A 144,179-nucleotide genomic window follows, 5' to 3' on the forward strand; every position below is an offset into this window, starting at 1 on the left:
GGGACTTTAAACTCAAAATCAACTCATATCTAGCCAAGTGATTCTGATTTTCAAAAATACGTTTTACATAGTTCAGCGTTTACCTGTGATGAGGAGACAGAAAACTTCGATTCATATGTTGAGAAAGTATTATATAAATTACCTTTATACCTTTTCCTGTAGATGCTGAATATTTGAAAACTCGATTACACCGAACCATTTATTTTAGTGAGGAGTTTATATATCAAATTTCATCTGTATAACATGAGGGACTTTTGAGATCCTTTATTTATAGGTTAAATTTTAAAATTCCATTTCCCCCTTAGGATGCAAATTTTAACAAAACATTGACAAGACGACAGTGCTAATTATGTTCAGAAAACCATTTAACTAAACTAAAAAATGAAGCAACCACCCCTTTTCGTATAATTTTTTTATATGTGTTATCGAGATGTATTTAATAAACTAGCAATCGTGGAGCTATCAATTAGTGTGCACTCACTAAATATTCACGTTTGGTGATGATCAGCAGTTCAAATCCTGCATACTAGTTTTTTTTTTATTTATTATTATGTTCACATTTTGTTAGTGATATTTTTTAAACAACTCTCTTTTAATCCAGCGTGGGAGGCCCGGGTTCGATTGCCTTTGGGAGCTCATGTGGTTCGGATTTCACGTTAATCAGTAGGCCCACGTCTTATATAGTCTCGCTGCTGAACGGGACGTTAAACTCAACTCAACAATCTCTTTTAATCTAAAAAAATATTTCTCATTATTACTAATTTAATGCTATTCTTCAATTTGAATGTGTGCATAAAGTATAATTCAAACTTTTATATTTATCAAATATTACAATTAGCAAGATTTCAATAAAAAGAAGGAACTTAATTGTCACAACCTGAAAATGAAACTTTAATAAAAGTTTAGTCAACATGCCCGCAACTTTAATAAAACATTACTTTCCTATTTATTATGCATCATTTAGTGCTAACTATATTTGTTGTATAATTTTGCAAAACAAATTAATTTAAATATTCTAGAAAAAGTAACTACATTTGTTAATTCCTTTTGTACGCAATGCTGTGATAAATCGTTACATTACTACATAAACAAGTATGAAAGTATCAAAATTATTTTATCGAAAATTTCTTCTAATTGAATGCAGAATATTTTAAAATCATCATTCAATGTTTTGTTGCATAAAAATGACCATAATAGAATTGCTTTTTTTGTTTACTCTACATATGCACTGCAAGTTATACGTAAATGTAGTTGAAATAATTAATATAATATAAAAAATATATATCAATTGGCGATTAAAAAAAAGTGTTGGTCAATATGAAGATCTACAAGTATGATTTTATGCGAAGTTGTCTAATATATATGTGAAATTAAAATTAAATATTTTTTTAAAGACAGCACTCCAAGTTAATTTGTTTGATTGTAAATGTAATATTTTTTTTTAAAAAAAAGCGCTTAATACTCCTTGATGAGGGTGAAAAGGCGACGTAAATAAGTTTTCGGTTTGATGGCTGATCTTGAGTTTGTCGTCTCTTTGATCACTGAGACTATATGAGACGTAGATCTACAGCTTAAAGTGGGTTCCGATACACATGCGCTCTCACCGGGAATCCGAACTGGATCGTTTGCGTCGAAAACGCGTACGTGAACCTTATAATCACGAAGGAACAGTTTTCACTTCAAGGAGAAATCCCAGTCGGAGGTGACTTGAAAGAGTTTATTTCGGAAGAAAGATTAAATATTTGCATGAACTTCAGAATGGATAACTTTTTCAGGTCTAAAAAAACTATTTAGTTGCGTCTGAACTTTTGGAAACGTCATTTTGAAGGTAGATAGAGTCTTGAGTGTGTGTGTTTTATAATGTATTTTACAGTGACCTTATTGTTTCTCATAGTCATTCTCTGAAATGAAGTTTTTAAAGTGGCAATTTTAGTCGAAATCTTTTATTTTAAGGTATATGTATGAAATTAAGTTAGAAATCCCCCTTCAGTAGTGTTTGAAGGATTGATCTTAAACGCTTCATACTTAACACGTTATCTTTCACCCAGTGCTTCTTCCGGACAAGCTCTGACAGTGCCCCCTGTAATACTGACAAGGAGAAGGCAGAGTTTGGTAAGTGAACTTCGGAGCCATTTTCTTTGGGGAGGGGAGGTTGTAGTGCACATTTAAAGAGTTAATATTACAAACTGAAGAGCGCCATGGCCAAAAATAACGAAGAAAAACCGTCTTAAAATTTTCTACTCGCGAATTGACGGTGTGGCAGAGTGAGTAAAATCTGTAACTCATGTGTAAAGTGTCCCGGGTTCGATTCCGGTTCGAGTCACACATCTCCTTTTTTTCAACCAACAAAGTAGGCATTTGTAACTATAAGTAAAATATTAATTCATCGTATGTTTATAATGAATAAAACAATAGAAATTTTCAAATCACTTGTAAAAACTTTCAATGTTCCATGTTAACTGGCAAACAAAATTTAATCTATTCCGTAAACATGCTGATATCATGAGTTATATTATGGTTACGACCAGTGGTGTATTTGCGATTTTATTTCGGGGGGGGGGTGGCGGAGCTTTGCCAACTTTGGTCCTGGAAATGTGAAAATTCTCGAAGATATTTCATTTACTTTAATATAGTAAATAATATTTCGGGGGGGGGGGTCTTAAGCCCGGAAGCGCCTCCAATAAATACGCTACTGCTTACGACAGTCATTGTGTATTAAATGTTGTTGACACTTCGTGTCTACATCTGTTGACAATGTACGAATTACAAAGGAGTTGAGAGGGAAATCCCCTTTGCTAATACTGGATGTTGCTATAACCAAAGGAGATTTCCTTCTCATTTCCCTTGTAATTTGCACACTGTCTACAGATGTAAACATGAAGCGTCAAGAACATTTTTTACACAACGACTGCGGTAACAATAATATTTACAGAATAGATTCAATTTTGTTTCTACCGTAGTTAAAATGGAACATTGAAAGATTTTACAAGTGATTTGAAAATTTCTATTGTTTTATTCATTATAAACATATAATGAATTAATATTTTACTTATAGTTACAAATGGCTACTTTATTGGTTAGCAAAAAAAAAAAAAAAAAAAAAAAGGTGTATGACTCGAACAGGAATTGAATCCGGAATCCTTTACGCATGAGTCAAAGATTTTTTTTCACTTTGCCACGCCGACACTTGGTAAATGTGTGTGTCGTACAATTCATGCAGCGAGTAAAAAACTTGAAGGCGGTTTTTCTCCGTTATTTTTGGCCATTGCGCTCTCCCAGTTTGCAATATTAATTCTTTAAATGTGCACTAACAACTCGCAAAAAGTAGCCCAAGGTTTACTTACCAAAGTCTGCCTTCTCCTTGTGAGTGTGCCCCCCCCCCCCCCGGAACAATAATTCTGAAAGAAACAGTGCTTTCACCGATTACTGATTTTTGTCTCTAATCTTGTAGACATATCTGCTGAGGTGGTAGTCATAATTTACGTTTTAGCGAAATATTTCTGAATAGAATTTCGTTCAGACAAAGGATGACTTCAAATCTATACTTCCTACACATTATGGATTACAGGGGATACCTAGTACTTTGCCGTACTATGTAAGGTATGCCGAACAAATTGTTCGTAAGGGGAGTGCACAAGAAAGTAAAAAAGCAGTGTCATCTTTAGACTTTTATTCAAAACTTTCAATTGAAATATAATTCGTTGAGCATTGAGACAATTTTAAACAAATTCAAAATACTTTGATGGATTCCTAATTGCAATTCTTAATTCAGAAATCTGAGGACGTCTATATTCTAAGTGACGAAAATACCAAAGTTTCTTGTCTAACGAGTTAATTGGCTTCCTAGCGTAATTCTTTATTTCTTTTCTGTACACGAAAATACCTATGATATTAATCAAAGAAACTTTTTTCTGACGTAACAAGCAATTATTATAATCACACTTATTTCTAATTTAGTATGATGTATAACTCTTGTTATAGATGTTATATCAGCTTGAGAGTTTATACTGCAAAAGTTATAGGAAGAGAGTCCTTAGCTATCTAATGATTAGGCTGCTCTAGAGTGTATTAACTGCTAAGGGGTGTGGGATTAAGCATTGTTCTATTGTTAAATTATTATTTATTATTTAACACTATTTTGAAGAGGGAACATAATTAAATTAACTCTCGCAGAAAATAATAAATATTTTACAAAAACAATTGTTTCAAAAACTTTATCACATGAATGGTAACTAATGAATGTAGGTGTACAGTTAGCACTGGCGCTTCAAAATCAGGAGTCTCCGTGTTTCAATTACATATATGCCTTCTTGGCTAGAGATTCTCCATCCCATTACGCGGAGGCAGGGATACATATTTTTAATATATAGCCATGGCTAAATTGATAAATATTCTGTTCATTTTTTGTTAATGTTTCAGTGCACCTGGATCTTTTGGGTTATCAACTTTATCTAAAATCTTTTAAATAAATAAAACACATAACGCAATCACCATAATTTGATCCCACATTGAATACAAGAGTGAAGTTAAAACATATTCTTACAAAACATTATACAGCTCAAAGAAGACAGTAAATATAAATTATTTATTCTAAATGAACGTTTAAAATAAATGTGAATACCATATTGTATGTATACTGATAATCAAGTAATTTCCCAAATTTCAGAGATTCAGTTATTCAGGTAAGATTGAATATTAGCATGTGCAATCCTTCTAGTTAGTGGTTTTATACAGGGTGTTTCAAAGCAACACCGACAAAATATTTGGGATGTGATTAATGACACCAAGATAGGACAAAAAGTATAGACCAGTCTGGGTGCACAAATGCTTCCTTTCGGAGTTACAGTATGCCAAAAATATGAAAAATGAACTTCAAAGGTCCATAGGTCCAAACTTATGGCACTCACCGTGGTCGGGTCAAGGCTTCACTTAGGAACTATATGTGCTCTCTCCAAATATCCAACTTTCACAATCCTGCGGTACTTCCGCAACAATTTTTAGAGAGGTAGTTGATGAGTACTTCAAATCATATGCCTTTAGCCAAACTCCCTCTATAGAAATTGTTGCGTGAGTACCTTAAGATTCTGAAACATACATTTTTGGATAACTCACGTATTAGTTTCTAAGTGAAGTCTTGACCCGACTACGGTAGGTCCCATAGTTTTGGACCTATGGACCTTTAAAATTCATTTTTGTTTTTTCATGTTTAAGGCAGCCTATAACTCCGAAAGGAAACATTTGTAAATCCAGGTTGGTCCATATTTTTTGTTTTGTTTTGGTTCAGGAATCACCTCCCAAACGTTATCGGTGTTGTTTTCAAATATTCTGTATATTTGATACCAAATAATAGGTATGGTTCAGAAGTATAAAAAAGATAATAATCAAAATTCAGTAAGGTTTATCAAATTTGCTTTGGAAACACGCAAAAATCTAGTTAAGAATTTCAAAAGTACTTTAAGAAATTTATCCTAATTTAGAGATATGAATCCACTTTATTTTAATGGCGTAGAGACTCGGATTCGATTCCCGGTGGGAGCTCATGTGGTTCGGATTCCACATGAGTTAGTAGGTCCACGTCTAATATGGCCTCGCTGCTGAACGGGACGTTAAACTTAAAGTCAACTCAACCCAACTTCATTTCAAGTTTGGTTATGAATAGGAATTTGTTTAAATTACTTGCAAAGAAAATACGATTTTCGACTATTGCATTTTCCTTTTCATCAGCCAATAATGAAGCCCTACGTTTTCAATGCAAGAGACGTCTTCTTAATAATGCCAAACAATGGTAGTAATTAGGTATCTCTCTTGTATATGATTTTTAATTACGAAGGAATGTTATGTATGAAATTTTGGCGGCTTGGCAGTAATTGTGCAAGGAATTGGTAGGCGTAACAGCTAGTGAGAGGCTAGAGTAGAGGTAGCGTTTCGGCTTTAGGTAGTGAGGGTTGCGAGATCGAATCCCACTCAAAACACATTTTATTTTTTAAAAATATATTTCGATGATTGCATCACATTTTTTTCTGCATGCTTAATCACATATTCACATAACATTTTATGGATGAAATGTAGCCCTTAAAAGGGCTGTTTGAAATTAAACACGTTCTTAATATGATGTCCAGTGACCACCTGCTTCAACAACCGCTAACATTCGACGAGGCATTCGTTCTATCATTCGACGGACATAGCCCGTGCCATTCGTAGCAAGATCTTCCCAAGCATTAACGATCGAATCCCAGAGCTCATTGGAAGTTCTAGGAACTTCATTAGCACATTTCTCCCTCAAACATCTCTTTACCTCTGCCCAGACATTTTCTATTGGGTTAAGATCTGCTCCGTGTGGAGGCCAATTGATTACCTCTACATCATTTTGCTCTGCCAGCCACTCTTGGACAACTCGTGACATATGGACAGATGACCGGTCGTGTTGAAAGTGGGTTGCTCCCTCAGGATAACGTTCGCGAACAGATGGCAGCATAATATTCTCCAAGATGAACTTATACTGCGCACCTGTAAGACGCCCATCAATTCTGTGAAGATACCCAAATCCATCTGCAGATATCCAGCCCCAGACAGCCACTGATATGCGTCCGCTGGAACGCTTGTGCCATATGTATCGAGGATCGAACCTGGAACCTCTCTCACGAAAGACACAGACTGGTCCATCATTTGCAGAAGAAAATATACATTCATCGCTGAAAATTACATTTGTCCAGTTCCGATGCATATTTTCCTCTGCAAATTGACGTCGTCGTCTGATGTGTTCCGCAGAAAGAAATTCCTTAATGGCTGCACGCCGAGCGAAGAGATTAGCCTCCCTGAGTCGCCTAATAGCTGTTTGACGTGATCCAGGAAAGTCAGCGGCTTGTCGCAGTTGACGCGAATTTGAATGGGGAGTTTCCTTGGCTTGTTCAACCAGACGACGGTCTTGCTCATTTGTGGTAACTCGGCGTCTCCCATTACCACGACGACGAATTGTTTCCCCGGTAACACGATATCTATGTGCCCACCGCTGACCAGTTCTAGGGTGAATGCCTACATGCTCCGCGGCTTGCTTAGCGCTGTAACCTTCGTCAAGAAGCGTTATGAAACGAATTCTTGCTTCCTCCATGACGTCTACCACTCAAATGTAAGGAAATGTCTATCTAAAAGAAATCCCATGTATTACGTGGCATTTACTAGACACGAACTCCCTTTTATCGAATTTTGATTGGTTGTCATATCAGATATTTGGTAGTGTGAATTGAGTCCTTACTTAATAGCCCTACAGTATCACACGAAACACAGCCAGAGGCGTTTTCTTTCAGCTTTACCTTTGAATGTGCATAATGTAACTTGTATTCTCCAGGCGTTTCAATAACCCAACACACTTAGCTTCAGAACTAGTAACAGTATATATGTATATACCTCAGTTTCATTCAATGACATCTAGAGTACTTCTTCCAGCACCGAGGTTATATAAGACGTAGACTTACAGACTAGCGTTTAATTTGAACAAATACACATTCACCGATAATCGAATCAGGCCCGTATCCAGGGGATCTAGGGGGGCCGGCACCCCTAAATTTTAGCTGCCCCCTAAAAGTTTCACGGTAGGCTTGCAAATGAATTATAATATGGTGATGAACTATAATATGGTTGGATCGGGCCTCCCCTAACTTCAGCCCGACCCCCTTTACATTTTTGGGCTGGCTACCGGCCTGAATCGAATCCAAAGTGCCCCCATTCCTTTCACAAGGATACTCCTTAGTCGCAAGTGAACGCAACATTCCTTTAAATTATATATACCTGAACCACTTTAAATCACATATAGACCCGATTTCATTCATTTTTAATTTTCTTCGTAACAATAAATCCTATTTAATGTATGTATACAATTTACCGGTAAAATAAGTACAACTGAAATAGGAAATAGCGATGGCCAATTCCAGAATTTTTACTTCCCGGAATCCGAAAAGTAAAATCGGAAACATTCTAGATTTCGGAAAATTCCGATTTTGGAAAAAATTCGGAATTCGGAAAAATCCGGATTTCAGTAAAATTCCGATGTCGGAAAAATTTCGTATTTTTTCCGAAGTCCGGAATATTTCTAGATTCCGGAATTGTTCCGACATCGAAATTTTTCCGAAATCCGGAAAGTAAACTTACCGATTCCGGAAAATAAATTTTCTGGATTCCGGATCGCGAAAAATTTTGGCCATCGCTAGGAAATAGTAGGCTGTAATCTATATATCAAGGGTGCATTTCGTGCTTGTGTTTTAACCTGCATCTGATTGCTTCAGAGAAAAACGTAAAATTTCTACATTTATTTCTTTATTAGCAAAGATGTCCGTTCATTGTACGGGAAGAGTAGTTTTATTTGAAAAATATTTTGAAGGTTGTTTGGACCTTCTTTCTCCTCTCAGAATGCGTATTTGAATTGAAGTGAACTGATGAAAACTAAGCTCGACTCAAGTGCTTGCTATGTGCACAAATTCGTTTCAAATGGCTGAGTCGTTTTTCGTGGTGAAACAGAAAATATCGATGCAATTTTTTACTGTTTGTTGAGAAAACATAGAGGAATAGTTGCGCTTCATCCTAAAACCGAAATTTTCGGAAACTTTGGATCTTGTGTCCATCGAGTTTTAATAAGGAGTTTATTTACCAGATTCCATATTCCAAATCAGTCCATATTCGTGATATACTATATATATATATATATATATATATATATATATATATATATATATATATATATATATATATATATATATATATTGCATAATTTTTAAACCGACTATCCCCCCAGAGCATTTTAATGAAATGGACATGACAAAAGCAATATCGAGTTAACTGTTTATAACTTCAATTTAAACACTTAAGAAATTTTCCTATCATGATGAGACTGTATTGTATTCGAATGCGAAAAAAGTCATGGTAGAAATTGCTCCTTCCTCACGTGAAAACGGAATTGTTCAAAATACTAGAACGAGTGCCTATATATTTTAAATTAGGAATATATACGGTGACTTTCATATTCTTAACTTAAAGATCTCGTAAGATACTCTATTTTTATGTATACTTTGGATCATGTTTCCCTCCTTAGTATATGTGTTCGTCCTTATTAAAGTAAAATAAATAAATAAATGAAAAAAACATTGAAGTGGAAGACAGTGCTAACTATGTCTAGCTATTATCATGTTACTTTCATTAAAATATGTTTGCTAAAAGATTAGAGATATTCAAAATGTATGCCAAAAATATATCTTGGAAATCACTCAATTTTAACAGATGAAACTCAGTATATAAGTTCCTTATTAAATCTAAGCTGGTATGAGTCCCAGTGCTTTTGAACATTTCGATTTATAAGTATGAGGATATCAATTTCCATATTATTCTAGTTTCCCATAGTCTGTTAAAATATGTTTGCTAAAAGATTAGAGATATTCAAAATGTATGCCAAAAATATATCTTGGAAATCACTCAAGTTTAACAGACGAAACTCAGTATATAAGTTCCTTATTAAATCTAAGCTGGTATGAGTCCCAGTCCCAGTGAGCTTTTGAACATTTCGATTTATAAGTATGAGGATATCACTTTCCATATTATTCTAGTTTCCCATAGTCTGTTCATAAAATAACCAAATTTTAAACAGGTTACATCGTTTAAAATGAATTTGTGACTTGCGTCTACCTGAGTTTTTATCATCTCACTTTAATTCATAGGGACATCCTAAAGGGGGAAGAGTCCCCAAATATACCTTTCAAATATGTTCCATACATGTCATCTTCCCGTGACAAGAACCGGCATTTCAACTAGTATATTGCGTAAATGAAATCAACCTTGACTATTGAAATCGAAACGGAAAAAATAAAAGAAGAATTTTAGGAATGATCCAAAAAATGAATCAAAAGATTGCGATCTTGGCCAATAATTAGTTTCTTAATCAAGGGCACAAAATTTTTGAATGGTCCCTAAATCAAGTGTTCGTATTTTCGACAGAATAAGCACATTACACTGAGTTATGTGATAGTTTGGGTTTGGCTACACTATATGTAGAACTCCAGATAAAGGTGTAGAAGAAAAATTTTGATTGAATGAAATATATTAGATTTTTTTCAGGGGTTACAACATTTATGAGCGGCCCCTAAATCGAGTTTTCGTTTTTTTTTTTTTTTTTTTTTTGCGAAATAAGCAAATGATACTGAGTTGAATGATAGTAATGATAGTATGAGTTTGGCTACACTATATGTAGTTCTCCAGGTATAAGGCGTACAAGAAAATTTTGCCTAAAATATATTGAATCTTTTGATCCAATAAAACAAAAATGTTAAGATAGGTAATTTTTAACAATGTTCTGTATTTTTTTACTTTAATTAACGCGCGTATATTAAAGGTGATAAAGGATTAAAAAATTATGCCAATAATAAAATACCTCAGAGCCTCTCAAGTTACGGCCGTGAAACTCGATACAAATGTCTTATTATAAATAAATAGACATATATCCTAACATTTTCAAAAATTCCAACTTTAAGAAGTAGTAGAGGGGATTTCTTCAATTGTTTTATTCATATTATTTTGTTATCTATTGCATCATCACAAAAAACATTACAACCGTTTCAAATTAGTTTTTAAACATAATTATCAACCTTTTCGAACGAAGGCTTTATTATGTTACTTTCGTCTAAAGTCCATAGAGAAAGAGGGTGGAAAAATTTATGCTTAAAAAACAGTATCTCACAAGACTAATAAGGGGAAAGCAGACTTTGGTAAATGAATTTCGGGTTCATCCTTCGCGAGGTAGGAGTGCATATTTAAGTGTATATATTACAAACTGGGAGAGCACAATAGCCAGAAATAGTGGAGAAAACGCGTCTTAAAGATTCCGACTCTCGCATATGATACCACGCGTAAAGTTATCAAGTGACGATGTGGCAGAGTTAGGAGCATCTACGACCCTGTGCAAATGGTTCCGGGTTGCATCCTCGCTCGATTCAATTTTTTTGTTTTTTGCTTTAACCATTAAAGTAGCCATAAAATATTAATTCACCAGATGCTTATAATGCATAAAACAATAGAAATATTCAAATCAGTTGTAAAATCTTTCAATGTTCTGTGCTAACTAGCAATTAATTGTACCCTATTCCGCGTTGTATATTGATATCACGCATTATATTATGGTTAGCACAGTCGTTGTGCAAAAAATGTTCTTGTCGCTTCGTGTCTATATTTGTGAACATTGTGCGAATTACAAGGGTAATGAGGGAGAAATTCCCTTTGGTAATACTGGATGTATGCTGTAATCAGCGGCGTCATTTCAGACTTCAATTGAGGGGGCAAGAGCACCACCGACATAAGGCTTTCATGTTTAGTTCTAGTGTATTAGTAGACAATCGATTAAAGGATATTTATTCCTCAAACTCTTGAGGGGTAATTGCCCCTTCTGCTCTCCCTAAATGACGCCCCTGGCTACAACTGTCATACTTTGCCATGCTATTGTCGTCTGAAGTACAATCCATCCTCCCTTGCAAATGTCCGGTCAATTCGCACACTGTTTACAGATACGACACGAAGCGTCAAGAACATTTTTTACACAACGACTCTGCTAACCATAATATAACTCCGGGCCGCGGTGACTCAATGGTTGAGCGTTCACCTCTGGTGCATGGAGTTTCGGGTTCAAACCCTGCTCATGCCAAGTGAACTTTGTGCTGGACAAACACCATGTGCGTGGGTTTCGTCGGAGTTCTCCCGTTTCCTACCACTTTCTTCATTCCACCATTTCATTAATTTCTCATCTTCACCGTCTCCTTTAGCCTAGCCGGCATAAACGTGGGACGTAAAACTCAAAAATTTCATGTTTTTTCATAATACAACCCGTGGCATCAATATACTACGCGGAATAGGTTACATTCTATTGCTAGTTAACATAGAATATTCAAAGATTTTACAACTGATTTGAACAATTCTATTGTTTTATGTATTACAAACATATGATGAATTAATATTTTACTTGTAGTTAAAAATGGTTACTTTATTGGTTAAAACAAAAAACAAATAAAGTTCACTCGAGCAGGAATCGAACCCAGGACTCTTTGCACGGGAGCCGTGGATCTTCCTAACTCTGCCACGCCGTCACTTGAGAACTTTATACGTCGTGTCATACATGCGCTGAGTTAGAATCTTTAGGACGCCTTTCCTCCACTATTTCTGACTATTGCGCTCCTCCAGTTTGTTATATTAACATTTTAAATTTGCACTACTTCCTCGCGAAGGATGGCCCCGAAGTTCATTTACCAAACTCTGGTTTTCCCATGTTAGTTAACTCTGGCCGGGCTTTTCTCATGTTACTTTCATACAATACATGTTCTAAGCGAGGAAAGGAAATATAAAAAATATACTCCAAAAAAGACTTTCTGATGAATGTCTCATCATAAGGAGATGAAACTCGGCATTTAAACTCCTCCTTACAAATCTGTGATCACGTGATCCATCGTTTTTGGAAATTCCAACTCTAGGAAAGAAAGTAAGGCAACTGCTACAATATTTTAATTTCCCATTTTGTGTTCATAAACTGGCCAAAGTGAGTAAGCATTTTAGCTGTTTAAATTAAATCTAGAAGATAGCAGTTGGATTCACTTGGATCTTTTTCATTTCACTTCGCTTGATATGCTATTCTATCGGGGAACAGGTTTGAATATTTCGCAAATACTATTTCCATAAACATATTCTTTTCGTTCGATAAATGGCTATTTCACTAGTTGGTACCTAACCTTTAAAGACTGCTCCATCCTATATTTTTAAACGAATTGTAAATTCTATTTTTGAGTTTTAGAATACACTAGCATCAATTATCTGCTTCGCTGGGGTAAATTAAGAAAACATAGTTCCGCTAGTCAGTCACTTTTTACTATTACTAAAGCGCTCTTTTATATTGGTCATTTTCGATGGTTTTTATATATCCCCCTTCTCTCCCCATGTTGCGGGGCACGGGATCGGAAGTAACACCGTTCATCTCACCAACCTGAAAATCTATAGATTCGCCACTAATATCGGTCATTTTATATCGTATTTATATATCTCCCCCTCCTCCCTCTCTCAAACTGTGGGGCTGAATTTGGATTTAAACAGCATCGGTAGTGTCACTGTTAATCTCAGCTAGCTCAAAAGCTATAGATGAATAATATCGGTCATTTTCGATCATTTTAAATGTCTCCCCTCCTCCTCCCTAAAGTTACACCGTCAAAGTGATATGACAAAAACCATCTCAGGTTAGAACTTCATTTAGGTTGGAAACTTCATCGAGATCGGTCCGGTATCCCCTCCCCTCCCTTAAGTTCTACTGTCAAAGTGAAATGATAAAAAAAATCTCTGACCCTAACTTCATCTATGTTTAAAAATTCGACCTAGATTGATCGTTTGGTTCAAGAGTTAAGTTTCACTTACTTTTTAACTCCTTCCTTCCCCTCCCCTAATTTTTATCGTCAAAGTAAATAGATACCGGTAAATACCATCCCAGGCGCAAATCGCATCTACACCGTATGTTGAAAATTTGATCGATATTGGTTGGGTGGTTCAAGAGTAATAAAGTCACAAAGACAGCCAGTTTTATTTTTATTTTTTTACATATCTCCCCCTCCTTACCTTGCACCGTCAAAATTAGATTATAAAAATTATCGAAGAACCGAACGTCATCTATCTTGAAAATTTGATAGAGATCAGTTGGGTGGTTCAAGAGTTGTTTTATTCATTTTCATACATCTCTCCCCTCCCCTCCCCCTAACTCTTTGTTCTACCGTCAAATTGATATGATAAAACTACCCCTTTGTCTGAACCTCGTCTATGTGGAAAATTTGATTAAAATCGGTAGGGTGTTTAAGCGTGATGAAGTCACAAAGACAGTCACTTTTATTTTCATTTTTTAACATATATCTACCCCTGCCCATCCCTTACGTTGCATCGTAAACGTGAAATGGCAATAACATCCCAGGCCCGAACCTAATCTATGTTGAAAGTTTGATCTCTCGAGTAGTTCAAGAGTTACTAAGTTTTATTCATTTCCATATATTTCCCCTCCTGCTCTCCCCCTTCCCTAAAATCTACCGTCAAAGCAAAATGATAAAAAAAACTACAGGGTGCAATTCTCAGATATGCTCTCAATAGAGTTTTCAGATATACGCTGATGTCAAAGAGGGTCCAAAGTAGGCAGAATATAAGCCTTAACAATAATGGACATCCACTGCTTCGGAGGGAAGTCGGAAGTGTTAAGAACCGGCAGCTCCATGTTTTTTGTGTTTAATGTGTGATTCGATGGATTTCCTCACTGTATATTTCACGTTCTCTTCACTTATAAGCGTGAAAGAAAACATTACAACATGCGTTTTCCCGATACGAGAAACCGTGTTGCTGACGATCCTTAACACTTTCGACATCGCGCTAAAGGTTTCTGTGTTCACTGCTATCAGGGCTTATCTTTGCCTACGTTGGACCAATCAAAAAGTCAGTCAAATCTCAAAATTCGGTTGATTGAATGTCTGGCAATTTTGCCCTGTATGGAATACTTTGTACACCCACTGAAAATTAATGAAATATGCATTTCTGGATTGCGTATGTGTGACTTCTTTTACCTGATAAGGACCATCATCCACAATTTTTGGAATTCGAAAGAGGACATATTGAAGTTTTGCTTTTTCGCGATTTTGGACAGCCCTAGCTCTGAAACTATGCACTTTTCCCCACAGGTCCATATGAACTTTTTCTCTTATTTTGATGTAAGGAATCACCTCTTAGAGTTTGTCGGTATAGTTCATTAACACCCTGTATAAAACTCTAGTACTACAAGTAATGGCTGTTCCTTTGACGAAAAGAAAAAATGTAAATATTACAAGTAATGGCTGTTTCTTCGGCGAGAAAAAACAAAACACACTTGACCACTGGCGTCTCTGGCATGTAAAATTTGGGGGGGGGAGCATCAAGGAAAGTGATTTAAATGGTACTATCAAGCCCAACCTGTTTATTATCTTCGATTCCATTTGTTAGCTTTCTGATTACCTTCACGGACCCCTGAGGTATATCAAGTCTGTTATAATCCTTTCATAGCCAGAATATTATATTCCAAATAGTGTAATTATTATTTATATGTTATTCTGTCGTTAGTAAATAAATTAGAATAAAATATTGAATATTTTGTACTTCAAAATATTGAGGTGGACGCGTCCCCCTCAACCCCCCGCCAAAGACGCCCATGCACTTGACGAAGACTCGAACATGGATCAACTGATTGGTAGATTAGAACGTTATCTACTACGCCACATACTCAGGTGCTGTTTTTTTTTTTTCTATACACTTTAAATATCCAGTTTGTGATTTTTGTTTCTGTTGTCTTAACCATATAACAGTTTCTCTGCTTTCCCTGCTTGTCACACTATTCGTGTTATTTGTTGTGTAATTTGCATCTGCAAACGTAATATATTTTGTTAATTTACCAGCATCCATAGCTTTTAAAAGTTTTAATGGTCAATTACATTAACTGAACCGATTTTCCCGTATTTTACATCGCGTCAAGAAGCAACAGATACTATCCTGCGGAGAACATGCATTTTCTTATGTGACAAGCAATACCTATCCGGCCCTGAGTGCAATTACTTTTTTCTACACCTTTTCCCTTGGTTCGGATCAACTTCGTGTCCCTTCGTGTGCTACGAAGAAAACCGAAGGGTCGCGGCCGACAGTTTCTCTTCAAGCTATCGAGTAAGAGTGATTGAATTATATAATTGTATTTTATTTATTAATTTACTAAACACATTTTCGATATAGCAAAAATACCATTATTTTTATAAAATGTTTATTATTTTCATGAAGCAGAGAGAATTTTCTACTTGGCTTTAGAACTATCCCTACTAATTTTTAATCAACATCTAATAGTTTACGTTCATTATTTCTGTCTATTACCTGAATATTACTTGCAGAAAGTATGTTTTATTTAATTACTGTTTTATGAAAGTTTAGTCATATGTTAATTAAAATTCCACTATTTGTAAGTTTCTCATTTCGGTTATGAAAACGATTATAAATGAAGCTTCCACTTTTTATAAAATTCTTGACAGTTTTAATGTTTTAAGGATATAATTCTAAATTATTTGGAAATATTCAAATAAACTAGAATGAAGAGGATAATACTAAGGAGGATTATTAGAACAAAACATTGTTCCTTAAGGAATTCACAGAATCAAGCTTTTCTAAAAAAAAAAAAAAAAAAAAAAAAAAAAAAGTTACTATAGGGTATGGGATTCGAAGTGATGATCGTGGAAAAATAAAGTATATAAAGAAGAAGCTTTAACCGACTACTCTACAACGGCATGGTACAGACTGCAGCTTGACAGACGTATGTGACGAAACCACTAACACAAAATGTCTGATCGCTTCGCACATTTTGTAGCTTATTTCTATTTAGTCGTTTGTTTAAATCTAAAATGCTTAATAGCAATGATTGTTAGAGCTGTGCCACATGTATAGTAACTGACCTTATGACAGATTTACGTTGTATTTCTAACAAAGCATAAAATTCCCTCCCTCTTTGTAAATTTCGCTGCGCGTTTGCCACGTTTACGAAAATGGAACTTAGAATTTTTCGATGAAAGTTTCGGAGATTTCTTTTTTTAATTATAACTTGCTTATTTCTTAATTTTTTATTGAAATACTTTTTGGAAATATGTGTTTTGTTTTTCTGCTTATTTCAAAGAAGAAATGTGATATTTTCTATCACAAGAAAGAGAGTTATTTCTATTTATGTAATTTCTAAAGACATGCGACAACAATTTTGGACACAAGTGTACATGCTATGTTTTCTGATGTAACGACTTGTGCTGTACATCACCCGGTTTCATTCCTACCACTTGGCATGCCCATGTTGTGTTTAACGGCTTAACAACTTTTCCTGTCCAGTACATGTAATATTCCCTATTCTGTACCAGAACAGGCGTCCCTGTTTTTCGCCCGACAGGTGTTAAACATGTTTGAATTCCAGGCACGCCTGTAAGGTGCCTGTTTTTTTCACCTGGGTGTGTATTTTGTAATGATCAGTGATATATGTAAATTGTGAATGATTAGTGATACGGATTCTGGATACTCCTCACTTTTCTCCTTCCATTTATTTCTTATTTTTATTTATTTCATTCTATATCACTTCAGGATTAGCGGATTCGTTTTTCGTTAAAATAATTTTTAGCGAACGAAGAATATGTGGTGACAGTTTTATTTTAAATTTAGAAGATCGGAAGAATAATCCGAATATAGACTGCGAGTAGAATAATCCTTTTCAGCTTTGTATTTTCAAATTATACAAATGCTACTTTGTATAGATAGTTGTGTGTTTACTAGATATTTTGTGGATTAAATACGTTTGATACAGGTTTATTTGTATTTCTAGATTTCAGCATTATATGTAAGAAAAGCTTGAATATTGTATCAACTTCCCTCAATATTGATATTATCTTGCTCCAGTAAGTGGGATAAGATGGTATTTTTAACCTAGTCATTATTATAGAATATTCCTAGGCAACCACTGAGGGAACATCAGTGTTACTTTGCTCGTTTATATTAGAAATGCCCATCTTTATCAAGCTGCGACTTCCATCTTTATCAAGTCGGTGTATCAAGCTGCGACTTCCGATGAATAATACTTTAAATGGTGATAAAAATTAGCATATTATCTCGCCCCACTTTTGTCTCAAATCTGTTTAAATGTTCTTTACGTCATAAGAATTTTGTTATCTGTCATTTTAATATTTAAAATGGAATTTAAGTAACATTAATTTTATTAGTTGTCCCACAACGAAACCGGCTCCTGTTCAAATTGCCTGCACGCTAGCAACATATCTTGGCGTTTTGGCATCAGGTAGGAGGCGGTGTAACTATTAACCCTGGTTATAAAATATTGGGAATTAGGGTGACTGACGAACTGAGGCGTATATAGGATGTAACAAAAAAGTACGGCAAAATTTCAGAGGTGGATTTCTTGTGGATAGACAAGCAAAGACATTCATATGACCATATGTCGGGAAATGCATCGTTACAGAGTTACGGCCATTGAACCGTCTGATGCTGTGAAATAATTACATTCAGATCACCCCTTAATGTGACCCAGTTTAAAACCAATAACTCACCCCCTAATTAAGATAGGAAGGTAATTTTGGTATCAATGTGTTCCTAAACAATGAAGCTTTCCGTCGATATGTATTTCATGTATGTAGAGTGTTCCACGGCGAACTGGGGAAGGAAATTACCTTTTTTTTTTTTTGCATCAGGATTTTGGGGATGGCATTTCTTCTTCCTTGGAGCAATGAAGTAGTTTACTATATGCTAATACCCCTGTATGTGTACTTGTTGCTTATATGGGGGAGGAGGATGGAGGGGAAAGTTGGACAAGTTTTTGAGTCTCAGTTTTTGACGTAGAGGTGTCCCCAGGCCCCCAACGTGAGAGTCTACGATTTTGTTCAAATCGCTACAACCACGCGAACACAAAATGCTGTGCATCATCACAGCCAAGAATGCAAGTTGGCATCATCAAGCAGCACCCTTAGGGGTACCATAGGCCCATAATGGACTACTTTATTGCTTCACATACCAAATTTTATGAGTGTACACCCAAGGGGGAAGGAATGCCATACCCAAAATCCTGATGAAAAAGAAAACATGTAGTTACCCTCCCCCGTCCACCATGGTATCCTGTACATACATGAAAAATATATTAGCCGAAAGCTTCATCCTTCAGAAACACATTCGTACCAAAATTACCTTCCTAGCATAATTAGGGGGTGAGCTGTTGAGGTTTAAATTGAGTCACATTAAGAGGCGACCAGAATGTGACTATTTCACAACATCAGACAGCCATTGGGCCGTAACTATGTAACGATGCATTTTCTGACATATGGTTATATAAACTTTTTGCTTGTCTACTAATAAGGAATCCACCCATGAAATTTTGTCGTATATTTTTGTTAACCCATAATATATTATTGCAAATTCAATTTCGACAATGCAAGGGACATCTATTTAACTGGATTTGGAGAAATCGGGAAAAGAATATTGTAAATTTCTTAAGTTTACATGGTTGTGTTTGCAAACAGCACATGTTGGGTGTTTGTAAACACAACCATGCAGATACTACAACATGATTAAAACTCCAGTTCGTATCAAAGAAAACAAGATAATAATAATAATTTCCCATATAACAATATGAAAAGAAAGACAGTAGGTACGCAACACCGTTAAAAAGATAATGAATCTGATTACAATAGCGGTTTCTTAAATAGTCAAATGAGCAATGAATCCTCACAAAGTTATTAAAATTGTACTGTACCATTTTTTTTAAAAAAATTAATGACTACAATAGTCTTTCCCATTTGGTGGCCCGCGAGTCCCTGGAGGTCCGTGGGATTGTTTAATCTCATAATTCATAATGCATTCTCAATTGTACAAAAGCAGTATTTTGAAAGCTCTTCTAAATAAAAGAGGTACGATTTTTCCCATGTTATCTAAATTCTGATATACATTGTATTGTCATATGCTTATAACATGACAATATAATGGTAATTTAATTGTTGTTGGTTGGTACTCCTTCCTATCTCTCAAATACTACTTCTACGCATATACCAAAACTTAAAGATGTGGGGTCTGAACAAATTGAAAGCCACTGTGTTACACTGTGTCAATACTTCTAACAAATATGCTTTTCAGCTTAACTTCCGTGAGTAGTCGACCAGATGGGTCAAATTAAAGAAACATCAGCATTCTATCTATCTTCTTCTATCCAACTACACGCTGTTCAGTTTCTGCAAGTGAAGAAGGCAATTTGTATCTAATTCAATGAAAACTAAACGTGAAGAAAAGATAAGGGAGGAAGCCATTTTGTCTCTGGTTTGAGCAGTTTATCGGGAACATAAGTACCATATGAATCAGTGTTACATGGGCGGCGATTAGGGGTAGCAAAGGGGGGCAGTTGCCCCCCCACTTTTTTGAAGTAACCCATTAATGTATATAATTTCATTTGGAAGTTAAAGTTTTCGTATGTATTACTGTTTCATAGAAAGAAAATGATGCCATATAATATTTGCCGTTGCGTGAGTACGTATTGGTTTTCTTCCTGTGAAGTTAAGAAAGCTAGGCTACAAGAATTGTGTTTTAATTGCCACGGAAAATAACCCAAAAATTGACCTATTGGAGCACAACAATTCCAGCATTCAGGGATATAGAAGCAAAAATTGTTAAATCCATTTTTCAATTTTCTCAGGAAACGAAAAAGTGACGCCCTTTTGTTTCAGAATTGTTGAACAGGTTTTTTTTTGTTTGTTTGTTTGTTTGTTTAGTGGTCACTACTTAATACAAATGAGTGAAATCAACCACTAAAAAAAAAAAAAAGTTCAACAATTCTAAAAATCACTTTTTCTTCGTTCCCAGATAAAATTCGAAATTGGATTTAGCAGGGTTTGCTTCTATACTCCTTTCTTACAAGGACTCGATATGCTAGTCAGCCGCTTTGAAACTAACTGAGAAAACGTTTCGCAAAAAAAAAAAAAAAAAAAATCACAAGGTATTCTTTAATTGCACATTTCTTCTCTTCTTTGTAAAGTAAGGAATTTTGATTAAAAAGAGCGTAATAAGAAACAACTTCTACCTTTTTCATTGTTTTGTAGTATAATATACGAGTGAGTGGTGTGTTTAGGGGTGCACGAGTGTATATACAATGAAATTTAGTGAATTCAACACAATTTTAGGTTTTAGGATTATTTTCTAGTGGAGTGATGGAGTGTGGAGTGATTCTAAGGATTATTGTGTTTTAATGTGTTCCAAGAAAGTGAAAACTGCACCTAATGGCAACGAACATATTTCGGGAAGCTACAAAAGCAAATATTGCTTTAAATGTCGTAGCATATGCTTGTAGTATTTACTGTCTTTCATTTTCTAAGAGTAATAACATACATTTAATAGCATGTGTGGAATTAAAAATTAAGTTGTTCATTAATCCCCAGTTTCAATATATATATATATATTCTACAAAACAAGACTCGTTATTCATTACTATGTTTAATATTATTCTTTGTATTTATTTTTATTTTTGTAAATTTGTTATTAAATAATCTGATTACACAATTTTCCAGACAAAATTTTAAGACGTTCATGAGCATGGAATCAAATCTCTTCTTACAACTTCTTGTTTAAGAGTACAAAGCAGGGGTGCCCACAAGGGGGGGTTATGACGCAAACTGCGTCATTGAAATATTTGGGGGGGGGGGGTTAAAAATCTATATAAATATGTTTGACGGGGGGGTAAAAATTAATCGAAAAGATTTTTTTTCATGGAAGAATACCTATGGATAGACAATTGCGGGGGGTGCGTCATGGACACAAGGGGGGGTGGGCACCACTGGTACAAAGGGATAGTACCTACTTGTGTTGCTCTTGTCTATTTACTTAATAAAATATGAAATATGATATACGGCATTTTAACCGAAAAAGATAGTATTCTATTAGTTATAGAACCTTTCGTCAAACAAAGTGTTAGAAATAACCAGGGAAACTAACAATGATATACAAATATTCAGATCATGTCTTGCCCCCCACTTTTAACGTCCAATCGCCGCCACTGAGTGTTAATATTTCTTTCAGAAGGGCAAGAGAAAAAGAATAGGTTTATATGACTCTCCTAATGTTGTGAGATAATGCTTCTTTCTGTCTTTCCTTGCATAGGAAAATGGGTTTACTATGTGTAATTTTATTTACCACCGCTTTTGTAGTTTCTTCTGTCATAGCAGCATAGTGGTCAACTTATTAATTTTCTTACCGTATCTGATAGTTCATTCTTCACAGTATCAAGCGCAGCAGTGTGTGTAATAACATTCCTACGAAGCTAGGACAAGATTCGGTCCAATTCAGTATACTTTACGAAAATTTGTTACAAACAAACACACACACACACACACATATATATATATATATATATATATATATATATATATATATATATATATATATATATATATATATATATATATATATATATATATATATATATAGAGAGAGAGAGAGAGAGAGAGAGAGAGAGAGGAGGGTTACCAAAGAGTACGCACGCCCTAAGAGCGCGCATTGCCAATTACGCTGAAGTGGTAACACAGAGAATTGTTATTGCTGCGCTGTTTGATGCGTCTTTGTGTGAGAGTTGATACACAGAAAATACAGCTAAAAATAACTTTTTTGAATTCTTGATGTAATATTTTAATACTCTTAGTTAAGAAATTATTCTGATATAGTAGCTAACTACAGTACTCTTGTTGCATGGTAGGAAACATGAATGCAGATAGAATTGTTTACCATGGCTTTGTTTCGGGGGTCTTGCATATGCAGCCACATGGATGAATTTTACTCGAGTTGACTGCTGTTTCCCAAAGAGTGCGCGTTAGTGAGTTACTAAAGAACGCGCACGTACTCTTTGGGAGAATTTCTTTGATAGCGTGTGTGGGTAGCGGCATTCATATTACAGACTATGGTTATTCTCATCAGTTAATCTCGGAGTGTAATATGATGTTTGAATGGATTGTAGAATTATTTGTAATTGTTTGTCTTCGATTCAAGCACCAACTGTAAATCATATATAAGAAGTATTTTAAATTCACAAAATTTCTTAAATTACAATGATGATGTGGTGTTCTGCCCGAAGGTAGGCCTTTGGTCCATGGTAGTTTGCCATTGCCTTTCATGGTATGATGATGTCGTCCTTAGTAGTGAGGAAATGATCAAAATAAAGATTCTGGAAGTGTTCTGGAGGAAGATGCTGAGTGAAATATGGCTTCGATTACGATTGTAATGAAACCACAAACTAAGAATTAAAAAAGACATACACTAAAGGTGTTGTTCAGGATTTTTTTTTTTCCAGTTGGTGGAATAATGTAATGAAACCACGAACTAAGAATTTAAAAAATCATCATTAATTTTACTCATAAAAATCATAATTTGTGGGTGAAACTAAACGAAGATTTTCTCTAATGTTTTAAATTTCGTGTACGTTCATAATAAATTCTTTAAAACCACATGGACGTGTAATGAAGAAATTGTTGGAAGCAAAATAGTTTAGAATTGGAAGCAAATCTTAGGGTAAATTAAAGTTTACGAAGGGGTTTAGGTTTCAAGTATGATAGGTGTTGAGTGCGCCCTCTTAGGGACCGCAAAACGCACTCTTTGGGACACTGGTCCTTAAGAGTACGCATTTGAGTTTTTTAACTTTTTAACGTATATCTTCATTTCTACATCTAGTAGTAAACTTTTCTATTTCTTACAATGTAGCCTAAACTTCAATTAAAATTTTGTACAATTTATATAATTTTTGCTTCATTACTTTCGGAGCTATTTGAAAATGAATATTAAGTGCGTGCTCTTTGGTAACCTTCCTCTATATATATATATATATAGGGTGTTTCAAAACAACACCGACAACGTTTGGTAGGTAATTCCTGACACCAAGATAATAATAAAAGTAGAGACCAACCTGGGTGCACAAATGCTTCATTTCGAAGTTATAGGCTGCCGGAAACATGAAAAACGAACTTTAAAGGTCCATAACTCCAAAACTATGGGATCTACCGTAGTTGGATCAAGACTCCACTTAGGAACTAATATGTGTCCTATCCAAAAATCCAGAAATAAGAACAGGTCTAACTACTCGTGTAATATATTGAATTAACAGGCAAAATACACAACGACATACTGCACTTGTAACGTAGTATCTAACATAGAGCAGCACTTCAAACTACTAGGTCATACGTGCTTGTAATAAACGTACCTACAGAAAATGCTCAAAGCGCTGTCCTCCCAAATCTATGGAACGTGCTAATCGTAAGCTGCAGTGAGTTTCGAATACGTTCCATCACTCCCGGTGTGTTGCGTAACTGTTCACAAACATCTTCAGTGCAGTTTTGTAGGTTGGCAAGTGTGTCAATAGGAGAGTTATAATCAACGTTTTTGAGGTGTCCCCAAACACAAAAATCAAGATGATTCAAATCCGATGATGTTGGAGGCCAAGTTATAGGGCCACTGCGATCTATGCAGCTCCTATCATTATCCCGGTAGGCAGGTGTGAAGTTCCTTTCTCTCCCATTCGAACCTCTGGGTCCGTTCCTTCCACTTTCGGACTATATGTTTATGAACATTTTTTTTTTTTTTTTTTTGCTTGTTTTGCGCCAGGAATCTGTGATTTCGATTTTCATCATTGCTTTTGGGACATCCTATACAGGGCCGGATTTAGGGGGCTGCAAAGGTTCACGTGCAGCCCCCTTTGTTGTAAATATACACTACCTAAACTGAGAAGCTAGCAGTGAAAATAGCAACACGTTCCGAAAATTTCTGCTGTCATGTTTCCGTTTGAGCTTAAAACAAAGAGAAGTTTTGCAAAATCGATAGTTTAAGTCAATTTTCTAAAACTTGAAAGAAAAGGATTCACCGAGAACAGAGACTTAGCATTTCCAGGGCATTTCCTCATTCACACCACAGATGTCTAAAAGCATTTTAAAAATTCCAATCAATTCAAGTGTACTGGTAGTTATTGGTGCATCTCCTTCACAAAATCCTGGATCCGACCCTGATCCTATATATATAGGGATAGCAGGTATATATATTGGGTGCCCCAAAAGTAATGGGGAAAAACGAAACCACGGGTACCTGGCACCAAAACAAGCAAAAGGATTATATATAATTGTGTGTGTGTTTAGATTTTCAGATTTTAGAGATAGTGACAGTTTTTTTTTCCTTTGATTCGTGGATGCTTTTATTCAGTATCTTGTGCTATTTTAATATCTTAGAGCATAGCGCCATTGTATAAGAATCGTAAGTTTGAATCTTGGGCTCCCAATCAGCTTCTTCAAATGTTTCGTTTTAATTTCGGATGATTTGCTCTCGAACATATGGGATTGTTTAGTTCCAAACTCAGCAAACCAAAGGGAAGTTTCTATGCCAATTGAAAGAGATGGAGTTTGCCGCCAAATACAGTATAATAAAAAATTGAGTTAATGTTATAAAGTACCAAACATACTATGTATTTGCTTTTCTTGCTTGTTGTTCAAGAGACATATAAATAGTCATTTATAGAAACTCTCAGTGAGATGAATTGAATATTTTGTATCTACTGTATTTTCTTAGAATATCAAAGTGACTTTTTTTGTTTATTTGTAACTGATAAGAGTATAAATTTAGTCCAAGCCGCTTAAATTCTCGCCCTGTATGCAGTTTCAAAAAAATTAGCCTACTGGGCGATAATGTAATTTTTATAACCTAATTTCCAACACATACACACAAACACACATGCGCACACCTATATACATTGAACACAGGAAAGAAAGTTAAGACACGTGTTAGGTATGTGGAGTAAAAGAAACATCTTTAAGAATACATATTATAAATAGAAATTAAGGAAAAGGTTTACTGTTAAAGGTGTTTATTTTACTCCACATACCTAACTTATGTCTTAACTTTCGCAAAACTTAAGACATGGTCTAGGTTCGATATACTATAAAATACTATAAAATAAAAAATAGGGATTAATATATCATACGTATTTTTTTATTCATAACACATGTTTTAAAAAAGTTCTTAATTGTGCTTTTGCTGAATATAGTAAAATAAATAATTTGTTTTTCTCATTGTATTTTTCCATTAAGTATTTTTATGTAAAACAATGTTTTTTTCGTAACCACCTGAAAATGAAATATTTTAATTTTAACAGACTAGCAATTCCAGCAGTACTATAATAAACTGAATGAAAATGAAACAATCCATAAAGAAGTTTTGAGCAAATCGTTATTTCACTTTTAATTTATATAATCAATTCAGAAAAGTCATTTAAAGAATGAAGAGAGGACTGTCACTGCTCATAGAACCAACACTATCTCCAAGTCCTACTTCACATGCTTCTTCAAACAAATCTGGATTCACAATCTCCATCACTTTCCATGCTAAAGTTTTCTTTAGACAACCCGCATTGTCTTCACAATATGCCAATGTGGCTTTCTTTAAGGTATCGCACTGAAATTGATCTGCCAGCAGTAATAGTGTGGCTACACTTTCAGGAGTTATCGTTTCAACAAGACTTCGTTCACAGAGAGCCTTTAGCCCCGGTAGCTGATATTTTTCAGCTGCAGCAAGCAGCGTTTGTGCTAACGTTTCTAAGTTGTCGACACGATCTGTATAAATATATCGCAATAGTTCCTGAAGGTTGTCGGCATTTATGTCCTTTATTTCCACCCTCATTAAGGCACTTTCTTGCATGTTGTGTTTAAACATAGCCGCAAAAACTGGCGATCGTGCTGCCAATATATTACGATGAACACGGAATTCCCGATCCTGAGCACATAATACGAGATCTGTGTCATGTTCGGCTATAAGAAGACGCCGCAAGTCTTGAGATAAACTGTGTCGCTCCATGTCTGTTTTACTCATCTGCAATTTGCAGAAAATATTTACTTCTCCATTTACACTGAGATGTCGATCCAAGATAGTCATATCTCTGTAACCGACAGATAACATCTCATCCGATGTTTGCATATGAAGAATTACGCGATTTACGTTACACATTTCGTATTGTTTTACATCCTCGTTAAAAACACCGAATTGAAACTTCACTTTCACTTGCTCTGGTTCATCCATGGAACACTTTAATAAGTTCAAACACAACACCACTGGATTCGTTAACCTCTGGCCGTGTGGCCCTGTCCAGTAACGAATAGAGAGATTCCATTGGGTCCATACTCCATTTACATTCACTTCAAAAGTAGGACTGTCGAAACCACCCTCAGTGTCCAGGCATTTTGCATATTTCTTGATGATCCATGTGTACTTGAATACGGCATCGGCAATGTTAGGTAATTGAACTTCAAGTCCAGCCATGCTCTACCTGCAAAAGAAATAGTAGAAAAACCATTAATAGTTTTGTACATGAGATTAAATACATATTTCATGATTGAATATATATAAACAATTACAGTCAGTTGATTATACAAGAACACAAGTAGAGCCAAAGTTAATGTTTATTTTTATGTAAGTGTGGTCGTGTTAATCTGAAAAACAAAGTAAGTAGCAGCAGAAAAGTTAACGATGGGTAACAGCGCTCAATAATATCGCCTTAACTTAAGGCAGTACTGTTTTCAAAATGTATTTAACTTACATTTCTTTGGATTACCACTTCTCATATGCCCACGAACATGGCTGAAAGAGTGATATGAATTTTTGGTGCGTTAAGTCAGTGGTTCTCAACATGTTTTAACTGACGACATACTTTATAGAATGTTCGACACATCATGACACACTTATTTTATTTTTTTTTCAATGTAGTACTGAGCACTGTTGCCACCGCTGGAGGCGTTGACTGGTACAGAATGTCTCAGAATTGATTTCAATAAATGCTTCGTGATTTTTAAATTCTTAAATTTTGCGGCACACTAATTGGGGACCACTACATTAAGTGACTGAATAATAAATGAAGTTAACTATTCAGTCACTTAATAATAATAATAATAATAATAATAATAATAATAATAATAATAATAATAATAATAATAATAATAATAATAATAATAATAATAATAAATGAAGTTTAAAATTTGGGAAGGATTTATTTTTGTTTGCTCTGCTTGTATTCTTGAGGACATAATTAATCACGGGCGCCTCTGGCAAGGGGGGCAAGGGGGATGCGTCCCCCCAATATTTTGAAGTACAAAATATTCAATATATTATTCTAATTTACTTCATTTATTAACGACAGAATAACATATAAATAATAATAATTATATTTATTTAGAATATAATATTCAGGCTGTGAAACGATTATGACTTAGGCCTAGTTCTTGATATACCTCAGGGAATCCGTGAAGATAAGCAGAAAGATAACAAATGGAATCGAAGATAATAAACAGGTAGTAATATTTAAATCACTTTCTTTGATGTCCCCCTCAAATTTTCCATGCCAGAGACGCCAGTGTAATTAATGTTACATTTTTACTATGTTTCTACAGCAACATTTATTGTGAAGACCCAAAACAAATTTCTTGTTAAGAATCACTAATAGCACAAAGTATTGTCAACATTGTTTTGCTAGATTTAAGTAAACAGTAACAATATTTAGCTAAAGGAGACGGTGATGATGAGAAATGAAGGAAATGGTGGAATGAAGAAAATGAGAGGAAACGGGAGAACCCTAAGAAAACCCTCGCATACGGTGTTTATCCATCACAAAGCTCACTTGGAGCGAGCTGGCATCGAATCAAGGACTTCATGCACCAGAGGTGAACGCTCGACCACTGAGCCACCGCGGCCCCCAAATTGGTAAGTGACATAAGCTTTATATCTGGAAAGATGGTGAGTATATCTGTATGTTTCTTCCACAAGGAATAGGTATCATATTCTAGCTACGTATTTATTCGAAAATGCTACGTATTTATTCGAAAATAGAGTTAATGTACGTAATTTGAAACACTATTTTAATGTTATTGAGCATTTCCCATATGAGCTGTTGTAATAGTCTCTTTTCTAAATCATGCGCTTTCGTTTCCCCACAGACTCATTTAAAGAGATATACGTAATTTTCATTCACTTTGCGGGCAATCCAAATGAAATTGACCAGTAATGGTTGCTAACAAAATTTAGTTCTTCATTAAATTTTTTAACCTAAGTTTGTACCACATTCAGGGAGTTGAAAACGGGTATTCATTTATTTTTTAGCCGCGCGGGTTTTGTCGTAGCGGCCATTTTGTATAGGCGCCTGAGCGTATTATGAACTTTTTAGTGCATTCCGTTAAACACTGTAACTTTTTAGGTTTTAAAGATAATGAGTTCAAACCAAAACCATATGAAAGATAATGGAATGGACAATATTCTGTATTTTCTACACATTGAGGCGTGCTTCAGAAAGTTGAGAAAAGAAGCTCTGAACATTGAGTTTGGAAACCTATTTAATAGAAATGGCAATTTTGGAGTACATTTTGAAACGAAATAAATGAGACTCACCCTCAATCTTTTGTCTATTTAGAGACTAGATAATAGACAACGTCCCAAACAAGTTTCAGATCTAAGAACTATATACTTGATTTTTTGAATATTTTTAAACATTGCGAATTTTCGAAAATCGTGTATTTTTACCAGCAAATATCTCAGGGAGAACAGAAGTGAAACATCTCAAATTTGCACAAAATAGACGATAGTTATGGAGTAAAAAGTGAGTAAAATTGCATCACTGAGACTCGAGTAGTTTCTGAGTTATAAGGTTTTTCTTCCCTGGGACTTAATATCATAAAACGCCATTGGAGTGAATATAAACTTTGTACCAAAAGTCAAAATAATTTGACAGTAATGTTAAATGGGTAAAGTGTTCATAATTTATGAATCTATCTTGTACAAAAAACGAAAGTCGTCTGTTGTTTCTTTTCTCCCTATAGCGCTGCTGTTAAGACATCAGTGAGGTAAATAGTTGACTACTTTGTGTACAGTGTTTGACATTGATATTGAAAATACGACCTGTAGGACTTGTGAACTCTATGGGTGTAAGTTTCCGGCTATCCTTAGTAATTGGCACCCACACTTTGTCATTCGTACATAGTTTAAAAGAGGTTCTTGGGCCATTGGAATGGAAAGAGTGATCGAAAAGACTGACTGATGTCTTCAATTCCCCCAATCCACCATTTCTGACATAAATACAGGCTCCGTATCATTAGATGCAAATGACAACATGCTATATTCTGGAAGTACAGAAATATTGCAATCAGTAAATTCATCTGATTGTTAGTATTCATAACATCTGATTTGTGTTTTCGTCAGAGGTACAAATCTATGATATGATCTGGTATTAATAATTCTTTTACAAGTAGCAAATCTCGAATATCTTACTGCTTGACTGCACTTCTGATGAAACACAGACAAATTGTATGCCTGAGACACTATATCAACACAAAACCTGCACATCTATTCAACTTTTAAAATCAAGAATTTCACGTCACTGCAACATAACTCAGAAACTACTCAAGTCTCAGTGATGTAGTTTTACTCACTTGTTACTGCACAACTATCGTCCATTTTGTGTAAATTTAGGATTTTTTACTTCTGTCCTCCCTGAGATATTTGATGGTGTAAATGCACGATTTTCGAAAATTCGCAAAGTTTAAAATTTTCAAAAAATCAAGTATACAGTTCTCAGATCTGAAACTTGTTTGGGGCGTGGATTACTATCTGGTCTCTATGTAGAACAAAATAAATTAAAGTGAGGCTTATTTATTTGTTTCAAACTGTACATTCCAAAATAGCCATTTCTAGGTTTCCAACCTCAGTGTTCAGAGGTTCTTTTTTCGACGTTCTAAAGTACGTCTCAATGTGCACAGAACACAGAATGTTGTCTATTCCATTATTTTTCATATGGTTTTGGCTTGAACACATTATCTTCAAAACCTAAAAAGTTACAACGTTTAACGGAATCCTCTGAAAAGTCCAAACTACGGTGACGCGCCTATACAAAATGGCCGCCACAAACATACTTGCGCGGATAAAATAATAAACGAATACCCGTTTTCAACTCCCTGAATATGGTACAATCTTAGGTTAAAAAATTAAAAAATAAATAAATTTTGTCAGCAACCTTTGACCTGGAAATTGGTCGATTTCATTGGATGCCCCTTTGAGAACATTATTAATAGTACCAACATAATATTTGACAAACTCATTTATTTGAACAGGGTCTGTACTTTCTATTGATTAAGATCAGAGAAAATTACAACATAAATGGAGTAATTTTTTGTGTGACCAATAAAGGAACCAAGGGATGACCTTTCAATGTTTGCACATCCTTAATTTCAATCGAGGATTTTTGTCACCATTTAGCGGATACGTTCAATAACGTGCACGAGCGTTATATACATCGAGTTATGACATTACTGTGGCTATTTGCAAATGATAGTCAAAATGTTCTGCCAGACTTTTTTTCTGGATGCGCCGTTTATGCTTTGATGGTGCTGTAATTCTGAACAACTATTTTATTTAGTTGAATTAAAATTGTATATATAGAACTGTTTTATTCAATTGAACTAAAATACAGCAGAACTGTTTTATTTAGTTAGTGAACATTAAAATTATATTTGCTTTGCATTTAGTATTTAATTTTCTTTCCTCAAGGGACTCTACTGTTACTCAATATTTACAGCATATATAACTATCCAAAATCCTGCACTCCTCAGGGCTGGAGGCTCTCAGATTTGGAATGCTGTACCTGTATAGTTGCAGTTTTCCACTCATAATGGAAAAGGGATACGTAACTTACAGGTAGAACCGCACCTGTGCTCCCAAATAATTATCACAATCAAGTACTAGTGATCTGAAAGGAAGAGAAGAAGCCTTTCCATGTCCTACGGTACTTCAACAATACTTAGCCATTACAGGCCCGTATCCACGGGGGCCTAGGGGGCCGCCCTCCTAAATTTTTGCTGCCCCCGCCCTAAAATTTTCACGGTAGGCTTGCAAATGAACTATAATATGGTTGGGGTCGGGACCCCTACATTTTTGAGCTGGCTACCGGCCTGTAGCCCTATACAAAGAGTTCATAAATTCATTCAGATTCCACTTCTGACTACATAATTGCCAGGTACAGGGGTTATACTAATTAGTCATTAAGTAAAATAAGCACGCCTTAGGGCATCAAGGGAAGGGGCATCATAGAAATTGCTCATAGCTGAATTTACTCTTGTCTATGGGCCTACGATGCACTACTGGAAATGATGCAGCTGAACCAGGATCCGTGAAAAAAACTCTCCACATTATTTTTTTTTAAAAAATAGATACAGGTATATACAATAATAACAAAAGCATTCAGAGAGTGCAGACCTCCGGCAACGTTCATGTAATAATTAAAAAAAAAAAACTCCCACATACATAAAAATAGGGGAAAACTTTGTACGCAGGCTGTGAAATTTGTATACTTTCTGTATAACGTCAGTGAAAAAAAGAAAAATAAGACATATACATATACTCCATCAAAAACACAATCTCCTTGTCAGATGTAAAAATTATAATAATAGTAATGATAACGGTGGAGGACCTGATCAAAGACTGCAATTTAAAAAATACTACGAGAAAACACTTAAAATTTATATAAACTGAAAGTATACAAAAATAAACATTATTTTGCGTTTTACTGAAAGTTTTGTTTAATTTAGACAAATAAAATTTAACTTCACGGTTTATATGTTGAATTGCATATTTCTACATGTATGGGTCACCAAAATCTTAGTGCTTAAAGCCACTAAGGGCCTTAATCTGGCCCTGGCCAGATAAGCCTACCGTTAGCTATTTTTTTATTTCGGACTCAAATAAGATGTACAACCTTGAGGTTCCAATAAACGAACTTTTTTGAGTGGGGGGAGGGATAGGAAAGTAGTGTCACTGTGTTACAGCTGTTAGTGGAGCATGAACTTTAGATTAAAGATTGAATAGATACAATAAAATTGTGATTTAGTAGGACATCAGATAATGTAGACCTATCTTGTTTCCAAGAAATTGTTAAACTATTAAGTAAGTACTTAAAAATCTCATACTTCAAGTTCCATTCAATACATGACTATGACAAGAATAATGGAAAATTTTCTTGTACTTCTTTGTTTTCTGACATTACTTTTCTTATCAATTTTATGTTCTTGATAAGAATAGCGCAAGTGGCACTGTATGTTTCCATTTGTTTGTTATAGGCTAATATTGAATGCCTATCTTAAACTATCTTTTATCCAAACATCAATACCAGAGAAGTATCTTGGTATGGAAAAAAAAAGAAACAAAATGAATCCTCAATAGTGGAGACTTTCTACCTCAAAGTGAGTGTAATCATTTATACAGTACTTATCGTTACTCTTCTGTCCTTTGCTCGAAAGAGAAAAATATGTAAGATGCAGTGCCGGATTTACATATAAGCTAAACAAGCTATAGCTTAGGGTCCCACTTGCTTGGGGGCCCAGAAAATTAAAGAAAGAAACTGATTGTAATGTAATTTCCAAATAAAAAAAAAGCAGATAAGACAAAACGCACATGATACAACAATGGTGTTTTGTATTGTTATGTACTAGGCTTTTATGAAGCAAATAATAGGGCTCTATTTCTCGGCCCCACTTTAATGAGGCCCCTGCTATCCAGCCCCGCTTATGATGGAGACCTCGTTTCCCAGCCCTCCTTGTAATGGGCCCTTTTTTCCATTTAGATATTCATTAGGTCCATAAATTAGCATATTTTTCTATAGCATATATTTAAACCTATATATGCATTGACATTTTGTCGCTGAAAAAGAAAGCTTGACTTATAAAGGGCCCTAAAATTTGACATGTAAATGGCCCTTTCAATAGCTTAGGGCTCCATCAAACCTAAATCCGGCACTTGTAGTTTATTCTTATCTGTCAGTATCATTTAGCCTAGCCTACTAATTTTCGCCTATATCTCCCGTATTGATTTTCAGTAAAACCAAATTAATATTAATGTATTTTGCGCAGCAAAATAGCTGTAATAGAGATGACGGGATCTGCTCTTTATATACTTTGTCTCTAATTAGAAAGAAAACTAAGCCTGTTTATCTGTCATGTCTCTTGGAATTGTTCCAACATACGCAGTCAATGTTTGTGTATAAAATTCCACGGCTTGACGTTAGCGTTCAAGGTCTTAGAACGCGTCAAAACCATAAATCTGGTGACAATGTTGTTTTCGTGCATACTTTATTTCTGAGTGTCAACCAGTGTAAGGAAAACAATCTAAATACAAGGGCAATCGGCCAAAGCGAACTCCTGAAGGTAAAATCTCCAAAAATAAGAATAAAAATGTAATACAAGAAAGTAAAGAAATAATGTAATACAGAAATATAAATACTGGAATCAAGCATCTAAGCAAGATAGTTCATAAGGTCTTAATGACCTTGTTGAAAGGTTAGTGAGAACGTTTTGTAGCGTAAAATCTTAATATTTCCATAACCGTAAAGTTAAGCAGTTTTAAGATGACTTATTAAAGCAGTCAGTGGCGTATTTATGATTTTGTTTCGGGGGGGGGGCTTTCCCTGAAAATGTGAAAATTCTGCAAGATATTTCATATACTTTACTATAGTAAGTAAGATCTCGGGGGGGCTTAAGCCCGGAAGCCCCCCCTAAATACGCCACTAAAAGCAGTTATCGGCGTAAAGTTGTATACAGCGTGGGCGATAAGTTACTTGATAAAAATACTTTGAACTGAACAACTTCGAAACTATGAAATTATTACAAGTTGTGTCATAACATTAAGTTACGATACATAAAACTAGTGTTTAAATTGTCCTCCATCATTTTCAATGTACAAATTATATTGTTTAAGGCAATGGCGCAATAATAAGTACGCGGACAAACCTATAAAAATAAATGTTGGCCTCGTAAAATATAGTAAAAATTTTAGAAACTAAAAAAGTTCAAACTGTTGTTGCAGTAGGCAAAAATGCAAGTTAATGCACTGATTACCACAACTAGATCATGTATTATCTGTAAAGGTTATTCAATAACATAGAAGATAAATTACATTGTTTACATTCATATGGAGAACAGAATTTCAAACCCATACATAAACGAAACGAGAAAGATAATGTATCTAATTATAGGCCAATATAATTTTTAACAACTGTTTCCAAAATAATTAAGATAGTTATGCATAAGCGAGTGATAAATTTCTGTGGAAATTTTAAAATAATAAACCCTGCACAACATGGTTTTTTGAAAAAAAAAATACATCTACTGTACTACAATACTGTACTGTACTGTACTACAATACATCTACTGTATATGTTAAAAATATATATACCTCCTTTGAAAATAAAAACTACACATTAGTTTATTATGTGACTTACGTAGATCATTTGAAACTGTTGATCATAATATACTGTACTTCTTCAAAAGTTATTTAAATATGTCATTAGAGGAGTTGTCCCCAAATAATTTGAATCATATTTGTGCAACATACAACAAGCTGTATATATTTCTCATTTTGATAACTACACAATAAAAGTGACTATAAATCGGATATAAAGCAAATAAAATTAGGAGTCCCATAAGGGAGTGTACTAGGGCCATTTATTTTCTTACTACATACATATAAATGACCTTCCAAATTCCGTCGAGACCGTTCATATGACACGTTTTGCAGATGATACATCCTTACTAATAACTCGAATAGATGTGAATATATTACAATAAAACTCTAAATAATCTTCAAAAGTGGTTTGAAGAAGTAAGATCACAGGAAGTTTTCAAATCACGAAAGAAAATTATCTGAGCTACCATACAAAATAATAAAAGAACTAATTGCAAACCATTATTTAGCCAATTAAATGTGCTAACTCTACCATCACTTTACATGTCTATGTAATGTGTGTAAAACAAAATCAGGAAATATGCAAAAGTGTAAATATACATAGTCATAATATAAGAGCTAAAGAAATACAAAAATACATGTTCCTTCATTTAGACTGGAAACATGTAGGAAAATTTCTTCTGGATATCTATTAAATTGTTCAATCATTTACCTCAAGCTGTTAGTAAGTTCAGGGCAGCAGTAAGAAAAAATCTATTAAATGGTGCATTTTATCCTGTTAGTGAGTTTCTAAATGAAGAACATGAATAATATTCCGAAGTAGCTATAGGAATTATTATTGTTTTACTTAATGTCACGCATGTAAATAGTACTTCCATTTATTGTAATCAATTAATTATATGTAGACATAATATGTATTAATCATGTTAATGTTTTCTGACATATTCTATACCAACGTACGATGTATTTGTACATGTATTTGGTACATGGAACGCAATAAATACAATTTTATTGACAAATGTATTTTTGTCTGCTGCACTTTTGTGAAAAGAAAGAAATTTACAGTTTTTTTTTCCCTTCAAGGTTACATAATGTAATAAGTATTTATATTTGGAGTGATTTGTCTGCATTGATGTTCCAGTTCCCCCTCCCCCCGGGAAGCAGTACTGAGAAACTACTGGTACTGAGAATGATCGGAAATATGACACCAGAAATTTCTGCTCGGGTCATCTAATGAAATAATCAGAGATTGAAACTGTTGACTTTTCAATGTTTAGAATGTGAGTTACCTCTTGACTATATAGTTGGAGTACGCTTCTTTGACGCGGGAGACCCGGGTTTGATTCCCTCTGAGAGCTCATGTGGCTTGGATTCCATGTTAAACTGTAGGTGCACATCTCATGTAGCCTCACTGCTGAAAGGGAGGCTAAATTCTATTTAACCAATCAAATTACATAATATTTAAAACTAATTTCTCTTACTCACATTTCTTTGTAAGTCTAAACTGCGCTCCACAGATGGCAGCACGCACTTAGTCATTGATAATATAATTCAAAAACGTGTTTCTGTATCTACAGAAATAATTGTTCACTAAGTTACTTTCAATATTATAACAATTAGGTAGCATATATTAAATATACAGTCTTGATAGCGTTCCTATACATCAAACAAGAAATTAAAGGTAATCATTAATAAAATGTCAGATCTAAGCTTTTACTTATCAGGGTCAAACAGGCTATAAGTGCTAAAGAGAGGGTGTAACCTTTTACTAGCTAGAGTTAGGATTGCTCCAACATTGACACAAAATGACGAAATGTCATGAGATTCTTGGTATAAGCGGTGCCGATTCCTGGAGAAATTCCTCTTCATGTACTACAGAATACACTGTTCCTTTGTGTAACGTCACCGAAGTTACTCGTTCCTCATCCTTTATTATATCATAAACATGAATAGAGTAAAACATCGCCTTCTTTACCGCGATTTTTTTTTTAAGTTGTAGTCGCACGATTACAAACTTGCTTGTAGTGAATGGCAAGAGAAAATTTGAACTGCTTATATTATTTTTACGTTGACCATTGCTTATAAGTTGTAGTAATTTTAGATGTTGTTCCACACTGTAAGCATGTTGACGTTAACATTCTTCAGGTTGATGTTAACGTTTGTTTTCCTTTGAAGAAAGTACATCACCAAACAGTTTATTTCTAGACTCTTTCGAAACTACCATATCTTTTAAAAAAACCATCCTGTCTGAGAAGGCATGTTTGCGGGAGTGTCTTCGGATGCAAACCAAAACATAGCATGAGATTCAATTGGCAACGATGATAGCCATTCCCTTCCCTAGAACTGGCCCACTTTATATCTTCCTTTATTTTTATCCTTTTTCAATGCTATTTTTGATCTGTTCTCTTCCAATGTGGTTTCTGCCTTCTTGCTGTATCTGTTGTGGCGATTGGAATATTGTACCACCAAACTAATATTGCAAGAATATAGGTAAAAATCAACTTGGTTGCACATGATCAACATATGGTCATTTTTCTTTCTTTACACTCCTTACTGTGACCTCTTAAGACTGAGAGTACTATAGAATTAGCAGGTACGGTAACTAGAGCAAAAATCTAAGTGAAGGCTGAAGAACATTAGCTTCATTCTTGTACCAACGTCAAGAATGTAGAAAATGTACATACAGATCCCTTATCTTACAGCACACTATTTTTTTTAACGGTCGTAAATTCATATATTGTATTTGCTAAATTTATTCACTGAATACTAGCAAGCAAAAGTGAAAAACTATCAATTCAATTTCGTTTGTACATAAATTCCTGGATTATAACCACTCCGAATATTGTGTTCTGCAGGTTAAGCAAATTGTTCTCAGCTCTGCTGACTCATTTCAAAATTCATTTAAAAACATGAATTTATAGACTCAGTTTGATCGGTGATTATAATCAGTTTCGAAAATGAGTTATTAAGAGAAAAACGTTAAGCATGGAAAACGTCGAAGTCATAGCTAGATACACATTAACCATGGATACTCGTTGTATACATCTTATATAGTACTCAAGAATACTTCTAAAATACATTTTTAAAATACAGAATAGGGCCCATCACACTAACTTTGTTCATCAAATTGGTGACTATACTGACACATTAAGCTGCACATTGGAAAACAAAATATGCAGTGAGATATCTATGTTAATCATATCGTATACCGGTACCTATGTTAATTCATAATGTTTCCATTTGGTTGATTTCGTGTCCTGTGTGATTGTTGGTTGGTTAGTTTTGAGTCAATTTCAGCAGCGAGGCTATACGATACGTGGACCTACAGCTTGGGACCGAACCACATGAGCTCCTACCGTGAATTGAACCTAGGTTTTCCGCGAGCGAGCTCGTTTGCGTGATTGTATTATTATTGTTACAGTTGTATCTCGGGTTACAAACTTAATCCGTTCCATAACGTTATTCACAAGCCGAACCAATTTTTCCATTGAAATTAATGCAAATCCAATTAACCAGTCGCCCCCCAGAAACATTGTTTCTTGGCTTGTTTATGGATAATATACCTGTAGCAAAAATATACGTGTGTATATACAGTAATATAAAATATATATTTATTATTTTTCCTTTGTAATTGATAGTTGCTGGCACAGATAGATGGTAGAAGAGGAGGAGGAGCCATAATAAGCCATCATCAAAAGAGAAAAATAATATCAAGAATAACGCAACGATAATCATGTTCACAGCGCGCAAACCTGAGAACAGCTGTGGCTGTTAGCATAAGCCATGTGTGTACGCTCGTGCACCGAATTAAAATTTGTTCGGAAATTATGTTCTTGAGTTGATTATTTTGTTCGTAGCTGGAGGCATTCGTAACCCGAGGTAGCACTGTACTTAGCTTTGCTTAATATATATGAACACATCGTATATTCTCTAATCACAGAATCAGGAACTCCCACAAGATTTTTTTTTTCAAGGGAGGAGTAAAAGACGAACTAAGAGGAAGGAAAGACCAACACATAAACACAGTCGCAAATACACACACATTTTGATGCACGCTTGCTCGTAATAGGCTACATCACACATATGAAACCAGGGGTGGATCCAGGACCGACTTCTGGGGGGGGGGGGCGGTGGGTTGTCATACTGCTACTTTTAAGGGCTCCAAACTTTGAGATGGGTTTTATTTATATATGTAAAATAAGAAAGTTTCCTCTTCTGAGGGTGGAGCGATCGCTCCGATCGCCCCCTGGATCCGCCCCTGTATGAAACAACAGTTATTTATGCTCTCATGGGCGGCGATTATGGGGGGCAAAGGGGGCAGTTGCCCCCCACTTTTCTGAAATGCCCTATTAATGTATATAGTTTCAACCAGGGAAATTTGTATATTAACATTGATATACAAATATTCAGATCATGTCTTGCCCCCCCACTTTTAACGTCCAATCGCCGCCACTGCCTTATTAACTGTAGTAAATAAAGTATAGTGTTATATAATTTAATATAAATATATTAAATGATATAGTGTGTAAATAGATTAGTAGGAGGGATATCAAAAAGTTTGTGCAATCACGTAGAAGGTGACGAATTATGAACCCCCTCGGATATGCATTTTACAATTAGGTCCTTGTGCGTTAATCATGCAAATTCTGGACTTGTTAGAATAAATCTTTCTTTCTTTTCTTTGCAGGTAAATTGCTGAAGGTTCGATGATTAACAAGCTTGAGACACGGAGCATCATTAAGTGCCTCCATCTCCAGGGGAAATCAGCAAAACAGATCCACGAAAAGGTGAAAGAAGTCTATGTGTATGAAAGTCCATCCTATGAAATGGTATCCAAGTGAAAACGGCAATTTCAAACTGGATATATGACCACCGCCGGTGCCTCTAGGTCTGGAAGACCATCTTTCTTGATAATGCCGCCTTGACGAAGAAAGTTGAGATCATGAGGATAACCATTGAAAGTATTATGTGTGCAGTAAGTATGAGTTATGGGTCTGTCTGGAATATCATTCACAACCAACTGCATCTTCAGAAAGTGTCAGCAGATGGGTGCCTCGACTGCTCACACCTTTTCAGAAGACAAATCGCGAGAACATTGCATCTCTGTGAGGTGAATGAAGAGGACTTTTCCGGCAGACCAGTGACAATGGATGAAAGTTATGTTTATCTTTATGACCCAGAAGGAAATGAACAATGGACATACCTCTCCTCCTCCCCCTGAAAACATCTAGAAGTCTACCGACAAGGTGATGTTTTCCGTTTTCTGGGACTGTGAAGGGGTCATCATGACAAATTACCTACCACAGGGGAAAACTATTACTAGTACCTATTCATCTCTTGACTAAGTTACAAGAGGAACTGAAGGAACGTCATGGATTGGACACAAAAGGGGTGCTGCTGTTAGCAGACAAAGCACCAGCTCATTCCACCCATTCATCCACGATATAGGCAGTTGAATTAGGATATGAAATATTGCCCCTCCCCCATACTCACCGGACCTACCATCAAGTGACTTATTTCTCTTCCCAGAAATGAAACGTCCACTCAGAGGACGCCATTTTGACAGTAGGGATAACGTCATTTATGAGATTAAACTGTGGTTTCAAAGTCAAACTGCAGACTTTCACAAAACGGGCTTACGGAAATGGAAGAACCGCTTGCAAAAATGTGTCGCTAGGCACAGTGACTACGTAGAGAAGTACTAATACCATCATGATGTCAAAAGTTCTCCAGAGTGGATTTCTTCTAGGTGATTGCATGAACTTTTTTATACCTTCTTGTATGTCTTGACGTCTACTTCCAAAAACTGAACACCCTTCGAAAATTCAGGAGGGGCAACTGACCTCCGCTGGGGGCAGCCATCACAAAGAGATTTATGAAACATAAGTAGATTTGTTGGTATAGTTTTTTTTTTTTTTTTTTTTTTTGAGACACAATTTTCCATTTTCTCCATCAGTTTGTTAAAATCTTTACGCACGAAATTGGAAAAATCTTGAATCTGCTTTGAAAAAAAAATGTACTTTCCATCCGTTTAATGGTCTAGTCAGCGCGGACGGACAGCTATTCAAAACTCGTTTTCAGTATAGACAAATTATCTTGTTTTTGCAATGCTACCTATTTTTTTTTTTAAAAAAAACTAAATGTTAACCTTAAATTTCGTACTGGTCTTATTTGTCTTGATAAGAAACTTCAGTTAAACAAAAATAGGGGGGAAATTATAAAAGTTTCTACGTATTTGCCACGAGATTGGCATACAAATGAAATGGAATTTCACCTTGATTGGAAATCATCCAAACAACTCGTATGACCTTCTAATCCAAAGTACACAAAGCTGATATGGTTCCTTTATATACTCTGTTGGCTCTATCCGTCAAGTTATAACAAAGACTTACACATTTACGACCTTCTTAGCAGATTAATAGTAGGATATACGGATAATACGTTTTATAAGAGAAAATGATAAGGTTTCTAAGGGTTTTCAAAGTAAAATCACTAAAGCAACCGCATAAGAGATTCAAACAAATCTTGTTAGCAACAAAACAAACACTGTCTACAACATTATTTTACTGGTTTCTGGAGTTCATTATCCTGTGGAAGGACTCTGGAAAATGTATTGCCTATTTAATAACATTAATTCTATACTATTTGATAGTTGTACGCGGGTTCTATTTCTATGTGCTGAATCGAAAGGAAAGGCTGAAATTGACTATTGTTTTTTGCAATATCCTCCTGAATTCTGATTGCCTACAAATCTCTTTTGCTGATGCTTTCAACCAAGAAGAATGAAAGAAAACAGGAACAATGCTAGTGATTGAAGCTTGTGAAAAATAGTTAGATTAGAATTCGGAGCAAGTTCTTGATAGGAAAACTTAAAAGACAAAAATACCAAACGAATAACCTACTTAAAAATGGCACACTCAGTGCACAAGGGAATCAACTCCATTTTTTTTTTTCGGGGGGGGGAGGATCATTTTGAACATTTTTCATCTTTAAGATTTATAACTGAAGGTCATTATAGAGCTTAAAAGATACATTATCAAATACTGTGAGTAACTCTTATAATGTAAGGAAACAGTAACTTCTCCATGTATTAAGTGCAAAGTACAAACTTTGTTTCTTTTTCTTATATTTATTCACATTTTAAATACTAGCGTACTATATCACTATTATTATTTTTTCATGATTGTCCGCAGAATGGAACAAGGGGGTGCAACTGCCCACCGCTGGATTTTCGAACCGTTTAAGTACTATACTATATTTACTATAGTTAAAAAAAAATACACAATGTGTGTATATAATTGTTGTTTTACACAAAGTATTATATGCACACATACTCCAAGTTGTATGTATTCATGACTGCACTTGTGTGTAGGTCTTTTTGACTCCTTTCCCCTGGAAAAACCCTGCGGGCTTCCCTGGTTATTTTTATTAATTATAGTATCACAAACTATTCTAGATAGCTACTGCCTTTCTTTCCTAAATCACCATCTAATTCCTTTTTTTTAAATTAATATTGAATATTATGAATAAAACGTATAGAAGTAAAATTGTTAAGTTTGAAATCGTACATTCCGAAGAAAACTACCCAATCTATGCAGATGACTAATTCCCTTTACGTTTTAAAAAATGATAATACTCGTATATATACTGTGTATTAGCTCTCTCGTAGATATATAGTTAGCGTACGCGTCTTCGACGCGGGAAACCCAATTAGATTTCCGGCGGAAGCTCATATCATTAAGCTTTACCGTCATACTAATCATAGTAAACAGACCCATCATGTAACCTTGACATTCTATAGATCTATGTTTGCAATGCCACCAATGACACATAATCCAAAACGAAAGATAAGTTGTTCGTCTTTATTATTTTGTGAGAATTAAGTACGTGGTTTAACTCAGTCCCTTGTTTTCCTTGTGTAGAAGACAAATTACCTATCTCAGAACTGCTAGTGAATATTTATATTTCTATTACGAAATAAACGGTTAAAAATGTGTCTATTAAATCATTTCGAAATGAAAAGAACGAAGAAAAGATGACGATAAAGAAGAAGAAACAAATTAAATATCTTCTCATAAGAATGGGAGGATATTTTTCTCTGTTTTCTATCTATTTTCATTAATTGTTTTTCTTTTGCCTCTTTCAGTTATAAACATTGAAGATACATTATCATAACACATCATAACAGATCAGAATTTTTCACTTCACCTCGAACGTGGAGATGTTTACTGTAAATAACCTATCAATTGTCATGTGTCATGCAGAGTATCAACAGGCCCGCGTTCATGTGTCCTTGCAGCTGAAATCGTGAAACGTAAATGCTGTTTTCTAACGATAAAATTAAGGACCCTACTTAAGTAGTATTTGTTGACTTCTTTTGTGTAGAGACCAAGAACTTCGTTTGACTTTCAGTCTCTTATGTCGAAAAATCTTGAAAATGTTCAAACAAATATTATCTTCCGCCTGAAGGCCGACGCACTAGGAAGACTTTCATCATGAAGATAGAGGGAACACGAAAAATTTCCATCCTCATATCTTCACATCTAAGTCTTTCCGTTTGCTTGTTGATGTTTGCTTTTCCACTTACGTCATTATTGGTGTCATGTAAGAAGATTACATAATTTACTTTAACCAACGGTATATTTTAATTGGTGAGTAGAAGAACAGTACAGGTTCAAATAATCATTATACTTAAGGGTCATGTACGCCCGAAGGGGAGGGAAGGGTGGGGCTCCCGAAAATACATTAAATTTCTTAAGATATTCTTAATATAAATAAAAAAATACTAAAAGTAATATAGCAACTAGAGACTTGAGCCCCCCTATAAAATTTTCTTCGGGCGCCCATGCTCTTCGCTAAGCTTAGAATAGTTAAGGCAGTAAAGAATATAAAACATGTAGAAAACGAGCCAGGTAGTATCTGCAAAACGATATTATATGAACTAATGAATGTTTTCCAAATTTTTCGAATAGTGCATAATTTTTTATCCTGGCATCTTTTTACACGTATAAATAAATATAAATACGTTTCTGACTCTTATGAGCACGAAAATACTTTTTTTTTTTTTTTGTTGGTCGTACAGTATAAATTCATATTTGAACCATATTTTAGCTTTAAATAATATATTGGGAGCAAAGTGATATGAAGTCGTATTTATTTATTGTCATATATTAGGCGTATTTCACTTATTCCTCAGAAATATTTTTACCAGTATTGGCAATGAGATTATTTGGAACTTACTTCCTTAGAAATGTTTGACCTTGTGTAAAGGGATTTTAAAGAAAACTATATAGTGTGAGGGATAACAGTTCTGACCTGGCGTAGCATCAGCCAGTTTGAAAAAAGAAATTATCTTCTCAGCCTCTGTGTGCCCCTATCTCTTCTACAACGATACCTGAAATCCAATTTCTTTGCTGCATATTGGTGTTTTTTTTTCATCCACTTCGGAGGGGGACTTTCAATACACAGAGGATGAAAGCAGTACTCTGGAAATATTGGTAACCCACTTTGAGTACAATCGAAGATATGATATCCCAGCAGAATTTTTCCCTGTGCCAGCCTCTGAAATCGTCATTGATACTGATGATAAGATCCGTCTTTTTTCTTACACTGAACATACGGATATTTTTCAAGTATGAGAGTTATTCTCACTTTCGTTGGAGGCTTTTCTGCCAGAGAACCTGACGTCGCTGAGCAGTATCAAAGATATCTAAACTGACATCCTCTACTAATGTGAAGCTATGTGGTTTTAAGCTGTATTTTAGATGATATTTTGTCATATTTACTGGGCATAAATGCTGACATATTTTCGAAGCTTTTAGGTCATAGAAACACAAGCTCCAGTCATAACTGATCTTGTATTGGAAATAACACTAATTGTCTATTTTTCCAGATGCACAATAAGTTCATTATCCCTCAGTAATGATGATTTCCGATAAGAATCACAAAACATAATTGACAAAGTAGTAAACCATGTTGTAATAATGTAAATGAATATTATCATTCTGCTCTTCATGAAAAATCTTATCTATGATTTAGCAACCTATATAAAGAAGAAAATAATATTTACAATACAAAAACCTGTCAGTCTGTGAGTAATGCTAATTCCTAATAGTTCGCAATCAAGCTAATAAGTGTCGCTACTTGTGCTATTGCATGCCTGATGCCAAAAGATGCCGCTAGTATGCCAGCAATTAGCAATTTTAAAATTATTTTGACAATTTGATTTCAAGTTTAAATCTCGATTATTTCAAAATAGGACAAAGATCTCAGCCATATTTAGGTTTGAGAACTAATATTTATGTATTTCTACAGTAATATATTGTGACGATTGAATTATAGCTTAAACTGCATTGTTTTAATTTAATTATTTGGAAATCAATAATGATGATATTACACATGGACATGTTTTACTGTTTTAAATTAGGACAACCGAAAAATTAGAGTTTTTAATAGGAACGATTTTAACCTACAGTATATAGGAGAAGCGAAGGCCTGGGCACAACAAATAGTCCAGGTAAATTTAAATCAATTTGTTACTTGAAAATCACATCATAAGTTAATGCCTTCTTAAGAATAAGAACTCTAACATTATTTTCAATTTTATTTCGATTTTTCCACACGATTTTTTTTCTGTATTACTAACTAAATAACAAAGAGCAAATCATAGTTCTGATTAAATAGAAGGACACTTTCCCACTCATTTCGATCAGTTTTGGCGATACATGAAAATTATAAAATGAAAACTGTATACTATACATTAAAGTGAAGCAAGATATCCCCGGCGGAAAAGGATTCAAATGCCTGATGTCAAGGCAACAAATGTAGCCAAGATTCTAATAAAAATATCTTTGTAGACAGTACATTATACTAAAGTTTTAAAATTCATTTATGGTTTCGCAACAGCAGCAATAACTCATGAAAAGATTATATCACGAGGCAAGTTCTTAAGCGTTTGCGGTTTTTTTCACGTTCTGTGATACCATTTGTCGACCCCGTGTTCACAGTACGCCATAAAGTTCATTATTCGGCTGATGATATAACAGGAATATATGTTATCTCTTCTAGTTGTTTGTGGCAATCTACAGGAAGAAAACAACCATTTAAAAATCAGAGATACAGTTTTTCTATAAATAACTTTCAACTATCAGTTTATTGATAATTCGTTTTAAAATTTGCTTTTCATTATAATTAATTTATTATTTCGAATAATTGTTCATGATCTGAATATTAATAAATATTTATGAAATTATGTGGCTTGGTCATGATACTGTATAATAATACAAGGCTAACATCTTGATCTAAAGGAAGTTGGGCAATTACAAGATTGAGTCCTATTCACACAGCTACGAATTTGCTAAACGTATGATACAGATCACATTGTTATTGATGAGAAATATTGTATGATAATATGTAGCTATAGTATTAGAGATTACGTGGTTAGACATTTTAAACTCGTTATATGCTCCTATGCAAATGAAGAAGAAAATGTTTAATGTCCAAATTCCTTAGAGATATTTTAAAATCATCTACAAACATTGGAGCTTGATAGAGAGATACTGTATGTGCACACTTTAAAAGAATGAATGCTGCTGTTAATAAACAGAAAATTCTTGGAATTGAGGTTTACTTTCCGGAGGACTTGAAACCTTCTCAGGAATTACTGATTTTTTTCAAGGATCTTTTACTAGTAACATTAGACTACTGATCATTTCTTTCACCATCTGGTGTGATCATCTCTTTTTTATAGAAGAGTGCCTTACGAATATATTACACTCATATTTTTAATACAGCATGGAATTATAGATAGATGAACCTGCGGGTAAAATTAAATCATTTTAATAAAGTAAAATGAGAACTGCATTACAAATGTCGATTTTCAAGTATGGTATCAAGAATGATGTGGTGCAATGCATTTAATCAAGTAATTGTGGAACTAATCAAGGATGTTAGGAAATAATAACATAATAATAAAGACGTGTTTCAGCGTGTTTTGATGTTCCTCTTATGGGAAGGGATAGCAATTGTTATAGTAAGATGGCCATATCTCGAAATCTTTTAAGATTAGAGATATGAAATTTGGTATTTAGGCTTTTCATTTATAATAATTAAAAACATGTTTAAGTGATTTTTAATGTTTCCCTTAGAAGGGAGGAAAACAGCATGAAGGAAAAAGTGGAGGTTACACTTGTTATAATGTATCTCGAAATTCTTTAAGATTATAGACATGTTGAGGATATAAAACTTGGTTTATATAAACCCCTTATTCAAATCAAGTAGGCATATAACAAAGCATTTAAGGAAATTCTGCTACAGCTTTTAACAAGAGAACTAAAAACGGAAACAAATGCTGAAATATAAAGGGTGAGACCATAGGTCGAGTAATCGAGAATCTGGGGGCGGGGTCCGTAGCTAACCGAAGACTAATTTAATATAATGTAGTGTCCAAATACGGATTTTGCATGCTTACGAAATGTTCTGGAGATACGAAGCATTCACAAGTAACAAAGAAGTCAGTAATATTGGACTATTATCTTAATTTCGGGTCAGTGAAGATCACCGTCTGTAACTCTCACTTTAAAAAGAATTCCGCGACTTCATAGTCGTATTACCAAATTTTGGGGTAAAGTGTGGAGGTAATTAATTACACATTTTGTAAATGAAACAAATAGCAGTAATAACAATCATTTTCATTTTTGAGAAACAATAATCTTGCTTCCTGTCTTGTTTCTTTATCTTTGGAAATCTTTTCCAGTTGTTTAGAACTCAAAGAATTTTTTGTGGTTCAACTTCTTCTACCAGACCCTCTTCCCCTCGAATTACGAGACTGTTACCCCTTCGATCCATTGAACACATCCCGTGATCGCCATCATACCAAGTACGAGGTTTATTTCTAAGCAAACTATTGTGTTTGTTATTAGGTATTTGAAAGTACATTCTAAACATCATTCACGCTCTCTGTTGTAAAGTCTTTATGTATCTTTTTGTTATCCTATTTCTAAATGTGATAATTTACTGAAATGAAATTATAGGCATTACAAATTAACAGAAACTTTGATTGAACATTCTGGAAACAGTCCTTCTTTGATATGAAAATATGAGACATTTATTCCATTCCAACTAATATGAAAATTAATGTATAAACTTTTCCAAGTTGGGATGTGCTGCATGTTGCCGAGGGTATTTGACTCGTTAGTTGAGCCAGTTCAATTTAGGTTACTCCCCAGTTACCTCACGATGGTAGTTCAATATTGAACAATCTGCGCCTAATCGGTAACTTAACCTGAAACCACAGGAAGCACTTATTCCTATAAGCACAGTTACAAACTCTAATGTGGGCTAATTATTATAGAAATGTGACATATCTTAAGTAGTGGCCTTTTCTGACCAGGTGGTTAATATACATGTGATTCGGATTCGATACCCAGTGGGGTGGTTGTCTTGTAACAATCCACGTAATATCTTATAAAGCCTTGGCACTGAAAATAAACTGTAAAATCTAAACAATCAATGAAGTATCCGCACATAAAATTAGACCCTGAAATAGTTGAAGACGTCCTCCCATGTTTTGTATATTCCAGCTGAAATCCTGACTCCTATCCTAGTTTTGGATTGTCTGGCTTATTAGTTGCTATTCTCATTTCGGAGAGCGGATTCAATTCACAATGGAAGTTCATGTGATTGTAATGTGACAAATTGTCTCGCTTTGCTCGACACTGTATCGGTTTTGATATCAATCCAGGTTGCAAAATTTCTGGCCAACAGGTCAAGTCCAGGGCACGAAATTTCCGGTCAACAACTCTCCTAGGCGATCAAATAGTTTAGCTATAGACATTTGACCTCTACATTATTTTGACAAATGCGAAATGGTGACCAAATTATATGATCTGGCTACTGGGTCTTAGCCCTGTGTCTCGGCCAAACACGTCGTGGGAACGGTTACCTTTTCGAAAGTATGTAAAATAAATAAATAAAGTGTAACGTAATCACACAAAAACTAAAAATAATGCTTTTGATCATTCAACTTTTTGTGCAGTGAATTTTATCAATAAACATATTATTTACTTATGACTCTGTTTTTGAAAAAAAAATTCCGTAAGAGTAAGAAAAAATATAGAAGAATAGAGCTTACAATGTTTCCGAGAATATTCTAATCTAAATGATCTTAAAAGTTTATTGTAAAATAAAGTTTTCACATGCTTTATTATTATTATTTGCTTTGATAAAAATAACATCACATAGAGCCTATTTGTACTGTGTCTCTACAGATTTCTCTCTAGCTTTCTTGTTTGGTTGGACGGATGTAATGGCGTACGCGAAAAGGGTATTGCGTTTTCCTACCCCACCCCACTCCACTGAGCATTATATTATGGCAAAATAAACATTTACCATGTTAAAATATGAATAAAAAATGCCATGGAACGACATGGGTTTGGGTACTTGAATTTTCACCATTAATGAAATTCTGTGTTCGCCAAAACAGAATGTATCCCAAGTCGGCTTCACATTCACATTAAAATGTAGTCATGTGATAGTTCGATTCTCATACTAAGCAGCAGAACTAATAGAAGTACGTTTTTCGCATAGCATCGCTATTGTAAACGGATGTTTACTACAAATATATTATCTAAAATAGCAGTTGTTTGCAGATATGAACACGAGAAATGTTCATACTAATAAGATCCTGGATTAAATTTCCAAAAACAATTATTTATCGTCAAATACTAACTTAGGCTATATCTTGAACAGTTTGGTAAAGGTGTCATTACAATTGAAACTATCTGAGGATCTTCGTATCAGATAAGTTAATAGATGTAAGATTGCGGAAAAATTGTGGAAAAAAAAAAAAAAAAAAAACGGAAAAATTGTCATTTAAAGGTGTATCTAAAATAAATGAATGGAAATTTCCTCTTACCTGAATTTGAGGTATCCTCCTCTAACAACAGGAAACTTCTGTGCGATAACGATTTCCAAATTCAACACATGTGCGTCCCATATGTGTGATTCTGTGAAAATGTGTGTGGCAGTGTTGTTGTGATTAGAACGAAAACAAACCCATTGCGCAGGTCGTGCGCGTTCGTGAAACACGGACGGTCTTTTTATATTTGTGTGTATTTATTTGTGTACTTTATATCCTAAAGACTGCCTAGTTAAGGCGTGCCGTTCCGTTCAGCAAACAATTTATCAACTGTGTATTGACTAAAGATGCGAAACGTGTCAACGTGAGCAACACGTGAACGCTAGCTTTGAGAAGTTAGAATGGAAGTTCCCTTGGTTAACAGACAAATAAAGTTACCCATTCACTGGCAGAGAGCCAGACCATGGCCTTTTCGCTAATCACTTTTTACAGGAAGTTAAGATAAACTATTAATTTTGATCTTGGCCACGAAGACGCAATAATCCTGCATATTTCATTTCTATAAGATCTAGAACTAAAATGTGTTCAATACGTCATAAAATTACAAAAGATGCTTCAATGTTGTTCACGATAGCAATAAAAAAATTTATATCATGGATTTATTTGTCAAAAGTCAGTAATCACATGGATGACTAGTTCGTTCCGGTAGAGGAAACAGCTCAACCTTTTTTTTCTTATTGCTATGTGCGTCATTCACTGACAAATCATGCTATGATAAAGTTGAACTACTAGGACAGACGTTTTTTTTTTTTTTTTACATATGTCGTGTATATACTTAAATGCTTTGTGTATATATTAAATCCTCTACTTAGAAATGAACGTTTGTATGTTTGTTTACCCGATATACAAATCCACACGGTTGACTTGGCATATTTCAAAGTAATTTTATCAAAGAGATCATCGTCTGGAAGAGACTTAGAGGGCTTTTTGGTTTGTATGCTAAAGGGAGGAGGGGTTTAAAAGGGGAAGAAGTTGTCTAATATACATATATATATATATATATATATATATATATATATATATATATATACAAAATATCTCACTAATTTCTCACGTTGGGATGGTCGGTATATGTAACCTGATTTCTAAAAACGAGTTGATGTACACATATGACTTGTAACCTGGAAAAATACTGTCGGGCTAAGACACCCCTAGGCGGTGGGAAGAAATGACATGTATAAGTAATCGAAAATGACCAATATTAATATCGAAACCAGACTTTTCGGAATAACTTAAATGAATAGTGACTTTCCAGATGTCGTCTAAATGCAAGCTCAGCCATCGGCATGGGGTGGGGAGTGGGAAAGGATGAAAAATAAAATGTCCAAAATGATCGAGAAAAATGTTGAAAAATCCATAGTTTTCGGAGTAACTGAGCTGATTGGTCAGTCTCATTGCATTTAAGCCCAAGTTTAGTCAAATACTTGCGTGTGAGCTTGTTCGAAAATTGACAGAAGCAACTGCCAAAGGCGTTGCTCGTGGTTTTTTAAAATTTTATTAAATTCTTTACTTTTCACAGGGGCAATGCCGAAGGTGTTGCATGTCGTTTCTTATCCTTCTCGGTTCGTTATTTATTCCACTTAGTTCCTTATTTTCTGAGTGGCGTACTGGAATTGACAGGGCAACCCCGAAGATGCTGCTCTTCTTTATGTATTCTTCTTTACTTTCTATTATTTCAAATAATGTACTTAAAAAATTATTCTTCCCGTCTTCACTTCTGCTAGTTTAACTATATCATAAACCAGTGGTTCCCAGTATTTTGTGACGGACAGCACGCACTTTCCCGAAAGACCACATCACCACACACTTTTTGATTGTTTTTAAATTAATAATATAAATTATAGTGATATAAGACTATGGAGGAGTGATTCTATGTGGTAATGAGTAATGCTGTTGCAGTTCGAGGTGTTGACTGGTATTTGCCTCAAGACAAATTTTAACAGTTTTTAAAAATGTTTCATGTTTTTTTTTTAATTTTAAAATTTAGCGACACATGTTAAGAGGCTGCACAACACAAGGGTTGAGAATCATTGTCACGAACAATGGTTCTTCCAGGCATGCTTCCGAGGTGTTTGCCCCCCCGAGTTGTAAAATTGCTTCCTCCTGCCTAAGATAAATTGCGATTACATGTCATTCTTGGGCAGGGTATGTATTTTAGCAAAAAGTGTTCCGTGCACATGTGTAGTAATAAACTAATCCTTTATTATAAAATACGAGTATATTATATGTAAAAGTATATGTTTTGAGTAACTCTAATATGCAAACTTCAAAACATTCAGGAGGTACAGGTTGCATAAATGTCTAGGCGAAAATATTTAGATATTCTTCATCCTAAATCTATCGACATTTCTAAGAACGCCTGGACTGTACGCTACCAACATTACATTTTGGTGTCGTGGGCTTACATAACAACAGAAAATAAACATCCGGGCAATAGAATGATTCTGAAAACGTTCTTTTGCCTTTCATTTATCTAGTCTCTGATTTAAGATTGTTGAATGACGAGTACTTGCTCTTTTTATCCAGATCTGAATTAAGACTCGGCAACGGGTAGTTTCTAATATTTCTTTTTTAAAAAAACTCCTTACAAGATCACGTTTTACCATAACAATAGAACATAGATAAAAGATAACATTTAAGTAGGTTGTTATTTTAAGTGCTAAGAGACAGTATGTCTCTTTTAGAGTATGGAATGTTTTAGTATTTTATCGAGCATCTCTTATCAAATGAACATTTATTATTTATCCGATAAGAATATAACAGATATAAGAATTCGTGACACCTAACAAGCAGATTAATGACGTGCTTGAGTTTATTTCTAGTTATTCCAATGTAAATCAGTGTAAAACAGGCCTATAGATACTTCATTATTGAATGATTTATTTATCCACTTCGTTATCTGTTCTTCGATTGGAGATATACTTCCAGTCATGTGGTAATGATCAATCAAAATTAAGAAAAGGACATTTTAATAGAATTGAACCAATTTGATATTATAGAATTAAAGCAATTTTCCATGTAGAATATTCCCGTTTGCTCTATTCCTTCGTCGGCGATTAACCTTCCAACAATTGATGATATCAAATTATTATTGTCTTCTTAGGTAGTGAACCATTGAAAAACCGTTACTAGTTCCAACACGGAAAAGAAATGTCAAAATATGTTTTTGATGAAAGCCTTGTTTGCAATCTACTTAAAATATGCCCTTAAATATGCAGTAAAGATATAAACATGCACTAAAATAACTTCTAGACTGCTGGATCGATTTTGATGATGTTGCATGACTAGACCATAGTCTAACTTTGGTTTTATCACATTAGTTTATTTGAAGGGCGTGTTTTAAAGGGGAAGGTTCAAAAATTTATGTCAAAAATTGAATACACCTGATCTCAGGACCCCGTTCAATTAGGAAAATGAAACTCGGTGTTAGTGATGAGCAAATGCAAGACCAAGACCAAGACCGGGGTGGTCTTGGTCTTGCTCTTGGTCTTGCACATCCAGTCTTGGTCTTGGTCTTGCACTCGAACACTTGGTCTTGGTCTTGGTCTTGCTTGCAAGAGTTTTGCAAGTCTCGCTTTTAAGAAACCTTATGATTTTCATAGGTAAATTTTACTCTGGATATAAGGGATAATAAATTCTGCAATGCTCCAATAGTAATGAAAATACAATATGTTTCTAAATGTAATATACCTGTAGCTTACCTTCGTGTATGATGATAATGTATAACATAGGTGATCCCGTGCTTACTTTTATTTTTTTAATGGGTGCAAACGCTTCACTACTTATAAGATAAATAACAACGTTTCGTAATCTTTTTATATTTTTTAACAGTGTGACAATTACGCTCACATACTCAATTAATTGTTCATATATTCAAATTAAAAACATATTTATATAGAAATTCAACTTATTTTAAAAGTCAAGGAAAATTTTATTTTGTTTCATTTAGCAGCCAAGCGAACCTCTTTCATTTGTCCCAGGTAAAGAAGTTTCTCTGCTTTCCAAAAAAAAAAAAAACATAAAACGTCGACCGCACTAATAGACCACCCACCTTTCTACCTCGCCAGTCAAAGTTGATGGAATTGCTATTGTTACTTCAGCCACACTGTCGCACTACCTAAGTACCTCGATATCGCAAATATCACGTCACAGACACACAGGAACCAAAATTTTTTATCTATAATCTTCGCAAGTGCTTATGAAACTCTTTAACATCACGTACTAGCCCAGAAGAGACGCTAGAAACCCAAGCCAAATTATCAACCGATTTTAGGGAAATGGTGTCACGAACTTCAAGCGGCGAATCAGAATCCGAAATTCAAAATTTACAAAGAGAAAAATGAAGCGTCTATTTAAAAAAAAAAGAAAAAAAGAAAGAAAGAAAGCTGGGAGAACGCCTACATGGAAGAGAGGTTACTCTAAATCGACTCTTCATCGTAAAAACATCACCAATACGCGACTCATAAGGATATGTCAACTTATATATATATATACTTAAGTAATTAAGACCCCTTAGCAGCCAGCTACTCAAACCACGCGTTATCCACAGCAACATAGTCATTACAAAATTACTTATGTAAATATTTAAAACATTAACCATAGATATTATTTTTATCATCTTACGGTGACGCTACGTAATTTGTGATTTTGAACTGAGTCTGTGATTGATCTATATATGTGGACTTCCTGTATTCAGTGAAAAGAGAGGAAAAGTAGTGCGATGGATGGCGGATATATATAAACTGTGCGAGTGAAATTTAAGTGCAGATGGATTTGATAAGTGACGCATCGTTGCATTTCAACAACATGGAGATGAAGGACGGAGACACGGGTTCGATCCCCGATACTCGAGACAGATGCCTTGCCACAGGAAGACCCAGACGCTTCAGACAAACGAGGACCTCTTCTCCGGGAGTTGAACCCAGAGGACAGCGGGGTCTGAGAAGGGACATTAGGAAGCATTGTGACGGTCAGTTAAGTACAGTGCAGTTTTCTTCTGAAGTGTGGAAATATAAGCGGAAAGACTTATTAAGGTAGGACAAAGTATTCTGTTATTTTCTTTATTGAAGAAGGACTATGGCCAATATTTCCGTGATTCGTGATCTCCATACTCACCCTTTCCTAGAAACTTCGGGACATTGTTTATTCATACGGAACTGTCCGTAAACATTTAGAGCATTTTTTTAAATTCTTTTTGAAAGAAGTAAACAAATAGCCTAATGCCTTGGTTGCATTTCCAAAATTAATTCATTTCATTCTTGAATAAGTACCATGAATTTTTTTGTGAATATTATACTAGTGAAATTTGTATACTTTGATTTGATCTTCAATCATGCATTTATTTGTAATCGTCATGTGTCAATATTTAGATCCTTGAAGCAGTCATTATAATCATTTATATGCAATCCAATATTTATTTATATCAAGTGTGGATTATTTCTCCTTCAAACATAAATCGCGTTTAAGATGTGTGCATGTAATATAATTTCTGTTTTGAGTAAACCATGATTTAGCGTCAAAGTCTAGTTGTTCAAATTTTAACATTTGTATAGGTTGTGTTAGGGAAATATGTGTCAGAGTGGTAAACAGGCTTAATACCATTTTATTGTAACTTGTCAATTTTTATTATACTCATTCTTAAAAGAAACAATCAATATAAAGCTTCCAAAGACGTGCTATGTTCAGTAAGTTTCGGACAAATAAGTGTAAACATTCTTATCCCGTAATATCGTTAGAGTCTCATAAATAAGGTAAACAACTTAAGATACTCGAGTAAATCCCTTCGGAGGTACCTATCTGAGCAACGAACGCAGATAGGGTCCATAGCTATGGAGAAACGTTTATTCGCAAAAGAAGGAATCAGTGAGAAAATCAAAAAGTGTCGACAATATAATTATTTTGATCAATTGGCCAAACTATAATAATACTAGTACTATATATATATTTCTGTGTAGTGTATTTGAATATGAAATATTTGTGTAGTTAGTGTTGTGTAACGATTTTATTTTGAATTGTGTTATTTTCCAACTGATATAGTATGTGTACAAAGTTATGTCTTGTTTATGCAAATCTTTTAATATTGAAAATTCACTAGAGTTCATTAGAAACGGTGCACTAAATTTTCTCAAAAGCATACTATCGCTTCTAAACTATTTCTCCAGTAAGTCTTGCAAGCAACCTAAACCATTAATTCTTTCATTCCGCAATCCGATTATTAAACTTATTTCCATTTCTTTTCTTGCTAAAAAGAGGTAATAACTGTGGGCGAATTATTTAATAGTCGTTTATGTCTAAGGGGGGAAAACAATAAATCATTTTGTTAATTAATATTCAGTTCAATAGAAATTTTTGTTTGTATAACTACGTCATGGTAATTATAAAGAATCGAATATTGTCAGTTTAGTTGAGTAGAAATAGATTGTTGCTAAATTTTACAGTCAAGATTAAATAACTTGAATATTAACGTTGTACAGTGAAGAATGTGTTAAGAGAAATCATATTATTTGGTCAAAACAGTCAAAAGTCTGATTCATTTTCAGTAAAGTCAATTAATTCATTTTTTTGTAAATCCAAATTAACTTTCTTGTTGATTTTTGTAAATATAACCTTCTTTCTCGTTAAACTTATTAAAAGTCTATTTGACGTTAGAACCAAAGCATTTATGTGGTTATCATTTCAAAGATATGCCTATTTCTTTAACTGATATTAGCATACCTAGAAGTTATTTCAAATTACCCTGAACAGAAAAAGTTGAAGCATTGTTACATTGACCATCAGAAATCTTTATCTAAATTAACTCATTTTTTTTAACTTTAAATTAAACTTTCCTTGTTTGTTGCTTTTAAACTATTTTTGCTATCTCCACACACTTCGGTGACAAGGTGATAGTCAGTGTAGCCAACTGAACAACCCATTAGCGAAAAATCTTTCTTTCAGCTTTGCAGCTTGTGAGATTTTTGCTCCGCATGTTTAAATCACTTAACTACGCACCTGTTTTCCTAGCGCCTTGGAGACACCGTTATGGGGAAAACAGGATCGATTTGACATTAGGTCATCTTTCGTTGTATATATCAATTTTTTTTTTATTCCAAGCCATCTTAGCAAAACTGTATTTTTTACCTTGGAGAACTGAAGTTCGAGCCCCGTGGAGTCAACTTCAATTCTCCAAACTCTCATTCATTTTTTTTTATTTGTGTAATAGGCAGATGAGTTGTCGCTCATCAGTACCATTCACTTTTCAAGTACAAGGTCAGGTATTCATTTTTCTGATGCATATTAGGCTCATCCGTGAGTGCCTTAATTATTCATTCTAGTGCAGATTAAATATGCAAATTAGAGATAAGGAATCGAATTCCGAAAACAACACGTTTCATATTCCTCGTCGCCCGAATACGTAAGATCTGCTTATTCGTAATATCACGCAGTAATTCTATTTGGCAGCCCGAGCAGAAACTTTCCTTTCATTATTAGTAATTTTCTATCGTTGCAAAACTTAGCGCCCGAAACAATAGCATTATCATTACAAAACTTGGCTTCCAATACCGGAACCCCAGCGTTACAACAGATCCAACACTCCACTGGTTGCCACACTGGGGAGACTACCCCTGAGACGCATGAAAGAAAATCAAGACGGCACAGATTATTGAAATACCATGAATTGCAAAATTATTTGTACACTCTAAAGACATCAGAATTTTCTTTTCAACCACGATTAGCTAATCTTTGTATTAAACAAACTTCCAATTAAATATTGAATTTGTTTTACTGAATCCAATATGTACCCTATGGGACATAAACATGGACATTATACAAAAGCGATGAAAAATTTCAGATTTTCGAAACGTGGGCATGAAGAAAAAAGAGAATTAGCTGTGTTGAACGGAAAACGAATGAGAATGTGTTAGAAATATTAGCAGTAGTGGAAAAAAGAAGAATTTTACATATTGATAAGAGGAGGAAGAGGAACTGGTTGGGATATTAGCTGTGAAGGACGTGCTAGACGGTATGGTGGAAGGAAAGAGAGGGAGGGACTGAAGAAGACTGTAGTTGAAGGAAGGTATTAAAACAGAAAATTGCTACGTCAAGACAAAGAGATTAGCTGAGGACCACCGTACATCGAGGTTTCTGAGTTGCAGCAAGTAACCTGCCAATAATAGCAGAATAGCTATGAGGATGATGATGAGGAGGAGGAGGATATGTCTAGCAATATTGACCAAAAAAGATAGAAAAATTAAAATAATAATAATTATTATCAACACTTTTAATATTTTAGAATAATTTAAGTGCAAACTAAAAAGACTCAACTGTCTATGTCTTTTCTGAAAACTCAATTTATATAAATACTTTTCTTTTGACCTATATTAGAAATACAAAATAACTTAATCAAACTTCAAGTTGTTTGAAATAACTGTGCAAAATCAGTCTCACTTGTGAATATGGATTACTAGCATCAATTACCCACTTCGTTGGGTTAAATTTATAATAATAATATGTTTGGTTAGTCAGTGACTTCTTACTATTACTAAAGCGCTTTCTGATATCGGTCATTTTCGGTGATTTTTATATTTCTCTCCCCTCCTTCTCTCCAAGTTGCGGGGCTGAATTGGATTTAAACGGCTCAAAATGTCACTGTTCATCTTACGGACCTCGAAAACTATGGATTTGTCACTAATATCAGCCATTTTCAATAAATCTATCCTCCTCTCCCATGTTGCAACTCACAGCATCGGAAGTGTCACTGTTCATCTCAATGACCTCGAAAAAAATGGATTCAACATTGATAATGGTCATTTTCGATAATTTTTATATATTTCCTTCCTCCCTTTCTCCAAGTTACGGGGCTGAATTTAGTTGTAAACAATATCGGAAGCGTCAGTATTCAACTCAGCGACCTCGAAAACTGTGAATTAGACACTAATATTTGTCATTTTCGATCATTTTATATATCTTCCCTCCCCTTCGCCAAACTACGAGGCTGAATTTGGATTTAAACAGCATCGGAAGTGTCACTATTTATCTCAGCGACCTCCAAAACTATTGATTCTAATATCGGTCATTTTCGATCATTTTTATATATCTCTCCTCTCACCTTCCCCTAAGCTGCACCGTCAAAGTGATATGACAGAAACCACTTCAGGCCCGAACCTTATCTATGTTGAAAATGTGATCGAGATCGGTCGGGTGTTTCAATAGTTATTAAGTTTTATTTATTTTTATATATACCTCCTCCTCCTTCCCTAGGTTCTACCATCAAAGTGAAAGTTTAAAAAACTTTTCAGTCCCGAACCTCATGCATGCTTAAAATTTTATTAAGATTGCTTGGATGGTTCAAGAGTTATTAAGTCACAAACTTAGTCACTTTTATTTTTATTTAAATTGATTTTTGTTTATCTCCCCCTCCTCCTCCTTCCATACGTCGCTCCGTCAAATTGAATTGACAAATAACATTCCAGGCTTGAACCTCATCTATGTTAAAAATTTGATCGAGATTGGTCGTTTGGTTCAAGAGTTATTAAGTTTTATATATTATTTTATAACTCCCTCTCCCCTAAGTTTAATCGTCAAAGTGATATGGCAAAAACCATCTGAGGTCCAAACGTCATATATATTGAAAATTTGATCAAGATCGGTCGGGTGGTTCAAGAGATTAGAAGTCACAAACATAGTCATTTTCAATTTTATAATATAGATTTATAGTTGTAGATTTTATATCGCTCAATACTCGATGTGCCGTATACCTAAGGAGGCTAAGAGCGTTTGCATACGTCCCCAGCAATGCCAGTTCCGGTTCCGACAATGCCGGCGATGGAATCTGCGGCAATGTAATCAAATGGTTGCTTGCACACGCTTTCCGAATCGGCAAAAAATCCGGTGGAATTCAAGGGACCGGCAAATACAGTCGGCCTAACCGCCGACAATATCAGTGTCGGCTCCGGCTCCGGTTTTGTCGGCAGCAATGCTTTCTTATGCGTGGATACACACGCAGCTGGTAATGCCGGAGCCGGCTTGCTGATAGGTTTCTTCAATCTAGCTACAAGTGAATGAGCGGCAAGGCGTTGTGTATTCTTGTTTTTTTCCCTGTATTTGGATTTTTTGTTTACTTCATTTTTTCTGTTATGTTCTTTTTTTCACATCACTTCAATATATAATGAAGAATGAAATAATCAAAATGGCTGTAAGGTACCACAAATATAGCGGCTTGCTATTTACATAAATTTTCAGCAAGTGAAATTCGGATCTTGTTTGAATTACCCAACTACGGCAAAGCGGAAAGTGAATTTCACAAATGTTTGTATGTATATTAATTTGTTATCTTCTACAGCCAAAACTTACTTAAACGATTTAAACAGAGGGGTCGTTGGATTCGTTTCAGTAGAGAATATGTCTTAGCATGTATGAAGTCATAATAAAAAAAACATCAACATGGCGGAAATGAACAAAATAGAGATTTGAAGAAATTATGAATATAGGATATTTGTCCAGTGTTTATCCTGTTAATTATGCAACACAGTATGTAGGGTATGAATAACCTTCATAATAAGAAAACAAGGATTTAAATTTCCATCATAATCGAAGAAGTGGGCATTCCCAAACATAACAAAGGTAAATAAAGTTAAAGTAAATAAAAACTAAAACACAACTACAGAAAGAACTGAAAAACACAAACAGAACAAGAAAATTTCCAGTTTTATGGTTGCACGCTGCTTTACCATATAGATCATAATGAAAATATCCATGTACTCTGTGTCTAGTCTGGCATTTGTTCCATACGACGATTGTGAGTACAGCAAGGGAAGGAAATATCGTTTGTTTATTGCTGGACTCATGTTCTCTCCTTTACGTTCAAACTCAAACTACTTCTCGGCACCGACATTACCGGGATGTGTGTGCAAAGCAGCGCCAGCACCGACATTGCAGGAGCTGGCACGGTTTTGCCGGCCGCGTGTAAAAAACAGCCCCGGTTCCGGTTCTGGCATTGCCGGGGACGTGTGGAAACGCTGAGCTGATGAGCAATGCTAGCTACGCTCTTGAAAATGTACTTTTGTTGACCGATAGCAGTTTTGATAAGTTCAGTAAATTTTCCTGCCTTCCACTCCTCAGCAAATTAAGCGCACGGTAGGTCGATATTAAACAGAAATTAAAAAATCTCCTTTAACCATGTTCATCGACAAACGATTCTTTTCGTCACTCCAAAATAATCTGAATAGAACAGAGAATAAGGCCAGTAAGAGGAAAAATTAACGGATATTTAAGTCCAGTTTTGAGATTGTACAGGACAAGGGGATCAAAAACCGAACTGTCCGGTAAAATATCGGAAAGTTGGCAACCCGAAACGTTATGCCCAATTTAATGTTCAGGTAAACTGCTTCATGGACATATGATAAGCATGTTGTATCAAACATGGAAGTCGCTGATTATAAGGGATCATAGCTAGTCATTTCCGTAATATCAATAGCTTTAACACTCAATCTAAGGTGAGCGCTGAATACTTTTAGTGTTAATGTCATTGTTACAGTTTACCCGAATATGAAAAATACGGTATACAAACAAAATACGGTACTCACGGACATAGGTGCCGTAATGGGGTGGGGCGCCATCGTGGTGGAAACACTTAGGAAATGACCCATTCTCCGACATCAGTGATGGTAAAATGTCTTCTAATATGCGCCAATAATCTATCGGTGTTAGGGTCCCTGCAATGAATAATGGATCCACAATGCGAGTTCCCCATACGCTACAACACACCGTCACCTTAGTAAGAACACCTGTAGACGTGTCAAACCAATATGGATTACTATCCGAAAAATACTGCACATTCTGTTTGTTAACCTCACCGGACACATAAAAGTTTGCATCATCAGTAAACAAGATGTCAGAGTCAAATGTGAGGTTTTGTTATAACTGCTCTATGACCCATTGAACAAATTCCAGACGATGATTTGGATCATATTTGAAAGATGTTGGTGAAGTTGCAGTTTATAAGACTGCCACTTACTCAGTGACATAATGTGCATAATTGAGGTGCGTGCTTCTATTGGGACTTTCATTGGATGATTATAGACCACAGTTGCTGCTTTGTCTGTCTCCATCCATGGTCCACCAGCCTGTTTTCAAATCGATCTGTCACAGATCCGGTTTCTTGAAATTTCTTCAGCACTTTCAACACAGTACCTTGTTGATGGGAGTTCTTTCTGGATGACGGTGGTTAAAATCATCTGCAATCACCCTGCATTCTTTAAATATCACCACGATCTCAATGCGCTCTGCACGCATCGAGGCCGTCGTCTACTCCTGCAACAACACAAAGAAACAGTTATAACTTCGTAATAGTTAGTACTAGAGAAAAATAAACAATACCATTCAATTTGGTATTAAAATGACATATCATTTGGTATGGTTTCCATTTGAGACAATTGAGTAAAATTCAAGATGGCGGACGTCGCTGTGATATGTCCTTAAATATTTTTCCCCATTCCCATATTTCGCAGTGTTTGCCACTTATTAGGATATTTCCACACTTTTCGACCACCCTGTAGTACAATTTTGTGCATAAAAATAAAATAATAATAAATTTTGTCAGCAATTGGAAATTGGATGATTTCAAATGAATAGACCTTGCAATATCCGTAAATTCTTACTTCTGAAGCATAAAAAAAAGAAAAAAAAAGTTGACTGCACAACATCAATCAAGTAGGGTGAACAAACAGCATCATCTACTTGAAAATCCTGTAGCTGACATTGTCCATAGAAACTAATATAATTTAAAAAGAAGTAAATAACGATTAATACCTGTCAAATATGATAATGACTAAACATACTATGTTTGCATATAAAATGAGAACCAAAATATTTGTCCTCTAGTATTCATCACAAAGCCAGTGGCGTATTTTAAGCCAATTTTAACAAGAAATTATGAAAAAGTAATATTAACGTTATTAAGATATTACAAAACGACATTGGTGACTGACAAGTAAACCTTACGTTTGGGTGGATCGAGTTGCTGACTGAGACACATATGAGAAAGTAGTACTAAATTTGGTCAGTATTTCAATGAAGTTGTAGGTGCGAAGCTCCAGGGGCTTAGGAGATACAGCTACCAGAACATCACATGAGAGTACAGAATAGTCTTCATACAGTTGGAGGTAAAAGCTCTGTAAGGCCTCTTGTAACAACAAAAGGTGAATAACAAATATATGGGTATATATTAGGACTAGGGGGAAGTCATATAGTAAGGGTATACCTGACGGCGGCCATCTTGAAATCCGCCATTTTGAATTAAGGTTAAGTTTTTAAAATAGGAATAGGGGCATGTGATACATGATTGAAGACACAAATTTAATCAGAAGAACAATGGTGACGTTAATTTTGATTTACGCGCAATTGATAAAAAGTTACAGGGAAATTAAATATTGTTGCAGCACCTTGTAAATTTTGTGTTAATGATAATAATTAAATAAAAAGCAGGTGGATAAATATTAGGTCTATGGTAAGAGTTGCCTTGATGGCGGCCATGTTCAAATCCTCCATTTTGAATCAGACAAAAGTTTTAAACAAAACGCATAACAGCGACACCTTATTAATAGCAAATTTTACCATAAATCCAACGGTATAACCATTTTTGCTTTATCATTAACCAGCACAAAATTAAATGGGAATAGAGTAATGCAATAGATGACTTCGGGCTAGAAGTTAATCAGAAATACAATGGTAGCGTTACAATGTTAGTTGTTTAATGCTGTACTTGCACGCCATTTCGTTATTTTTCTTGTATCCTGTTCACATCTATTTCTCGCTCGCTCTTGTTCTCACTGTACTATTACTTGTTTAAAACTTTTGTCTGATTCAAAATGGCGGATTTGAACATGGCCGCCATCAAGGCAACTCTTACCATAGATCTAATATTTATCCACCTGCTTTTTATTTAATTATCATCATTAACACCAAATGTACAAGTTGGGGTAAAGGACTAATACATATGCTGCAATAATATTTAATTTCCCTGTAACTTTTTATCAATTGCGCGTAAATCAAAATTAACGTCACCATTGTTCTTCTGATTAAATTTGCGCCTTCAATCATGTATCACATGACCCTATTCCTATTTTAAAAACTTAACCTTAATTTAAAATGGCGGATTTCAAGATGGTCACCGTCAGATATACCCTTACTATATGACTTCCCCCTAGTCCTAATATGTACCCATATATTTGTTATTCACCTTTTGTTGTTACAAGAGGTCTTACAGGGCTTTTACCTCCAACTGTATGAAAACCATTCTGTACTTCCATGTGATGTTCTGGTAGCTGTATCTCCTAAGCCCCTGGAGCTTCGCACCTACAACTTCACTGAAATACTGACCAAATTTAGTACTACTTTCTCATATGTGTCTCAGTCAGCAACTCGATTCACCCAAACGTAAGGTTTACTTGTGAGTAGTAGAGAACTAACCTCTGGCGACTCTCGTCAAATGGGCTTTTTGGCGGTGTGTAGGTTTTATCGGAATTCTCCCACTTTCTTCATTCCACTACTATTATTATCCATCTCATTATCATCGTTTTCCTGAATCGGAACACAAATTTGAGATTTTAAATATGAAATGAAATCTTTGAGTTTTACGTCCCACGATATGCCGGTTAGGCTAAAGGAGACGGTGATGATGAGTAATGAATGAAATGCTGGAATGAAGAAAGTGGGAGGAAACGGGAGAACCCCGAGAAAACCCACGCAAACGGTGTTTGTCCACCACAAAGTCCACTTGGCGGGGACTGGGATCGAACCCGGGACCCCAAGCACCAGAGGTGAACGCTCTACCACTGAGCCACCGTGGCCCCAGAGATTTTAAATATATATACTACAATTAGTAAACAACATGATCTTCGTAGTTAAAACACCACCTTGATGAAATTCTGTGTACGCCATTGAAGAAAATAATTTATTTTAACATGAAAAGCTATCTTCTTTAATATCTAAGGATACAGACGAATAGGATTCATGATCTGCCTCTCAAAATTTGTGATTTGATTACATTTTGAGTTCGTCGTCCCGTTCAGGAGCGAGGGGGGACACGGTGGCTCAGTGGCAGAGCGCTTACAAATGGTGCGTGCTGCTGTCCCTGGTTCGATCCCGGTCAAGTAAGTTTGTAGTAGACAACATCGTGTCCGTGGGTTTTCTCGGGGTACTCCAATTTCTTCCCACCAAATCTTTCAGCATCATTCACTTGCATTAATCATAGTCTTCCTTAGCTTAAAGGGCATAGTCGTGGTTCTTTAAACTGAAACATTTTCCGTTTAGTACCGAGGCTATATGATACAACTTAATGTGGATTCGAACCACCTGAGCTCCGGTCGGGAATCGAACCTAGATATCCCACGCCAAAGGCGCGCGTGCTAACCACTAAGCCATGAGTAAGCTCGTCTCAATTTTTGTTTACATCTAATAGAAGTCACTGGCGTAAATGATTGCTGTTTCTGCTCATTCGTTTAACTAAACGTCGTGAGTACAGACTTCAGAAATATCTCACTAGATGTCACTAACTGCTACATGTAAACTAGCGTCACACAGCGAACAATTTTGAAAGCTTCAAACTTACTGTTGGTAATAGATAAGAAAATTTTTTCTACTTGGTTGACAAAACAGCTATTATTTAGTAATTTATTTTAATTGACTACCAGACCATGGTTTGTGCAAACAAGGCTGTTTGTGCAAACAGTTTGACTGTATGTGGCGCTGTATGAACTGTTTGCGCAAACGTTTGTGCAAACATTTTCCACATCGAACTGGTTCATGTTTGCGCAAACACGTGGACCGTGTATGGACATGCTTGTGCAAACACGAGCTTTATTTCCGAGTAAGAGGCCTAGTGTACAGACGCTTATTTCTTGCGCTATGTCGTCAATGGATACGAATCAAGAATTCTGGAGAGAATTTATTGAACTTTATCGAAATTTACCTGAACTGTGGAAGGTAAAGAGTGAAGATTATAGAAACAGGAATTTGAAAAATGCGGCATATGAGAAGTTGGTGAATAAAATGAAGGAAATAGATCAAACGGCGGATAGAGAGTCAGTGAGGAATAAAATCAATTCACTTCGTTCTGCATACCGAAGAGAACTAAAGAAGATAAATGCAAGTACAAGATCTGGAAGTGGAACAGATGACGTGTATGTACCCTCGTTGTGGTATTTTTCCCATATGGACTTTCTGAGGGACCAGAAAATGCAATTACCCGGTATTTCGACCTTGGATGGAATAATTGATGTGGAAGAAACACTAGTAAGTATAGTTTTATATTTTTGACCACACATGTTTTCATTTTATATAAGTAGTGGTAAATTTGTGCTATATGTTATGATAGATATTTTCATTTGTGACCTTGTTCTCAACCCCCCCCCCCCCAAAACAAATGACATAGGCTTCATTCTTCACACCGCACCACTTCAAACGTACCTGTTGGTATAAATATACCACATTGACTTGACACCTAGCCTAACAACAGTCGTTGTGCTGCTAAGTTCAATAGTTTCTGGAGTTCGCGGCCGAAGGGGGTTGGGCCAACACCGAAGCGCGGGAGTTCCAGCAACAGTGCAATGCCAATTCCTTCAGAGCCGTTTTCCCTTCACAAGCTTCAGAATTTCCCTTTTCCGGACAAAATTTCCCTTCATCCAAACCGTTCAAGTACTGTATTTAGTAAACGTATTTTTAATCGTTTTCGCTTCCACCCCTCACCCCAATCTTATAACCACACACAAGCAGATACCTGACAGCCTTCTTTTGAGCTTACGCAGAATTTGAACTTTATTTGTTGTTTAGGTATCTAAGGCGTCGCGATAGAGGAGGGAAAAGGATGTGGAAAGGTGTAGGCTAGGACCTATGTTAAAGGTGTAATCTCTGCACTTGCCTGGTGTGACTGAGGAAAAACCCTATAAATACCTCGGTCAGGACGGACAACCTAAATAAATCATAAAGAATATAAAATAAATATTATGTAAATTTAATTTTTATACTAGATATCATGATAGATTTTAATATTAATGTAACCTAAGGTACAAAAGAACAGCACTCCCATATTTACTGAAACGAATACGAACAGTGACAAAGAAAACTCTAGCTGCTACTGTCTTTGGCTGTATACGAGGAATGTTCGTACGGAATTCTTAAGAATTTATAATTCTGTGCGCACAGTCAGCAGAAAATTTGTAAACTTATACAAACATACATACACTAATGACCCAGTATTCGCCCATATATACATATTTACATTCACGATACGCAGATTTTCTTCTCTTACATCGATTAATCCTCTTCACAATTAATTTTCTGGTTGGGGAAAACATCTGATTGGGAAAACCAAACTGTTATAATAGTTGGAGTGATAATTTAATTGAGAAATATTTCATCTTATTGCATTGCATTTAATTCAACAATGGGAATATTAATTTTGATAAAAGATTTTAAATAAGCATTGTTGTAATGTTTCGAATTTAACTGAATATGTTGATCGATGTGTAATGTTGATAAATATTAACGAATGCAAAGCAAGATAACTTGTGAGAATTTATGTGAAATATGTGCAACGGATTATGTTTGGAACAAATAGGATGTTGATTGAATTTATACTGAATTTTAATGAGACTAATGAGATACGTAAATACATTCAATCCATAAATGATTGAAGAGAGGTTCAAATTTCCCTGCAATATTGAGAGATTACAAGCAATTTCCCTTTTTCCCTTTTCTTCAAAATTTACTCAAAATTTCCCTGCGCCAAGGGAAATTTCCCTTCAATTGGCATCACTGTCCAGCAATGACATGATTGATAATTCCACATACAGGGTTTTCTGCTAGTGACGTCATCTGCATGACATATTTCACCTAACAGCGCATTTTCGAGCGCCCAACGACACCGATCATTCCTCCAATGAGTATTTGTTGCATTCGTATAAAAGGTTTTGTGTTCTAGTTGATAAGGTTAAAAAAAATCCTTGACTGAATGGCTGCAGATCCATTTTGCAAGCAGCTTGTTACAAACAGTTGCTTTGTCATTTCATCAAGCAATGAGCTCACCAACACCAAACGTCAAATTTCGTCTACTCTAGTACCCAAAAACATCTGCCAGGGTGAAAAACTTGATCAGACAAAGGTCATAAGCTGACATTGCCAGACTAAAGTCTAAATTAGAGCAATCTTACGAACAGAAAAAAAAAAAACTTTGTAGGGTAGGCAGTGGCGGAACTACTGCCTCTGCAACCGCAGGGAGGCCCTGATTATATGTGTGTGATTTTAGTCAGACATGAAATTGCAACCAAGAAAAATAATTTTTGTTACTCCCGTTGCAAACTATATGCACTATTGTACCCTAAGATTATTGGTTTTGAGTGGGTATAACACCTGATTTTGTCATTCCTGATGTGATCAAAGTTGGGGGAAAAGATATATCTTTATTTTTCTGAATAAGTTTAGAACTACTTTCGGAACAGTTACAATCCATTTGGCTACGAGTCTGAGGTAAATTTAATATATTACAAAATTTATTTGAATACAAATTAGATTTCACAACAGTATATGCGTATGTAACTCGTAATCAAAAGATCATTAGGAAAATAAGTAACATAGGGTGGGTGCGCCATATATGGAATACGTTCCTAATATGAAATACCAGACTATTTACTCTAATATGTGTTGCTACCGAGAAGACCTTACTTAAACTTGTAGACAGTGATGCCTTCAGCATGGGCGGCGATTAGGGGGGGGCAAAGGGGGGCAATTGCCCCCCCACTTTTTTGAAGTAACCCATTAATGTATATAATTCCATTTGGAACTTAAAGTTTTTGTATGTATTACTGTTTCATAGAAAAAATGGTACCATTTAATATTTGCCGTTCCGTGAGTACGTATTGGTTGTCTTCCCGTGAAGTTAAGAAAGCTACAGGAATTGTGTTTTAATTGCCACGGAAAATCGCACAAAAATTTACCTATTGGAGCACAACAATTGCAGCATACTTACAATTCAGGGATATAGAAGCAAAACTTGCTAAATTCATTTTTCAATTTTGTCAGGAAACGAAGAAGTGACAACACCCCTTTGTTTCAGAATTGTTGAACAGTTTTTTGTTTAGTAGTCACTATTTAATACAAATGAGTGAAATCAACCACTAAACAAACAAACAAAAAAAAAGTTGTTCAACAATTCTGAAAACATGAGGGCGTCACTTTTTCTTTGTTTCCAGATAAAATTCGAAAATGGATTTAGCAGGTTTTGCTTCTATACCCCCCTTCTTACAAAGGCTCGATATGTCAGCCGCTTTGAAACTAACCGAGAGAACGTTTCGCCAAAAAAAAATAAAATCTCAAGGTATTCTTTAATTGTATAAAAATTGACAATTCCTAAAATGTCTTTTCTTCTTTGTAAAGTAAGGAATGTTTATTAAAAAGAGCGTAATAAGAAACAACTACCTCTTTCATTGTTTTGTAGTGTAATATACGAGTGAAGTTGTGTGTTTAGGGGCGTATGAGTGTATATACAATGAAATTTAGTGAATTCAACACAATTCTAGGTTTTAGGATTATTTTCTATAACTGGAGTGTGGAGTGATTCTAAGTACTATTCTGTTTTAATGTGTTCCAAGTAAGGGAAAGCTGTACCTAATGGAAGCTGCAAAAGCAAATATTGCTTTAAATGTCGTAGCATATTCTTGTAGTATTTACTGTCTTTCATTTCTAAGAGTAATAACGTACATTTAAGAGCCAGTTTCAATATAACTTCCACAAAACAAGACTAGTTATTCATTACTATATTTAATATTATCATTTCTATTTATTTGTTTTGTAAGCTTGTTATTAAATAATCTGATCACACAATTTTCCAGACAAAATTTTAAGATGTTCATGAGCAAGGCACTTTGGTTGTTTAATAGTACAAAGGGATAGTACCTACTTGCGTTGCTCTTGACTAGTTAATTAATAAAATATGAAATACGATATACGGTATTTTAACCGAAGAAGATAGTATCCTATTAGTTATACAACCTTTTGTCAAAGAAAGTGTTAAAAACAATCAGGGAAACTAAGATTGATATACAAATATTCAGATCATGTCTTGCCCCCCCACTTTTAACGTCCAATCACCGCCACTGGCCTTCAGTCTGCGCATGAGTGATTTGCTGCCGAACGGTAACATAACATTTTCTTTTGGTGCAGAATATTATTTTGAAGAGCTTGACATTTTCTGGCGTATATTTCCAGGCTGCTGGATGTACGCAAAGAATCATATATTATTTTTGAGTTTGTGGTATTTAGATTACATATACAGTATACCATAAGGGCATAAAGATTCAGAACACAGAGAATCACGTAAGCGTGTGTAGGAAGAGAACTATTCAAAATGGCGATTTTCCTAATATGGAATTGTAATGCGCCCCTATTCTCTATCTGTTCGGGATGCATTACATATTATTTATTTCTTATATTATTATTTATTTATTCAATTTTATCTGTTTAACGTTTAATATTTTTAGTTTGGATTGAATGTAGGTAATATGTCTGCTAATCTGTAACTGAAGATATTTTCATTAGAAAACGAAGAAGAAAAATTAAAATTGATACATGTACTTCAATGAGATTCTATTTTGTGATTTTATTAAACGATCCTTTTGCATTTTAAAATATTGGCGAATATAAGCGGTAAGATCACGAATTGATTAAATACTGGGTTAAATTCCAAAGTTGGGCGTCCGTTTCCAGCAAAATTTTTAAAATTTACAGGAAAGATATGGATAATTTGATCGTTTGTGTGCTTGATAATATGTAAGAGTCTCGAAAAATCTGTTTATTTGTTATATATAAGCGGTTATAAACATGGGACTATACGGCGAGCGGAGGGAACTACTTGGCGCAAGGTAACCAAACAGTTGCATTGTGGGAAAGAAACGAGCATTTATGTTATCAACATGGCGAATGTACAAGGGAAATGAACTAACAGTTTTAACATTTGTGAAGCAATACGTTGATAACGAGCGCAATCTTTTAAAAGTTTGTGAAGCGCACGGATTAATGAACCTAATAACAAATTGCAGAAAGTGTGGAAATGAGATAACAGCGAAAAAACGTGGCGAAAGCGGACGCCCAACTTTGGAATAAATGCCAAATACTTTTTTAAAATAATTAATTAAGTAACATTTGTGCTGTGGAGTGAAATTAGACATATATGTTTATTCCTGCGTTTGCAGAATAAGAAGAAATTATATATTACCAAGGTAACTATAGAATTATAGAAGATTTTCGAAACCAGGAGGTTAAGATAAAAGCGATGCTGCTCTTAAAAGTTTTAGGTTGGGAGATCTCTCTCTCTCTCCCATATTCTTTTGCCACCAGGAATAACCAACATTATGAATTTCTGAACATAATAAATAATTCGACAAACCTTATCCAAATTTCATGTATCATCTTAAACAATCAGCTTATAATATTCAGGCCGTTTCAGCTGTAGAATACGCATTTCAAAATTTCAAATACAAGACAAAATGTGCGTCTACTATATTCAAATATAACATACATCATAGATATGTGTCTTTTATATTTTATATCCTGTTCAATCATCCATCTGAGAGATGTAGGATGTTATCTGTTATTCGATCAACCTGGTGTCTATATATATTGAAGATGTGTTCTGTATAACCGGTACTGCTGCCATTGCTAATGATTAAAATGAAGAAAAAATAAATATTATACAATTATATGATGCATTAAAGCAAAATAATGAAAATATAGGAAATATAATCATTGCTACGAAGAAACATGAAAAGGGAAATGAAAAGCATGTATAACTACTGAAGTGTAAATGATATAAAATAATTTAAATAGTAATAATTCAAATGATATAAGTTTGATAATAATAATAATATCTAATGTACAAAAAAAGAAATAAACGTGGTACCGACAACAGGACATCATCATAATCATCTATAACGAAGATATCCAGGAATTCTAAAAATAAATATTTAGAAAAGAACAACAACAATAAAATATAGAATATCAACTAAAATATTTAAACACACGTATATCTATGTATGAAATCTTTCTATTTATCTTACGCCTAACATTTTCCAAAAGAGTATTATGAATTAAATACAATACTTACCTGTTAACAAATGGTCTTTAATATTACTATGTTACGACGAGTATTATGTATGTATGACGGGTTAAATTCCAACGTGTGGCGTCCGTTTCTAGCAAAATTTTTAAAATTTATAGGAAAGATATGGATAATTTGATCGTTTGTGTGCTTGATATTATATAAGATTCTCGAAAAATCTGTTTATTTTTATATATAAGCGGTTATAAACATGGGACTATATGGCGAGCGGAGGGAACTACTTGGCGCAAGGTAACCGAACAGTTGCATTGTGGGAAAGAAACGAGCATTTATGTTATCAACATGGCGAATGTACAAGTGCAATGAATTAACAGTTTTAACATTTGTGAAGCAATACGTTGATAACGAGCAAAATCCCTTAAAAGTTTGTGAAGAGCACGGATTAACGAACCTAATAATAAATTGCAAAAAGTGTGCAAAGGAGCTAACAGCGAAAAAACGTGGCAAAAGCGGACGCCCAACTTCGGAATAAATGCCATGTATGACTTGTGGTATTCTCGGGTTTCGATACCAATCAATACAAAATGTAAATTGAAGAATTGTATAGGCTACTCAAACTTTCAGTTGTAGATTTCTAGAAAGTCATGATTAAAGGTTTTCTGTATTTATTAATTATTTTAGATTTGTACTTTTTTAAATTATGAAAATCTTGTTTAGGATTATTTGCTAATATGTACAATTATGTGTGTAGTATAAACTATGTTACGTGAGGATTACACATAAGTCTCACCTCGCGTTGTGATCTGTATTTTTCCTTCCATGTACTCACGTCATTACCGCGAACCGAGAATTTTCCCCATTTTAGGAAAATGGGGTGGCGTATCCACTGGGCCACAGATGCTCACTTCTTCGCGGATGGAGACTAAGCCCGAAGGACGACACTGCATCTTCAGTTTTGACAGTTGCGCATACCTGCGATACCGGCAGCTGAAGATTAAATATTTGTGATTGGGTTGCAAGTTGATGGATCCAGAAAACACCGTACGGATTGACGCGCGTCTGCACCTCACAAGTAAAGACATCGGATGTTTGCCCGAGCAGGAGTATTACAAAATGGCGAACCAGCGACGAATTTGTTGTCATGGTAACAAGCGTAAAAAGCTAATGATGTTGAGATGTTAAAAAAAGGAAAGATGGTACTGTTTATGATCCTAAATAAAATTTTCCGAGAAAAGTGTTTAAGTATTATATGAAAATTTCATATGTACAATTTTAACTTGTTCTCTTCAATTTGGGAGTGAATGGTGGCATTAGAAGAGCTCTTCCAATCAAATGTCAAAAAATGGAAAAAAGTGATAGTAGTGGTAGTGTATTCTGTGTTTGTTGCAATGACGAGAATGCCAAAGACAGTGCAACAGAACAAATGCCGGAAAACAAAAAACCAATAGCTTGTGACGACTGTGGTTCGTGGAATCATTTCAGATGTGTTAATCTAAATGAGGACGAATATGACTACTGGAGTAAGGCACAGGTCAGGTGGATTTGTGAACCATGCAAAATAAAACAAAATCTGAATGAAGAGAGTGTGGTGGAAATGTCTGCAAGTGCAGTAAGGGAGCCAGAAGTAAACAATCCTGCAGAGATGAAGAAAACAAAAAGCGATATTGAAGAAGAGAAGTCGAAAACAGAAAAGAAGAAAAGAAACGATACTGAAGAAAAGTCGCAAAGAGAAAGCAAGAAAAGAAACGATATTAAAGAAGACAAATCGCAAAGAGAAAGGAAGAAAAGAAACGATACTGAAGAAGAGACGTCGAAGAAAGAAAGGAAGAAAAGAAGCGATACTGAAGAAGAGAGGTCGAAGAGAGAAAGGAAGAAAAGAAGCGATGTTGAAGAAGGGAGGTCGAAGAGAGAAAGGAAGAAAAAGCGATATTGAAGAAGAGAGGTCGAAGAGAGAAAGGTAGAAAAATAGCGATATTGAAGAAGAGAGGTCGAAGAGAGAAAGGAAGAAAAGATGCGATACTGAAGAAGAGAGGTTGAACAGAGAAAGGAAGAAAAAAAACCGATATTAAAAAGGAAAGAAGAAAGTCGAAATGTGATACTGGTGACGAAAAGAAACATAGGACAGAGATGAAAGAAAGTGGGAATATAGAAACTAATAGTATGAAAACAAAACCCGTTCTGGAAGACAAAATTGAAGAGAAAAAAGAAAGAAAGAAGTTGAAACGTGATATAGAAGGCGAAGAGAAGAGAGAGAAGAAAGAAAGTAGTAAAATAGAAGCTAGAAAGAAGAAAATAAATTCTGATATTGAAAGTAAAAACAAGAAGAGAGAAAAGAAAGAAAGCAGTAGTAGAAAAGTTGGAAGCAGTGAGAAGAAATATGAAACAGAAGATGGGAAACAAGAAGATAGGAAAAGTTTAAAAAAGAGAGATTTTGAGGACAAACATAAAAGAAGAGAGAAGAAACGTTTAGAGATTAATAAAGAGAGTGATGATCAGTTGGAAAAAATCTTAAAAGAAATGAAAAGGAAGTCTACAAAAGAGAAAAATGAAAGTTCACAATAGGAAACATGATAAAGAAACCCCGTTTGTTGGTTTTTGGGAAGAGACAACAGAAGAATATGAGAAGATAGTGAAAGATATCGATGAGATTAATTTTAACGAGATGACCCAGACTGAGTTTTTGCGGTTTATCTGCAAACAAAATAAGCAGTTTCAGAAAGAACTGAATATTAATATAAGCCGTAGTTTCGAACAATGTTATTCCTATTGGCATAATAAGATGGACGAACTCAGGAGATGGGTGAGTTCAAGATCGAAGTTAAAAAGGATGTAAATGAGAAACTGGAGAAAATGAAAGGAGAAATCCATGAAGTGAAATGAAAGGAAGAGGAAAAGAAGGAGAAAATTGATGAAGTTGAATCCACAATAGAATCAATGGTTACATGGCAGGATAGTATGAATACTCTAATTTGCGACATAAAGTCCGACCAGGAAAAACGGAAGGAAGAAATATATAGAACTCATGTAAAGTTATTAATGTTCGAAGGAGAAGTGGACAGACGAGTTAAAACTCTGGAGGAAGGATTTCAAACTCTTCGAATAGATAAAAACATACACAATACCCATGAACTTAGCGAAAATAAAGTTGAAAACATACTTCCATGTGTTGCTAGTGTCACCACAAGTTATACAAATTCCGTTGTTACCACGGTAAGCCAAGCACAGTCCCAACCCATGTATGTGATGACATCTGCATTAAAAGATAATAAAATAGGAACCGATTCGCGAATTATAAGTAGAGTCGCAGAAGAACAATGTCAGCCACTTAAACAGCATGTGACAGGAAGTTTGAATGATGCAACAAAAAGAACTGAGCCAGCGGTACAACCGATGGTTGAACCTTCCCCTATGTTCGAATTAAATGACAACGATAACGAAATTGAAGGACAAAGAATAAAGTTCGGCGATCTACGCGATTTTCCGAAATTTGATGGGCAATTCAATGGCACTGCCAAAACATTTCTGGATAAGCTCACAAGGACATTGAACTTGTTTCAGTTATCTGAAAAAAACAAGTTGGTTGTTGCATCATTATGTTTAACTTGATCGGCTGAGGCATGGTTTAGGAGTGTCGAAGGTGAATTGAAAACCTACGAGGATTTTGTGCGACGCTTCGAAAGACAATATCTGTCTCAACGAGTAGAGCGTGCCCAGAAAAGGCAACTACAACTTATGCGGTATGATAAAAATAAATATCAGACAGTGTCAGACTTTGCGTGGGCTCTTGTGCAGAAATATCAAAGTATAACAAGTGTTGTGGACGAAGAAGAACTTAAAGATTTAATCTTGAATAGTATTCCGGCTGATGATGCGAAGATTTTACGTGGCACACCCAGTAAAAACGTGGATGATTTGCTTCTGCGCTTAGCGGAAATACAGGACTACAGTGATAGTGATTATCGAAGAGGCACTGTGGAAAGCCGAGACCACAATCGTAAAATGTATCAACGACCACAAGTACATTATGTGAAAAAATCTAACACTGATACTTCGGTTCAGACCGAAGTAACTGGTGTTCAGGACACACTGTCTACCCCGAGTCCTCTTACTACGAATGCACCAAATGGAGGCAACAGCTATGAGAAGAGTAATATGCCCAGACCGAGAAGGAGACGATGGTTATTTCCTAATTATAGTCCTCCACCACCCTGGTACCAAAGTCCGTATTGGTGGAGAAATAATAAATTGCGACAAAATACAGCCGATTCGACAGGAAAGTCAGCAAAACAGCCAACAACGACAAAACCATCAGCGTCGGTTCAGACTGCTACTCTTGGTAATTCGAAAAACGTATAGCGCAGCCAAATATTGAGAGGGAAGTTGGGTGCGCTACATCAAATATACACCCTCTCAACAAGTATCAACCAACTTTGTCATCAAAATTCAACAATGATTTATACTATATGGTATCTTTTATTATAGAAGACGATGAAGAGGAAAGATCAATGACGGACGAAGTTTATACTTACACATCACCTACTATTCATGGTACAATAGGAGGAATTCCCCTTACTTGCGTTTTAGATTCTGGGGCAGAAGTAAATTTGTTATCTGACATTATTTGGAAGCAAATAGTAAAGAATTTTCCTTCAGCTAAACTACGCCCACAATCAACAGTGAAACTAGGAACTTTTACTGATAAAGAAAATGTACAAGTTAAAGGCCGTCAATTATTAACGATTAATATATGTGGACATCTCTTTGAAACACATTTATTTATTGTAAAAAATATGAAACCCGATTTGCTTCTGGGCAGTCCATTTCTAAATAGTACTAAATATGTTATAGATAGCGGAAAGCGCGAAGTAACGCTGACGGACAATGTTGGGGAAGAATTAACCATAGATATCGGGATTTTTACATTTATCTCTCCCTTCTGTGAATCTAGTTGAATATAGCAAAGAGCTAACAATAACAAATGAGTGTCCTGAAGTTCCAAATCCAGAGCCCAATGTTACAGAGGAAGAACTAAGGACCATGGTAAATAACAGGTCGGATCTAGAAGAGGAACACAAAGGAAAGTTATTTGATCTATTGGTGAAGCACCGTCACATATTTACGGAGTATCCTAGAAGGATAAAAACCCAACCATATCGGATAGAACTTACAGATAAAGAACCTGTAGTTGGAAATCTGTATAATATTCCGCAAGCAATGCGTAAAGAATTTGAAGAAGAATTAGGAAAGTGGATACAGCATGGAATAGCAATAGAAAAGTCGTCATCGTATCGCAACCCCATGCACTGCGTGAGAAAATCGTCTGGTGGAGTACGTCCCGTTTTGGATCTAAGGGGGCTAAACAAAAAGGTTATTTCTCCGAAAGTGCAGGTGGAGCCCATATTTGAAATTTTATCTCGATTATCAGGAGCAAAATATTTTTTCCTTCGACTGTACCTCCGGCTATTATGGTTTGGCTCTTCACCCGGCATCTTATGAGTGCACAAGCTTTGTTTATCTTGGCAGACAATTTTGTATGTGTGTGTTGTCTATGGGTTTACGTTCCTCACCAGCTATCTTTCAAGCGACAATGAATAAATTCTTTACGATGGAGACAAGATCGTTCGTAACGGTATATTTGGACGATGTACTTTGTTTTTCGCCGGACATCGAAACTCATTTCCAGCATTTGAATATTGTGATGAAAATTTTTGATGTTGCAAACTTCTCTTTAAATTATAAAAAATGTAAATGGATACAAACTGAGTTAAAGTTTTTGGGACATGTCAGCGGCAAAGAAATAAAAGTAGACCCAAAAACCAATGAGGCCATTCGTTGTTTTCCAATACCAAAGACAAGAAGGCAGTTAAAGTCTTTCCTTGGCATTGTAGGTTGGCGTCACAGACATATTCCAAGTTATGCAGAACTAACAACTCCGTTATATGAATTATTAAAAAAAGATGTGCCGTTTAAATTTAGTGAAGATATATTTAAGAATTTTGATACTCTAAGAAAACTTGCGAGTGAACCTCCAGCTTTGGGTCAACCGAATTTTGAATTGACATTCCATCTTTTCAGTGATGCGTGCGCTGAGAATTTGGCTGGTTACTTGGGACAATATCAAAATGAAGAACACGCTATCACAGTAATTGTTTACGCCAGTCGTCGATTGAATTGTCTATGACAATTTTCCAATTGGAATTACTTGCAATTTTATTTTTATGCGAACGTTTCTCAAACTACATTTTGGGACGATCCGTGGTAGTACATTGCGATAATCACGCAGCTACGTATGCATTTTCTCTCAAAAATCTAGACTCCCGAACAACTAGAATAATTTTGAAGCTACAAAGGTATGATTTAACTTTCGAGCATGTCCCGGGAAAACAAAATTTTATAGCGGATATTCTTAGTAGATATCCACCAGAAGCTCAAGAGAACAAAAATAAGAATAAAACACAAATCTCCCCTACACGTGACATCTTTCAATACTATGGAAATTTTGTAGGTTTTTAAATCAGATCCTACATTATTTGAGTATGAGAAAATCAAGATAGAGCAACAAAATGATCGTTATTGTCAGTCTTGTCAGAAAGTTAACAAACAATCCAAACTTTTCTTATATCAAGATTCAAAATAATGTGCTTTTCATTAGAAACGTTATAAAAGGAACTTGGTTGTTAGTTATTCCCAGCAGTATGGCGGCAGATTTGGTAAAGAAGATACATCAACAGGGACACTGATGTATAAAAATGTTTGGCATTTGGTCGTGCTATGTTTTACTGGCGGAAACTAAAGAGAGATATGGTTAACTGTATAAGGAACTGTCTCGAATGTGCGAAATCCAAACATAGCCATAGAAAATTGGTACAAGACACTTATCATTTGACTGCACATTTTAAGCACGATAAAATATGTCTAGATTTAGAGGGCCCATTGCCACTCAGCAATGGATATCACTACATATTATCTGTAGTTGATATATATTCAAGGTTTGTTTGCTTTTATCCTTTGAGAAAGGACAACACCAGTGAAATTATAAAAACATTAGAGAAAAATTACTTTTACATCATTCCTTATCCGAATATACTTATCACTGATCAAGGCCCTCAGTTTATGTCGAATATCTGGAAAAAATACTGTAATCAGCATAATATAAAACATGTTCCAACCTCTCCGTACAATCCGCGAGGAAACGGAATAGTGGAGAGAAAACATAAAGACCTAAACAGATTAATTAGAACTTATTGTGCAGATAAACAAACGAAGTGGAGTAAGCTTTTAAAATGGACCCAGGATTTGTTGAATCATTCTGTAAATACGATGACACAACAAATACCTGCGGAAATATTTTTATCATATTCATGGATAGATAATTTTAAGAGATCCTATAATTGGCCACTTGAATTATACCCTCTGGATCTAGCTGATAGAGTATTGTCAATAAAGAATCCTGTATTCTCTGAAGAAAATACAGCGGCTAAAGCTAACGAACGAAGTGTAGTATTAAAACCAAGAGATCTAGTTATGAAGAAGACTCATCATCTATCGTCTGCGTCGAAGAGTGAAACGGCCAAATATTTACCATGTTATGTTGGACCCTACGTTGTAGTAAAGCTATTGAGGAATTGTGCCATATTAGAAACATTAACTCGTAAAAATGTAGGAACACATAATCTTAGAAACCTGAAAATATTCAACTGTACAGGGGACGAAAAACAAAGGATTTTGAATAAATATACTGTCTCATCTGACATCCCAAATGACAACAAAAAAAAGTAATTGAAATTTTATTTCACGATAAAATTTTTTTTCAACAAAAGGGAGAATGTAATGCGCCCCTGTTCTCTATCTGTTCGGGATGCATTACATATTATTTATTTCTTATATTATTATTTTTCTTATATTATTATTTATTTGTTCAATTTTATCTGTTTAACGTTTAATATTTTTAGTTTGAATTGAATGTAGTTAATATGTCTGCTAATCTGTAACTGAAGATATTTTCATTAGAAAACGAAGAAGAAAAAATTGATACATGTACTTCTATGAGATTCTACTTTGCGATTTTATTAAACGATCCTTTTGCGTTTTAAAATATTGGCGAATATAAGCGGTAAGATCACGAATTGATTAAATACTTTTTTAAAATAATTAATTAACATTTGTGCTTTGGAGTGAAATTAGACATATATGTTTATTCCTGCGTTTGCAGAATAAGAAGAAATTATATATTACCAAGGTAACTATAGAATTATAGAAGATTTTCGAAACCAGGAGGTTAAGATAAAAGCGATGCTGCTCTAAAAGTTTTAGGTTGGGAGATCTCTCTCTCTCTCCCATATTCTTTTGCCTCCAGGAATAACCAACATTATGAATTTCTGAACATAATAAATAATTCGACAAACCTTATCCAAATTTCATGTATCATCTTAAACAATCAGCTTATAATATTCAGGCCGTTTCAGCTGTAGAATACACATTTCAAAATTTCAAATACAAGACAAAATGTGCGTCTACTATATTCTAACATAACATACATCATAGATATGTGTCTTTTATATTTTATATCCTGTTCAATCATCCATTTGAGAGATGTAGGATGTTATCTGTTATTCGATCAACCTGGTGTCTATATATATTGAAGATGTGTTCTGTATAACCGGTACTGCTGCCATTGCTAATGATTAAAATGAAGAAAAAAATAAATATTATACAATTATATGATACATTAAAGCAAAATAATGAAAATATAGGAAATATAATCATTGCTACGAAGAAACATGAAAAGGGAAATGAAAAGCATGTATAACTACTGAAGTGTAAATGATATAAAATAATTTAAATAGTAATAATTCAAATGATATAAGTTTGATAATAATAATAATATCTAATGTACAAAAAAAGAAATAAACGTGGTACCGACAACAGGACATCATCATAATCATCTATAACGAAGATATCCAGGAATTCTAAAAATAAATATTTAGAAAAGAACAACAACAATAAAATATAGAATATCAATTAAAATATTTAAACACACGTATATCTATGTATGAAATCTTTCTATTTATCTTACGCCTAACATTTTCCAAAAGAGTATTATGAATTAAATACAATACTTACCTGTTAACAAATGGTCTTTAATATTACTATGTTACGACGAGTATTATGTATGTATGACTTGTGGTATTCTCGGGTTTCGATACCAATCAGAATACAAAATGTAAATTGAAGAATTGTATACTCAAACTTTCAGTTGTAGATTTCTAGAAAGTCATGATTAAAGGTTTTCTGTATTTATTAATTATTTTAGATTTGTACTTTTTTAAATTATGAAAATCTTGTTTAGGATTATTTGCTAATATGTACAATTATGTGTGTAGTATAAACTATGTTACGTGAGGATTACACATAAGTCTCACCTCGCGTTGTGATCTGTATTTTTCCTTCCATGTACTCACGTCATTACCGCGAACCGAGAATTTTCCCCATTTTAGGAAAATGGGGTGGCGTATCCACTGGGCCACAGATGCTCACTTCTTCGCGGATGGAGACTAAGCCCGAAGGACGACACTGCATCTTCAATTTTGACAGTTGCGCATACCTGCGATACCGGCAGCTGAAGATTAAATATTTGTGATTGGGTTGCAAGTTGATGGATCCAGAAAACACCGTATGGATTGACGCGCGTCTACACCTCACAAGTAAAGACATCGGATGTTTGCCCGAGCAGGAGTATTACAGAATAGTTGCAGGATCCTAATATGGAATATTCCTAAATACATCCATACGTATGTGAACTAGAAGTGAAGGAGAATAACTGAATTGTAAGTTATATTAGACTTGGCATGTTTTAAACCGAGCGTCAGCGAACGTCTCCTAGTAAAAACTTTTGGCATTTGTATTGTCTGTCTGTGTGGGTATCTGTCTGTGTGTCTCATAACTCCTGAACACTTGAGCCGATTCGAATGAAGATTTCACAGATTGTTTATTGGTTCAAATATTCAAACTGCCGTGTCGTCTATAGTGCAAAGTGAAGAGAACAACACGACAGTACCGATTGAAGTAGTGAGTCTGCTACCAACGACAACCACAGCGTCGCAACCTCGTGGTCAAAAGCTAGGTGAGGTGAAAGTAGTTACGAGCACTCCTCACAAAAACGATTAAGAAGCTACCTCTACTTCCTCACTATGGGCCTTTACCTCGTCATTGCAAGTAGTTAAAAAAAACTTTTAGTTTTCCAAGCCCCGCCCAAGAAAATTCAATCGAAATAGCCCAAAAAAATGACATCACGCGACTGCAAATTACAAAGTTAATCCGAAGAGTCAATGAGTGACTTGAACGAAGATAGTGACAGTTTAAGTGAGCCTGCTGATGATCACGATGATGAGAAATGTGGGCATTGTGGTAAATTGTGGTCGCTCAGTGCAGGGGAGAGGGATTGGTTAAAATGCCCAGTTTGTAAAACATGGTCCCACGAAAAGTGTCCCATGAAAGGGGGAGAAGAGTATGTTTGTGACCATTGTTTTGCAAAGTAAAACTAGAATCAAAATTTGGAAGCCTAAAGGCACTCTAATCCAGTATGTTTGAACTTTTACTTTTATATAGGGTAGTTTTACACTTTAGTTGTCGCACGTAGTTTACTTCCCCGAATATTTCATTTTGTTATTTTTTTATTGGTTGTATCTAGTAAGCATGCTTACTCCAAGGTAAAAGATATTATAGCTACTTCAAAAGTTAAAATAAGTAGCTATTATAACCTATTACAGCAATTTACAAGCATAGGGCTAATAATGAATAAATTCAGTCAAGTTCGATAATTATCTTTATACTATGTAAAATTCTGGTATTTCTGCTGTTTTGTGTTTTAATTATCTTAAGAATGTTATGTAACTTTTGTTTACTTATCTTATAGATCTACCAAATATAATAAATAGGCCACAATGCTTACAATGCGACATTTGAATAATTCGAGCATGAGCACGATCCCTGCTCAGACCGCCCTTCCTAAGTTACATTTTTTCCTGGTTTTCCTCAGTCCCATCAGGCGTATGCCTGGATGGTACTTTTTCTGAGGCCAAGTTCTTTCCAATTCGTAGACTTATCTTAAGGACCGATGTGATCTCGGAGTTGGAGGCTCGAACTCTTCCTTTGCTAATTTCCTTGAATTAATAAATAAATTGCTCGAATGCGTTGCCTGTGCTCGAATTATCCTAATGTCGCATTGTAGGCAGACGCGCATATTTTGTTCTAGTATTTCATTTTAAGAACAGGTAGTGTTCCATATTAGGAGCCGGATGTGCCTAATATGGGAAATTGAGTTTCTTTCAATTTTGTAATATTGTAAAAAATCAATAATGTGGAACCAACTTTCATACTCGTATTTTGTTTTGCAAAGGTACCGCAAGTATTATGATGTATAATAATTTTATTCTGGAGTATGCATTTCTAAGAAATAAAGAAGAAGCAAAAAGTATTCCATATTCGGTGCCTTTACCCTAACATTTTTCCACAACTTTCACTGTTAATCAGACGTGTACACATACATATCCTCGTTGAATTATAACAGTGTAACAATCATGAAAACTCCATTCACATATATTACATTCAGTTTTAAACAATTAGTAAATAGTCCTAATTCAAAGTACCGGTAATATTCTGATTATTACATGCAGTTACTCGTGTTTGCATTGTGTCATTCATTGCCTGACTTTGAATGTCTGTGTTGGAAAGTTCTGTATCTGTGTGTGTGTGTGGAGGGGGGCTGATTTTGAAGTTCCGCCACTGAGGGTAGGTGTTATTTATATACTACACATTAACGTATATTAGAAATTAGAGAATAAAATAATTATACAGTACATATGTATTTGCATATTACATGATCGGAATTACTTATCTCTCACAAACATAAACATATAAAACTGTTTAACTACATATAATATTGTTCACAGAAACAATGAAGTACTAAAACTGAAATAAGTTTTGTTCGTCTAAGCTATTTGAGTAGAGCCCAGTTAGGCTGTGCTATTTAGAATAATAAAATTATAAACCGAAGTTTCAACGTACCAGTACTCAATTCGCTGACTAGAGGAGATTGATCGTCCTGTAGCGCCGTCTTTGCGTAAAAGAAAGTGAACATCCCCACATTCCCTCCCGACACACACACACACACACACACACACACACACCGCGTTTATTTGCTGCATGTATCAAAAGAAATGTATTATCTTTGTAGATGTTTCCATCCTTCTATGACACAAACTTTATACCTCGAAAGACAAATGATACAAAACTACTGTTTCCACTTAAACACTTATGTAGAAGTATTACTTAAGCTGCCATATACGAAATAAGAACAAACACTATCAAGCACCTCATATTGTTTTGTTCAGTGTCACCCTGTTATCACCATAAGTTTAACCATTCTCTCCACTGATCTAATCCAAACGTTCAGGTTTTGTTCAATGCATTTTCCTGCCATGGCACAGCTCCATCAGTGCTAAAATAGCGTGCAAATTGCAGCCGTATCTCTTTCGAAGACACAGGGACATTTCTTCCTGAAAGCTGCTGTAATGGAAGTAACATTAGTTCAGTTCCTTCTGATCTCCAGTCTCCATTTGTGATCTCCCCAGTCGCTGTGTTTTCCACATCCATACCTCCTTGGTAGTATACTTCTACTTTTTTCTTCCGTAAAAAAAAAAATATGTAAGTAGGTGCATGCTAGAACCAGGATAATGACTTTATCTGGATGTAAATTTATGGTTCGCAACAAAATTCGGAAACGGGAAGCTAATATGCCGAACGCATTTTCAACAATACGACGGGCACGAGATAATCTGTAATTGAAAACAGCTTGTCCCTTGGTCAGATTTCTTTGACTAAAGGGTTTCATTAAGTTCTCCATAAGTGGGAAGGCATCGTCCCCTACAACAACATACGGCGTTTCCAGATCACTCTGTGGTAAAACTGCAGGCTCAGGAATATGGAGCTTATTTTCCAAAAGTCGTTGATAGAAAAGTGTATTTGAAAACACTCCCCCATCCGATACGCGCCCATTGGCTCCTACATCTACCATTCAGAATTCATAATTAGCATTTACGATAACCATTAACACAATGCTGAAGTAATGTTTGTAGTTCAAATAATAGGAGCCTTATGATCACTATAGTCACATGTTTTCCGTCAAGAGCTCCTAAACAATGAGGAAAGTTCCATCTATGTTCAAACTCTTTTGCTACAAGCATCCATTCATCTTCATTTTGTGGGATCTACAAGAAATGAAAGCATATGATAAATAGTTTTCAGGCATATGGTAGAAATTTCGATTTTTTTAACAAAATATTAAAAGATAAAAGGAAATTGTTGTTGATTACAATTTTGAAATTGATTTTCCATTTTCCTCAGGGGCATCTCCGCCCAAAATTGACTTAGATAAATAGATTATTTCAGTCCCAAAAATATACCACATTGAATCGTCGATTTCATGACAAAATATCGACGCAAAGAGAGCGACTAGCGAAACCAACAAATATTATAAAGCGACAACGACCACCCAAAATGGTGACATCAAACACTCTTTTCAACAAAATGTGACTACTTTTCTTTTTCTTTCTTAAAACCACTAATGGGTTGAATTAATACTGCAGCCATAAGCCGTGTCAGCTATTACACTATACATTGTTAAAAAGTATAAAATTGTTTTAAGCAAATTGATAAACACTATGGTTTATAAAACAATATGGCGCAGACATGTTGCCCGAAAACGCCTGTGCTAAACTAATTGTTATACACTGTAAAACATTGTAAAAAGTAAGATTAGCGTTTTCAGAAATGTCCACACTCATTAAAATTTGTTTCACACTAAAAAGAACTATAAAAACATTTGTACAAAATTAAAATTTTATTAATCCGGAGCTCGAGATTGACCGTCCTATGTCGGCCACAGTGAAATAATGAATAATGAAATGTGACTACAAAAACTACGACTACAAAAGAGGCGATAGCCAAAACAACAACATAATCAAAATTGTCTCAAAAAGCTCTACTCCACATACCGCGATGACAAATTACGACGAGTTTAAATTGTCGCGTTTTTTGTGGTCGCCATTTTCCCTCTAATTTTTTGCAATTTCGATTTTTGATGTCACTGTCTCGCGGTATTTCCGTCGCTGATTTGCTGGTGAACTGATTAATCAAACCCAGTGAATGCTTGAATGCGAAGAGAAGTATATACGCACTAATAATTCTAAATATAGTGTAGTATCTATAGTCTGACATAACCTCCAGTAATCCGACAGAAGGAACCTTGCCCGAAGCAATTGTTCGTTGTGCATATTGGGCAATGCACTCTTTTTTCTGCTTTTTATTGAAAATACAGTAATCTGATAGACAGTGTTGTAGTCCAACACATAACGAGTAAGAAGAGCTGGATTTAGCTCAAACTTTGTGGAATAGTATTTGATGTCACTGAGAGCGATGGTAATAGTCGTTCGATTCGTGTTTGCGATGTTGTGGGGTTGGGATACGGAAGTTTTATTCGACAGAAGATTAGTACATTACAAATATTGAACTTTAAACTTAAATCTTAAAAACTATGCAAGTAACCAAAACAAAACTTACACAACTTAATGAATAAGACTAGAATCGAAAAATCTCCGCCCGAGTAATCGGAATCGGGTTGCCATATGTCAAATAGTGTTTCCATTTCAGTATATTATATATATATATATATATATATATATATATATATATATATATATATATATATATATTAGGGTGGTCCATAAATATCAATTTTCAGATTGCGCTGGTCTCACCCCCTAGGATTGTTCCTTTTATGATGTCATGTTTATGTGCAAATTTTAAGGCAAATTGGATAATAATAAATGGTGCCCAAGGCAAATTTATTTTACATACTTTAGACTGTATTGGTTAAATTGCATCTGAATGTAACTATTAATTTCGCAGCACATGAATCCGAGTACATCAATTTTGTACATTGAAAACAGCATAAAAATATACAAACAATAGACAAATAATGTCAGCAGAAGTAGTAGTATTTTTTTTCCTTAGCTTAAATATTCATTACACTTGCTTTGTTACTGTCTGGGTATTGTGCACGGTAGTCACTCACCACTTGTAACAAATACTGCTTCTGATTTTCATCTTTCGTCAACACATTATTATATTCTTGAATTAATTTCACACCACGCTCTGCAATATCATTGATCACAAGAAGGTTTGAAATCAGATCAAATGATTCCTTATAGCCTTCGTTTGTTTCCCAGATATCAGGGTCAATTTCCAAGAAGTCAGTTGATATTTGGAACCGTGTAAAGAAGTTCACTGTCTGGGGAGTAACGAATTGACTGAAACTGTGTCAATGCCTTCCAAACGTAGGACAAGCTTCTTGTTACAAGCTTCTTCGGATACATCACATTACTTCATTGCTTTCACTATGTTTACTCTGGTTTCTTTTGGTATCCGTTTATCAAATAAAGAAATGCCAATGATTTCGGGTGACAGGTATCACAGCTGGCCACAAAACTTGCGCAGTGCAGTCTTGGAGATGTCTTGGTCCGGATATTCCCTCAATTTCTTTAAAAATTGGAAATCATTGTATGGTGCAGCAATAGCATTGGTGCACGTGAACCAAGCTTCGACGTACAGATTAACAAGGAATACGCAAATGTCTCGTAGGGATTTCTTTTCAACACTTGAAAGACGGAACTGTTTTCCGAACATGAATATCTTCAAACTGTAGATGGCTTTTGACATCCATCTCGCATGATGTAAGGCACCTGGATAGTGGAAATTATTTCCGTTCGGTAATGCACTTCCAGGAAATATGATAAGCTCCAAGAATTCTTTGTAATCATCCCTACACTGTTGCTGTTTGAGAGTATTCAAAGTAAAATGAAGAACACTGTCACGAGTACTCTGAACACACGACTGCACAAAACTGTCGTTTACTCCAGGCTCATATGTTGCCCATTGTTCTTTGAACTCCTTGAATAAATACACGTCTGGACCTGATGTTGGCAATTGCAACTTCGTATCAAACAGACTCCTTAATACCAATTCGTAAATATGCCTTCGACAAGGTAAGTAAAGTAGCTCTCGTCCGATAAGCTGTTCCAGTTGAACACAGGCACCTTTAACGCAGCCAGTGTTGGAGGCCGTTGTGTCGCAACATAACCCTTTCACTTTGTCTGTGACGCCCCATTCATTTAATGTGTCAAACACTGCCTCCGCTTGATGTTTACCCGTACCACTGTCCAGTTTCGGAACTCCAAGCAGTTGTGTTTTCTCACCAAATGACACTGCGATTGGTAATCTGTCTACATTTGCGTGCACACTTGCTTCAGGAAGAAGTTTAGTATCCCAGTGCACAATGAGAGAGGTCATATTGTTTAAATGAAATTGGTCATGAATGTCTTGGCTCTCTCTCTTCCTAAATTCCTGCCTTAAACGTCTTATGGATGACCTACTTAAAATCAGTGTTCGTGGATTGTAGTTCAGTGCCTCAGCAGTTGCTGTTATCACGTGAAGGGCATCCCTATCACTAATTCTGCACTTATCGAGGGCTGCCAATAACTTATCTGTAATGAAATGTGTCGTTCCTCTTCTGCTCGTCGAAGGTGATGATTCAACAAAATCAGCATCATTTTCAGCCATCTCCCGTGTATTTTGATCTTCATCTGTGCTAGAGGACCATGCGGCTGTGGAAGATATACCTGCAAAATAATAATAATAATACGATTAAAAATAATAATAAAATGCATTACCAAAGATGTACCTGCAAAATAATAATGATCTTACTAGCTGAGATGCCGGCTCTTCGTGCGGGGAGAAAAGGTTTGTGGAGAGCATTTTTACATATTTCTGTGAACCCCCAGTGATGGGTCCCTAGACGTAAACGCCAGCGGTTGTTGGACCATTCATCTCAGCAACCTCGAAAACTATAAATTTGACACTGATGTTGGTTATTTTCGATTTTTTTACATGTACATCTAAACCTTCGGAAAAAGAAACGTTTCGTCTTCAATTCGGGCCTGGACCAAGGTACCCATGACCAAAATTTGGTAACGCTAAGTCCATTTGTCTGGGCCAAGCGAGACACAGACAGACAGACGCACAAACCCTTTATTTGATTTATATGGGTTAAGTGCAATTTTCGGAATGTGAAATTAAAAATTTGTAAATAATTGTTTATTTCTCTTGAACGTTTGGCAAACACAATTTAGCAGTACCGATATATCATAAACTACATTTACCAGAGTATAGAATGTTTTCATGTACCTTCGGTTTGTGCTGTTACATTATTTTTATTTCAATAAGTTCGGAATTTTAAAAGATATGCAAAGGACTCTATTTTATGTAATAAAAGTATAAAAATATTATTGTAACATAAATAATATACCTTTTATGTTTAAACAGTGGAGTAGTCAGAAATTGTTTTTGTGATCGTTTCCAGTAAGTAATATAAAAATTAAGCCCAAAAACCACTTCAAAAGATTAAAAATACTCCATTTTAAGGTACGATATTTTGCCTCTGTGTATGAACTTCATACCACCTCCCCACCCTATGACTATGCCGCTGTGTTTAAGTTAACAAAATACAAAAGGCTCTTCATAGCAAGTAGCTTATGTAGCAAGAGGAATGAAAAATATATTACCTTGTTCCACCTCCGTATAAGCCCTTTTTCTGCGTTCTTCAAATATCTGAAGTCTATGTGCTGCACTCTTCTCCATTCGCGATACTTTTCTATCGGTTCCCATCATGCATCAAGGTCTTCCTTTCTGTCTTTGCAACTGTAAAAATAATCTGTCTTCTTCAAGGGGAATCAAAGATAACGCTTCCGCATGCACAATATCAAACAGATCGTCAAGCGCATCTACAAACTTTGTTACATGGCCTTGTTGTGTCTCTGAGGCACGTTTTTGGTGTTTTTGAAGGTTTCTCCAAACTTGGTGTAACTTTTCTAATTTTGAAACACAATGCTGTTCATCATGAATGGGAATACGGGCTTTGCGCCAAAACACAGCAGTTTCTTAAATAACCAGCTTAGCACTTTCACGTAAGTTCAGCTTAACATTTCGTAGGTTATAGAATAACACAAAAAGAACTTGTCTGTTTGAAGGTAGTTTGCTTCCAACAATTTGGTTTGATAAATAGCCAACCAAATATATATTATCCTGTGATCGGAGCTGAAAACTATTTGAATACGATGAAGCCATTTTACTTACATCACCACGCACAACAATCGACAAACAGCAACAATTCGATCAGCGTGATAACACACACCTCACTGAGCAGGTCCATGTCAACAGACTGACCCGTGTAATTTACCAAAGAGCTGCTCTCCTTACCATAAAGCTACTTTACTCTCTACATAAGTAAGGGATATTTCAATTTCTTCCAAGTTATAATTTTTCTTTTTCCTCATAATGGTCTTTGAATCATCTTGATGGAAAAACTTATTTGTAGTTCATAGCGAAACAAGCAGTTTCTTTCAGTTTATGTAAAATACTTCCAAAATTCTTACAAATCTGTGTTCCATAACTACAATAAAATAACATTACATCGAAGCATATAGGTAACTTAAAAATAATATCAGATTTGTGTTTCTGGTGAAATGCTACCCCAAAACGATATGTCACATGGCCCTCTTCCTATTTAAAAGTTTTGACCAGAATTCAAGATGGCGGACTTCAAGACGGCCGCCATGATAATGTTATACAAGATTACGTTGGTCTCCTTCTCTAGTTCCATTATCCAAGATATATTTCCATTCCCTTAAGCCGTTTCTAAATTACAAGAGTTTATTCCAGCTTTTCCCCATATACTATGTATTATAAGCACATTGAAAACTTTAGGTCGTTTGGGGCACCATTTAATATTAGTCTACTCAATGGATCTAATTTTTCTCCTGGCTTAATTTGGACCCATATAGAATCATTTTAGGGGGAGAGTCCAAGGAAATTCCTAAATGTATTTTTCTCCATATAAATAAGGACCACCCTATATATATATATATATATATATATATATATATATATATATATATATATATATATATATATATATATATATATATATATATATATATATATATATATATATATCGAGTGTTGCAAAATAAGTGTTACAACTCTTGGGAAGTGACTCCTGCCACTTTGACAAGAAAAAAGTTCTCTTCAACTTTCTGTTATCGGACATAGTTTCAGATCTACAAGGTGCCGAAAGCGTGGGAAATGACTTTCGGACGCCAATAGTTCGGAACCTATCCAACATAAAGAGGGCGGGTAAAAATTTCACTGAAGAAGTCATACCTGCTCTATTGAATTTTGCATGTTTTACAATCCTACCGTGCACGCGCAAGGGATTCCCCAAAGGAACGTACGGAGTCCCGGATAATCTACCAAATGAAACTTGGTCTAAATGGATATGAATTGATAGGCTTTCTACCAGGTAACAATAATTCGTTTGTCTTAAGTCGATATCTGGAACAAATACAAAATGGCGGACACCTTCATGCCCGTTGTGTGTGGTTGCATAATCGCCAGGTACGGATGCTGGCCAACAGTGACGTTCTGAGTATTAATTATAGCGAATTTGTACTCAAATGCTCTAGAAAGACATCTGGAGTGTCGGTAGAGCATAACAGATGAAGCAGGGTCATTCACATGTGTGGAAACACTTAACGAAAAATGCCCAGAAATGCACTCATACTCACTTGTCAGTAAACTTGAGTTCAAAGCGTCGGAAATGTAAGGATTAGCGTCAAGAACATGAAAGCCATTGCCAATTCACCAATAATATTCCTTCAAGCCGATGCAATATGATGGGCACGGTTGCATACTAATAAGGATGAAACAACTGAGGCCAAGTTCAAATTGTGCAATTGGATGCAGTAAGAAACTGGGTAAACTAAATGAATGTCACTAGTGGGATCGCATGATCGATATTGAAATGTGGCTAATGTGTGTGTTGATATCAACATGTAGCTAATGGACAAATGTCAACATGTCGCACTACTCCTGGGACACCGCCTCACGTGCGAAAACTAGGAAAATAATTGTACATTCTGCTATTACATCTGGTGCTTTTTTTGGTAGAACTTAACTAGAACACGATTGTATCAATGTCCCTCTTTGTTTGGGACATTGTTCCACAGTCGACACATATGAAAAGAAATCTCTTAATGCATGGTTCAAATTCTGATAGAGCGTGAAAATAACAAACTTGTATCATGTCTCACGTCTTCTGAGACATATGACGTACTCGAAAAATAGGAAAATACCTCCAGAAATTCGTATCTTACACACAGTGCACATGCCAAGACAAAGACGAAAATGAACCGATTTGGCACATTTAACACTACAGCTTGAACACCATACATATGGAAAATAAAACGACATGAGAAATAGTAAGAAACGTCTTAAAGCTCTGATTGTTTACAACTGTGCAGTAGGAGTAACAAAATGAAACACACAAGTATGTCGGGAGGCTGTACAAGAGGGCTTGCCAAACAAAGTGGGTACTCCTTAAAGAAATGAATACAGAGAAAGTGAGGCTCCTTCGAACCTCAGGGCTAGAGCGCTCGCTTTTGCTCGCGTGGTCGCAGTTTCCAATCCCACTGGGAGCCCACGGCCTCAGATTCAAGACCCGAGTAGTTATTTTTCTATTTTTCGCACGTGGGACGATGTCCCAGCAGTAGTGGGACATGTTGACATTTGTTCATTAGCTACATGTTGATATCAACACACACATTAGCCACATTTCAATATCGATCATGCGATCCCACTAGTGACATTCATTTAGTTTACCCAGTTTCTTACTGCGTCCAATTGCACAATTTGAACTTGGCCTCAGTTGTTTCATCCTTATTAGTATGCAACCGTGCCCATCATATTGCATCGGCTTGAAGGAATATTATTGGTGAATTGGCAATGGCTTTCATGTTCTTGACGCTAATTCTTACATTTCCGACGCTTTGAACTCAAGTTTACTGACAAGTGAGTATGAGTGCATTTCTGGGCATTTTTCGTTAAGTGTTTCCACACATGTGAATGACCCTGCTTCATCTGTTATGCTCTACCGACACTCCAGATGTCTTTCTAGAGCATTTGAGTACAAATTCGCTATAATTAATACTCAGAACGTCACTGTTGGCCAGCATCCGTACCTGGCGATTATGCAACCACACACAACGGGCATGAAGGTGTCCGCCATTTTGTATTTGTTCCAGATATCGACTTAAGACAAACGAATTATTGTTACCTGGTAGAAAGCCTATCAATTCATATCCATTTAGACCAAGTTTCATTTGGTAGATTATCCGGGACTCCGTACGTTCCTTTGGGGAATCCCTTGCGCGTGCACGGTAGGATTGTGAAACATGCAAAATTCAATAGAGCAGGTATGACTTCTTCAGTGAAATTTTTACCCGCCCTCTTTATGTTGGATAGGTTTCGAACTATTGGCGTCCGAAAGTCATTTCCCACGCTTTCGGCACCTTGTAGATTTGAAACTATGTCCGATAGCAGAAAGTTGAAGAGAACTTTTTTTCTTGTCTCAGTGGCAGGAGTCACCTCCCAAGAGTTGTAACACTTATTTTGCAATACCCGATATATATATATATATATATATATATATATATATATATATATATATATATATATATATGTGTGTGTGTGTGTGTGTGTGTGTGTGTGTGTGTGTATAAATGACATTGTATATCAATTGTTGCATAGTTAAAAACACTACCAAACATACTTAACCGCTGCAATTTAGTAGTACAATGTTGCGAACTTAGGGATATATACGTCTACGTGATATTAAAAAAAAAATAGTTACATAGTGTTACTCATTATTACGTTGTGTAACTTTTGTTTCGATTACTTTCATCGTTTGCTTAGATATACGTCCTTTCATCAAATCAAATCATTCATAGTAATTTTTGTTTCATTTCTTGTTTCAGGATGCAAGCGGAAAGTCCTTACCCTTAACACAGCAGTCTACGTCCATACTACGTGCGGCTCGGAAAAGGAAATCATTAAATGAAGATAAAGAGGCTAAAAAGAGTCAATTGTTAGAGATGGCCTGTGAACATCTTCAAAGTTCAAATTCCGAATCGGAGATAATCGCCAAAACTTGGGCTCTGGAATTTGAAAAACTGCAACCAGATCAGAAATTGTATGCCAAAAAAGCCATAGATGATATTCTGTTTGAAGCACGGCTAGGAACACTTCATAGACACTCAGTGTCCATTAATGCGGCAATGCATCCAACCTCTTATCCTCCACCGTTAGCAACACACCCTTACGCACATTTCAGTCGACCTCAACGTTACTCTGATCAACTACCACATTCACGTCAATCTTCACCGTGCTCACGTCAACCTTCACCATCCTTTTACAATGTCCCTTCCCCTTCGACTGAAGCATCGTCATATTCATCTGAACCTTCACCGCCTAGAAAGGAGACGCAGGCTCTTTTGCCTGCGAGAGAACGAAGCGAGAAGTATTCTCCTCAGGTTGATGCAGAAAATAACAGTAACTCTACATGAGCAACGGAATACTCTGCAATTCGTGATATTACAAGTAATAAACAATACATCTAATGTGCATATGTTTCTTTTTTTCACACAGAGAAAATAACATGAATGCTTTGAAGCGATAGTTGATAGTATGTTTCTCAGTATTTTACATAAGAGTGTGTTGTTCAACTACCGTATTCCTTTGAACTTCCATAAATTATGTATATATTATACAAGTAGAAATATAAGTTACGTACCTTAATGTAGTCTTTGAGAACTCTGATGATAGCCTCACATGTTTCTATAATAATTTGTCCAAGCGTCTGGGGTGCAATGGCTGTTTCAAATTTTAAGTCATCGTACGTGTTTCCGCACACAAGATAACGCAAAGTGGCAAACAATCTCTGCTTAGGAGATATCGCATCTTTCATATTTGTATCCTGTTTTCGAATAAGAGGTGTAACCATTTCCAGTATTTCACCAAATGTAGTTGAGTCCATTCGTAAATAATTTTTATAGTCCACAGCCGAACTTATCTCAAGCTCGGCTATTAAATTTTGATGACTAAACTTAGATCGTTTCTTGAAACACTCTTTCATCCACACCCTCTTCTTTCTTTTTGGTTTCGCGGGTATTTCCGCTTCCAAAGCACAAGCGATTACTATCGCTAAACAAGCTGCTTCAGTGGACATGCTTACGCGATCAAACTCAAAATTGAACTGAAGTTTGTGCAAACAATTGAATCATGTATGGCCGAGTATTTGCGCAAACACGGTTTGCACAAACATGATGTTTGCACAAACCGTGGACCGTGTATGGGCCCTATTAGGTACTTGACCGTAACGAAGCTTAAATTTTTATTTCCATTATTTGAAATTTAAAAATCACTGAGACCTCATTTTAGTAAGTCAAATATTTTCAGAAGTAAATTTATTTTAACGTATGAAAATTATTGATATACTATTGATGATATACGTAATATTAAAGAAATATTGGCGAAATTTCAATGTTGAATTAAAACAACAGCGTCACCAGCTGTTTTTCGTGGCTTATGACATGAGAAATGAGCAAATTGAGAAGTATTCATACTGATGTTTTTACATTATTTGAAACTCACCACACATGCATAATAAAGAAAAGAAACTGCAGCGTTATCTAGCATAGAATGACGTCAAATAATAAATATACAATAATTATTAAAATGACCTAGCAGTCACATCTTACTAAGTCTAACAAAGAATCTGAATAATACGTTTTGACATCCAAGTTAGCCACGAATACTGTGGGGAGGCAGGGTTAATGGGCATCAACTGAGGAAAATTTAACATCAAACAAATTATTTATTTTATTAATGTAATGTCAGCTATTGTATACTGTATTATAAACTTTTCTTTGTTTTCTATACGGGTAGGATACTTTTCACCTTTTGAGGTAATTTCGATCATTAATAATCCTATAATTGAGGAGTTTGATGTAATAAAGGTGTAAGCAAGTTTGCGCTCTTTTTGCATCAAACGCATTTGTGGCTTTTGACATGCTTGTTTAGCCTCCTGGTAACATTTCAATTCAACATCGAAATAATATGCTGCATATTACATTGTTATATGTAAGAAAAAAAAAACTACTTAAATTTTCAACATCGCTTTTCTCCAACTGCAAATTTGAGACTTACGCCCTTATTACACCAAACTCCTCAATTATATATAACAATGAATAAAGACAAAACAAATCGCTTCCTTCTAATTATATAAATTGACATCCCGTAATATAATACACTGGTGTGCAAAACTTAAGGACGAGATAGATAAAGTAACAAAATATTGCGTAATCGGTGGAAACAATTAAAAGCCTGGTAGCATGTTACCATAGTTCTCCTAAATGTACAAGTGGAGCAAGACGTTGAAGGACGTGACGTCAGCGTGACCATAGCGCCGAATGAGTTTGCTCTCTCAGCACGAAGCAGTTGAATAATAGCATAGGAAAATTAAACCAAAATTGGCTCGAAACGGGAAAAAATATTAGAAAGTAAATTTTTATTTTAACACATTCTATGGACTCCCGTGACACTCTACAGAAATATTCCCAAAAATCCCACGTGGGCAACCACCTGAAACGACGTCATCAATATGGCGGCCACGCAACTGCGACTACTTATGCTGTAATATCTCATCACAGAACTAAGATACAAACTTCATTCTGGTGCCAAATTAAAGATAAAGCACAATTTAATTGACTTCAGTTAATATCGTTTTTATGTGTTATCGACATTTTTAAATATGCCGGGTATTATCTCAAAAATTAATTTACTCTGTTTCATTTTATTTGTTTCAAATCAGAATAATATGAAACTACCAGATACCTACATACAAAATATTTTTATTATTTTAATGCAATATTGATATCCCTAATGGCAAAAAGTCTGCATTTTACATTATGATATTATCAAACAATCAAACAAAATTTTTTAAAAATGGTGTTAACACACAAAAACGATATTAACTGAAATCATTTGAATCATGTACCAAAATGACGTTCGTATCTCAGTTCTGTGATATCATCATATAAGCATAAATGAATGTGTTCGCATGGCCGCCATATTGATGACGTCATTTTAGATAGTTGCCTATGTGTTATTTTTGATGATTTTCTCAGGAATCTCAGCGGTTTAAAAAAATGTTGAAACTTTGTTTTCCAAACGTTTTTCCGCCTTTAACTGTGAAAATATTCTCACATGATTAGCTTAATCTAAGTACTGAAGTACTGAAATTTCAACACCTTGCGCTACAGAAAATGTAGTAGTTCGCTTAATTGTTAAGATACAGGAATAATATTGATATCTTTAGAAAGGTGAGACTCTACTCTATAACGTTTATTTCGAGGTGTTTTTCCGTATATCTGATAGTTTCATAATAATCTACTATGAAAGAAATAAAATGAAATAAAGAAAATTAATTTTTAAGATAATAACCGCCATATTTCAAAATGGCGGCAACACGTAAGAACGATATTAGCTGAAATCACTTAAATTATACTTTATCTTTAATTTGGCAACAGAACGAAGTTTGTATCTCAGTTCTGTGATGAGATATTACCGCATAAGCGTAATTAGTCGTAGTTGCGTGGCCGTCGTATTGATGACGTCATTTCAGGTGGTTGCCATGTGGGATTTTTGAGGATATTTCTGTGGAGTATCATGGGAGTCCATAGAATGTGTTAAAATGAAAATTTGCTTTCTAATATTTTTTTTTTCATCTCCAACCCTAATTTGCTTATACTCTAAAAGGAACGAGACAGTGTGTGTCAGTCAGAGAGCTGTTAAGGTGCATTGGGGTTGTTTATAACAGCATGGCCTGGAAACGAAATTTGGGTGACTTCATACGGGGAAGAATCATCAAGTAACTTGAAGAAGGAAATGTTTGGTATTGCCCATAGCATTGTTTCACGTGCATGGGAAGCGTTCCAAACCACTGATAATGCTGGGCAAAAGAGTACGGTGACCAGACCTACTGATTTTGGCAGTACAGTGCTGTTTTTCAGAGTTGTCCTGCGTGTTGCGAAGACACCTAGAAAATCGAGAAATGTCCTTTTTTTTAAAAAAATGTCCTGCGAAATGTCCTGAGTTAACTTCTTACCAATATTTTAATGTTTCATTTTTTATTCACATTTGAATCACAGGCACCCTTTTCCTGAATGATGAACCGCTGTGTTTTTTAACACTCCTCTAAAGAACAATCAACAAACTATTGTTTTGCAATACATTGTTTTTACTGAGAAGGGCTTGTTGAGATATCGGTAAGATAGGAAAGATATCTAGTTCAAGTTACGACAGTGATGCTAACCAACTAAAGTTCCCTCGTTTCGGTCTAAATTTTTCCTCATTTCTTAAAATAACCCCACGCTCCGAAAATCGAAAAAAAAAAAAAACTACTTAGCCCTACACGAAATTTCACTGTACGTTCATAAAAATAAACCACTTTGTCACTCATCAAAGCATTTGGAGTTATGTTGAATTCCGTCAATACTTTCATTCGGTACTTTTCTTTTTAACAATAATGAATGATTAACTTAAGGTTAACGTTAAATGTAATATGAACATGCTTATCACCGACGCAGTAAACTATCATATACTATTATATTTATGTCCTACTTTTCGTTTATCAGAATCTGGTCACCCTACAAAAGAGAAGTGGTGGTCGACCACAGTCAATTACAGCAGGGGCGACTGCCACATTATGCAACAGGCAAGAAGGGACCGATGGCAAACAGAGGGTGAAATTACAAATAAATTTAACAGGACTGTAAGGCGCCCAATTTCACCTTTACAGTAGTATATCAACTGCATGGGAGTGGTCTCTTTTCTCGATGACCACTACGTTTTGTTTTGTTGACATCGGCAGTACCGTTTTCTGTGGTCCCAAGAAGGTGAGAATACGCAATGAATTCAGGAATATCATCGAACATGATCGTTTTGTTGGTCCAGATGTTCTTATGTGGGGAGGTATAATGTTACATGGACATACCGACCTCCAAATTACTGAACGCGATACATTCACCTGTCAATGTTACTGTAACACTATACCCTTTCCCCACGTGCGTCTTTGCGTCTTTTCAGAGGTACAGTCGGCCCCAACAATATCTTCATGAATGATAATATACGACCACATCGATGGTAGAGCTTTTGGAACTAGAGGGTATTTAACGACAGGACCGACGAGTCCTTTCTTCTGACTTGAATCCCATTGAGGACTGTAGAATCTATAGGAAGACGTCTTGCAGTAGGTGCAGATGCACCAAGGATCATCCAGCAGTTATCAACAACGCTGTTAGAGGAACAGAACTCCATACCACAACAACTCCTTACCAACCCTGTGAGCAGCATGGGAGAATGTCGCAGAGCATGTACCGCTAGGGCGTGTCAATTTTTTCAATTATCAAAATCCTAAAATGAGGGGTGCTAAAAAGTTGATACCTGACATTGTATTTCGAAACATATATTTACAAATTCGATATAATGTTGTTTTGCTAGGTAAATATCAGTTCAAAGTTTTGTCATTTTCGTTCTTTCTTTTACAAATTTACTTTTGTTACTCATAGATGGCGCCAGCGTTGCATTTCATTTATTGAGCAGAAATACATGCTTGTTAAGATTAGTTTTATCTATTTGCACATTGCTGTATTACAGTTTTAATATTATGTCAAATTTATATTCTACAATCATTAAATTAGATACATTTTCAATTTTAAACGGGTTCTAAAGTTTTCACATTTATTATATAATAACTCCAAGGGTATAAGATTGAGAACTTCAAATTTGAGTGTGTAAACGTTTTCAACTAGTCTTTATATTAACATCGTGGTTTCTTGATGTTTCTTTACATTGACTTCTAAGACAGAAACAAAACGTAATATATTTACACATAGGAGTAATTTGATTGGAACCGGCAGAGAATTGTTACCCTCTGAACTTCCCGTCATTAAGCTATGTTGCCATGCAGAGCATTTAGTATAGTGTCGGCTTGCGTGCCATAGCTGCCATATCTACTGCCGCCCTTATGGATGTTGGCTTGATGACCGACAAAGACCAAAGGCTTGTGATTGATCACAATAAATTGAAGAGAGCACAAGAAAAAATAATGAAATCCACGGGCCAAGAATTTGATGAGTTCTGTCAGCAAGGTATAATCGACTGCATCTTCTTTGGCGGCCCTGAAGATATTACGAACGTTATGTTGGTAGCAGAAAATTCAAATCGCCAGTTCCCTGGGATTATATGAGAACAGCACTATTCTGTTATCAGCGAGCCAAGTGGACGCTATCTTTATCATTTCACTCCTCAGAAAGATTGTGACAATAAAAAGCAAGATGAAATTTTTGCTGATAATCTTTAAGATTTTAGAAGAGCATTGATAAAATCTTACAAGCAATTGGAGGTGATTCTGCTAGCGTCAACACTGGTTGGGAACGTCGTACTATGCATTGGGTAGAAGTCAAACTCGGTTGTAAGCTAAATCGGTTAGTGTGTGCTCTTCACACCAGCGGGTTACCTTTGCGACACTTAATCACAACACTGGATGGCATAATTTTGTCAAGCAATCAGTGGAAAGGTACTATTGGAGATATGCTAGACGCAGTTACTGAACTTGAAATCGATCCTTCATAGCAAAAACTCCCAATGGAAGAGCAGCTTATTGCGCTGAGTGAAAATATCGTACAAGATTTATCTACAGATCAAGCATACGGATATCAGATTACACAGGTCATTCTCACTGGAAAACCTCCATGGGATCTGGCGCTTCTTGAAATTGGTCTAGTCAGTCATTCAAGATGGTTGACTACAGCAAATAGACTGCGTCGTTTTGGGGTTTTTAAACATGAACTTAACGTCAAATATCTCATAAATCTTACGCGGATAGTGAAATACATTGTTAGTGTCTATTACTCTGCTGGTTCAACATGAAAGTCAAGCATTGCTGGGAAAAAGGGCCACGCCACATCTTATTTCAACTGCAGTGACTTAATATGTAGAAGATTGTTGTGGATGCTGTACTTCAAAAGATACTTAACTTGAGAATTGAGGCAGTAGAAGGAAATCTCTCTGTACGTCCGAGGAAAACACCTGCTTTGGACCCCAACGCCTCGTTCGTGCTAGAGATGATCGACTGGTCTAAAGGTGTTTATGAACCTCCCTTGACATGCAAAATTTCAACAATAGTAGTAAAGAAATTTGTAGACGTTCCGATGAAAGTACCACAGTGGCCAAATCACGCTCAATCTATAGAAAGGTGTAATGAAACAAGTTACAAAGGTAGCAGCTAAAGTTTATACGCATGAGAAACGTGAGGGTTACATGATAGTTCAAGAAGCAAGTCCACAGATGATGTCCGAAAATGAATCAAAACAGGACATAATGAATCTTGTTTTGTGAATAACTTGTGCGTTAATAGTATTGCTTACTTGTTGCTGTTTCTTGAATACATTTGTATTAAGTAAAATAAGGACAGCTTTGTCACAAAATGTAACACAAATGTAGCATATATATGGTAATACTATAGTAGTAGGCCTAAGTAAGAAGTGTATGAACTGTATGATGCAGCAGTTAAAAAATAATTCATTATAATTGAAAATTAGTAGTTTGTCAATGTGGTTGACTAAGGTACTTTTAAAATCAGTTAAAGATGTGTTTCTCAAGATTTGTAACAGAAGCTACACACTTAAAACATGGAGAATGTTACATGTTTTTACTAAAACAATGATAAAATATAATAGTACGTAATAAAAATAATGCTTTCTGTTCTTAGTAACTGCAACGCAGTAATATAAAGTCTAAATACAGTATTTCAGTACGTACGTCTATATATGCAGAAATTTTATTGAATGTTTTCTCAAAGTATTGGTTATATACTCTTTCTTACTGTACCTCTAGCTTTATTAATATGTTTGATGATTAATAAAATGTTTCATACGGAAAAATAATTTATTTTATAGCATTGCATGGCATTTTCGAAAGTATTTCAGTATAAAATTCCGAAAACTGCTCTTGTGCTATATTCAAATCTTGATTTACCTAGCTAGAATTTATTTAATTGCAAAACTAAGTACAGATTTGAATTTCTAATACCAAAAAACATACTTTTAAGACCCCTCATCATGAAAAATTGCAAAAAGTATGTTTCACCCTCAAAAATGACACGCCCTAAACCGCTATTCGTCGTGATCACACACTCTTCTAAAAGTGATTTCATTCCATTTGTAATGTCAGGAAGACCATCATGTGTCGCTGACTTCAGTTTAAGTTATTGTTTCTGTACCAAGGTGCCATTTTGATAATCTCATCACGTGTTTTTTTTTTTTTTTTTTTTTTTTTAATAATACTCTAGCATTACTTCTATGTATGCTTCAAGTTTCACCCATAGGTTGCTGTACAAGTATATTTAATACCATACAAGTACACTGGCGTTTAGTTCCCGAGTAATGGGCCATGAATTTTTGGGTCACATTTTCAAAAAAGGCAAAAACATCAACTAAACTCCGATTAGAATCAAATTTGGCATGCTGGTAGACCTTCACCTAATATGCAAGCTTATGTAACATTATGATGTGCAGGCGTTTGAGTCCTGAGTTATAGGCCATAAAATTTGGGGTTTATACTTGAGTAAAACTTTGGCAAAACAATTGTATCAGTTTTTACGTTCGAGCAACGAATGAGAGAAGAAAGTATAGTGATCATTAAAAATATCGAATTCGAAATTTCATTGGATTTACACGTTTCAATGCCCAAACATACCGAAAAATTTACTTTTCAACATCTGTCCGTCTGTTGCTCCGTTCGTCCTGATGTATATTCGCCTGTAAGCCTTACTGTTTAATGTATCGAAACCAAATTTTAAACTTACGGTTTTCATGTAAGCCTTCAGTTTTTCATTATTGTTATTATTTTCTTCCTTCTTCTAAAAATAAGGATAGTTCATTGAAGGGTGAAAATCAAAATTTGCTATTTTTTCAAAACGACTCTAACGATTTTGTTTATATTTCATAAATCAATATTTCATTAAAACCATATACTGTGGTATAAGTCATTTCTCTGAGAAAAATCGAGAGGGTGTAGTTTACCTTTAGGGGTGAGTTTTTTCGGATGATTTTCTTTTTTAAAAAAAAACATGCGATTTTGTTCATATTTCATTAATCTGACAATATGGCATACCTCATTTGTCCTGAAAAGAGTACGAGGAGTCGTTTATTATTGGGAGTTATTATTATTATTATTATTATTATTATTATTATTATTATTATTATTATTATTATTATTATTATTATTATTATTATTATTATTATTATTATCTCAAAGACTACTCACGCATTTCATTTATAAGTCATAGATAAACATTTCATTAATAACTTGACAACATTGCATAACTCATTTGTCCTGAAGAAATCACTGGCGGATTAAACCAAACGTCTTGGGGGGGCTCTTTGTTGTGGAGTGGAATATATTTCCATAAATTACCCCCCCCCAAAAAAAGAAAGGTAAAACGGATTCAGGAAAAGAGGGTAAAAGATATAATTGCTACGGAATTTTCACCATAATGCCCCCTTCCCCAAAACGATATTCTGTCTACAGGCCTGGTCGTGGCTATGCTTTATTAAATATTTCGCTAGAAAAATATCAGGTTAAACATTTCTTAGAACGCTCATAATGTTTCTGTATTTTAGTAAAATGAATTAGACAAAAGGACAAAAGAACTTACGACAAGTTAAAACGCAAAACGCGCTTTTTGGTGAATACCACCCAAGGCGTATCTGTCTATATAATATTGTTGCGATCTACGACAATGTTCCTGTGACATTCAAAAGTGCTAGTCCTCCTACTTTTCCCATTCCACCATTCCATTCATTACTCATCAGCACCGTTTCCTTTAGCCTAGCCCGCATAACCATGGGACGTAAAACTCAAAAGTTTCATTTTCATTTTTTCCATTCAGCCGCTTTTCGCCAGAACGAGATCGCAACCACGTTTTCAGTCGGTGCAATGTGGATTAAGATCGTTCTGCACTGGCCACACTCGAATGCAGGGCTACAAGTATGCACAGCAGTTTTCGAATAGTCACGCGAAGATCTTCGTCACTGGTGGCCAAGGCTTCCAACGCAGTTCGTGATAGTTTGATCTTCCTCTTTAATTCTCTTCCATTTAGAAGTACAGATTTCAAATTCAGAACTAAGGAGGGAAAACAGCATTGTTTCTTCAGTTCCGATAGTTTTGTAAAGTCCGGTAGTTTTAGAACGCGGAGGTGTTGCTCAGAGTTTTGTCAGTTGTACGTGTTGGCAATAGAATGTTGAGTCCGTATACGTTTAAAACTTCCGGCGCAAGACTCATTTTAAGGTCTCCTACGACCGACTCTATCAACGGAATGTAGACAGTTCTTCAGTAGTAAGATGTCGTGTCATCTGTCCTGAAGTGAGTACGATGTGTTTGTCTTTGGGTGAGATGAGGAGTTCGAATCTGCACGTCGACACTGGCAGCCATTCTGGATATTGTTTCGAAAATTGCCTTGAATTCTTCTTTGCTGTTTGAACGCTTCTTGTTTAATGCTGCGATAGTGTCCTGAATGACATCTGACGCTGCGTTCATGTCTAAATCTGTCTTCTGTAAAAGTCGATGAAGGAGAGAGTTACCGTAAGGACATCCTGAAGACAAGTAATAGTTACGATAAACTCGCTGTAGTGCATGGCAGAAGAAAGTGCCCGTGCTTTGTCTGTATCTAACTTGGATCACTTGGAACACACTGTAGAGCCTCACTATTTTTTTTTTTTTTTTAATTTCAAGTGAAATTGTAACACCTTGTCGTTCCGTTCAACCCATCTCGTTTCACAAAATGTCTCCAACTGGCCACCAAGCGTAAGCTTAAGGACAGTATTACGTTTTGACGATGCGGTGGAAAACACAATGATCTCTTTCATTGTTCCCAGACATTTCCTCACGCACTATACTGACGATGACCTGAAGATGGACAAGTTGAGGCTGTGATTGCAATATGAACAGTACAGCGCGTTTGAAGCCTCCTTCTGGATCTCCTGCACTGCCCCGCGACTTTGAGAGGTCATGAAGGCGCAACCATCTGTACCAATACCAACGCAGTTTTTCGGGTCGAGTGAGAGCAAAGATAGAACAATTTTTCCAATTTTCCCTCCAGTCAGTGAGAGTTCGGGCGGTTCTGCGTCTTCGGATTCCGAGCTCGAACCAATGTCCTCACGTTTCAGCTCTGCTGATCGAGGATCAATGAAACTGAAGCAGTCTTCTCTTATTTCACCCATGTGTTCGTACCTTAGAATCAAAGACAGCTGAGATGTGTGCGAAACGTCCGTAGTCTCATCAAACATAATGGAATAAAACTGACCCTCCCGCACTCGATTGACAATATTATAGACGTGATTTCTCATCCACAACCCACAATGAGGGCATTTTGTGTGGTTTTATTGGCAAAAATTGTCCTTTTCGATGCTTTCTTCCAGTGATTCTTTAAGACATCGTTACCACAAGCCATTCTAAATTTGCCCAATTCTTGAAAATTGCCCTCGTTGAACTTAGTTTCTACACCGTCACCATCAGAGATCCAATTATCCGCACAAGCATCTTCCCTGTGGCCTTGAAAAGCAATGCCTTGCCTTCCAAGGAATATCACATTCTACAACATTAATTTCAGTTTGTAGCGATTTAGGATTACTTGTCTTCTTGACGAGTTGATTTGATTCCCGACTGGTTTCACTGGTTCCCAGTAGTTTTTCAGAAACGTTTTTCCGACCTCAACAGCGTTAAGTACTATTATGCCTTGTTGTGAGTTTCTAAAATACCGTAGAAAGTAGCGAATTTCTTCAAAGGTTTAGTCACAAGAGTTTGGAGAGGCATGTTTATTTGATAGCCCCCAACCAAACCAAACCCGTAGCAAAAAATGAGCAATATTTACCAAAAAAAAAAAAAAAGACCCCCTCATGGGAAAGAACAAGCCATGGATAGTATTCCTGATGTTATGGTCTCAAGTAAAATCGTCCTTCTTTCTGAAATTTATCTGATATTATGACTCGAGTTATCGTTAGCCTTAAACGGGGCATGCTGGACAGTCATAATTTTTAAATAGAATTTAAAGAATTAACCCTTTTTTGAGATAACGCAAGAACGATCCCAAACTTTCGTTCATGTGGCGGTAAGCTACAAGCAACAGTGTGTGTAATTTTATTATTTTGGAGGGCTCTTAGGGGGGGCGATCGCCCCCCTTTAATCCGCCCCTGGAAGAAATGTAGGAGAGAGAATTTATTCCTGATGTTTTTTTTTCTTTTTCATGTGATTTTCTCAGAAACAACAGCCGATTTTAAACATATTTCATAAATAAATATTTTATTAATTACTCTATAGTGTTGCGAAAATTATTAATTAACAAATTCATAAGGGATAGTTTACTTTTAAGGTGTTAGTTTTTAATCAGAGTACTTTCTCAAGAACGATTCAGGTGATTTTGTTCATATATCATAAATAAATATTTCATTAACATTCCTATAATGTTGCATAAAGTTACATAACTTAAGGGATAATTTACTCTTTGGATGAATTGTTTGACAGTTTTGTGAAATACTTCAGCGGTTTTGTTATTTTATATACATACAGTTCATTGATAACCGTAACATATGGCATAAGTTATTTTCTTATGGAAAATAAATCTACAAATGGAACTTTGGAGAGTTTTTTTTTTTGGGGGGGGCAAAATTTTTCGAAAACGCCTTATAATTTTGTTCGTATTTCCCACACACACACAAAATATATTTAATTAATAACTGCAGCACAACATGATTTTGTTTAAGGAATTGGAGCTAGAAAGTTTAGTGAGGTGGCCCGTTACTTTTTTTTTTTTGTTAATTTCATAATAGAAAAAAAAAACGTGAAGTGTATTCGTTCTACTATGACTACAAGCATGGATGTTTCTGTCTACTGTGAGAGAAATAAGGTGAATTTACCTGCATAAAATTTTGAAAGGAATCGTTGTGAAGATTGCTTTTAACCACAAAAACCAGATAAACACGTCCAAATTATCTTTCTTTGCTTGATTACGGACCAATTGAAGTAGAACGATTGGAGTCATTCGGAAAACGAAAAATAAGCTCAAGATTATAAGCAACATGTAGGCTAATCATCGTTTGTCACGCGCTCTTTCTACTTCTTCTTCTTTTTTATATGTATATATAAAGTAATGTGATGTAGGCTAAAGGAAAATATGATGATGAGAAATGAATGAAATTGTGGAATGAAGAAAGTAGGAGGAAACAGGAGAATACCGAGAAAACCTACGCACGGTGTTCTTTTATCAGCGTTTTATGTTTCTGCTGTATTTCTTGTAGAAAAAGAAAATCTTTAATTTTTAGCACTTATTATTTCAATCAAACATTCGAATTAAAACCTAATAAAACTGAAATGTAACAGATGATGTACAAATCAGAATTCGATTGAAGAGATCAAAAGAAACAAAGTGCCTTCAAACTACTGTGCCTAGAACATAGAACAATGTATAATAGTAACTGCCCTCAAACGCGCGCCAAGTAAACATTGCAGATTGCATTTTTTTCCTCTCAGATTATCGAGCCTATTATTGGGATTCTACTGTATTATTATTATTATTATTATTATTATTATTATTATTATTATTATTATTATTATTATTATTATTATTATAAAACGAAGCACGGTAAACCATAAAAGATTAGTTTTGTTTAGTGAGATGACGTATATTCAATTGATGTAGTCAATATTTCAGTTCTCAATGGCATTATTTGTAGGTTTCTCAAAGCATATTTCGTCACCGTTTTTTTCAGTTATTTTTTTCTTGTTCTTTCGACACTTACCAAAGATGGACATGCTAATTGTCAATTCAAATGACTGTTTTGTATCCTTAAGTTTTCGAGAGAAATGATAGTGATGTCCTCCCGTTTAGCCTATTCCCGTTTCGCCTACAGACCTTCCAGCAATTTATATCATTATCTCAATCTCATCTTATCTGTAAGTAAAACAAGTACTCCCGTTTTGCCTATTCCCGTTTCGCCTATCCTCATTCGGCAAGAGATGTTTAGTGTTTGAGGTGGGAACGCAATATAAAGATAATTAAAATATTAATACACCGACTAAATGCAGTCATGCCATTTTCAAGTTAAATCTATGGAAATTAGTCAGTCTAGGGAGTAATAATTGAAACCAACTACTTTATAGAGTAGAAAATTCCAGAATTAACACTACATAGTAATCCTTTTATTGTCTAAAATTCTCATATTAATTAACTTTTATATCTCTTCATTCAGAGAAGCTGATAATCAATTTATCCAAATAGGAAGAACGAGGAAGACAACTGACTCTGTTCACTTCATCTCTGCTACCTTTGGTTCGATACTCGTCCACCACTCTGGATATAAATGAAGCATTCCAAATTGAATTTAATAGCTAGCATTCATGCTATCCTGGGCCTTCTCTCTGGGCCTCAATTTTACTCTACTTACAATATTACAAGTATTTCTGCATTCAGGCAGAAAAACTAGTTACTTTCACCCACCACTAAGGCTGAACAAAAAATGAAGAAATTTTTAATAGCAGGGCAGTTGAAGGGTATAATGGTTCATCTCTCAGAACCACGGGAGCACCGACCAGTCTTGCAAAATTCGAGAAACTGATCTTGAATAGGTAGTCACTAGCCTTTTTAAACTGTTCTGTGAGTTCGTAAAAATAGAACGTTAGACGTTACGATCATAAAGTATAAGTAAACCAGTAGACATTCATTCTTTTTTTATGTTTTTTGTTTATGAGGAGTCGTTTTGTATCAATATCTTTGTAAGCTTTTTGTACTTTACAAAGGTTTGTAGTAAACTCAGTAGCTCCTTTATTGCTGAAGATATTGATTTGAAACAGAAAAACAATTTATAGTAAATTAAATGTACTACTTGATACTAGTGATACTTTCTGAATGTTATAGTTTAAATAACGAAAACCGTAAATTCTGAAATTAAATTTTTGAGAGAAAGAACTAAGCCACTTTCAATTTTTCACTCTGTAGAGATTTCATTATATCCAGGGTCGTAGCGTCCAATATTAATAGGAGACCCGTCTAATGATGTGCATAACGAGCATGGAAAATGAATGGACAGAGACAGTATTAGATGAAATAGTAACTAATTATTTTAAATATTTTAAAGAAAATGTTTTAAAAATATACAGGAGCTACAGAGTTTAGAGCAAATCTTTATGAAGTTCAAAATTAGCTCAAACAGCTAATAAAACGGTCCGTCATAAACAAACTAAACATCTTAACAAAAAATGAATGGCTACTTGTTTTATAGTACAACTTTGTGTACAAACGTAAGAAATACTATTTTTTGATAGCGACCATATTGGTTGATTTGAAATGGATTGACCCTGTGCTGAGCATCATTCTAGTTGGCAATTTTTAAAACGGTTTTAAAACCTCCTATCTTCTCTCTTTACTCTTAGACTATTCAGAAAATTCGAATCTGCTTTATAAATGTTACCAATATCTAAGACAGAATTACAAGAATAATCGTGATTAAGTCTTTAGTTTCGTGTCCTTTCAAGATTTAAAGTGCTAACTCCAAACTGGGGGACATACTTTTTATACAAGTATAGACCCACTTTCCCTACTTATTCCTGCTTTTGTTACGTTGAAATGTGGATTTTAATGAATCTTTTTACAATGACTCTTTTAGCTAGTAGATGGTATATCTGAAAAGTAAATTTAACATTTTCAAGAAGAGCCATTTTAGAAAGAGTATTTTTGAAATGGTGACCTTTGGAACTACTAGTGGCATGGTACGTATTTGGCTAGAATTACAGTCAATCACGTCAGAGCTGTTGCTGACGTTGAGAAATAAACTTGTTCATAAATCTTTGTAGAAAAAGTCCCTCAGACACTAAATATCCCTCGTCGAGTGAGTAGGCTAAACGGAAATAGGCCAAACGGGAATGAACCATGATAGTTACTTAGATTAGGTTAGGCAAGTCAAGTGGCAGTTTTGAGTGTTAGAATCTTGCTTGTCTGTGTGATTTTAATTTAGCGCGTTGTCTTGAAGAAACCAAACGACATGATGCAACTTTTCACATTTCTTTGATTTGACAGTCTTACGTACTTTTGGCACAATTTCATCGTAATAGTTCTTGTTCTTATAGAGCCACTTGGTAATCAACAAATAGTAACGTGGTAGATAGTTAACAGAGTCTTTAACAAGAGTAAAGATAGTTAACTGTCTTTAACATCTTAGAAGACTGCCCATAATCTTCCAGCGAAGTACTGCCCATCAAATATTTTTGGTAGTTATGCGAATGGATGCTTCTACACAATGATCTGTTGTCATAATAGATTCGGGTTTCGTTCGCTGGCCCAAAAGGTCATTGAACAATTCCATAGAGCAAAATTGGTTGCTACAAATCTTGCGAGGTATTTTTTCTGCTCTTCTTATTACATCTTCCTGATGTCTCTCAAATATTACGTTAAAATAGGATCAAAGCTTCCAAATAATATGTACACAATATCTGTAACAGTATGCCGTTGGTTACACTTAATCAGTTGTTTTACGTGCTAAATATTTTTCACAACAATGGGTTTTAATGAACGCCCAGGCTGGTCTTCCTTATCACACGACTGTCTTCATAGATCAAGTATGTTGTCACTTCTTAATGGCCGAATACGGAGAGGATTTTCACTTGTAACATGTCATCATGAATCTGCTATAAAGCGATTCTTTTTAAGCCGAAGAACTTCCGTCACTGTTCTTTGTTCATTTTCTCCAGTTTACTGTGTATGTGTGTGTTACGATACGAATCAACCTGCGAAAACAGAAAGAGAAAACGTTAGAGACCTTTATGGCCTTTTGACACACAATTGACAAAACTTTAGCCTAAATGTTCAGTTGTAATATTTTCCATAATTAGAAGTTTTGTTTTGTAAATAATTAAATATTAACTTACAAGGGAATGAAGGGAGAATTGATATCGAGTTGGAACGTAGTGCATACATCAATCGAAAGCACTAATGATGCTGATTAAGAATCTGTAATAAAAAGTTTCCACATAAATGTATTGAAGGAGTTATGTCGATTTGTCACTTCTCACATTTTGCGAGATTTTGTTGTTTTGAAATTAGATAAGTAGGTGAAAACAAAACGATGAACTCAACTCACAGAGCTTGCTACCTTCTAAAGCTAATCATCTATGTGAAATGCATAGTGAGAAAGCATCATAAGCCATATTGCACGCATAATAAAGTCCCTGTGTGGTACTGCCATATATGCGGTAAAGTACGCAACAACTTCGATTCTCCCATGCCTAGCTTCGGACTGTAAACACACGCGAACAGTTGTCAGTGTGGTCTCGCCGAGGTAACAAGGAGCTTGTTTTGCTGTGTACTTACTTGTTGTTTATCTGTTACGTCAAGGTGCAAAATGCCGCAAATGAATATTGCCAACGTCTTGGCAATTGTAACTGAGTAAGTCAGCAACTATATCCAGCAGAATCGGATCAAATCTGCTGAACAAACGTCAATTGAAATTGACTTCGCATCCGCTATTACTGTCATGATTATTGAAGGTTGTGAAAAAGGCGATGTCATTTCAGAAACTTTGGTTTTGACAGACTTTCGCGTGATTGACGGTGATAAACCAGTGGCACATTTACATACATCACGAAGGAGCTGTTCGATTTTGGATAAAGACTCTGATTATGAACCATCGACATCAGCAGGTCGTCCGAAAAATTCAGACACTTGGAAATACACAGGCGACGAGATTAGGATGGTTCTTGATTGTGCATGGACACCGCGACGCAAATGCAGAAAAATCACTGTCATCCATAAGAAACACTCTTGGGCACCAGACTGGCCTGTCATTCGTGCGTGGAAAAGGCAATTCGCATCTGGTGGCAATATAGAATTGAAGCTGAAGCAAATAAGCGACGACACGTTTGCCGATTTCAACGCAACTGCTGCGGATGGGCATCCAATTTACGACGACGACATACGAAGAAAAATACAGCCAAACTTGATTTCGCTCATTCGTTCGAGGCTTCGTCTTGGTGAATACAGCAGTTTAAAAAAGCCCGTGGAATCACGAGTCGCGTGACGAAGCCCTGCTTCGAAGATCAGAAGCTTTTGAAAACGGAAGCAGACAAATTTGCGACCCGCATCAGCAACACAATCAATGAAAAACGCATCGCTGCCGCAAACGTTTTTAACGCCGATCAGAGTGGTGTTCAATATGAAATGACAGGAAATCGCACTCTGACGTTCAAAGAACAAGATAGAGTTGAAAAAATTGTGCAGTCAACAAGTGCTACAACCCACTCTTTCACTATGTTGCCAATAGTTGCGATGAGCGGAGTTGTTCATGACAAAATGATGGTAACACTCCAAGAGTCTAAGGGAAAATTTGGGCCAAGGGTGTGGGAAACAATGATCAAACCCGAAAATCTAGTGCTTGATGCATCGAAAAGTGGCATCATGACAAGTGACGGACGCGACAAGTTTGTTAAAAACTTGCTGTCTGCAGCGATTTCACCGAACGAAGAAAATATCGTTCTACTTGACCATTGGGGTCCGTTTACAGACCACACGCGAATTGCCGCGTGTTTGCCAAATGGCACAATGGTGAAGGTTGAGAATATCCCGAAAAACTGCACGCGATTCTGTCAGCCGTTAGACGTTTATGGGTTTGATGTTTGGAAACATTATTTGTAGAAACTTGAACACTATGTGAAACTGGAACTTGACGGGTATAAAATATTTCAACGAGACCAGCGCATTATATTTGCTTCGATTCTACACAATCAAATGAGTTCGCCAAGTTACATTGGGTTGTATTTATATGCATTCATTAAAGCTGGTTTTAAGACTGGTGAATATCCTGCTTTTGATTCGCCAAGCAAATTTGGTTTCAGGTTTGGTGTCTCCAACTGTAAGCATTGTGAGAAACTTGCGAGAATCCGTTGCTCTTGGTGCAAAGACTTTTTTTGCTTAAACCATTTTCTTGTTGATAACCCTGAGTATGTGATGATATATCATTACTGCACATCTTATGTCAACTAACACATTTGATTCTGTAATGCTCCAAACGTTATGTTTCCTCAAATATGATTAACGTAAACATTTCCAAATGATTTCTAGTGCGTGAATTAGTCGTTTGTATGAGTTTGGTGGCGATTGGAAATGAAATAAAGTGAAAAAATGCGAAAACTGCGAAAAGTGACAAATCGGCATAACTTCTTCAATACATTTATGTGGGAACTTTTTATTACAGATTCTTAATCAGCATCATTAGTGCTTTCGATTGATGTATGCACAACGTTCCAACTCGATATCAATTCTCCCTTCATTCCCTTGTTAGTTGCTGACCAAAACAATATATTTTCATTAAAAAATTACTAAATGTGTTTGAAACATAAATTGTATTTAAATAAATGCTCAGGAATTCTGAAGCTTGGAGATCAACTAGGAGGGGGGTACAGATATGTCTACTATAGATTTTCTTTCTGTTATAGTTTGATGTATCAACAGAATTTCATAATGCAGGCCTATTTGAGTTCATGTTTTTCTTCTTTAACACAAAACACTATATTTTAATTATCGTACGACTACGTATTTAGAGTAACAAAAGTGTCAACGTAGTTGTGCTCGCATATATCTTTTGTATGTTATGATTCCGCTTTTGAGGCACAGAATATTCGGTGTAAGTCCAGCATTGTCAAAAAACTGACTAATTTCTTGAAACAAGAAGCAGCGAGGAACCAATCTAAAAAAACAAAAGTTATTGCAATGGAAGCCGCTGTCTGACTGTAACCATATATTACTAAACCAGAGGTCATTTTTGACACTTCCCTCACGAGTTGCAATGCCAAAAAGTTAAGTTAATCCAAGGGAAAATATCTTTGGTTACTAGCACAGAATACTATTGCTTTTTACATGTTTAGATTTCTTTTTTAAAAAAAACACACACACACACAGATGCGGATCCAAGGGGGGTCTATAGCCCCTTCCTTGACGCTCAGGTATACACTGGATAAAATGAGCTTCAATCCTGCTTTACACTGGAATAAAGCGGCAACTATGATTTAGCCCCTCCCTTGATCATATCCTGCATTCGCCACTGCACACACACACACACACACACACACATATATATATATATATATATATATATATATATATATATATATATATATATATATATATATATATATATATATATTTAAATATATATTGGAGAAACACCTCGTTTAATGTGTTTGAAACCTAAATTCTGATGTATGTAAGTACCTTCACTCATGCTACCTTGGAATAATTTATAAGTCAGCGTGAAAGCGGATCAGATTCATTGATGTTCTAGTTCATCAAACTTGTAGCACGTAAATCCTTTGTGGCTTCGACTCCAAAATAGCTTTTTAAACTTCAAATAGGCTCATGGCGTTCCCTTTTAAAAGAGAGAGTGCAACACTAATCCCTCTCTCTTTGTATTACAAAGTATAACAAAGTTTGTTCATGTCATTCTCTTTTGATGATGGTGGAAATCGATATGAAAAAAGAAAGAAAAGAAAAATCCATTTGGCAAGCTAATAATCTATATCCCTCATGTTGGTTTCAGTTAATTTGTTGTAGATAATCTAAAATCTCTTATTGTGTCTACGGGTAGATAATGTAGCTCTGTGGTTGGGAACGTCAAATCCGATAATTTAGGAATAGAAATGGGAATCTAATTTACTTCCAATAAAATCACTTTATTTCCTCTTTTATGGTATATATATTCACACTGCTGTTCGTAAAAACGCAACACCAAGAAAGATGTGCATAAGTGGAATGACTTTATACTGAAGATTCGTTATATTACTGTAAAGAAAGGGTAATAATTTCAGAAGAACATGTATAAACTTGGTAATTTAATGTATGGTGTACAGCCTAAACATGCTGCAATGACAGCCACTATTCGCATAGCATAGAATCAAACTGACGTTGGGTATTTTTGAGGAACCGCTGCCACGCTGCTTGTATTCAAGTAATGAAGACATTGCCAGTGTCTGTTGGAGATCTATGATAAGTATGATGCCGATGAATCATATCCCACATACGTACAGTGCGAGAGATGTCAGGTGACCATGGACGTCATGAAAGCAGTGGTACTCGTCGTATCCCAAATGAGGTGAAATATTTCGGGATACATGTGGCTGGGCATTATCCTGCTGAAATATGCCTTTCAAGCTTGCGTGAAAGAACGGTATGACATAAGCTGTTCTCTAATGCAGCGATCGTGGTTAGTTTGCTCTCAATATGTAGCAGTCGAAGTTGTGTGTTGTAGTTAATGAGCTCCGCATAATCACACCTACCGTTCGGTCACTATGAGTTTTAACAACGTCAACAGTGTCTAAAGCGTATGTGGCAATTACAGTAGGGCAGGATGATGCATCTGAAAACATAACCATCTGCCACTGAGCACAGAAGCAATGGAGTTCATTCTTCAATTAAAGCTTGAGGATTTTGTGGTTCTGGGTCAATGTAAGCCGCCGAAAAGACATGTGAGTCGATAAACCATCGCACAGTCAGGTCAACATCCGTTCCTCACAGGCATGCGGACAAGATACAAGTCATCCTGTGTTTTGATTACATTGCTCACTGGCCGATCGTCGTTGCGTGCGTTTTTCTGTTCATGCTTCCACACATGCATGTGTTGTGGCATCATACCCTGTATTCTCGATTCAAACCGAGCAGTATTTCGGAACCCATTTAAGGTTTATGCTGTCCATTTCAGACACCAAAAGTATAAGGAGAAAATACCACATTATTTTAAATACAAGTTAGTATAGTTAGTAATTTATCCATTCAGACGTGTAACTTGTCCAACACAAAGCGAAGACGCTGGTTGGTTGATTGGAGGCATTCTTATAGAGAATATTTCGTCTGATACGCTTTGTATCTGAACAGAGAGTATAGATCAGCCTTCAATAGTAGGTCACTTCTTCATAACCTCGATGTTGCATAAAGACATAAGGTAAAACCAATTAATTTATATAAGCTCACACGATCTACAATCGATTTAGGGACGTTTGTTCCACAGGTACCCGTAAGCGCTTTACTACGAACAAACCATGTTCCCCACTTCGATATCGCAAATTGTTTCATAAAAACTCAGGTTATTATCAATTATGTACAAATTGTCATTGCTTATCACTAATTAACCTAAAACAAAACTCTTGCAGTAATTTTACGACAAGTGGTGCCAAGGGCCGCTTTTCTGTCAATAAACACCCATTTTAAGTACTTGCATTAAATAGCCTTTTTACCTGACAACACTGCATCAGTCGCACCAATGGATAAAAGTTGATGCGTACTGCACATATACACAGAGATTCACCCGCAGAAAATCAATTTTCTGCAACTGAATTTTGATTTTCTTCATTTTGTACATTTATTTTATTTTATACTTTCGGTGCTTTCTTTCGTTACTACACAAAAACATTACAAATTCCAACATTTGTCATCATCTCGTAAATATCTACATAGAACACGCTTACATCTGTTTCAAGTCTTAGGTTCTTATCGTTCTTGATTCAAAAGATATCTTCAATCAAACTTTGGGTTGTGCAACTTTACTGACACACTGTAGTAGATTTCTACCACTTCCTGTTTTAGTAGAGAGATTAGAGTGGAGATGGATTATATTCTTGGTACGCTTAATTGAATGCAGAAAAACTCTTCTCGCCTTCTATTTACAATTTTTGTTCTATAACGATCAACGTTAAAACAGGAAGTGGTTGATTTCTTGACGGCTTGAATAAAGCGGTGAAACTTCTTTTAAAAAAAATAATGTAACTGTTAGATTACGTTTAATGAAATCAATGTCATTTTGCAATAGAATTTAATTTGATCGAAAGTTAGATTACGGTAAGTGAAATCAATGTTATTTTGTAATAGAAAACAATTCGTATGGAAATTATTTGTGTAATTATAACATCAATTTACTGAAATCTATTATACAATTTTCCCCATATGCATGAAAGGCATTCTTGTAAAAACAAAAAATAAACAAATACAAGAAAGAAAGAATTGAAAATAAATAATATTTAAATTTATTCGCTATGTTTTGTTTCAATGCTGTCCGTAATTGAAATTGAACACTCTCCCTTTCCCTCAACTAACACAAAATAAAAGCAAATGCCATATGAGGAAATTCGTCAAATTAAGCTGCCAATCATTTGCTTTATTCATCAAAATAATTAGATTTCTTCTATTTTGTACACAGTGTTTTACTTTTTCCATCAGCGTTGATTGGTAACGACAGCTATTGTTACATGGATGAATAACAACATATTTCTTTCGTTCTCTTCTGATCCTGACTATAAAAAGAGGCTCATTCGACTCATTCATGTGTTTGACAAGGTGTTCCATATAAACATAAAAATACATCATTTTCATTTATTATCTTATATATATATTATTATATATATATATACTGGATTTTTGTAATTTATGTTTTGCTTCTTTAGCTGCTAATCTATATATATAAAAGAGAACGTACAAATCCTTTGTTCCCTCATCACGCTAATACGGCTGAACCAATTTCTTTCATTTTTGGGGGGTTATTAGGATTTGGACCCTAGATTGTTTTTATCATATCACTTTAATTTTTAATTACCAGTGTCTTGAGATAATTGACCATTCAAGTGTCCATAACGTACAAATCCTTTCTTAGTTCATCATAGGTAAAAATAAACGTATTTATATGCAACCCGCATGACCGTGTCACTCGGCGGGTTAACATAAATGACAGGCGATATAATGTTAACATTTACTGCAAGCATATTTCACGGGTATTAAACACATGAGATATGGAGTTGTGCATTTAAATTTTCATTTCAACCCAGCGAAGCGGGTAATATATGCTAGTTGAATATATAGTGTTGTACACAATATACGAGGAAAAGTCAGAAAGTTAAGTTCTCTAATATCTTTTGTACTATTGAAGGCAGAGCTACTTAGCCGAGACAAAGTTCAGTCCTTGAGTGGTCACTGGCAGCAGAATCAAGTTTTCATTGCCTCAATGTCCTGAATAAGACGTAGACAAAATGACTAATAAGCTCTCTGTATTTTCACTACGAGGGGCGTCCAATAAGTTATCTACCCAGACAGGAAGGGAGGGGCGGAGCATAATGACGCCTAGGTCACTGTGGGGAACCTCGCTGCGCAATTTGAGGTCAATCGGAACAACACAGTGACCATGACCAGAGTGTTTGTGTGACGGAGCGAAAAATGGATTTGCACAAGTTGGAGCACCTAGCGTAAAGCTGTCCCGAGACTTGTTGGACTTCTTTGAGGAGGATCAGGACAAATTCCTGGTTCAACTGGTGACAGGATACGAAACCTGGTTCAACAACGAGGTCCAACAGACTATTTCCCAGTGGTTTGCACGCTATGACAAAGATTACTTTTTCTTTGGAACTTCTTCGCTGCCCACAAAGTGGCGACGGTGTATTAGAGACCTGCACGGGCCGGGGTTGGGTGGACTGACTCTGCTATTTCTTTGGGCCGGGCCGGGCTTGGGCGGGCCGACACTGTTATTTCTTTGGGCCGGACCAGGTTTGGGCTGGCCGACAGTGATTTCAGGTCGGGCCGGGCTGGGGCCGATCAATTGCAATTAAACGATAATTGGAATAAACGATAATTGGAATAAACGATAATTGGAATAAAGCCAAACGTTGAAGAAGTGTGTCCGTGAAAAATGTTACAAAGAATGCACTATCTATTTACAGTTTGTGTTGCTTAGCGGCTCCACTTTCACTATAGAAGATTGCAGGCATTATGCGGTAAATTGAGCTCTGACCTTGACCTTCACTGAACTCAAAATATAACAAGAAGGGGTGGGAATGTGTTTGCCTGTCGCTAAACAATATTGCCATCTTCACTTTATGCTAAAGATCAATTAAGTTAGATTTTTGTTACAGGGAATGGAGTTTCTACTCTCTCGATGACAGGCAAAATTCTAGGAGGCAATGGTACCATTCGGGAGGCAAGCGTCAGGTTGTGAACCAGAGTTTAGAAAATGTTTCTGAGGGTTAGGTCAAATTTAGTACTAAATTTTGAGAAAGATTGGATCTCGAGCTATTTTTTTAAAAAACATTATCGGGCCGGGGTCGGGCAAAAAACTTTTAAAATTTATCAGGCCCGGGCCGGGCTTGGGCCAAGAATTTAAAAAAAAACTTATCGGGCCGGGCCGGGCTCGGGCCGAAAATCTCCAAAACTTTTCGGGCCCGGGCTGGGCCGGGCCTAGCTACGTTCGGGCTCAAAAATTCGGCCCGTGCAGGTCTCTACGGTGTATAGACCTCTATGTGAACTACATAAAAAAAAAAACAGTGATGACTAGGTGAGCCTATCTGCATTCCGTACTCTCTAGGTAGATAACTTGTTGCTCGTACTATAAAGTTAGACACGTGAAATTTGGTATTTGGAGTTTTTATTTAAAATAATTAAACACGTGATTTTCAGTGAATTAATTTCATTGTTTTTTTTAATATTTGACCCAGCATAGAAGAAAAAGCGCGTGGTGGTGGTTCACTAACATGGCCATGCGAGGTGTTGGAATGTCGAGCAAGACTTCGAGTTCAGACGAATTCTACATGAAAGATGCCAGTGCCAGTAATGACACTTGGATCGTTTGCTAGTTTAAGACATATATCTAAAATTTTAAGTGCATTGGAGGATTAAAAGCATAGAGTTATAAAGCAACTACTAGAGGCATAATAAGCGCCACTATCTATGTGATTCCAGCTACTAGTGCGTCGCCAATTGAACAGTCATTTTAAACCAAGGGCCAAGGGGGGTGATAATGCCCCCCTTAGGGAACTTTTGTCACTATATCAGAAATGTTCCTTCTAGGGTCCTTAGAATCGAAAATAGTTGTTGGTCAAGATATAAGTGCAACACCTCGGTCCTGGGGCCCTTAACCCTTTATCACCCGTATATATATACAAACTTCGATGGGATCTCTTTAAATGACCGTAGATCAGACCGTTAGTGCAACCGTGGAACAAGCTATACCTCGATCGATTTACAAGATTGTAGGCTTTCAGCTTACGTAATGAAGGGGACATTTCTGTAAACAAAGGAAAACTAATTGAGGGATATGTAAGAAAATTTCCCCTAAAAACGTCCCTTTTCGCGATTCTTTTAGTTATTACGATGCAACACTACAAACTAGGTGAATAATAAAACGTGTTTATCTGTCTTATTTCATCTTCAACTTAAACTGAAAATTACGTTTTGATCCATCAAATAGTAGCAGAGGAAATACGTATTTTAGTCTTCACAGGGTTCATAATAATTGATTTTCATAGAAATACGAGTATAACTTTGTGTCAATGTACAGTTTTTATGTGCAACACTGCAAACTACGTAAATAACAAAACGTATTTATGTGTTCTATTTTATGTTCAACTTAAACTGGAACTTTCGTCTTGATCCATCAAATAGCAGCAGAGGAAATATGTATTTTATAGTCTTCATAGGGTTCATAATAACTGATTTTCATTAAAGTACGAGTATGACTTTGTCAATGTTCCGTTTTATTTTTCTATAGAAAACAAGTGATACAAATTATTCTAGTTGATTTTCTCATTCGTTATATTATGATAGATTCCCAGTACCGAGAAATCTCCCAGGAAGGTTCTATGGTTTGTTGATCCATGGTATAATAGAAATTATTTCAAAGCAATAATTTTACTGTTGTGCTGTTACATTATGTTATTTTGAAAATGCTTGTTGTTCTGGTATTCTACAATGAATACAGCTTCCAAAAGTGTCTGCTGGTATGTGAACTTATTTCGTAGGGAATATATTCTTATTACATATGTACGCTGATAATTGCACTTAATATAGTATGTAATATGTAATTATTTTAGTTGCCGTAATATTAAACAATTTGTTATATTCTTTGTGATCTTGTCTGTCTGTAAGCTGATAATCTATAAGTTGATAATCGTAGCACATTTGCTCTGAAATCCACGGGTTCTCAGTTATTCTGCCAGTCATACAGACGGCAACTACAAGAAGGAAAGGGATTGCTGTTGTGAAAAATCGAAAATTCTGTGTAATACACTACGCATAAAGCGAAACTGATATGAGGACGAGAAATTTCATCGAAAGAAGTTTCCCTATAAACTTTCAGATCAAAGAACTGCGGCAAGAGTGTGACACTGCAGAACTGCACCGCTTAACATCAATTTGCATCCAAATTCCTACAGAATACGACACAAGCAAACACGGTCTATCGCTGGGACTTCCAAAGTTTCACAAAATTCCCACGATTGCTAAGTCAGTCTGCTAAATGATGTGTGGCGAAAAATTGTACACTCTTAGTGGACAATTCTTCATATTTGGAGCGTACTGTTATATGACAGTATGTAGCAGACATCCTGTTTAACGAGGAGCATTGCATATTTGGTAGAAATAGAGCTAAAGTGAGGATCACGAAAAATGGGAAAGGATGTTTCGTGTGAAACTTTAGTGACGTGTGTCACTAGAACAGCTGAACGTGCGGGTAACATTCATAAGTCCTAAACGGCACAAGTCCTAAACAGCATAAATCCTAAAAATATAGGCACTAGACCTAAATTTTAGGTGTTGTGCCGTTTAGGACTTGTGCATTTTAAAACTTCTGCCGTTTAGGACTTGTGCTGCGAAATGATTTTTAGGACTTCTGTCGTTTAGAACTTGTGCCGCGAAATGATTTTTTAGGTCTTGTGCCGTTTAGGTCTTACGCCGTTTAGGTCTTGTGACTTTTTTATTCACTTGCTATAGCTCTGAAATTCGCCACCACCACACCAAATTGCGACGATGCAGCAACTAGTAGGGATAATGTTACGAACGTAGCTAATTCCAACGGTAACAGCTATATTTGTACTACTAAGATTATTATTCTCATTATCTGTTCTGCACTTATACACGAATTACCTATTTCATTCTAAGAGTTAATTATGTAATTGGTTAAAAAATTCGTTTCTTTCAAATGGAGATACGAAAATCCCAAGACAAATTGCTTTAAAAAAAAAAAAGAATTAAATAAAAAATTTTAAAAAGCATATTTTACCAGACTTCTGAAACCAAGCAAACATTCAAAATTGCAGTATATACTGTGTGGAGTGTATTTTATTACGAGTAGGAAAAGATCCACCAAAGTTTACTTAATTAGAGTAAAACCTTACTAGACATTTCAGGAGTGAACATTAAATGCCAACTGTATACATTAAGAACGCAGTAAATATAAAATTGAACAAAGAACATTTATTATGCAATACAGTTACTATATTTCACAGTGTGCTTTGATAGAGTTGACATGTATAAGCTAAAAAAAATCAACAAATAACGCTAAATTACTAATGTAATATGCAATACAATACGTTTGCAGAAACCACTACGTAGTCATTTAGAGGTGTAGCCTGCAAATTTTTCTAGGGGAGCAGGCGTTTATATATTAAAAGCAAACAAAAAGTAAAAGCAAACAAAGAGTTTATTTCCATATTATGAAAGCTTCAATAATTCCGATTCTGCCTAATTCCCGTTCTGCGTAATCTTTGGAGGTGGGAATTCTGTACAGAGAGGGATTTCTTCTAGGATTTTTTTTCTTAATTGTGAGAGATTCTGTAAGAAGAATAACTATTTCTTCAGGTTTCATCATAAATTTTTAATGTTCTTCTCGGAAAAAATAGTAGATACAGTTTTGTTCAACTTTCAACGGCATCAACTTTCAAAATTTTAAGTGGGTGCTTTTGCCCCTAAAACTATTTTTCCGAAGAAAATAAAAAAAAACGTGTTAGTTTATTTTTTGCGTATTGAACCTACACAAAGTTTTGTTGCAGTTCTTCATGTCCTTTAGGCACATCTGACATACCGTACTGTTATTAGCATTTTTGATATTTTTGTTATTAGCATTTTTGATATTTTGATATTTCGTCCGTGCCCCAGCCAACCGTTTTTTTTTTTTCTAGGAAAATACGAAACACTTATTCCCTCATTTTACGTCTACAATATCTGTGCACAATTTCATTCACTTCTTGCCATTGGTAATCTGGCAATCTTACAAAGTCGAATCTCTCCTTCGTAATCACGACGTTGTATAAGGACGCAAAACTAAAAAACTAAAAAAAAAAAAAAAAAATTAAAAAAAGACAAAAAACCCTCATCTATTGCTTCTACACTATTTCAATGGTTCGTACTTTAATATATCCCTTCCCCAACCATGGTTGTGGCATTAATTAAACGTAATGTTCTTGTATTAAATAAATTTATTTTAAATATATGTAAGTTCTCGTTAATTTAAATTAAATTGCTTTTCAAAGATCCTCTAAAATTTCAGTGACCCTACTATAAACACTACAGACATAAATATTCCATAAAGCATTACGTAGTAAGTAGTTGCCACAATACTATTATGAACGTATTTAATTCCAACAGTAACAGCTATGTTAGTAATACTAAAATTATTATTAATAATGATAACGAATAAGGAGTAGTTAATTATAAGTATGATAACTATTTGCTACAGAAAGACTTGTATACAATAAATATATGTGTAAAAATAATTTACTTCAAAACGACACAAGGAAAGCAAAATTTATGACGTACATAACTAAAACAGAATATTATGTTACTAATATGAGGTCAATGGCGTGGAAATAGAGAAAAACAGACATTTTGAAAGATCTGGGAATCACATTTGGTAGGAAGTTAAAATGTTGTCACCATAGAAATATATAATGAAAAGAGCAAGAAAGGATAGTAGGCTTCATTTATTTATTTATCTATTTATCAGTCCAGAGCGTTAGAATATGTATTTATACAAATTGTTCATAAGAACTAAGTTTCTGTAATATGAAACAGTATATCTAAAACTTTGATTAACAGATTGACAGTATTCTTGGCACGGACGCGATGGTAGCACTACAAGAGATTTTTAGGTCCAGTGCCGTTTAGGACTGCTGACGCGTCCCCAAACGTGCCACTCAAGGAACACCTATTCGATTGGAAGATCAATCACTACTGTTGTGGATTGAAGAAGTGGATCTCATAGCAGCCGAAATGAGGTATCACAACTTGTACCAGATCGTCGAGCTGTAATTGTTCATGGAAGAAACATACCTAAAGATAAATTCGTTGAAGGCGCACTCTGTGCAGGTATGTTAATAAGTGTTTTGGTTACTGAAGCAGCTTTATTGTTACTGTGAACTTTTATCAATTACTATCTACAAGCGTCAGATCTATCGTGGGTGACCACGGCAAAATTGCTACATTCCAAGAGTTCGGCTCACCTCATCTTCTTTTTTAGTTTATACTGTATTTATCGTTTTAGCTGCAAGTAATACAGACCCTAATCTTCGTAAAACCCGTGTCGCCAATTTTTTAACGCAAGATGTTTGTTCAGCTGTTTCAGGTGTACAATTGTTGATGTCAAAACAGATGCTCCTAGGCATAACAGTCAGATACAGAATTAATAAATCTACTCAACCGTACGGGCCTCTCGTCTCCATATTCACAAATATTTGAATTTGAAACAGCAATGCATGATTGTGTTGGATGCGTTAGATGATGTATAAATGCGTTAAAATATAAAATAATACTTTTGATAAAGTGGTCGCTTACTCTGAGAGAAGAACATAGCCTGAAAGTATTTCCATAGGCCATAGAGTTAGCTAGCTACTTTAATGTATGATTGTGTTGTCGGAAGCGGTGATGACCTCAAACCATCAGTCTTAAAAGATTCACCTGTGTTCTCCCCCTTTTGATGTGATAATTTCCGAGGATTTGCGTATCACTTCCAGTTCAAAGGGTAAATATAAACTGCATGAGAGTTAGGTAAATCTGAGCTCTTGGAATGTAGCATTCCCACCGTGGGCGGTCACGAAGGAACTCACACCTATTTGTGGTAATTAATAAAATCTTGCACTAACAGTAAATCTGTTTCATAACCAAAACACTAACTGACATACCTGCACAAAGTGCGCCTTCAATGAATTTATCTTTAGGTGTGTTTCTTTCATGAACAATTTCAGCTCAACGATCTGATACAAGTTGTGTACCTCATTTCGGCTGGTATGAAATCCACTTCTTGAATCTGTAACACTAGTGATTCATCTTCCTATCGAATATTTCTTCCTTTAATGGCACGTTCAGCTATTCTAGTGACACAAGTCACTAGAGTTTCTCATGAAACATCCTTTCCCTTTTTCCGTGATCTCCATTAGCTCTACTTTTGGCAAAACACGCAATGCTCCTCGTTAAACAGGATGTCTGCTACATACTGTCGTATACCAGTACGCTCAAAATATGGTGAATCATCCACTAAGAGTGTACAATTTTCCGCCGCACATCATTCAGCAGACTGACTTAGCAATCGTGGAAATTTTGTGAAACTTTGGTACTCCCAGTGATAGACCGTATTTGCTTGTGTCGTATTCTGTAGGAATTTGGATGCAAATTGATGTTAAGCGGTGCAGTTCTGCAGTGTCACACTCTTGCCGCAGTTCTTTGACCTGAAAGTTTATAGGGAAACTTCTTTCGATGAAATTTCTCGTCCTCATATCAGTTTCGCTTTATGCGTAGTGTATTACACAGAATTTTCGATTTTTCACAACAGCGATCCCTTTCCTTATTGTAATTGTCGTCTGTCTGACTGGCAGGATAACTAACAGTGAGAACCATGGCTGTAGTCGAGGGTACACGGCGGTATACACCGTATACTCTTTGCTTAATCTTAGTAATTAGAGCGTACCTTCTGCTTTAAAGCGTATAGTACTATGATATGACGTTAATATTACCAATAATGAGAACAATTTCCACATTCCCATGTTCCACAGCAGAGTGTGAGCGAGGATTAAGCTTGATGAATAACATTATCACTGACTTCAGATTATCATTGCTGTTTACCCACATCTCCAGTCTTATGTTCATCAAATCAAATCGACCATCACTTGATCAGTTCATGTCTTAGATTATGTGAACACGTGGCTTCAAAATCACCGTGCTGCAAATGACATCAAATCAAGAGTTTATACAAAAAATGCTAGTGACACTTGTTAAGTTTTAAAAATGTGCTTTGGAGTGTTTTTAAGTAAACCGGTGCAAATAGCTCTAGAATACAACTGTAGTGTAGAAGATAAATAATAGGATCTTTAAAATAACGTTATTTTGTTCAAGCTTTTAAAAATCTTCTACCAGTGTTATTTAATTATTAAGAATCTACATGTGATAAATGTGGAGTAGGTTCGAGTTAAGAGATGTGAATATCTCCATAGGAAGAATTTATTATTGTAGAGGAAGTTAATGGTGGGTATTCAAACTACTTTGTTTAAGCTTTTTATGTTTTGTGTTATTAGTGTTATTTAAGGTATTTTTGAAAAGTGTTCTAGTGACAAGTGTGAGGACAATTAAAAATTGCAGTTTAGAGTTTTATTGAGCAAACGGACGCAAATAGCTTCCGGAGAAGACTTTATCAAAGTTAGTGTCACGTCTTATATTTTATGGATTTACATTGTTACTGTTATTACTAGCTATTATTATTTAGATGTTACCATACAGGAAGGAACTAAGACACAAATTGTTAGTTTTGGGATGAAGGAATAGATCGATGCAAAATGGCACATTTTTGTTCTAAGAGGATATCCAATTGCTTTGAAGGTCGACGGTTGTGATTTTCCAAGTGCTTGAACCCTTGTTCTCTGCTGAAAAGAACCAAACTTTTTCGACATTTTAAAACTAAGATATGAATATTTTCAATATCACGCCAATGTTAATACGTAACTTTGAGCAATACAGAACCTATTAATTGAAACAAACATTTCATACCTTAATGATTTTATAGAGTTAAATTTGGAAACAATTTTCTTACTTCTGGCTGATCAGGCGCAATTGTTTCTGTTTCTTCTCGGAGTTAGTTGGTTCTTTCTCCATACCTACACCCATTTATGTTATGAAGGGTGTGATGTAAGGAGTATCATCAAGAAAATAGCATGTAATGCTTTTAGACTAGACAACAGTAATACCGTAATACTTTGCACAAGATTTAAGGAATTTTAAAGAAAATCGCATTATTTTAAACATATAATAGCTAGATATATAAGGAAAACAATAGTGCAAGTTCATTAGTAAACACTCAGTATGACCACAGTTATTGAAATATAAACTTTGGTGCAAAGTAACCCCATAGTTGGGGTTACTTTGCACAACATACAAAAAAGTATGTTCAACATATGAACATAACGTTTCTGTGCAATGTTTTCCCTTCACTATTTATACATTTTACTTTCTACACAAAACTGCATGCAGTCTACAAAGATTGATATTAGAGTGAGGATACTGGTATCGATACTTAGTATGAATTACCAATATTTGTAAATACTATTATGTATTTTCTGATACCGCCACAGGAACCACACTATAATAGTTTAGCATATGTCCCACAAAAATGAGAACTCAGGAACAGATTTTAAAAAAAAATCTCCGTGAACTGATTTCCCTTGGTTATTCCTTATGTCCAAGAATATCATCCCAACCGTAATCAGTGGAAGATTTACGGGGTTTGGGCTTTCGGGCTGAAGCCCACCCAAATTGCATTATTTCTTTTTTCTTCTTCTTAATCTAATGTTATTCATTTCTATGTATATAAGTTTCAAGCCCCCTAAAAACTAGTGATTTCTTAAAAAAATAAAAAAAAAAAAGTTTTACTGAGTGAAGCCTCTCTCAAACTATTTTTGTGGATCTTCCACTGTTCATAATTTATTTTCTAACAAGAAATTCATTCTGTCATTTACCTAAATAGGAAGTTTACCTAAATTTAGAATGCAGAAGGTTTCAGTAGTAATAATTTTGGACCGGTGCAAAGTAACTCCGAGTGGAGACTGAAACCACCTTCTCCCAGTTTTTACTTTTTTTATGACTTTAAAACCGTTTCATATTTCAATTTCACCAATTGCATCTAAGTCCCATTATACACAGTAGTATTCCACGAAATTGACTTAACTTTGACGGAAATTCTCGCACGTGATATCTTTCAAATTTTGGCGACCTTTACAGTGATTGCTTTCCATACCTCTTCAACTACAAACCCTCAAGGTAATTAGAACTGATGTTAACCGCCAACATCATAGCCAAAATAGTTAGATGTTCTATCTTGCGGTGGCAGCTGAAACTTCCTCTTTATGGTTCATGGTTTTGCCGACAGAGGACTGTGAAACTCTTCTCATATTTTGTGCAAAGTAACCCCGTCTTACGGTATATCGTTTATATCTTAATTTGTCTTTTACGTTGTTCATTAAAAATGCCTTATATCTTTAATGACAATCATAGATGATCACAATACAACGTATACCCTCTGAAAATTTTAGGACTACAGGACTGCTGAAAACCCGTGGATTTCAGAGCAAATGTGCTACGATTATCAACTTGTAGATTATCAGCTTAGCGACAGACAAGATCACAAAGAGTATAACAAATTGTTTAATATTACGGCAACTAAAATAACTACATATTACATACTATATTAAGTGCAATTATCAGCGTGCATATGTAATAAGAATACATTCCCTACGAAATAACTTCAAGTTTTTTTTTTTTTTTTGATAACTTCACATACCAGCAGACATGTTTGGAAGCTGTATTCATTGTATAATACCAGAACAACAAGCATTTTCAAAATAACATAATGTAACAGCACAACAGTAAAATTATTGCTTTGAAATAATTTCTATTATACCATGGATCAGCAAACCATAAAAACTTCCTGGGAGATTTTTCGGTACTGGGAATCTATCATAATATAACGAATGAGAAAATCAACTAGAATAATTTGTATCACTTGTTTTCTATAGAAAAATAAAACGGAACATTGACAAAGTTATACTCGTACTTTCATGAAAATCAATTATTATGAACCCTGTGAAGACTATAAAATACATATTTCCTCGGCTCCTATTTGATGGATCAAGACGAAAGTTTCAGTTTAAATTGAACATAAAATAGGACACATAAATACATTTTATTATTCACGTAGTTTGTAGTGTTGCCACGTAATAACTAAAAGAATCGCGAAAAGGGTCATTTTTAAAAGAATTTTTCTTAAATATCCCTAAATTAGTTTTCCTTTGTATACAGAAATATCCCCTTTATTACGTAAGCTGAAAGCCTACAATCTTGTAAATCGATCGAGGTATAGCTTGTTCCACTGTTGCACTAACGGTCTGATCTACGATCATTTAAAGAGATCCCATCGGTTTGTAAATATACACGGGTGATAAAGGGTTAAGGGCCTCAGGACCCAGGTGTTGCACTTATATCTTGATCAACAACTATTTTTCGATTCTAAGGACTCTAAAGAACATTTCTAATATAGTGGCAAAAGTTTCCTAAGGGGGAGGAGTATCACCCCCTTGGCCTTTGGTCTCTTTGTTTTCCACTTGAATGGCTAAATGCAATTACATGCTATTTCTTTCAATGTGTAAGCGATGTCATGAAGTGAAGATTGAAACAAGATTTCTCACTAGAGCTCCCTTAAAATATATGAATAATTTAAAAATAATATTACTAATGGACTAAAAAAGCATCATGTTTTCGAAGTGTGAAATAATATTGTAGTTTATATATGTATAAATAAATAAATTGACTCGAACAGTTATCTGAAAGTGGAATAAGAGTTATGCATGTAAATACAAAGTACAAATGATATAAAGATATAATAAATATTTCATTCTTCTGTACACGTTATGCGATACACATTGCTACCTGCATATTAAAATAAGCTCTTCAGATTTAATTTCAGTTACGCAGTTAATCTTGATAAAGCGAAGAAATAATATATTTAATTGTACATAAGTAAAATATGTTAATATGTTGTGTCTACAGGAAGTATGTTAATCTATAAATTAATTAAATAAAATACATATTTCTACTAAGTAAAAGTAATAACCATATAATAATAATTATTATTTCTATTATACAGTATAGTTCCTTAAAGAGTTCTTCAAATTAACAATGTTTCCGCTACTAAATAGTAATCATACTTTGTTTAGATAATTAACTGCGTCGTTGGAATAAGCCCAAGTAACACAAAAATTTTAATGTACTTACTCGTAATTTAATTATTACGAATACCGAAAAATTACCTTGATGCATATTAACCAAACCAAATAAGTATTTTAGCATCTAGGCTGTTGTCAGAAAATAATGTTGGAGCCAGTTTACGAAGGAAGGACTCTTCCGGTTTGATTGAGTGACGGTATTAGTGTCAAGTTTGATTAGGAAACATGAATGGTCCATAACTGCAATGAAAATGTATGGTTTACAGCAAACTATAAAGTACGTGGTCATTTAGAGTACAAAAATGGGACTGCTGGTGTTTCTCTCAAAACATCAATTAGAATTTTTACAACTAACTAAAGTCATGTCAACTATAGCTTATGATTTCTCTCCCATGCTAGATTTACTAGCATAGCTTTGCATCTCTCCCTTCATGAGAAGTAGCATCCTCCTCATACAGTCGCGAAACATTTTCGGCATCATTAACAACGGTTATTAAGTGCACTGTATTTCAATGCACTGCTTATAGCTCATATTCAATATGTTCTGTCATGGAATTTAAACCTAATGACAAAGCTTCCTTCCTGGTAACAGCATTTGGTCGTTCTTCTCGCTCTCTTAAAATACGAACCCTGGTGCTACAAGACTATTCTTTAAGTTTTCAACGAAATCATCTGCTCATATATTTTCTCTTGCTTGTATGACTAGGTTGCATCCCCGTTCAAGTTATTTTGGACTGTGTTTCAGCTTGCCGGAAGGTCTCACTTTTCTTTCTTGAGAGAAACGAGACCCATCACGGATTCCTGACGTTTCATTTGAACCACTCGACGGGTCTAGTGAAATATTTCATTGGGAACAAAATTTTGAAAACCATGACCATTTCGGAAACCATTTTGGAAAGGGCATGAGCCATAGAGAACGATAGTAAACAGAGCTAGGAAATAGTGCAAAAGATTAGTTTACCGAAGGTGTGGAGGCAAGCACTATTTATAGCCAGTGTCCATTAAAAAACCTTGGAGGAAAACATTACTTTTGTTGATATTCTCATTTAAAATATCTTGGTGAAATATCAGGTAGTCTCAAAAGTAATGAATCTTTTGCACACGAGATGGCGCCAATGTCCTAAATCTCAATATATATGAATCGTATCTTACCTGGTCTAACGTTACTTGAGAGTTTATACTTGAAGCTAACAGATGGACATAAAGTGTTGGAATTTTTACAATCAGACATAAGATATTGCGCCGTGAGGATGAGTGAACTTTCCGCAAAACTGGGATTTGTTTTATAATTTTATTTCGATAAAGGCCCAAATGCTGTGCAGGCTCACCAAGAACTTTGTGCTGTTTAGGGGGAAGATACGTCACCGAAAGCAATAGCCAAAAGATGGTTCAGTCGCTCTCATTCTGTAAATGTTGATGTTCAAGCAAATCCTCGTAGCGTTTGATCAATCGCAGTAAAAGTGGATGATATTCTGGCTAAAGTCGACTAATATCTGCACATAAGCAGTCATGGCATCTCTAAGACTTAAGCATTCATCACCAAGCAATGTTAAACTATTTGGAGAATATTGACAACAAAAAGAATCTCGATGCTTGGGTGCTATTCAAAACCACTTACTCAATTTTCTACGCTGCGAATTTCTGCTGAAACATAACGAACTTGGAGTCTTCCTGAAGCAGGTAATCAGGATCAGGAAACAGGGACGAGTGATGAAAAGTGAATAACCTGCGACAACAACGTGCGAAAAAGATCGTGGTTGAGGCGAGGAGAAGTTCCACAGTGTACGGCGGTTGTGCTGTGCATTTGATGAGATTATAAGGGGATCATGCATTGCGAACTGCTGCCACCAGGTAGAACGATAGACTCAGACTGTAATGTCGATAATTAGCACGAGTATACTTAGCAAGTGATAAGAAACAGCTGGAAATGGTAAACAGAAAAGGTATCGTATACCTCGCTGACAACACCAGACCGCATACATCTTTAATGATCAGTCAGAAATTGGGAGAACTTGGCTGGGAGGAATTAACCCTAACAGCACAAGATGTGCTAGGCATGTGCCGTTTAGGTGTCCCAGCTACTTTTTAGATACCCGACACTTGATACATATGGTATTCATGTGCTAAGTATTTATTTCAGCCACCTAAAGATTTAGGTGCTTGTTACACATAATTTATATTTGCAACTAGGTACCACAAATGTAGCATTTATATACCTGAATAAGTTTCGCACTGTGATAGTCATTTGTTTTTATGCCGTCACTTTCCTAACAGCACAATATGTCCTAGGCATGTGCCATTTAGGTGACCCAGCTACTTTTTAGGACACAAAACTTTGCACATATGATATTCATGTACTAAGTATGTTTTTCAGCTATCTACAGTTTTAGGTACTTATTACAACTAATTGATATTTGCAACAACTATGAACCACAAATATAGCATTTATATACCTGGCTCAGTTTCGCACTCTAACAGTCATTTGTTTTTATGTCGTCACTTGAGACATATATCTGTCATGTTCTAGGTACGTCATTTAGGTACATATTGTTTCAGATACTCTAACAGCACAAAATGTGCTAGGCATTCTCCATGTAGGTGTTCTAAATTAATCTCCCACATTTGATGCATTTGTTGCTTCTTTTTCTAAGCGATTATGTAATAGAAGCAATAAACGCATCAACTTTATTGGATGGCAACTGTCGCCGATCATTTGAAAGTGAATATGGAAGAACCATGAAATAAAGTAAATACACACTCGTCGATTTGTTATAAAATCACATAGTGAGCAGATCTTATCTGATCCCAAACGGTTATAGTCGAATATATGCGATTAAAGGAGCACTCCGAACGCAAAAGATCTCAATAATTATCCGTCTACAAGAGACGTTCTCTTCATCGCCTCTGTGGCCAAGTCTGGAGAGCAGGCGGCTAGTAATCTAAAGGTTGGTGATTTGCGCCCACACTAGATTAGCCCTACATTTTTTTTTTTACTTATTTGAAGTGTTGTTTAGACTCACCTTAATGTAAACACATTACGCATATATGCGATTTAACATATTTTGGGGGAGTAATTTTGTGGCTCATTGACGCTTACGGCATGGTCAACATACCTAGAACATACTAGACACGTTCCCCAGGTACATGTCAGGCATGTGCCTAGGGGCAGACATAGACTGTGACTATCACTTGCCATCCATGTTATTTGTTTCTCAGAAGTATATAAGACACATAGTGTACACATTCCCATGTACCTGAGGGAACATTATAGGCATATGCCTGCTATGTAATTGCGCTGTTAGGGTTGGGACATATATCTTTCATGTTCAAGGTACTTCCTTAAGATGAATACTTTTTCAGATAGATATGACACATAATTGATATCTGCAGCGACTCACGAATGATAGTCAGCTGTATGCATTTGCTCATGCACAGTAACATGCAACGGTTTCTTGCGCTCTCTGCTCCACTTTCTGTCCTTCTAGTACACAATCGCTTAGAAAAAAGATGCAGCAAATGCATCAAATTTAGAAGATGAATTTAGAAGAAAGAAATGACATAACTCATGAATAAAAATTAAAATGAATCTTTCATACATATGTGAACAGTTAATTATTTACGTAGTTAAGGATAAAGAATTGTATTTTTTAGATGCCAACTGCCGCCGATCATTTGAGAGTGAGTATGGAAGAATCATGAAATAAAGTAAAGAGACGCGCGTCATTTTGTTTATAAAATTACATGGCGAGTAGATTTTATCTGATCCCAAATGGTTATCGTCGAATATACAGGGTTACAAGAGCACTCTCAAATGATTGACCAAATTAAAAAGAACCCAAGGATTTATCCCTCTACAAGCGACGTTTTCTTCATCGCCTTCGTGGCGAAGTCGGAAGAACACGCGCCTCGTAATCAAAGGGTCGATGTTTCGCGCACACCCCCGGGTACTTTTTTTTTACTTTTTTAAAGTGTGTTTTAGACTCACCTTAATGTAAACAAATTACGCATAAAGGCGATTTAACATATTTTGGAGGAGTAATTTTCGTTTACGGTATGGGGAAGAACATGCCTAAAACATACTAGGTAAGTTCCCCAGGTACATGTCAGGTATGTGCCTAGAGGCGGACATAGACTGTGACTATCACTTGCCATCCATGTGACTTCTCTCTCATAAATGCATAAGACACATACTGGCACATTCCCTTGTACCTGAGGGAATATGATAGGCATAGGCCTGCTATGTAATTGTGCTGTTCGGGAGTACATCGATCGTATATACCAGACCTGGTACCGTTTGATTATTATTTTTGTCGGTCTTTGCAGAGCTCTCTGAATCATGTTACAGTTTCAAAAGAGTCTTGTGAAAATCAACGCCTCAATTTTTTAAACAGAAACCAACGAAGTTCTATAACGATAGGATTACTGGAGCGCAAACGGAGCTCCATTATAACCCACAATTCATTTCAGTTTTACGTCTTCTTCAAAATAACTCGCCAGTTCTTAACCAAATTTTACACAATCTAATCTTTTACCGTAACAGCACAATTACATAGCAGACATATGCCTATCACGTTCCCTCAGGTACCTGGGAATGTGCCCAGTATGTGCCTTATGTACCTATGTGAGAAAAATCACGTGGATGGCAAGTGATAGTCACAGCTATATCTGCCCCTAGGCATATACCTGACATGTATCTGGGAAACGTGCCTAGTATGATCTAGGTATGTTCTTGGCAGAAGCGAATATCGTCCACAACACTTTAGGTACATTTCAGTCACGTACAGAGCATGTTTGGACTTATGCTTAGCATGTGTCTAGCATGTACCTTATGTACCTCAAGCATCTCGAAGGAATATACCTGGCACTTGTCAAATATAGGCTTTCCCCTGTATATCGTACTCCATTAAATAAGCAGTACCCCTGAAATTGATAATTTTGAGTACATTCTTATTCTTTCCTAACTACGTAAATAATTAACTGATCACATATGTATGAAAGATTCATCTTAATTTTTATTCATCAGTTATGTCATCTCTTTCTTCTAAGTTCATCTCCCAAATTTGATGCATTTGTTGCTTCTTTTTTCTAAGCGATTGTGTACTAGAAGCACCAAATTTGGGAGATAAATTTAGAAGAAAGAGATGACACAACTGATGAGTAAAAATTTAGATGAAACTTTCATACATATATGATCAGTTAATTATTTACGTATGTTAGGTATAAAGAATAAGAACGTACTCAAAATTATCAATTTCACCAAGAGTACTACTTATATAAGATAAGGGTTTCGGGTGTTTGAAATAGCTGTAGAAACTGCGTACCTGAGTGCAAGAGTAGTTTAAGTTGTCACTGCAAAAATAAAACAGAGAAACAACGGCGCAAAATCCATTCACAGGGTCTTCACGGACCCAAATAAAATTTCGCCAACGCATCTCATCAAAAATGGAACAGTTAATATACCGTATACGTACATACCTACTGCATTCAGGAAGTGGAGCAGAAAGCGCGAGAAACTGTTACATGTTACTGCGTATGAGCAAATCAAGGATGTTATAAATAGAGGATCTGCCCATATGTATCTTCATCCTATTAAATCGATGAAGACAAAAAACAATCGAGCATCGGCACGTCTGATTGGCTATTCTCGTTTTTGCCATCGTCTGATTGGCTACTTTCGTTTCCGCCATGATTGTCGGCTCAAAACATTGCGATCCTATTGGGCGGAGTGGGCAGAGTAGGAGTGGCGAAACTGTGGCGTATGGTTTCAAGATTTTGTTGTAAGGGCAGATCCTCTATTTTATAAGATCCTTGCTGCAAATGCAAACAACTGACTGTCATTCGTGCGTCGCTGCAGATATCAATTATGTGTCATAAGTATATGAAAAAGTATGCAGCTTAAGGACGTACGTAGAATATGAAAGATATATGTCCCAAGTGACGACATAAAATACAAATGACTGTCACAGTGCAAAACTGAGCCAGGTATATAAATGCAACATTTGTGGCACATAGTCGCAAATATTAATTAGGTGTAATAAGTACATAAAACTTTAGGTAGCTGAAGTACATACTTAACACATGAATACCATATGTGCCAAGTATCCGGTACCTAAAATGTAGCTGGGACACCTAAATGGCACATGCCTAGCACATCTTGTGCTGTTAGGCTAGCTTCTTTCCACGACCTTTGGCTTTTGGAAATCTATAAAGGTAAACAAGAAAGTTCTGTCGCTTTTTGTGGAAGTCTGTGTTCAATTGGCCCTCACACCGTCAGTTCAATGCGAATGGAGATAAGGCGAAGTTTATTGTTGGTATGGGTATATCCAATATATTACCTGGTTGTGGCAGTTCAGTTATACCATGAACTTGAGTAAGGACAGAGTAAACATGGGACCTCCATAGAGAGTCATAAGGGCGTCTATGCTGTATGAGTTCAAACTGAGGTCAAACGAAGCTGCAGTGGGTCGGAAGATTGCCAGGCCTTTGCTGAGGGTGTCGTGATTACGCGGACAGTGCAGTGGTGGTTTAACAAATTTAAGGACAGTGACGAAACACTCGAAGACGTGCCACGTGCCGGAAGACCAACCCACGTACAAATGAAGATCTGTAGACAGCAATTAAGGCGAACACTGGCCAGATATGTGAGAAACTGGGACTACAATTCAGTGTGAGTGGAGAAACCAGTCGGCAACAATCTCCATCAACTTCGGAAGCACTACAAGTTGGGTCGATGGGTACCACATGCCAGAAGTCAACGCGAGCAGACATCTGTGTTTCTTTGCTATCTCGTCTAAGGAAGGAGCCATTTTGACAGGGTGTTGATATGCGATGAGACGTGGGTCCTGTACGAAGCTCCACGGCGCTGTTATCATTGGTTAGTATCCCATAAGCCGGTTCCAAAACAGCCGAAACCAGCACTGCACCAGAGGAAGATCCTCTTGTGTGTTTGGTGGACTACGCACAGCATCGGGAACTGCTACTAGCTGGTCAAAGCATCAATGCAACTGTGTACTGTCAGCAGTTGAGCCGTATTTATGAAAAACTCAAAACTCTGGAGCCAGCATTCTGAATCACAAAGGGATCCTCCTGTTACAAGACAACGCTAAGCCCCACGTGGCTAGGATGACCCGGAACACCATTCTACGGATTGGATGGGAAACACTATTTCATCCTCCATACTCGCCAGACATTGCACCATCCGATTATCATCTGTTCCATTCCTTGGAAAATCACCTTAGAGGACGCTAGTTCAAATCCTTAATAGAGGCGCAAAATGCACTTGGTATCTTCTTCACTCCACGGCTCACCAAGTTCTACCGCGATGGAATCCATGGCTTTCCAGAACGTTGGCAGAAGGTCGTCGATGCTGATGGGGAATATTTTTTAAGTTCCAGATACGTCTTAGGTGACATATCGATGCTCCAAGGTGGTGGGTGAAAATGCGACAGAACTTTCTTGGTTACCTTTATACTTCACTTGCCAAGATGTAATTGACTTTGCCCAACAAAGATTTTTTTTTTTTTTTTTTTTCAATTTAACAAACAAACCACAATTAAGAATCATGCAAGTACAGTCTCAGATAACAGAATATTTGCACCAGCAAAGTTTTTGGTTCTCTACCTGTTTATTTTTTAAATATCAGGTAAAATTTCCACTACAAACCTACTAACTGAAATCACATTATTCACTGAACTAACAGTACGTCAATTTAACGCATTACAATGTTACTTTGTCATGCAATCTTTCTACTACACAATAGTACTGCATCGATTTCGATCTCACCAATATACAGCACGTGATGTTCGATATTTATTGATAAACTATATGTGATCGATTTTAACGTTTTTTTACAGTGCATATCTACGAGTTCAAGCCCCTAGGAGTAAATTTTTTGTTGTGAATATGAAACTACAATTACCGTCTTTACAAAATTTCACCGTATTACTCCAATAATAATAATAACAGAGGGGATATATATGGATCAAAGACTCCGAAATTATTTTAAAATTATTTTTGATAAAATTATTTTAAGTTATAATAAGGAATAGTAATTTGTTTTTCCGTTAAACATATCCCTTCATATTTTTTGGAGGCATGATCTACGTATGGATCTGTAGTGTGAATCGTCATGATTAAAGAGTCATTGAAGATGTACGCATGTCCGAATTTTACGATTTTGAGTTTTTGGCATAAACGTGATGAGAAAGCAATAACACATGGTCTAGCAAACCCTCGTTCGTCACAAGACATCGATTGCTGAGAAACAATCGATTATAGCGTTTGCTTGCATGTCGATTGTTGGCGATTTCAGGTGACACCACGATGTATTGAGTGTATGCCAATGAGTGAGTATGCCAGTGAGTGTAATGTATTGCCGTCATATGTGCTATGATGAGAACAGCTGTATCAGCGTGTTTTTAAAGGGTAAAGCACATTTTAGAAGGCCTGAAATGTTAATATTGTGAATAAGATACTTCTGTGCTAAGTTAACAGTACAAAGAAATTTTGAAAGACGTTATATGAGACGTAGAAAATTTAAAAGAGCTAACTGTAAACGTCAAAATTACAATTATGTTATACAATGAACTTGTGGCTCACCATGAATGCATACCTAAAAAAGGTTGTGTCTAGCTCATTTTATTAGTGGTAAAAGATAGCACACTATCTATATGCACATACCATATGACGGTCATCGTACCTCATCGTGGCCAAGTAGCTATCGCACGTAGTCTCCGGTTCGATTCTAGGTAGTGGTACTTGTCTCGCATACAAACCAGGGGAGACGTTGGGACCTGCCCCCTAAACTTTTCGTGGCCCCTCCAGACCTCAATACAAAATGCTACTATTAATACAAAAAAAAAAAAAAAAACAATTTAGATATTTGTAAGAGAATTTTTAATGACTTGCCCTCCTAACATATTCATGACCCCCCTCCTAACCTTTGTGTCTGGTTTCCTTCCTGAGCGACGGATGATTAATGAAAATTAATTATTATGGAAAAACGGTGAAATGAAAATGTGTTTTCACTGAAGTATGAAATTTCATTGGAGGATCCTGGTTTTCCAGACCATTTACAACTTTTATACATTGGAAAGAAGTCTATCGATGTTGACAATGTTGTTTTAATTGTTATAAACACTAACAAACTTTTTAAAAAAAGCCACGAGATTTTGGATTTTGGAATAATAAAAATATTCCTTAGATCTTAAAAAGAAGCAGCTTTCAATGAGGTGGAAACTTTTCAATGTCTCACAGTCATCGCTATCCAAAAGCCTAGTTACGAATCTTCCAGAAACCTCCATGAAAATTATTGTCAACACAAGCATGAAAGAGCTTCCTAATTGCTATGTACTGTAGATAGCGTATGCGCCATTACAGTGGGAGGTTTGAGTTCGATTTCTGCTGGGAGCTCATGTGGTTCGGGTCCAACGTTAAGCTATAAATCCACGTCTCATATAGCCTCACTGCTGAACAGGACGCTAAATTCAAAAGAATCGAAAAAGCATGAAATTTCAAATTGCTAGAGGATCATTTATCTTGAGGCTATATAATGAACTACTGCAATATGTGAACCAATGCACATATATAACAATAGAGCCTTTTTTTTTTTTTTTTTTTTTTTTTTTACAGAATTATTGGGCTCAGGAATTTTTTTACATGAAGAGAAGCAGTGTGTAATTGTATTAGTATAAAGTTTAGTTCTTTGCAGTATTTATTTAGATAGCCAAACTATGGTATCACATTTTTCCTTCAAAGGACTAAAACTCATTGATGGCTAGAAACTACTTTACTTTCCAATTGCTTTGAGTCATTTATTATATCAATTTAGTGTACATCAGAAACGAAATAGTTCTTATACCTTGTAATTCTGTGCGTCAAAATAATGTATGCAGTATCCTAAAGTTGGACAAACACCTAAATTATTATCTCTTTGTTGCAAATAAAAGTGATAAAACTGACGTTTGTTATGGAGCACTTACTGTGTAAAATATGTAAGGAGCCAAAAGTGGTATAAAAAAGTTGTTTGCGTCATTCAAGTGTATTATGGTTCTTCGATCAAAATATTACATTCTTACCCTTCCAACTCCCTAGTATACGTAGGTATATATTAAATAAATTGGTAGGGAGAGTGAAAGTTTGATACTGTGCCAAAATGTAAGCAGAACTTTACTTTAACATTTAAAAATAAAATTCGTTAGTTACTTTTTTTTTCTTTTTTGTCTTTTAACATTCTAGTACATAAATTTTGCAAGAATCTGTAGCGGAGAGACTTTGATAAATAATGTACGACAGAACTAGAGCGAACGCTCTTCCCTTTCTTCTTCTTCTTTGCTCTTTCTCATCATTTATGGAGACAGAAAGTAGATGAAAGCTACAAATAGGCTCGTATAACTGCTCTCGTAGCAAACGATATAAACTGCTTCTAAATTTTAATCAGCTTAATCTATTCCTTTTCGACTATATTCTTCTTTATTCTTAATTAGGCATTTGACTTTATATCTATATGGGAAGACTATAAATGAACTCTTATTGGGTGGACATTAAACAATTTAAGCTCAAATAATGATATTATTTGATGATTACATAGAGATCTTAATACGAGGCGTGTTTGCTAAGTAAGTACCGGTTTGAAATTCTGCTGCTGCAGCGCTGGTGCAACATGTTTCGTTTGTTTTCCTGCAAAGAGATCGATATGTGTTACTTGGAATAAAAACAATGCCTCCAAACATGGATTATTGAACGTGTGTAAACGAGGGAGAACTCTCGCTGCTGAAAGGGACGTTAAACTTAAAATCAACTCAAGTAAAGAAACACAAGGAAAGCATATGTAGGGTGGATTTGTGAAAAGAAGGATATGAACTGTTTTGTACGATTTCGCCAAAAAGTAACTTTCAGAGATTCACAATTTATACAATAAATACTGACTTTGTGAGCTAATCACGTCGCCTTATGAAGGAAAATGTCGGGAAATATTTTTAATGGATATTTATTATCAATTATGGGGCATGCCTTTCCCGTTGGTCCAGTGGGTAGAGCGGTCGTCTCTTGTGCAAAAGAATTCCTGGTTCGGTTCGAGGCTGGAGTATATTGAATCCATTACGATGGTGCAAATTCAATCTTAAACTATAGGCCCATGTCTCGTATAGTCTTGGTACTGAAAAGAAGACTCAGTGAAAGCATATGCATGCACAGGGTTTTTCGCAAGAGGAAGCCAAGTTTGTATTGTACTTTTTTTATTTTTATTTTTATTATTTTTTTACAAAACAAAAATAACTATGACCTTTTAAAAATAAAGGACTACAAACCTTGGTCCCCCCCCCCGTGTTCAACTCGGAATACAGGAGTAACTAGTTTAAGTCAGGTCTCCCTACAACATTAATTAGCCCCCCCCCCCTTGAATACTGCTGGACCACAGGGTCAAACTGTGGTTGTTGCAGAAGTAAGTGGCTATGTGTCCTTTAGCAAACAGAAAGTTGTTCTTTCAGGGGCGATTTCTAACCCGCAACCTGTGATCTCGGGGGTGCCTCAGGGAAGCGTACTAGGGCCCCCGCTATTTCTTCTGTATATGGACGATCTCTACTCTCACTTATCAGCTAATCCTAGTAACTTTTACTTTTTGCTGTCGATATCAAATTATATAGGGAAATATCATGTTTCCATGACACAATTGCCCTACAGGAAGACATAAATTATCTTGTAGATTGGTATGAAATGTGGCAATTGAAACTTAACAATAAGAAATGTGACAGCATTACAATACTATGAAAAAGTATCCTGTTCCCCCCAAATACCGTATTAACGATTCCCCTATAACACATTCTGCCAGTCATAATGATCTTCGTGTCATCTTTGACTCTAAACTCTCATTTTCTAGTCATATCTCCTCAATAGTTAAGAAATCAATGTGTATGCTGGGGCTTTTTTACCGATTTACTGAACTACGCACTGTGGCATCATTAATAACATTCTATAAAACACTAATAGCACCCAAGATCGAATACTGCTCTCCCATATGGGCCATGGCCGAACCTACACATCTCTCTAAACTTGAGTTTGTTCTCAATTTCTTTATTGCAATAGTACGTTTTCGTGTTCCCAGACTTCGAATATTACCTAACGAGGTAATTTTGCGATATCTTAATATCCAGACGCCGGGAGTATGCAGAAATAGCTCTGATCTGAAGTCTCTTCATAAAATAGTAAATGGGAACCTAAAATCAGAAACCCTAATTTAAAAACTATCCTTACGTGTCCCTTCCCACAAAACCCGGAATACCCACCTATTCCATCTTGCACGCCCTAGGTTGACAATTATACAGAGGTCTCTTTTTCACCGAGTACCGAACTATTATAATAATCTAACTAGTGAAGTGGACACTCTTTCGAGCTACCCGGTGTTTGAAAGAGCAATAAAACGCATGCTGGCCAAATAATATTACTTGTGCACTCTGTTGATATTATTGCTGTTACTGTTGTTATTATTTATTTTTATTGTTTTTATCCTTTTTCTTTTTTCCCCCTGCTTGTTAATATTTCCCTGTGTAATATGGCACAATTATGCTGTATCTGGGAATTTGTTCAATAAATAAATAAATGCATAAATATCCTAGTTTCGCCACTGGGGATAGGGGAAAGGAAAAAAACGTCGAAAGAAGTCGCCTAGTAGCTGATCTGTATGGTAATATTCTGGTATTCAGAAAGGAGGTTTTAGTAGAAAGATAATTGCTTTTGTATGACCACCTAGTACGCTTACCAAATAATAGGTATTTTACAGCAGAAGTTAGAAACGTAAAAGAACAGAAAGTATTGGAGAATGAAATTTAGAAATTATTGCTTACGCCTGGAAATTTTAAGTTGAATTTCAGGGAGAGATCATGCCTCCCTCTTGCCACTCATACCGACGTCCATGGGTGAGAATGTATTGTTTATCTTTATATCTCATAAAGAATCAGTGCAGGAAACTGACGTTAAAACTCCAAACCAACTCATTAACTCGTTGATAAAACGTTACTTTTGTGAAATATACAGAGAAAAATTGTTGCTACTATATTAACAGGAATAGAATCCTCCCGTCAACAGGAGACTGGGAATTGATTTCCTAGCTTTTTTTTAAACGTTGTTATGTATGGGACCTAATATTGTGTGAAAATGAGGTAATTTATATTGTAATTTTATCGTGACTCAGTAGTGACTAAATTTCAACTACTACAACCCAGTGGGAGAAATTGCTTTTTCGTTAAAGTATAAAAGTTGTAAGCGTTATTATTATTATTAAGTCTTCTTCAAAATAATCACGAACTTATGAATTATGCATGTCATTTGTTGTTTACAAAGAAAAGCTTTTTCTTCTTCTTCTTCGTACTGCATCTCATGGACATAGTACATCCTGTCGTCACCCAGCTGTCTAACAAGGTAAGCAAATTCCTGTCAAAGGAAACGTGAACTGATGACTGAGTGCTGCAGCTGGAAAATAACAATGAGATATTGTTTCAAACGAGGATCATGTGATTTCTGCCTTCATCTTCCCCGGTATACAGTATGGAATACTTAACAGGAATCTTCTTTTTCTTCCTTTTTAAAACTTTTTTTTTTTTTTTTTTTTTTTTTTTTTGCAGTGGCTAAAGCCAGATTATTGCAAAATGTTTCAAACATATTCAGCCAACCTTCTGACTCTGGAACGGTTTTACATGGGAATTGTCGGAACATCTTGGCAATTCCAATCCTTCCACCACCGAAATCGCCGTTATATGAAGTATCTAAAAATCGCTCGAGACCTAATTAAATCACTTTCTCGAATGTAAACCATTTCATGACACTTGTTAGACAAAATCATTAGTCCCTCTGGCACAGTCACCATTTAATGATTTATTTGCTTATTTTTAAGTTTTGCGTCTAGTGATTTTGCCTTTTACACTAAAAGAGATGACTAGAAGCGAACGATGATAATTAAATTAAAGGCATGAAAGTACATACAACACCCATACACTGAATAGCAATATTAGATGCTCCCATCAGCAGCCAAAAACCTTAGAGATGCTATAGCATGGCCAACAAGAGATGGTCTCTGACGTTTCTTACTACATGCGGTGGGACATTGCAGCCCCTACTTTGATACCAGTGTTACCAACCACGATCACTCTG

At 35.6% G+C, this 144,179-nt stretch overlaps 3 protein-coding genes across 4 annotated transcripts; 1 reads left to right on the plus strand and 2 right to left on the minus strand.

The window, feature by feature from the left end:
- Window positions 1–25,559: 25,559 nt before the first annotated feature.
- Window positions 25,560–61,355, minus strand: LOC145678008 (speckle-type POZ protein B-like). 2 transcript variants are annotated; one of them, XM_081748204.1, is made up of 2 exons: window positions 61,336–61,355; window positions 25,560–26,911 (listed from the first exon to the last, which is right to left on the minus strand). In XM_081748204.1, the coding sequence occupies exon 2, from the start codon at window positions 26,902–26,904 to the stop codon at window positions 25,861–25,863; it is 1,044 nt and encodes a 347-aa protein (XP_081604330.1). In that variant the 5' UTR covers window positions 26,905–26,911; window positions 61,336–61,355; the 3' UTR covers window positions 25,560–25,860. The 2 variants fall into 2 exon arrangements, with proteins under 2 accessions (XP_081604330.1, XP_081604329.1); XM_081748203.1 differs by lacking the exon at window positions 61,336–61,355 and adding an exon at window positions 49,769–50,256.
- A 4,043-nt stretch (window positions 61,356–65,398) lies between these two features.
- On the plus strand, window positions 65,399–95,427 carry LOC145678029 (uncharacterized). The gene is made up of 2 exons (XM_081748207.1): window positions 65,399–66,043; window positions 93,848–95,427. Exons 1-2 carry the CDS (start codon window positions 65,555–65,557, stop codon window positions 94,433–94,435), a joined length of 1,077 nt encoding a protein of 358 aa, XP_081604333.1. The 5' UTR covers window positions 65,399–65,554; the 3' UTR covers window positions 94,436–95,427.
- On the minus strand, window positions 87,390–88,691 carry LOC145678923 (uncharacterized). The gene has a single exon (XM_081749532.1). The coding sequence runs from the start codon at window positions 88,536–88,538 to the stop codon at window positions 87,390–87,392; it is 1,149 nt and encodes a 382-aa protein (XP_081605658.1). The 5' UTR covers window positions 88,539–88,691.
- Window positions 95,428–144,179: the final 48,752 nt, after the last annotated feature.

The sequence above is a fragment of the Thermobia domestica genome, chromosome 2 (genome assembly GCF_964235325.1).
Source record: "Thermobia domestica chromosome 2, izTheDome1.hap1.1, whole genome shotgun sequence".
NCBI lineage: Eukaryota > Metazoa > Arthropoda > Insecta > Zygentoma > Lepismatidae > Thermobia > Thermobia domestica.

What these genes read in the sequence shown, in the direction of transcription:
- LOC145678008 (XM_081748204.1), bottom strand. Translation starts at nt 26,904, where the DNA reads ATGGCTGGACTTGAAGTTCAATTACCTAACATTGCCGATGCCGTATTC.
- LOC145678029 (XM_081748207.1), top strand. Translation starts at nt 65,555, where the DNA reads ATGTTTGCGCAAACACGTGGACCGTGTATGGACATGCTTGTGCAAACA. An exon ending in TTGATGTGGAAGAAACACTA is followed by an intron (nt 66,044 to 93,847) that starts GTAAGTATAGTT and finishes TTCTTGTTTCAG; the next exon opens with GATGCAAGCGGAAAGTCCTT.
- LOC145678923 (XM_081749532.1), bottom strand. Translation starts at nt 88,538, where the DNA reads ATGGCTGAAAATGATGCTGATTTTGTTGAATCATCACCTTCGACGAGC.